This window comes from Mercenaria mercenaria, chromosome 4 (assembly GCF_021730395.1).
Source record: "Mercenaria mercenaria strain notata chromosome 4, MADL_Memer_1, whole genome shotgun sequence".
NCBI classification, from domain to species: Eukaryota; Metazoa; Mollusca; class Bivalvia; order Venerida; family Veneridae; genus Mercenaria; species Mercenaria mercenaria.
The window spans coordinates 11,165,004-11,286,975 of NC_069364.1; the positions used below are offsets into that span (position 1 = coordinate 11,165,004).

General features: G+C 34.4%; 10 protein-coding genes across 36 annotated transcripts in view; 4 read left to right on the plus strand and 6 right to left on the minus strand.

Moving 5' to 3' along the window:
- LOC123553198 (uncharacterized) overlaps positions 1-1,120 on the minus strand; it is a 2,754-nt gene extending 1,634 nt beyond the window's left edge. Inside the window, exon 1 of the mRNA XM_045342946.2 lies at positions 963-1,120. Within this exon, the coding sequence (XP_045198881.1) occupies positions 963-1,008 (46 nt within the window). The 5' untranslated portion in view covers positions 1,009-1,120. The remainder of the gene's footprint in view (positions 1-962) is intronic.
- Positions 1,121-7,792: 6,672 nt separating this feature from the next.
- On the plus strand, positions 7,793-23,941 carry LOC123550978 (baculoviral IAP repeat-containing protein 7-B-like). Of its 7 annotated transcripts, XM_053540396.1 has the most exons (14): positions 7,793-7,926; positions 8,484-9,160; positions 9,415-9,454; positions 10,505-10,779; positions 11,359-11,594; positions 15,028-15,076; positions 15,305-15,541; positions 20,962-21,104; positions 21,417-21,468; positions 21,801-21,836; positions 22,394-22,486; positions 22,897-22,949; positions 23,262-23,322; positions 23,722-23,941. In XM_053540396.1, the coding sequence occupies exons 4-14, from the start codon at positions 10,662-10,664 to the stop codon at positions 23,892-23,894; spliced, it is 1,251 nt and encodes a 416-aa protein (XP_053396371.1). In that variant the 5' UTR covers positions 7,793-7,926; positions 8,484-9,160; positions 9,415-9,454; positions 10,505-10,661; the 3' UTR covers positions 23,895-23,941. The 7 variants fall into 7 exon arrangements, with proteins under 7 accessions (XP_053396371.1, XP_053396374.1, XP_053396375.1 ...); XM_053540399.1 differs by lacking the exon at positions 20,962-21,104 and adding an exon at positions 19,097-19,206 and having other exon boundaries at positions 8,484-9,454; XM_053540400.1 differs by having other exon boundaries at positions 8,484-9,454; positions 11,407-11,594.
- A 1,656-nt stretch (positions 23,942-25,597) lies between these two features.
- Positions 25,598-53,382, minus strand: LOC123550987 (baculoviral IAP repeat-containing protein 2-like). 5 transcript variants are annotated; one of them, XM_053540404.1, is made up of 9 exons: positions 53,189-53,382; positions 48,520-48,713; positions 48,087-48,210; positions 29,205-29,431; positions 28,769-28,953; positions 28,421-28,553; positions 27,843-27,986; positions 26,999-27,218; positions 25,598-26,791 (listed from the first exon to the last, which is right to left on the minus strand). In XM_053540404.1, exons 4-8 carry the CDS (start codon positions 29,395-29,397, stop codon positions 27,004-27,006), a joined length of 870 nt encoding a protein of 289 aa, XP_053396379.1. In that variant the 5' UTR covers positions 29,398-29,431; positions 48,087-48,210; positions 48,520-48,713; positions 53,189-53,382; the 3' UTR covers positions 25,598-26,791; positions 26,999-27,003. The 5 variants fall into 5 exon arrangements, with proteins under 5 accessions (XP_053396379.1, XP_053396380.1, XP_053396378.1 ...); XM_053540405.1 differs by lacking the exon at positions 53,189-53,382 and adding an exon at positions 49,336-50,748; XM_053540403.1 differs by lacking the exons at positions 48,087-48,210; positions 48,520-48,713; positions 53,189-53,382 and adding an exon at positions 34,243-34,621.
- Positions 34,830-43,819, plus strand: LOC123550988 (death-associated inhibitor of apoptosis 1-like). Of its 5 annotated transcripts, none has more exons than XR_008370491.1 (6): positions 34,830-34,916; positions 37,945-38,096; positions 38,397-38,497; positions 38,945-39,022; positions 39,402-39,522; positions 40,337-43,819. XR_008370491.1 is itself a non-coding variant. In XM_045339551.2 (4 exons), exons 1-4 carry the CDS (start codon positions 36,165-36,167, stop codon positions 40,405-40,407), a joined length of 477 nt encoding a protein of 158 aa, XP_045195486.2. In that variant the 5' UTR covers positions 36,012-36,164; the 3' UTR covers positions 40,408-43,819. The 5 variants fall into 5 exon arrangements, 1 of the variants encoding a protein (XP_045195486.2); XR_008370490.1 differs by lacking the exon at positions 34,830-34,916 and adding an exon at positions 36,004-36,297; XR_008370492.1 differs by lacking the exons at positions 34,830-34,916; positions 38,397-38,497 and adding an exon at positions 35,996-36,297.
- A 171-nt stretch (positions 53,383-53,553) lies between the features above and the next one.
- On the plus strand, positions 53,554-76,248 carry LOC123550989 (baculoviral IAP repeat-containing protein 7-like). Of its 4 annotated transcripts, none has more exons than XM_053540421.1 (6): positions 53,554-53,824; positions 54,458-54,612; positions 54,969-55,117; positions 57,394-57,514; positions 57,906-58,010; positions 66,396-66,530. In XM_053540421.1, coding segments are annotated over exons 2-6 (510 nt in total). In that variant the 5' UTR covers positions 53,554-53,824; positions 54,458-54,479; the 3' UTR covers positions 66,398-66,530. The 4 variants fall into 4 exon arrangements, with proteins under 4 accessions (XP_053396396.1, XP_053396395.1, XP_053396394.1 ...); XM_053540419.1 differs by lacking the exons at positions 53,554-53,824; positions 54,458-54,612; positions 54,969-55,117; positions 57,394-57,514; positions 57,906-58,010 and adding exons at positions 65,641-65,762; positions 67,945-68,135; positions 71,437-71,557; positions 72,078-72,218; positions 73,531-76,248 and having other exon boundaries at positions 66,396-66,536; XM_053540418.1 differs by lacking the exons at positions 53,554-53,824; positions 54,458-54,612; positions 54,969-55,117; positions 57,394-57,514; positions 57,906-58,010 and adding exons at positions 65,751-66,104; positions 67,945-68,135; positions 71,437-71,557; positions 72,078-72,218; positions 73,531-76,248 and having other exon boundaries at positions 66,396-66,536.
- Positions 61,420-65,488, minus strand: LOC123550983 (baculoviral IAP repeat-containing protein 7-like). 3 transcript variants are annotated; one of them, XM_053540407.1, is made up of 6 exons: positions 65,338-65,488; positions 64,137-64,357; positions 62,931-63,121; positions 62,478-62,601; positions 62,122-62,265; positions 61,420-61,789 (listed from the first exon to the last, which is right to left on the minus strand). In XM_053540407.1, the coding sequence occupies exons 2-6, from the start codon at positions 64,327-64,329 to the stop codon at positions 61,575-61,577; spliced, it is 867 nt and encodes a 288-aa protein (XP_053396382.1). In that variant the 5' UTR covers positions 64,330-64,357; positions 65,338-65,488; the 3' UTR covers positions 61,420-61,574. The 3 variants fall into 3 exon arrangements, with proteins under 3 accessions (XP_053396382.1, XP_053396383.1, XP_053396381.1); XM_053540408.1 differs by lacking the exon at positions 65,338-65,488 and adding an exon at positions 64,996-65,107; XM_053540406.1 differs by lacking the exon at positions 65,338-65,488 and adding an exon at positions 64,953-65,069.
- A 1,678-nt stretch (positions 76,249-77,926) lies between the features above and the next one.
- On the minus strand, positions 77,927-81,441 carry LOC123550985 (baculoviral IAP repeat-containing protein 3-like). Of its 4 annotated transcripts, none has more exons than XM_053540410.1 (6): positions 80,750-81,441; positions 80,133-80,323; positions 79,730-79,853; positions 79,415-79,552; positions 78,518-78,757; positions 77,927-78,228 (listed from the first exon to the last, which is right to left on the minus strand). In XM_053540410.1, exons 1-5 carry the CDS (start codon positions 80,940-80,942, stop codon positions 78,543-78,545), a joined length of 861 nt encoding a protein of 286 aa, XP_053396385.1. In that variant the 5' UTR covers positions 80,943-81,441; the 3' UTR covers positions 77,927-78,228; positions 78,518-78,542. The 4 variants fall into 4 exon arrangements, with proteins under 4 accessions (XP_053396385.1, XP_045195482.2, XP_053396384.1 ...); XM_045339547.2 differs by having other exon boundaries at positions 78,514-78,757; XM_053540409.1 differs by having other exon boundaries at positions 77,927-78,757.
- LOC123550990 (E3 ubiquitin-protein ligase XIAP-like) lies at positions 80,836-95,874 on the minus strand. Of its 4 annotated transcripts, none has more exons than XM_053540415.1 (7): positions 95,857-95,874; positions 95,278-95,383; positions 91,237-91,456; positions 90,638-90,813; positions 90,235-90,358; positions 89,912-90,052; positions 80,836-80,972 (listed from the first exon to the last, which is right to left on the minus strand). In XM_053540415.1, exons 3-7 carry the CDS (start codon positions 91,427-91,429, stop codon positions 80,956-80,958), a joined length of 651 nt encoding a protein of 216 aa, XP_053396390.1. In that variant the 5' UTR covers positions 91,430-91,456; positions 95,278-95,383; positions 95,857-95,874; the 3' UTR covers positions 80,836-80,955. The 4 variants fall into 4 exon arrangements, with proteins under 4 accessions (XP_053396390.1, XP_053396389.1, XP_053396387.1 ...); XM_053540414.1 differs by lacking the exon at positions 80,836-80,972 and adding an exon at positions 88,913-89,238; XM_053540412.1 differs by lacking the exons at positions 80,836-80,972; positions 95,857-95,874 and adding an exon at positions 88,913-89,262.
- Positions 82,410-87,527, plus strand: LOC123550981 (E3 ubiquitin-protein ligase XIAP-like). 2 transcript variants are annotated; one of them, XM_053540417.1, is made up of 6 exons: positions 82,410-82,758; positions 83,649-83,821; positions 84,123-84,313; positions 85,938-86,082; positions 86,436-86,573; positions 87,037-87,527. In XM_053540417.1, the coding sequence occupies exons 2-6, from the start codon at positions 83,674-83,676 to the stop codon at positions 87,189-87,191; spliced, it is 777 nt and encodes a 258-aa protein (XP_053396392.1). In that variant the 5' UTR covers positions 82,410-82,758; positions 83,649-83,673; the 3' UTR covers positions 87,192-87,527. The 2 variants fall into 2 exon arrangements, with proteins under 2 accessions (XP_053396392.1, XP_053396391.1); XM_053540416.1 differs by lacking the exon at positions 82,410-82,758 and having other exon boundaries at positions 82,785-83,821.
- On the minus strand, positions 92,723-98,422 carry LOC128556122 (loricrin-like). The gene is made up of 4 exons (XM_053540044.1): positions 98,292-98,422; positions 93,687-93,776; positions 93,242-93,477; positions 92,723-92,946 (listed from the first exon to the last, which is right to left on the minus strand). The coding sequence occupies exons 1-4, from the start codon at positions 98,420-98,422 to the stop codon at positions 92,723-92,725; spliced, it is 681 nt and encodes a 226-aa protein (XP_053396019.1).
- Positions 98,423-121,972: the final 23,550 nt, after the last annotated feature.

Here is a 121,972-nt window from a genome sequence, read left to right on the forward strand (position 1 = left end):
TAATCAACGAAAATACGTTTGTAGACGTTTTAAACTCATATATATTAATGTAGATTAAAAAGAAACTGTCAAAACCCTTAAACATACATCATTTTTGAAATTATTCCAAACGTTTCTGAGAGAGAGATCATTAGGTCAGAATCTAAGGCAAATTTTTAATTTAAAGATTTTTCTTGTTTATTTTGTTGATATGTTTAACTATTAAATACATTATATGAATCACTCTAAATTACAAACCCGTAAATGTGGGTTTAGGTAGATATCTAAAATGTTTGTTAATAACTTCCTTAAATTCAAGTATTCAATGGACATGAATGGATTATATCAAATCCATAAGCAGATCATGTGGAAGCACGTTTTTTCTTATCTCCTAGCACTGACCTTTATGGACCTCTGTAATCTGCAGTTTCATTAACTGGATTTCACGACGGAATAAAGGGGCCTCCGTGGCCAAGGGGTTAAGGTCGTTGACTTCAAATCACTTGCCCGCACCGATGTAGGTTCGACCCTCACTCGGGGCGTTGAATTCTTCATGTGAGGAAGCCGTACAGCTGGTTTAAGGAAGGTCGGTGATTCTACCCAGGTGCCCGCCCGTGACGAAATAATGCACAGAGGGGCACCTGGGATCTTCCTCCAATATTGTAGCTGAAAAGTCGTCATAATACCTATAACTGTGTTGTGACGTTAAACAAAAAAAAAAAACATATAAAGACGGAATAAAACATTAAACAAAACACGGAATATATTTGTGCTAGCATTTTATCATAATAATTTCCTGTCACGAAAACGATTACACCTATTAACAACTATACTGAAAACAATTAGTTTTTGAAATATTTTATGAGCCTTCAATCAGTAAATAAAAACATTAAAGTTGCTGTGAAATACCGACTCCTTGTCAGACCGCCAGTTGCCATAAACTGTGAAATGTAAAAAAAAAAAATAGTATTAAGTGTACGTACCAAACACAGATATTACAATAATAGCCGCAACAACTTTGCCACGCATTTTTCTCTATGTTCATTACTATCCACCCGTTTACAAGCGCACCATTTCCTCCTCTGCTTAAAGGTTGATTAAAGCAACGTTTTAATTTGGTCATGACCCATGCGCAGTAGGTACCATCATCGCAACAAAGCAATAAAACATTTAGTTTCGGGAATATTTTAACATCAATAAGCCTTTCCGCATAGTTAACGGTGCAATTTCACAATGTCATGAGTAATAGTGCAAAATAATTTCAAGGTTGTAATATATATGCCGTCTATAACAATCAAACAGGGAAAGAACTTTTAGCTTAAAACAAGTCTGCCAGACTGTCACAAAATACGCCCGTCATCAAACTTGGCCTATTTAAAGGGGCATAATCCAAGAGTGCCTGAGGCAATATGGGTGGTTATCGAACTTGGCCGAGATATTATGCCAACAAACATCGTCAGCAAGTTCTGTGAAGATCGGATGAAAACTGTTCGACTTAGAGTGTGGACAAGGCTAAATTCGCAGCTTTTCGAGTAATTCAAGGGCCATAATGCAAGAGTGCGAGGGGCGATTTGGCTGTTTATCGAACTTGGCCAAGACATTATGGTCACAAACATTGTCAGCAAGTTTGATGAAGATCGGATGAAAACTGTTGGACTTAAAGAGCGGACAAGGCAAAATTCGCTGTTTTTCGAGTAATTCAAGGACCATAATCCAAGAGTGCAAAGGGCGATTTGGCTGGTAATCGAACTTGGTCGAGATATTATGCCCACAAACATTGTCAGCAAGTTTGTTGAAGATCGGATGAAAACTGTTTGACTTAAAGAGCGGACATGCTTTGGACGCCGACCGCCCGCCCGCAGCCGCCGCCCGCCACTACGGGTGTTCACATAATACGCCCCGCACTTTCAGAGACGGGTGTATAAAAAGAAAGAAAGAAAATGTCGTCTAGGACGGAAGACATTTACCTGTCTAAGATATTTAACTAATTTAGAAGTCTTAAAAAGGACTTGCCTCCAATCTTATGTTACAATATCATTATTTTCAAAATGTATGGAATTTCAATCTTAAAGAAAACTTCAGAAATCAGTCGTTTTATGAGTATTATATAAGGTAATGGTGTAGTTTATGCTATAAAACATGATAATTTTACTGTGAATTGAAACTGGTGTCCTACATAAAATATCATTTTGTAAATTACTTGAAACTGAACCACCGTCTGACAAAAGGGACCCTAGAACAGAAAAGAACTTGGCTGATAATAATGGTTCAAAACCGTCGGAAAATGAGAAAATACTGCATGTGTTAATATACATAGTAAAAGTATTCATTCTTTGTCAAGGGTGTATTGTAATGTCTTGTAGAATTATGTTCTTGATATATAGTGCGTTGCCATAGCAATATTAATTCTCTAACATGCTTCAGTTTTGGAAAGGCATGTGCATGGTTTTAATAAAACTGCTTCATGTAAATTATTAGCTGTGATTTTCAGCTATGCTTTCACGAATACAGTTTAAAATATACATTCAGTACGTTTTCTACTTTATTCCAGGTGACCAGGCTCTTTGACAGGTATGTGTCAACTATTCCTGCTTCCAACATTCCTCTGGAACGCGTCCTTTCATCGAGTCGCATCTGAGGCATATTCAGTTTATTTCAGATGTTTACTGCTTTTTGCTTACACAAAACGCCATGCTTCTTGAGACACACAACAAAAGTTAAATTAACTAAATTTTAAGAACACAAATGACAAAGTCACGATTTGCACGTGCACAGCCAAGCACGTGATTTTCGCAAAAGTGAAAATTATTGTACCGATATTTGTGTAGGTATTCAGGTCAGTAAAACGATCTTTAAAATTTATTAGCTTACCCTTTAAAAATAAGGAAGATATCTAAGTTCTTCCAGTGTCTAGTTTGAAGTTTTGATCAGTATAGATGTGCATGTGGTATAATAATGATATTCCTTGAAAGCTTATGAAAGTATATAAACATTTATTGTCGTAAATGATGTCTATGGCATTATCGGTGCTGACATAAATCATGATGAAAGTGCAGTGAATCTTTCCCGACATCTTTCTAATGCCAGGTACCAGGTAGGTTGGCAATCAGTAACCATTATTTAACTAGCTGTCAGTTCACCAACCGGTCTCTATTCCGTAACAAGACCCGGCTCTGACAGTGTTCGAACCTGCCATATCCATCAGGCCTCAGCATCTCAGTTATATGTATAACATTTCATCGGAATACCTTCTAAATTGTGGAAGTAGTTTTTTTCAGAAAATTTATTTGCAACCGATTTACCGCATGACTAAGTAACCAATCGTAAAAATACTCCTATATATATTTATGGGTATAAAAATATAAAGTAGAAATAACCTTAGAACACAACTAAACAAAGTTATGGCAGGCAGTATTTAAGCTACAGCATTATCTTCCAAAACGGAACAATGGAAACCATATAAAAAACAAGTAAAATTGAATGGAAACCATGGTTCAAAAACCAGAAATAATTTTTACACCGTGTTAAAGTTATTCGCGGACTAAGAATAGTTACAAAACTGATAGACATAATTATACAACGAAACGTTACTATTTAAGATCATTTACCGTCAAGTAATTTAGTTTGTACTGGATCTTTTTGTGCCGCTCCTCATTCAAGTTCAACAGCAACCATAACAACCATAAAATCTCCAACATATTTAAAGTACCATGAACAGATATTTTCTATTAAAAGCAACTGAAAAACCCGAAAGAAATTTGGAATTTATACTTTGTTTCGGGGTTCCGGTTAAGCAGTATTAGTTTTAATCATGATATCAGCACCCTTGATTTAAAATACATGATCTGTAGGGACATTATTTATTGTAAATTAAAAATGCTTTCTAGCGCTCCTCTGATTATATATTGAACCAGAACATGTATCAAAAACAATTATCTGTTCTGATTATAAAAGGTATAAAGAAATTAAACATTTACAGTCGGCAAAACGAAAGGAATGCATTAAAACGTATAACGTCTAACAATCCACTGCTATGAATTGAATAGGTGAACTTTTTAAGAATGATAACACTCATCTGACACACATATTTCGCTATCGTTATATAATGTCCTATAAAACTGATAACAAGGGTATCTTTATGTGATTTAAATATGCAGAACGTCACGTAGTTCAATCAAGTTAGTTTTTAAGACCTCTTAATATGGAGAAGTTCGAAAAATTGAGAAATATTGCATTACCATTAGAGTCCAGTTATTTCCATGATACCGCTTCTGTTACTGAACTTGAAGCACGCGTTAAATTGGAGATAGATTTAAATAATGGCGGACAAAGAACTAAAGATTCTACACAGAAATTGGAATCTTCGAAGTTCCTTGCATTTGCAGAAAAACTGTTCAGTTTGGATGACAAGGAATTGAATCGTGTCATAGAAGATGTTGATTCAACACACAAGATAAATGTCCAGGACCCCAAGACGAAAGATGTTGTTACTGCAACAGAGACTCTAGTAAACGGTATTTTGCAAGCAGCTGGTGAAATTGATGAACGGTTCAAAACGGTATGCATTTATAGCGGAAGTTTCTATGATGACCTTAAAGTAGGGAGCGTTGATGAGTTTGATTTTGTAGCTCGAATCGAATCACTGTCAAAGAGAGGTGCTCTTGAAGCAAGGCGTTCTGAACGTAAGCGAGGTTTTGTTTATCTGGTAGTAAATGATGAGATGCTGAGGGACACCTTCAAAGAATTTTTAACTTCACCAGATGATGATCCATGTTTAGCAGAGAGTGATGTTATATTGAATGTTGATTCCTTTCAGGACTATTTTATCGAGCTGCTATTTTCTGCGATTCAGTCGATTGATATTCCAGACAGTTTTATTCCAGTTGATAAATTGAATGATGGTGAAGTAACGGAACGTTCCTGGTGCCCGATTCGTCACGGTCCGTGTGCAACATTATATCTTACGTACAAATGTCAAACAACTCCTGATGTTGTAAACATCGACATAGATATAGCACCGAGTATTGCTTATCCTGGAATAGAGTATGCGCCACCAGTTGTTGAAAAACTGACAAGTTTGGAACCAAACAATGAATTTATTGATCTCGTAAAGGATATTAGTTTCTCATGTGAGGTAATGCTTGTACCATTCCGCTTTGACTACACAAAACCATCAAGTAAATCGTCGTGGCATCATTATTACAGTGACACTTGGAGAGTCTCCCATTCTTCTGTTGAGAAGGCAATATTTTCGTTATACAAGCCTGACAGTGTTGAGAAAAAGCTCTGTCGGATACTGAAAGTTCTAAAGGAAATATATTTACAGGGAACACTTGAAACAGAACAAGAAAGTAATTCGCGACCTTTAAAGCTTCAAGAACCACCTAGTACACAACTTAATTGCTGTACCATAGAGGCGGTGTCAAACGCTTTCGAAGAACATGAATACGAAACAGATACAGAATCGGAAGATACAGAGGAATATGAAACTTTTGAAGATGATTCAGAAGAAGAAGACGTTGACGGAGATACGTGCTATGATCAGTGTCTAATGCAAGACGAGGACTTTAATACCGAAGAAAACAAACAAACATATGCACCACAAAAAAATGAAGAATCAGATATATGTGAAAAGCCCCGAACGACCTTGAACACGAGTGATTTAAGAAAAGTTTCTGCTCAGAAGGAACCTGCTCTAGTACCAGCTTCTTCCAACATAGAAAAATATTTTGAAGTTATCTACGATCGCCAGTCAATGGTTAATTCACTGCATCAGGCTGAAGCATCTACACCAATACGGGGGATGAATACTAGTAGTAAATCTGAAAAGGTTAAAAAACACTCTCGGAGACTATCAAGTGATTATGAGGCCGCCAAATCGGAAAATGTCAAGCAAATTGATCAAGTATCTAGTACCAATCAGTTAACATGCCTAAGACCTGTGGAGTCTGTTGAAGATATTAAATCAGATGACCGTATCTTACCAATTAACATATATGCCAGGGAATGTAAAAGTTCAAATATGCCTGCGTCTGAGTTTTGGACATCCTACGATTTTGATTCCATTGGTACCTCCGATCCACCATTGAATCTTTATTCTGTGGACGAAAACTTACAAGAACACAATCAAAGAACACAAATCTCTTATCGAGATTCGAAACCGTTATTGAAAACATACATGATCAAGATGTTGTTTCTTGCAATGAAAACCGCCTATCCGTACCAAGAAAGCTGGAAGCAAGATCAACTTTCATCTCTACTAAAAATGGCACTATGTATGATTTATTACGCATACAACTCTAGGGAAAAGGGTATACTGAATTTCTGGTTTCAGGATCTTATTGAAAACAGAACCAGAGATTCGACATGTGTCGAAGTATTATATTGTCTGGAACACTTAGTGCAAATTTTAAGCAAAAAGATTACATAATACAGTTGATTCTAAAGAATGACACGATATACTGTTTCCAGTTTATATTGACACTGACGACTCGTTATAAATCAACGCTATGAGGATAGAGTTGAAGAATTTTTACGTGATATGTTTTTAATACTTTTCAAGTATAGATAGTTACTTTTTAAAATGACAACAACAGTTACATAATACAACTTCGAAATAGAACATTATCACAAAAAAGTTCGGATACTGATTAAACCTGACTAGAAGGAGTAAAGGATAATATGTTTATTTTATCAATTTTTGAACAATCATTATATTATCAGAGAAACATTTAGTAAGGCCAGACTATATGTTATCTAGGGCAACGTCGGTTAAGGTTGATACCAGATTTCCATTTAAGGTGTAATGCAGTTCAGTGCATAATACTTAATGATATTGCAAAATCAGCAGATCACTGTGTATGCCTTATATATATAAACTATGACACCACTTTAATAGGCTTGAAAAGAGATAAACTAAATCTGAAATAAGGAAAGTTCAAAACTTTTCTGTTTTCGTCTGTATATCTATTTCACAAACGGTACACATCTACAAATATAAACAAAATGTAAATAAAACAAGATATATAGCTATGCAGCTGCTTCGTTATGGATTATATTGGACCTTCCCCGAAGCCAATGCAAGATTATTTTTCAATTTCGAAACATTGAAATTAGGGTGTAACGCATTATTAAATTTGAGTCTTTGTTATTATATCTAGGACGTATGTAAATATATACATGTTTTATTTTTTTTATCAATAAACGAATAAAACTCATATATATATAAATGCGTTTTAAGCAGGTAAGTGCATTAGATATTTATCTGTCATGACAATTGTACCTTTAAACACTATTTCCTAAATACAGAAACAAAAAAGACACATATGGTTGTTTGAAGTCCAAAAGTTCTGCGTCTGCTTTGTTTACATTTTATCACTGGAGGTCACGTGGCACAAGTTGTGGAGGATAACGACTTTTTATGTACCTATAAACTTTAGCATTTGTCCCTGTTTTTTTTCTACCTTTCTGACTAATACTCAGCCTATAAGAAGTAAATATAGGCTACTTAGTACAGTCCCTGTCACGTTCCCAAACTGGGCAGGATGTAATGGGATGGTAACAAGAAACCCATGTAAACATTCACTGCACTAACGTTAGAGTAATTAAAAAGGGGGAATGTTTCCTATGTCATCACTGTATCAGCCTGGAAGAGTAAAAATGATTTTTTTTGGACATTTGAAATGTTACTTTCTTATTTTTTATTTCTGTTGTGAAAAATTGTAAGAAACAAGAACGGGAAAACCACATTAATGACTATATTTGGACTTTGAGGTCACGTGATTCAAGTCCCATGATGATGTGACGTAATATCCGCGAAATAGGGTTTACAGACGGCTGCCATTATTTATTTGACGTGATTGTTTCTGGCTACTCTCAGAAGATATATAAATCAAATAAAATTAATTGGAATAATGTATGTGGTGGAGGATAAACTTATCTAATCAGGTATGTACACATTTTCTGTTTACCGATTTTTGACAAAATGATTTGGTTCAAGTTTATGACCGCTTTGTATGGTTCTCTGTCGCTATACCATTATTGTTAATACATATATCAAATCAATACTGTATACAGTTCAATAAGAGTTTGGGTGCAGGCTTAAGTTTTTTAATGAGTTAAATATTTTTATGCCCTTTAGTGAACTTTCACTGTATCATTGTTGTAGTCATAAGTACAATAATCTGTCTTGTTTTATCTGTTGTAAGATTCAAGAGATCTTTCCAAAAATGCTTACATTTGTATACTTATATACTTTCTCTAATAGCAATAGAAAACGTATAAACCTTTGAAGATGTTAGTTAATCACACTACGCTACCTTACGCCGGTGCTAGGGGACATGAGGGGTGTTACAAGTTTTCTCTCCTGAACAGACTTAACCTTTATTTTGTCTGGTTTCGTTTTATGCTTCAGATGATCTTTTACTAGTATTAGATCAGGGGTTAGGAAAACAAGAAAATTAGTTTACTGTCTTTATTAATTTAAATTTTCTGTTCTCTTACAGATTACATTTTCAAAAACAAAAAAAAAAAGGAAAACTTAAAGTAAGGGTATAATGCTTTGAAGGAGGCGTTGAGAACAAAACACTTTTCCAGAATCACGATTCAGTTTGTGCCCTACAAAACAACGTGGTGGTAGGTGAACATGTAAGTCTAAGAGCTGGTGTTAGCGCTGACCTTCTGTCTATAAAATATAAATACCAAAAACGATACGCTATATATTACGCTTGATATTTCCCTTTTGTTCAAAGTCAAAGAGGAACCATCAGATGTAACGTTACGATAATGGTAATGGAAACAGTGTTCATCTATAACTGTCCAGCAACAGTTGTATAAGCAACAGCTGTATAAATTACTGGGATTCCAAGATGGGATCCCATATTCGATTATATGGGCTTGGTAATATTGGCAGACTACCAAAGTGATTTCAGAGAAATCTATTCCCACTCTGGGTCGATGTTTTCAATTAACCGTTTTACTACATACCAGTTATATTTTTCGTATACATTATATGGTTGACACTATACATTTAGTTTATGTGTGTGCTCGTCCGTTTGTTTCAAAAACTACGGTATGGCACATTTGTTGTTTTTCCATGCTTATAAATATAGATTATTGATTACGTTTAATAGATCTTCCGAGTCTACGTGACTTTTACGCTGCGAAAATCTGGACTAAATATGTAAGATGTTTTAAACTGATTAAAATTTAATAATATGAATATCATTATCAGCTTTTCAGAGGGTTAAACATCGAGATATTATTGTGTAAAACTGTCCCCAAACGACATATGTAGTGTAGTTTTTTTGTTTTTTTTTATATAATAGGCGGTATGATTTTATAAAAAAGCAAAAAGAGAACATTCGGGTTAAAACGTGTATCGCTACTACACGTATGATAATCTATTTTTAGATTTGTAGTTATTTCTATTTTCAGATTAATAGGATTGCATAGCTGGCTCCTGTCGATTTTACAAGTAAAATTTAAGTGCATATGAGCACTTTGAAAAAATAATAATTATTAGAACTAGTTTCAGTAGCTAGAACTGAGTTTCAGTTAAGTGAAAATTAGTTGTGTAGCATTGATTTTCAAATTATGACGTAGTCACTTGCAGATGCGTATACATGCTTTCGTTGAGCTAGCTTAAAGTGGAGCCGAAAATTTCTTTGTCATTGAGCTTATTTTCGGATTTTACAGTGTTACCGAAGTATGAAACCGTGTAGCAGTTGGTACTATCGTTTGCAGGGAATTTTCTGCAGCCATTTGAAAATAAGCAAATTTAGCAATTTTCGTCATCAGGTTTCGCGACCGTTAAAGCAGAAAATTCAGGGCTTGTGAACTGAAAACTAGATGTTAGACATGTATTGCTGATTGTTTGTAACAATATCGGTTAATACATGAATAAGTGAATTGTGAATCAAATTATCAATATAAATATGCGAATTAGATAAAAAAGAAACTGTAGGAAAATCTACATGGTAAAGGAGACATAAATTTTAGAATTAATCCTTATTAAATTGTTGAGAGTCTTATAAAGGGAACCTACTTTTTCGGTATAGTATTTCTTTGTTCTATTTGCAAAGCCCCACCCACCCCCTTTTTTTGGATAGATTCATCTGTTTATTAGCCGGAAAAAATACAATATATGTTATGTAAATATTGTGCATGTGACTTGATTAAAGCTTTTCAATTCTTAAATGCCCCTTTAGAATAAATAGGTTTTTTGCCTTTCTATTCTATAAACAAAGATATACTACTGATTCTAAAGTGACATTTAACAATACTGATATACAATATGTGTTGAATTATCTGGTATTGTACAGAATTCCACATGTTTCAGACGGTTTTTGTTTTATTTTCATCAGAACTGCTTCTTATAAATGAAACCTGTATTGCGATTAAACTATTCATTGACCATTTTGGAATTTATTAACCTTCATGACAATGTAAACTAGTTTTTATATAGAACGCGGAATTATACCCATATAAAGTTGTTGTTCTATAAACGCATCATATATTTCTCTAGGGTAAGCAAATCTGAAAATTGTTTGAATAATTTTGAAAAGATGTGGAAATAAAAATGGAGCAACAAAACTTAGAACAGCAGAGCCACAACAATATTGAATTTCATCGCTCTCGTCACCTAAGGAAGTATCGCCTGGTTCAGTGTAAAGCAGTAGAAGATGGCCTTGTCGAAGTACAGAACGTTTATCAAGAGGTTACAATCTCTTACTATGTGGCCGTGTCGGCTTTTTCTTGACATTGATAACGTTGCTAGGTCTGGATTTTGCTATCATCAGTGTACGTACTCATTTCTTTTTCAAATATATATCTGAGGAAAATATGAACTTTTACATCTACGTACAGTATAAACAATGCATGTATTGCTTAGCGTTTTGCCATAATTGGCCTGGAATCGTGATATGGTGGTAGTATCATGAATTCGCTCAGTATCTATAAGAATCTAAACTGTGATCTTCATTTACTTCGGTTGATCCCTCATCTTAAATTGCCAACTGTATCTATTGAATTTACTTATCTCTCCTCATCTACACTATTTAAACGCAGTGTATACTGGTGATCCTGTTAGGTTTCAAAAATATAATATACAGCTTCTCAATCAGTTAAATATATAAAAATGTCATTGCTGATACGTTAGAAATGGTAATAGAGATTCGAGACAATATATGCAAATGTTGAACATGTTCCAGTGTGTAGTGTGGTTGTGTATAAAAGCAACATTAAGATTTATTGGATTTGTTGTGGACTATGTACGCATGTCTGTGTAGCGGGGCGATTAATAGTAACTGGCATGGTATTTTGTTGTGGTGGAGGTATGCTCGTATGAATTCCATTAATTGTGTATTTGCTATTACATAGATCGCTATTACTTCTGCGCGTTTGTATCTTCACATTATACAAATACAGTTGAAGGTGACGAGCAAGACCTACTTAGATGTGCGTTTTGCAGATGTACACTCGCAAATTGGAAGCGAGATACTGATCCCTGGCAGGAACATGCCACAGCTGCACCATTTTGTATCCATTTGATGGCATGTAAGGGTAATGACTACATCTTCCGTGCCCTACAAAAGGAAGAGGTGATAGACGGACATGTAAGTGTAAAGAATGGCACTACTTCTAAACACTCAATGAGCAATTATGTCATATTTGTATACTTTCTTTTGAATTAAGCAATACAGATTCATTCAAATAAAAGAGTACATGCGTGTGTTCACGAATCTAAATGTATTTGGGGCAAAATATCTCAAATAGTCTGTTCTGAAATAAACAAAATCGTAATGATACAAGAAAGGAAACAGTCTCACAATTCTTGTCTGTAATTAACTGATATTTCTTTTGTATCTAGCATGCCGTTCCCTAAAAACCTATTATTCATCAGATGGTGGGCTATTAAAATCACTCTGCGTCCGTGGTCCGTCCGTCCGTCATTTCGTCCGTCCGTCCGTTAACAATTTCTCGTTATCGCATCTCCTCAGAAACTACTGGGGGGATTTTGACCAAACTTTGTCAGAATGATGTATTGGTACTTTAGTTGTGTCCCCCTGAAAATCAGACTGGTTCGACAATTTATTGCGAGTTATGGCCCTTTGTTTATTTCTATAATTTACATAGATTTATATAGGGAAAAACTTTGAAAACCTTCTTGTCCAAAACCACAGAGCCTAGAGCTTTGATATTTGGTATGAAGCATCATCTAGTGGTCCTCTACCATGATGATTAAAAGTATTTCTCTTGGGTCAAATATGGCCCCGCCCTGGGGGTCACATGGTTTATATAGACTTATATAGGGAAAAACTTTGAAAAACCTCTTGTCAAAAACCACAGGATCTAGGGCTTTGATATTTTGTATGTGACATCATCTAGTGGTCTTCAACTAAGAGTGTTCAAATTATACCCCTAGGGTCAAATATGGCCCCGCCCTGGGGGTCATATGGTTTACATAGACTTATATAGGGAAAAACTTTGAAAATCTTCTTGTCCAAACTATAAAGCCTAGGGCTTTGATATTTGTAATGTAGCATCAGCTAGTGGTTCTCTACCAAGTTTGTTCAAACTATCCCCCTAGGGTCAAATATGGCCCCGCCCCGGGGGTCACATGGTTGATATAGCCTTATATAGGGAAAAGCTTTTAAAATATTCTTGTCAATAATTCCAACATTCAAATTTGGACCACATGTATTCTTTTGAGTGGCAAGATGAACCTTGACATGAGGAGTTGACCTTGATTTTGACCTAGTGACCTACTTTCACATTTCTGTAGCTACAGCCTTCAAATTTGGACCACATGCATAGTTTTGTGCACCGGAAAAAACTTTGACCTTGATTTTGACCTAGTGACCTACTTTCACATTTTTGAAGGTACAAGCGTCAAATCTGGACCATATGCATAGTTCCGTGTTTCAAAATGGAATTTTCATTGATTTTGACCTTTCACATTTCTCAAGCTACAGGCTTCAAATTTGGACCACATGCATAGTTTCGTGTTCGGAAATGAACTTTGACCTTGATTTTGACCTTCACATTTCTCAAGCTACAGCCTTCAAATTTGGACCACATGCATAGTTTTGTGTACCGAAAAAAACTTGACCTTGACATTAACCTAGTGACCTACTTTCACATTTTTGAAGGTACAGTCTTCAAATTTGGACCACATGCATAATTTTGTATTTCGAAATGAAATTAGACCTTGATTTTGACCTAGTGACCTACTTTCACATTTTCTCAAGCTATACAGCCTTCAAATTTGGACCACATGCATAGTTTTATGCACCAGAAAACACTTTAACCTTAACATTGACCTACTTTTACATAATTTGAAGGTATGGCTTCAAATTTGGACCACATGCATAGTTTCATGTTCGGAAATGAACTTTGACCTTGATTTTGACCTAGTGACCTACTTCCACATTTCTCAAGCTACAGCCTTCAAATTTTGACCACATGCATAGTTTTGTGTATCGAAAAAAATTTGACCTTGACATTGACCTAGTGACCTACTTTCACATTTTTGAAGGTACAGGCTTCAAATTTGGACCTCATGCATAGTTTTGTGTTCCGATATGAAATTTGACCTTGATTTTGACCTAATGACCTACTTACACATTTCTCAAGCTACAGCCTTCAAATTTGGACCACTTGCATAGTTTTGTGTACCGAATTAAACTTTGACCTTAAGATTGACCTAGTGACCTACTTTCAAATTTCTCAAGCTACAGCCTTCAAACTTGATGCACATGCATAGTTTTTTAAAAAGAACTTTGTGCTTGAAATTGATCTAGTGACCTACTTTCACATTTCTCAAGCTACAGCGTTCGAATGTGGACCACATGCACAGTGTTGTGTACGGAAATGAAATTTGACCTTGAGCTAGTCAGTAAGTCTTGAAATTTGGAACACTCAAAAATGGCACTTTGATGGGCGCCAAGATCACTCTGTGATCTCTTGTATAAATTCAAAATAGAAAATGTAGCAGTTCATGAGAGCATTTTGATAGAAATCCCGCAAAACTTCACTTTGACAAGCTGGTATCGTATATGACATAACCAAACTATCCTTGATTTCTTTGAAGACAAGCACGCATCTATGATTAGTTTACTACAGCAGCCTGTAAAACAGGGGGCTGCATTGTCATAAAGACAACATTATGATATTTTGTGACTGCTGTATGTTTATTTTGGCAGTATTAAAGGCTCATAATGCCTCTAAGTATAATGTGGCTGCCACCTTCTTTATACTGAACATTAAAATGTTATATTTTTTGTTAAATACTATTTTTGACAATTGGTTTTTATAATATTTGTCAAAGAATTGAATATTGCTTAACACTGTAGAAAGTATTAATGACTCCATTGTTTTTATTACCACTCTTTATGTCTCTTAACTGTACATGTTCATACATAAAATGAAAAAAAAGTGGGTTTTTTTTAATCATATAATTATGCATAACATCTATTTAGACAGCTGTTTCATCTGCTTTAGACTTAAAATTCAGAGCCTTATGGAATGTTTTCAGTAGGTGTAAAGTGCTGTAAAGTAATGCATCATAAATATTGATATTTGTTGTTTCAGTAACTGATTCTCAAACATGGTTTAAAAAGAATGGTTAAAATGATGAATTTTCTGGTAACATGTAAATGAAAAGTATTATAAAGTATTTTTATATTGTTATATATCTGACTAATTTTATCTTCCGACACAGGTGTCTGCTTCAGAAAGGTTTAATTTACAGACGATAACATAATTATTGCAGCTTTTAGAAATGTTTGTTTCATTATAATAATATACTTCGAATTCATGTCTCAAAATCTTCATCTAAAACTTTTTTTCTAACAGATCTTCATTGTTTTCTTAACAATATCAAAATGTGTTTAAAAATAGGCGAAGCTTTTTGCAAAATTTTAATACGTACAAAATCATTGGAGCGCACCTGTGTATGAATCAAACTTAAGTGGGCTCTAAACACGCTTTGTGCTTATGTTAAGATAACATTTGAAAAAGCTATTTTGCTTCTATTTTTTATTACAGAGTGCGGCAGATTGTTTCTCGAAGCTTTTTCAGACAGGGATATTGAAAAGTAAGGAAATAAAAGTCTTTATAGTTCCAACAATTTAGTTACTCGTGGTTGACAGTGAAAACAAAGAGAAGTGTAATTATTTTACTTTTTGAATGCCTCTCTTTATGCTAAGTTACTTGAATTTGAACAATCTAAGAGGATATTAAGTTCTTCAGTAATGACTTTTTCGTCAATGCCATTATGTGGAAAGACAAAAAATGTAATATTTTGTTTGTGTTTGTTTTAAAGATCTGTATGCGTATGGAGTGAGAAAAATCATTGATTTAAAACAACAGTCGGATGAAGCCACAGAATATAATCCCGTAAAGACATATATGACGTATAGCGGAGTCAAGTTTGCCATGCCTATCCGAATACACTTGACCGAATTCACTTCAAGGAGAGAAACTTTAAACAGGATTCCGGAGATTTATCGCAGGAGCTTGAAACTCGACGAAATGGCAGATGCAGGACTTTATTTTACCGGTACGTTGTTGACTTGAAAATATATGAAAATATTTTGCAATATGTGTATTTTGTAAGTATATTACCATTTAATTATGATATCACTGTTCTAGTTGAAGTTGATATTGCTTTACGTCTATCATGAATTTAACCCCTGTCGCTTAACGGAGAGAAATACAGCAACACTACCAATCTGTCTGTCCGTCCGCCAGTCCGTCCGTCCGTCCGTAATTTTCGTACGCTCCATGGTTTTAAAACATCCAGACTGATTTTAATTTAGCCCTTTGAAAGGATTTGTTTAACACACAGTTTACGTTTTTTCCTGCAGTCGATGTTACGAGAATAGCCGAAGTTTATTTACGCAAATGTTACACATTGAAACGTTTCGGGAATGTATACCAGCTTAGTTTCACTGATCAGTCTTTAAAAACATCTTATTTTGGCTATCTAAAAATATTCTTTTTTTTGAAAATATGATAAAGACAACAAACATACCAATAATAAAAATTGTAAGAAGATCCTTTGGGCACATAGACTGCAATCAAGCGAAATAATAACAGACTCGGTTCGACTGAGACTGTTCATGAGAAGTAATGTAAAGTGTAACATCCCTTACGCACCCCTAGCACGGGTTTCTCGGAACTCGATAATACAGGTATCGAATGAACTCCATGATCCAAAATCACCTGAAAATATAACAACCATATATGCTTAAATATATTATGACAGTCAGATTTCTAAGACTGACATATAAGAATGCTAGGAAATGGAAAGCATAAGGAAACAATTCTATATAATTGTATATTGGACCCAAATTTCATATTTAAAAACCATGGACAATTACTTCATACAGTTTTGTAAACATAAAATAACAAGTTTATGTGTATTAACAGTACTATGCATTAAGGTACTTCCGCAAATTGAAATTAGAAATTTATGTGAAAAATCAGAATCCTCGGAACAGCTTTCGAAATGCAAGGACATAAAATATATATGATAAAAGTTGAAAAGATATATCTGTAGGTAAACTTGCGAGCATGAAAGCTACGCTGAACTCTATCTCCACAGTGCTTTGGAAGAAAATGAGTGAACATTTTTGGTGCAAAATTTTAGTATCGTATGCAACCTAAATTGCTATAAGATATTTATTTTCAAATCAAAGAAATGCCAAAATAGTGCACACGAGCGTTACTTTTTCAAGAAAATGTCGTTAAACATTCTAATGCGCAAAACACGTGCTCAGTTTTTCTAAAATATTTCGCCGCCATGTTTATTTCAAGGAATAAAATATATGATTGTTCTTTTACCTCAGATTTCCTTACTGAAATATGTATGTCTCCTTATTCATGGTTAGAGATATCCATTTAGTATAGTTTTTCACTGTTCGATCTCCTTAATCTGTTACCGATCCTTCACATTACAATAATAAACGCAATGTGTAATGATAGTTTTTCGCTTTACACACACCTCTCTTGGACATGAAAGCCGTTTCACTTAAAATTTGTAAGCATCCACTGGCAAAATATTAATGAAAGATCGGAACTTTTTCTAGAATAAAGTTGAATTTCAACCATTTTCAAAAACTGGAAATATTGCACATTGTGTTGAATTTATAAATAAAACAAAAATCCCCAAAATAAACCATTTTAGAACTTTTCCGGGAACTATACGTTTCAGCCGAACAACGCATTTCAAGATGACACAAAACTGTTTTCTCTTCGTAAACAATGTCAAAGTTCACCTGAGGAACATTGCTGAAAAAGTAAATGTGCTTACTTGTTTAGTTTTACGTCCTGTAGAAAACAATCAACTTTCAACTTTAAATGCATATATGTTCTATAATTATTCCAATATAAAAAACCGTCCGATCTTTTCCGTGAGAAGTAAAACGAAGCAAATTTAACTATTTGTTTACACTTCAACCATGTGAAATTAAAGGCATGTACTATCACGAGACTCCCGTGCATTTTGAACCTCGTGGTGAATAAACTGAATTTACCTCAAAGTATGGTGTCTCAGTTGAGCCAGTTATTTGTTAATTTCAGAGAACATACATTAAAGAAATGTTTATGAGATTATGCATATGTACGAATATTTACTAGTCTACTTTATATTAACGTCGATAGAAGACAAGTGTGCACTCGGCAAATAGCAAGTCTATTTTTTTTTTCAGGTGTATACTGAACACTGATCCCAAAATTCGTAATTTTCAGATAAAGAACTCGTTATCCTTAGTTTCGTAGACAGTCTTAGTACTGGACCGCTGCTTCCGCTGTCAACACCGCAGTAATCACTAATGTAAAGTCAGTCGGAAATTCAGTACACATTTATTATCGGTTTAAATCTATGAAAGTGTGCAAAAATATTATTGTTTAACGAAGAACCAAGATACAGAAAAGTTACTTTTGAGATATTGCTGATTTTAATCACCAGGTTTTCGCTTGAGAAGTTCAATTGATTGCATTTTGTAAAATGTTTCGTAGTTATCTACAATTGTATACAAATTGTACTACCTCCTAACATATTTGGCTGTACATTTTTTCTGCGATTTATTCTCACTGTGTTTTTAAAAAAAACATGCTGCATAAATTCTCATATTGTATAAAAAGTCGATAGATCAAAATTGGTTAGTTTACGACGCATGAAACATCTAATAAGGAATCACTATACACATCGAACTTGTCCCGGACCAGTATGCGGAAATACTGTGGCCAAATGTTTCAAGATTGTCTAAAAAATATTTGCATATATCGTGATAAAGCAAATATTTCGATTGTTTTATAATTTATAAATATACAATCACGTATGTGTGAGAAAGTTACGTTTAGTAATTTCGGTAGTTACCGCAGGAAGTGCCGAAAATTCCATTTGTGAGATAAGCAGCGCGTAAGTTCAAGATGGCGGAAGTACCTTAAGTTTACAAGTATAGATAAGCACAGTATATAATGTGTACTACCACTAAACAAGCTGGCTGTTTTTTTAACAATCAACTGATACAGCATGACATATGATTATGAGTGTAGTTCTGTATGCAAAATTAATTCATATATTTAGATAAGTTAAATATATTTAATGAAGATTATATGCATTTGAAGTAAATATCAATAAATAAAATATATTAATGAAAGATGGCCATTGGATATCTTTAAAGAATTAGTCATTAATCTCACATTCAATTTCTCTCCGGAAAATGACCCTTAATTATTTTTCAGGTTGTTGCCTTTGATGCAGTTAACTACACAAATATCTTAAATAATTGTGCCTACACGTTTGTATTTTAGTTACACTTCCTATGCAGTGCTTATGTTGATCATGTGTGTGGTGTCCCCTTTGTTTGTACATGTAATAGGGTATTCTCTTTAAAATTATTTTTTTCTGGATTTTGTACCACAGTATGTTTGCTACATGTTAAGTTGTGTTTGTTTGGACTGACTGCGTTTGATGTTTTCTGGTTGTGTACCAATATCTTTGATGATATTTTAAGGAACAGCAATGAAGAGCAAAGAACAATAACACTTTCTTTGAATAATATTTACCTAATTTTAGAGACTAATTGCCGGGTTATTTTTCATACAGATCATAGCCGTGGAGATATGACTGTTCTTCAAACTGTGCTGTCTTTGATAGCGAATTGTTTGTGTATTTGCTTTTGTTTAAGATCTCTTGCTGCTGGCAACTGCTTCAAGGTTTGTTTTTCCATAATATTTATATAAAATAGTGGGGACTTATTCATTATCTTATTTTAGTTATTCATATATAGTTTATTCTTTTTTTTTTATATCGTTTGCACTCTTACGCGTACAATACACATTCGAACGAAATAATGTTCATTGTACATTAATAGTAATTATGAAGTAAAAGTATCAAGAAATTAACATCTTTCTCTAAATTGCATTGTCACGGACACCTTTGTAGGGGTCTGAAATCAATCTAAAATTGTTAAGTAATATATTTGTCATTAGTAAAATCTGCTACATATAAAATTCATAGAATAGACCAATAGACCGTATTTACAAAACATTGATTGCAAGTAGCCACGTTCTAGCTAGTTGGTTTACTTAACACTTCACAGTAATCTCCTCTAACGAGAACAAGCGATATAATGCCGATTTGTAGGCAAAGTTATATACACAGTTATTAACAATATCGTATATTTATTTATATATATCATACGAAATGTAAGCATTTTTATCATTACTTATTTACTCTTTTCATCAATAGACTATTTTTGAAAGCTTAACATTACCTTGTTCCAAAGGACCAATATGAACTATTTGGATTATGTGCCTTATGTCGTTTTCATAATTACCTTTAAGCAAATTCTTCTCAAGAATAGATAAAATGTAAGGGTAAATTTTCCGGATACAAATAGCAGCCCACATATATCCATAAAACAATACATCGCAAAGTGGGTCCGCAACAAAAAGAAACTGTAACAAGAACTACTCTTTGAAATACAACATGAGGGATTTTAAGTTGTACATTTTATAGCCTTGACACACATAGGACAAGGGGGTTGTCCCCTTATCTGTAGTTATCTATTTCTGAAGGCATACTCACGCTAGGTTTTAGTAATAATTGCATATGTACAAAGTCATTAAAACGCAATTGTAGAGATAAAACACAATTATTTATTAAAAGTGCGATTTAATAGAACATAGGAATGTAAGATCTGACACACGTTTTTATACAGAATTATAAGTTATTTTATTGTAGCGTGTTAAATAGATAATTTTGTTTTGCACATGTTATCCATACCCACATTTATAACCGTTGACAAATGTTCTTAAGCTACACTGTTTTCTCAACTTAGAGCTTTTAAAGTTTCTCGCCGCTTCTTAATGAAAAGATACTTCTCTTCCGAAAATGAAACATAATGAAATACACATTTGAAAAATTTAAGCAGGGAAAATTCTCAACTAAAGAGTATAAAGGAAGTTGACGCTTAATAATTATGTACCCGAAACACGAGCTGGCGTTGACAAATATAACAAGTCTAAAAGTCAGTAATTACTATAAAATGAAACTTTCACAAAATACAAGTTTATTAGACATTTCGTGTTAACTTGAAAGACATCGTTATAAATTCTGTTCTTTTGTTTATCTGTCATTGGTAATTACGGTATTATTTCAATAAAAGTAATCCACCATGTCAAATTAAGTATCCATTTGTTGCAAATAAGTTCTGAAACTACTGCTTTGTTTACTGTGAGCTTTTTTGTTTTGTCCATACTTTTGTCTTTGTATCTTTGTACATGTTAATCGTTAATCTATTCATCAATAAACATTGCTAAAGGATAGCTTTTTGAAGGTGCTGCGTGCTTGGAACATGGCTTTTCCTGATGGAAATTTATCCTCCAGTTTAGTCGTTAATGTGTTCTATGTCCTTTTTTTTAACTGATAACACTGCATCTATCATCTAAATAAGCTTTGTTTTGTAGCCCCTGGATGCTTGAGATGTTACTACTGCGATTTTGATTTCCAAGATTGGCATCAACATGGTGACCCATGGCAATTACATATTTCACAGAATCCTGATTGCATGCATATTATCTTGATTAAAGGAGATGACTTTGTTCAACTAGTATATATTCACTTTTTCTTTCATTTGCTGTTGCTATTACATAAAAATCAAGTCACATGATGGTGCCTGCTGATTTATTATAATAATAGCACTTCTTATTACGTTTTGAATAATTTTACACGCCAGTGTAAATGAAAAAGTAATGATGCTTACATACAAAGTTTATTAATTTATTTTTTAAGTTATATCTTTAAATTAATACGATATCTTTGCTCTGTATCTTTATGTTTGCTTCCTTTTATTCTAGTAGCTTTAATGGAATCAGGGTATCGATAATTGAATTTTAATGGTTTTGTTATTTAACCTTTTCAGAAAACACGTCAAATTTGCAGTGAATTCCGTAAAGCTCAACATAATGCAGGCCGTATTTTATACACTTTATATATATTTAGATATATGTAACATTATGAAACATGTATATTGCAATGTAAATACTTTAAAGACAAAAGAAAATAATATCAGGATGCATATAACTGCTGCAGTGTAAAACGAATCTATATAAATAAGTAAAATAATGGACTCGTCTCGGTTTTATTGATTCTTAAATATGGATCATCATTTAACGGAGGCCCTTCGGCACTTTAAGTTTGCTGTTATGAGAGTTTTTAAATTAATAAGTCTAAAAGACATTAAATGTATTTCATGATCCTAAAGGGCCTGTGAAATGAAAATAACAATTCTTCTTTGTGTATACAGATACTTGGAAACGCAAGTCTGGTCCAGACAATGAAGGTAAGTAGGAAAGCCATCATAATCTTTCTTTGAACCAAGGCATGCTTGAATATATTTTAAAAATAATTTTACTTTGTTAGGCTTCGCGCCGATACAATTATTGGTCATATGGCGACTTTCCAGCTTTGATAGTAGAGGAAGACCCCAGGTGCCCCTCCGTGCATTATTTCAACACGAGTGGACACCTGGGTAGAACTACCGACCTTCCGTAAGCCAGCTTGATGGCTTCCTCAAATGAAGAATTCAACGCCCCGAGTGAGGCTCGAACCCACATTGATGAGGGGCAAGTGATTTGAAGTCAGCGACTTTAACCACTCGGCCACGGAGGCCCCCATATTTTAAAATAAGTGTAATACATCTGAATTATGTAAAGTTGTTTTCCTGAGAAACTATCCATTCTGTAGTGATATAAAATTATATGAAACATAATGTGATCTGATATGACAAATGTCATTTTTCAAGTTTTTACATTAAAAATGAATTTATTTGTTCTTGCCGTTACAGCAGCTACATGTACATGTAAAAATATTGCCATTGTTATTTCAATTTAATTGCAGGAGTAGAACTTTTTCATTTTGAACACATGCTGAAGTCACTTAAACTCAGTGGGCCAGATGATGCGAAACAAAAGCGGTCTCTAAGACACAGAGGTACAAATCTACGACATTTCTGATAGTGTATTGTAATAATCAGACATTTCTCTGTAATAATCAGGCGACTATAGACTATTTTCAGTTAACTGTACCTTGCTTATATATTATCTAAAAATTAAAGTACTTCATTTTGAAGAGCCTCTACTTTAAACATTATTTTCTAAATAATTCACGTAAGTGAGCTACAAACAAATATTAAAATGAAAAAAGAAATACAAAAGTCAAAAAGGCACATTCAAAGAAGACAGCTGTACAACATTCCTCATGGAAATAAGGAACGTGTAAAAATTCATGTAACGATAAAAACACACAAAAGACAATCCGTGAAATGTGTTTTTCTGTTACGGCTTTAAGTTTTTTTTCATACAAATAAAAATAAACCATGTATCTCATGTGTTCCTTTGTAGGAGAGAAACGCCGACAACGATGCGCTTGTTGTCAACAGAGACGTAGGGAAAAGGTTAGTATCTTTTTGATATGTCACTCTTAATCTAGCAAAAATAAATGTAACGTATTGTCTAGACGTTTGAATATTTACGGAAATGTCATTTAACGTAAATAGACCAAAATTAAGATTTATTCATATGAAATAAGTAAATTTTGCTTTAAATTACTAGAATTTCCCAAGTAGCAGGGAATTCTGCTCCAGGGTCAGCACATTGATTTCCTGTAAAACAGCATAACGCTGAATGCATCTTCGATACAAGTTTGTATTATCTATACATTTCTGTATTTGTCTAAAGTTAAGTAAATGTTTCTATTACTGTTTTAGAAACTTCGACAGGAAAGCCTACGAATGCCTGGGAGTTTCTTACAAAGATTTATTTCAAAGGGTAATTCTTAAAATAAAGTGGCCGTTTTAGAGTTATGGTCTTAATGATACAAAAATAATATTTGTTTATTAACCTTTAGCCTACTGTCGGCAAATGGTTCTGCCTATGCGACCAGTGCAGACCAAGATCAGCCTGCACGTCCGTCGCTACTCAGTCAGTAAATTCCAGTGAACACCCCCTTTAGATAATTGAAGATAATGCCCGGACTGAATGATGGACCAGTCCATTTTAGAAATTTAACAGGCTAAGGGTTAAATAGAATAAACAAGGTCTCACAGTATGATTAAATGTTAGCGACCTAGACAATGTGCCTTGGCTATCCTTACAGAGTAACTGAAATATATCTGGTTATAAATAAGTTTTGCTGTACGTTTGACAACATTACACCTTTTATTGCAGGTAATTGTGTAGGACCTCACACATGCTTTAAGTGCGGAAGTGAAGATTCCATGAATAGCATCCTTTGTGTATCACTGTGTTGTGATATCATTGTTTGTGGCAAGTGTGTTGTGAATGGAGAGTGTCCAAAATGCAATGTGTCAAATGCTGCTGTTAACATGCAAACAGCGTAGAATTGTTCGTGTTGTAGATGTTTGAAAAATAAAAGCTATACAGTATCCATTATTTCTTTGTTTATTTATAGTGGGCAACTTGTTTACCTGATCAATCTGACACAAGAGGACAATATGGTGGTTAATTTCTGTCATTTCGCGTTTTCGTTCCGCCAAGCGAAAACGCGAGAATTAACGAGTTAAGATGACGGGGGCGCAGGGCGAAAACTCACTATTTAGCGGGGCGCGGATCGAGAACAAGATAGTTAGCAAGTCGCGGGGCAAGATTTAGTAACTGGTATGTCAGGGGCGTTGGGAAAAACACGATAATTAGCGTTGCAACGCGCCCCTGACATTCCAATTACTCACCCGCGACCCTGATTATTATCGTGTTTTCGCTCCGCGACCCCGCTAAATAGTGAGTTATCGCCCCGCGACCCCGCAATTTTAACTTGTTAATTCTTGTGTTTTCACTCGGCGGGGTTGCGGGGCGAACACGCGAAATGGCAGAAATCAGCCACTATAGGCAAAAGTGTAACAGCAATGTCAACTTTTAATTGGTCAACAATTTTAATATCCATCTGTGTATTCTAAAATAGTAACCGGTTGAACTATTAAAATATAAATATTCAAGAAAGAAATGAATTGTTTTGAAGAAAATCTATTTTCAACAGAAAAGTGTGACCAAAATATTCAAAGAAAATTCATATATTTAAAAGGTATAAGCTAGGTCACGGCATATTGCTGAGGTCAATCCGGCAGGAAAAAAACATGAACCGAAGGTATCCGTTACACTGCAATCAACACTGTAAGAATAGGAATGGCCTATTACGTAAACTTGTTACATTATACAGGCTAACATTTTCAGTTTTAACAACGAGAAATCATAGAGTAGACGCACTGGAAGCATTGACCTTAGTAAACATAGCCAGAACCTACAAACTAAAATCATTGTTTTATAAATGCCTTAAGCGAATAAACTACCAATTTGACTCAATTGGTAATTTGTAAAAACCACTACTGAAGATGTGTTGTAAAGCTGTAAAACTAACAGACATCCGAAGATTGAAGTGATATGAAAGCTAAATATGAAGAAGGTTTTAAGCAAGATCATCTTTAAATGAACAAGAGGGTCATGATGACTCTATATCGCACACCTGTTAAACTTGACCTTGGAATCGTCAATATAAACATTCTTTCTACATTTTGTAAAGATACGGTCATAAATGTGGCCTCTAGAGCGTTAACAAGCATTTCCTTTGATTTACGCGGAAGACGTATTTTTTTTATAATTAACTCCACATGACCTAGTTCCAAACTTGGCCTTAGAATCATCAAAAGGAACATTCTGACTCTGTTTCACCTCTAGAGTGTAAACAAGCTTTTCTTTTTTTAATTTGACCGGGTGACCTAGTTTTTGTCCCCATATCATCCATTTTTAAAATTAAAATAGGAAACATCAATTTCAACATTCTGACCAAGTTTTATAAAGATAGGATCAAAAATTTGGCATCCAGGGTGTTAACAAGCTTTTCTTTTTATTTGACCTGGTGACTTATGCAATATATATGGTACGATTCCATGCATAATACAGACACACGTAGTTATTGTTTCTTTTTTTACCAATAAACAATTTAGTTTCTTATTCAGAATGTTTGTTTCTCTGCTCATACTCTGTTATAAATCATAATTGCATAATGTACATGTAAAACGTAAATCTGACATGAATGAATTGTGTATTTAATTTATGTCATATTTACAACTGTTTTGATGAAGATAGCAATTAGCTTAGTTACAAAATGCACAAGACAATAAAATGAAAAAAGACTATGAAATGAAAGTAGTAGGTGCCATTCACTTTGGGATCTTTTTTCATGGAGATCATCCGTTCTCTTCTTGCATTTCATGTAAAGTAGATGTTTATTGCTGTGAACAAGTCAATACTAGTATCATTATATTTTAAACTGACCGCAGTTTCGTAATTAAAATACTGTAGAGAAAAGTATATGAACCTCGAGACCCAACAAACAAGACTATATCGACTATCCTGCTTGGTCGCATACCATTTTACTTCTGAACAGTAAAGCAGTTCAAACAACCTTGAACATTATCCCTCAAAATTTTAAAACGTTCTCTCGTCCCTATGGATAAATCTACTGATAAATTACGAGCGTCAAAATTAGTCACGGCACCTCCTTGGTTGCCAAATATCACAGTGTAATACGAATATTGCTAGTCAAACTGAGAGCAGAACCAATGGTATCAAAACACATAACTACCAGGCCGCTTACACAGATTCTCGGCAAAACCATTATATATTTCTCCAATAATTTGGAATTACATGCTCGAATTTCTGAAGGTGCTATAAATCACAAGTGCCGTAACATTGTGACGTCCTAAGGTTTGTTACCTGATGTAACATGGTGTGAAAAACGTGCAGTAGCGAAAGCAGAAACTGAATCCATGACATTGGAAAACCGTTTCAAGGATTTACCGACTGACCTACTGTGACACTTTTCTTCACAAATATGAAATAAGTCTAAATCTGTGACATACGTAACATTACAGGCAGATTCAGCATCAGAACGTTTGTGTGATTAAGTCTTTGTTAAGGTTTAATTTGCGATGTTGCGTCCTGGAAACGTTGCTGTTATTATTTTATCCTTCTTCATATATTTTTGTTGTATAATGCTATATACATGCATTCAATATACGTAAACATGAAAAAAACATTACATAAAACAAAGGATAACGGTGTATATATCTGACATCTTTGGTGGGGAAGATGGAGTAAATCTAGTCCTACGAGTTGGACTACTGCGAACCAATCACGGAACACCTCTGTTGTACACATGACGGCCAGCTTTGAAATCTAACTTTCCCATTCGCACGTGCAGTCTGTAGTGATTTACAGTTACCTATAATAAATAAATGATATGATGAAACATAAACAGCCTATTAATGTTATCTGAATCTGTAAATAAGGAAAACGAAGACATCGTTTTTCTAATTTTATTTATTTGTATCATTCAGATTCTTACTATATGTATTCAGATCAAGAAACGTCATTAAAAGCACATTTTGATTTTCAAGAAATATATTGCAATTTATATATAAGTGCTTACACTTGTCAGCTGATATTTGTCATAGCAAAGACGGCTTTAATATGTCCATTCACTGTTTTTCTGCATACTGGGCACTTTGTTAGAGCAGGAGCACATTGAGGACAGCTGACCATGTGACCACATGGCAGAAATATTATATCTGCTCTGCTGTCGAGACATATTTTACACATCTGGTTCTCCTTCAGTTTTTGATTCTCTTCAAGCAATGTCTCAAGTGGTTCTAAAACGGAATAATTATATCTTTTAAAAATTAGATACTTCAATGCTTTTATAATTACAACGGGTGAGCAACACATTTCAAAATACCAGACACAGCCATTTTAGAAAAAAAATGACGTTATCTCTATGATGTCATACATACGGAAACATATAAATAAGCGACAAATTTTGTTTTGAAGGCTTCATTCGTAAGAATATCTCCTTTTCAGTTATAATTATAGATGTGTTAAGACACGTACGAACATGAAATAGAATTGGTTTAAACTTGTTTTAACGACGGAGCAGTATGTATTGTTTGTTTGTTTGTTTTGGGTTTAACGCCGTTTTTCAACAGTATTTCAGTCATGTAACGGCGGGCAGTTAACCTAACCAGTGTTCCTGGATTCTGTACCAGTACAAACCTGTTCTCCGCAAGTAACTGCCAACTTCCCCACAAGAATCAGAGGTGGAGGACTAATGATATCAGACACAATGTCGTTTATCAAATAGTCAAGGAGAACATACGCCCCGCCCGAGGATCGAACTCGCGACCCTGAGATCCGTAGACCGACGCTCTTACCTACTGAGCTAAGCGGGCGGGCTAGTATGTATTGTATCTCTTCGGGGAGAATAAAGCACAACCTACCTATATCTTCGTTTGTCGCATTACTTTCCAGTTGTGCAATTTGGTTCTTGTCATCTCGTCCAGTTTCAGTAAATGAAGCGTCTGGGTTTTCTTCTAATTCGAAAATGATTTCACATAATTCTTTGCCTTTGAAATCACTATTTCCTGTATTTACATGAACATTTATCGTTATTGCAAAGGTTTGAATAGTAAAATCATTTCCAATTAAAAAGAATTAATGGGCAAAAATATAAATATAAACAATTAAATGTGCTTGTTTACAGTTAACGTGCAGGCTTTTTATAATAATTTTTTACACAGAGTTTGATTCAAATATATCTGACATTGAGAAATAAAAACGGAAGCAGAAACCGGTATTAAGTATTCATACAATCTATGTAGAATATTGTTCGAGTCAAAGCAGATCCAAATTCAAAAAAAACATCTCGGACTACATTTCATACAATATGGATATTTGGTAACATGGCGTTCGTTCAATGGTCATATATAATAGCGTTCCTCTTAAGTCGGTAATAGGTGGAGTAAAGGATGTTGCAGTCATTGATAGACTAACCTATTTTTTTTAAAACCTTTCTTACCATATTTGTTGGTGTGTATGTTGATCGCTTTTTGGACCATTTTATCTGTGTAACCTATCTGAATACAACTTTGAGCTGCCATACTATCTATTAGGTTTGCTGTTGTAGATTTGTCTTGGAGTCTCTGTAAACACTAGATTCATTATGAAGTAAATATAATAAAAGGAAGCTATGTTTCAAGATCGTGTTTGAACCGCCTAAAGATAGCGTCTAAAAGATTGTGGAACGGAAAACATAGGCATTCATATAGCTATAAAGAGGATGTCGTTCTATTTTAATGCATCTCACCGAAATCATGTCTTTATAAAAAAAAAATCAGAGGAGCTGTGACATTGATCGCTTACTTACCGTTACTCCGTCAACTTCCGGTTTCTCGCCTCGGCTGAGTTTTTCTACGTAAGCTTGGCCTTTGACCAGTAGAATGTGAGGACATTTTGGGTACCATTTTGCATGTTCTTCCATAGGAACATCGCCACGCTCCCAATTTCTCAATCCACCTCCACAGAAGTAACATCTCACACTGTCACCGACACCTGTAATTAAACCAAGCAATTCATATCTTACAGACTGTCTTCTAGCATGCCTCATTGGCAAGCAACCCATTTGCCAAATAGAAACCCAAGCTGCGTTTTACAATGAAATGATATTTTATTTCGGCCATAGATAATGTGCGAAAAACGCCGCGAGGCCCGCGACAAAATAAAAATAATTGCAGATGACGGAACGTGTTTATAAATATATTCTCTAAATACATTAATCGTTGAAAGTAGAAAAATAAGTCTACCTGTATAAACAAGACCAGCTTCTACTAGGTCAAGCTTCTCAACTGGAATGTATTCTTGCCAAGCTTCGAACGATTCAAGACGTTTAGAATAGACAGCATACTGGGGAAACTTGGGCTTTTCTACGTTGATACCAAGTGCAATAGGAGGCGGACGTGATACTTGTTGTGAATCTAATTTAACGTCCTCTGACATTTTATGTTACTTTCGAAACGCTTTCGACATAAACCTTGTAATAATAAAATTATTATGAAATATGAAATATACAATATAGAAATACGAGTGTTCCGCTGAATACTACAGCTGTAAATCCTAATTTGGTCGGATTTTTTATGACACAATATTAAATACTAAACATTAATTTTTGTTACGACATGTTGGGTAATCAGTCTTAAATTAGAAAATGACATAACCTTGATAAATATAACATATAAACGATATACAGTTAAACTTAACATTAACGTTTAGCAAATATTTTTGCAGAGATTCAGGTAAAATTGATTTACAAACATGCCTGTTTTAGTTTTTTTTAATCTGAATTATAATCATTCTATGTCAGTTCTAGTCGATTTTAACTATGAATATATATATATAAGTGTATTCTGTTAAATCCAGAACGTTCTAGATTTACGTCTAAATATAGAAAACACTTGTCATGTGATTTGTCATGTGATTAATATTTATATATAGAAACAATTGCATCATGTAGTTACTATATATAGTGTTTAACTACAGTTCGTTTAAGTAAACATTCATGTTTGTAAGCATTAAAGATTGCGTTTTGTAACCTTAACTCCGGCTTCCATATTTTAGCATTTATTGTATAAGACAAACGTGAGCTCAAGCTAAGACAAAACATAATCAAAAAGTAGAAAGGTCATTTTGTAAGTGGAGAGATTTAGGTGTGAAAACGTGTAAACATATATGACCTAGTTATCGAACTGTATCCGCAGACATGTTTATTATTTACAAGCGATATGGATGAATACATGTACATATATCGGTCCGACAATGACATGTCAGTAAATAAATGTTAACATTTTCTTGATAAGTATTGACGCAACTGACACGTTTAACTAAATGATTACAAAGTAGGTCAAATTAAACGAAATCAACGACTTTACTGTAAGCAGTGTGTTTTAAAATAAATCTCCTAGATTTACCCTAGATTTGCCCACTACTTTGTTTTCGTTCATATAACACACGCAGTAAATACATATAAAATTAAATGCACCTTTCATTTCAGAATGCCAAACAAAGTGATAATAGGTAGGGCATTAATTAGTACTGATGAGAAACAAACAAGACAAAATTTACCCAGAAATAATATTATCCAAATAAAAGCCAAATCTGCCCTTTAAACAGCAACAATTTACTTTATTTTAATTTAAGGAACATATTTCTATTTTGTGTTGCCTCCTTATATTGTTGATTCAATCTAATGAACCCGTACGTTGTACCTATAAAAATTGATAAACTCTGAAAATTGGCTGTTTATATATATATATATATAAAAGAGCACTTGTGCATGAACCGTGAAATTAAATCTGTCAAATATACAATTACCAATAGACCCTGCTGCCTATATAAAAATTTGTAAAACTGTTCAAACATGGTTATTTTTCAATAAATGTGCACGTAAACGAGTCTGCTATTATTCTGTCAAGATCTGTTGATTAATGAATCAATTAGGTATTATTGTATTCACTTATAAAATTCTTGATGTGCATTGTGAATCAGATCCAGGACTTTGGTTTTGAGGCGGAGGCGGAGGCACTGAAGTAGGGGCAACATTGAGTCTCTAAGGAGGCTTTCCTCGGACGATTTGTGGCAAGTATACCTCAAACGGTACAATCTGCCGTTTGTTTATACTTATTTAAGCAATAATTTATTTCTTCTAATACTTCATGGTATTTAATGATTATAGTATTGAAATATAGCTAAATTATCAGCCACTCAGAATTTCATCAGTAGTAACGCCATGTATCCCACTCACATATGCTATTTAGATGGTTTTGTTAAAGTAAAAATACTTAAATCTAAACGTTCAGGTGTATATGCCTGCATGAGGCCACATGCATTTTGTCGCATTATTATGATTATAAAAATGAAACCGCGCATTTGTGTGACTGTCAATACCTAAGTTTAAGTAAGCATAAGAAATCTAAGTAAGACGCTTTTATTGGCTTCTTGTTCTTCAGGCACAGACTGAGTAGTCCGACGGTGTGTAAGCCGGATATTGACCTACGCGCTCTCCGTGTCACACGAAGCTCTTGGACAGGCCTAAGACATCGTACTCAGTCGATATCCTACACGTATATATCTTGGCACATATTGCATACTAGTTCTATACACAAAAGTATGATTGAATATAAATGTACAGAAGCAAGATGAAAGCATTGTGTCTGTTCATGAGAGGTAATTAATTGTTCAACACCTCTTAAGATTGTCAAGGGAAATTTTGTCATTAATGAACATCAAATCGACATAATGACCCAAATCAAGGACGGAAATAATAATATACACATTTTTAATAAAGACCTACTCATAAAACGAAACATGCATATTCTCCTGTGCAACATTAAATTTCTAATCGTTGTTACACCCGCCAATAGATGGATAATATTTGCATATTTAACCTACCTGAATCAAACTATCATATTAAAGAGCAAAGAACACGAAATATGCCCACAGGCGTTGTCTGTGATACTTTGAAAACAATATTGTTTCCGTTATGCGTCGTGCAAATTGGAATGGAGTGAAATATATGGGTACTTCAGTAAAAGACATTGCCGAAGTAGGGCCTGAAAAAGTTGGGTTCAAAATATTTCGACACGGCTATCATATGTTTCTATATTGTTACAGTTTAAGTTACGTAATTCATATTCAGTCTCTAACTCCAGGCAGTTTGCCTTACAGTTATAGCTTCTTTCATTTTGCATTTAGAAATAATTACCTACTTCAAAACAGTACTTGTATACAGGTACGTACTTCGTAAATCAATATAGAGACAAGAGCACCTTAAAATCAACGGAACTTGATATTACACAAAACCAGCAGAAATAGCAATTTGAGGCATTTGCTATCTATGCCTGAAAAGGATTTTAAGATAAAATTTGATCGTATATTCAGATATATACTTTAAATCAGGTACGACTTGTAGACACACATTCTCTTTACGGTTATAAAGCGCACGACCACCACCTATAACGCTCGGAAACAATGTTAAAAAGTAGCAAAGGTTCTTTTTATATTATTTTTGAGTGGATGATGTGGTTGAAAATGATAAAACAGTCAAATAAAATATTATCATTGCATTAAAACATTAGAATTGTAAAAGTGAATACTGCTCCTCCATACAAGAACAGAATTTAAAACTTATGGAAGCAATTGCCATGAAACTCATATGAAACTGCGTACTAAAACATACACAGTGACTATAAAATTAAGTAATAAAGATTTGCGGAAGTTATCAAATCTTCACGAAAACATATCAAATGACTTTAGCATCATGTTAACCCGCTATCTATTTATTCACAGCGCTCGCGCATGATAGATGGATATATCAAATTCCTTTTAACTTGATTTGTCCTTAGCTCACTAGCGCGCAAAAGGCCTGAGGTGAGCTGTTGTGATCAGTCACTGGCCGTCCGTCAACATATCGCCTCTGAACATTAGTAGGAAATTTATGGAACCCAGCCTGATTATTCATTGGGTAGTCATTTTCCAAAGTTGTTCAAATGTTTCCGCCTGGTTACACATACGGCCACCAGAACTAAATAGAAAACATCTTAAAACGACATCTCCTCAACCACTGTCCTGAAAATGTCCCTCACTAAGACAGTTTTCTCTTTGTGTATATAATAGAAACTTTCAAAATCTTCTTGTCCGCAACTGCTAGACTAAAGTCCGATTTTAAAATAATTTCATTGGGTGACTCTCTGCCAAGGTTATTCAAAGTATACACATGGCCATCAGAGGGAGTGGTCACTTTTCCCTATATATTTAAATAGTAGAAATTTAAAATCTTACTTCCTCCTACGCTTACCTCATACGCAGGAGGTAATAAGTCATATTTAGGACATAATAACTCCTACATAATAATGACTCCTACGAAGAAGTTAGTATGTGGTACGTAGGTGTTAGTAAGTTATACGTAGGAGTTACTATGTCCTACATAGGAGTTAGTAAGCCGAACGTAGGAGTCAGTAAGTCGTACGTAGGAGTTAGTGATTCATATGTATGAGTTATTATGTCCTGTGTAGCAGTTAGTTAAATATTTTATTGGAATTTGTAAGTCGCACCTGTGCAATGTAGTTGTAATGTACTTTGTCAGGTTCGGTAAATTTAGCTTCAGGATGTTCTTTTAATAATTCAAAAATATATTGCAAGCCTATCTTTGCCTTTGAAATTGCTATTTCCTGTACATGTGTGTAACAAGAGTAACATTATCAAAGGCTTAAACAAACATCATCATAACATACTCAAAATGAAACGACAGACAAACACATTAATAGAAAAAGAAATAATATGTACTTTCAGAGTTGGCTTGAAATATTTGGTATCACTGGCACTGGATGTTATACTAAATTTTTAACTTCTCTGCACAATTTTATACTTCTTTTTCATATAATACTTGTGACGTATGTATAGATTAGCTTTCGAACCATACGGTCTTTATAAGTCAACTTATGTACAACTTTGAGTTGCTATACTGTCTACTAATCTACTCATGCCGATGTAGCAGCGTAAAAGTAGATTTATAATGAACGAAACGAAAATGCTGAAATACCGCAAAGTCAAATTGAAATACATGTTCAGAATTACTTGCTACTTTACATAAACTTAATCGAGTCTTTTAAAAGTGGCTGCCTAAAATTGTTGTCTGAAAGCTTGTGAAACGGACAACACGAACATTCATATAACTTTAAGGAAGATGGCGTTCTCTGTTACTACATCAATTCTAAAGCATATCGCAGAATAAAATAGCTTTTTTAAAAATATGTTTAGAGCACTCTCAATATCTGCTCACCTACTTACCTTTATAGCAGCTCCGTCTATGTCATGCTTTAGCATCAAGCTTTTCTACGTACGCTTTTTCCTTGACAAGCAGAATTTATAAACATTTAGGATATTCTTAGGAGCATCGCCACGATCCTAATTTCTCAATCCGCCTCCACAGAAATAACAGCTCCCACTGTCACCAACATTTGTAATTTCGTTTTAAGCAATCAGAGTATCAGTCTAAATATAAACACTCCGTAAACCTACATATAACCATACTTGAACGGTTGAGTATTGTCACGCTAAATTTAGAAAAAGAGCCAAGGCGTAGATAGATGTCAATATAATATGTAAACGGCGTGCACTGATACGTGAAATCTTTAATTAAATTTTATGCAAATTATAATTGACGTTATCTTTCGAATTGTTTTGTTCACTGGATTAATACCATATAAGGTCTTATAAACATGGTATATTTTCAGGTCAGGTTTTAACCGAAACTCAGATTGCGCAATAATTGCGGGGGTTGCTAATTAGAATGTTCTTAATCGTATGTTGTTATGTGTCATCTGATTTGTGTTTATATATATATATATATATATATATATATATATATATATATATATATATATAGATAGATAGATGCAAATAAAATCCTATTTATTTTATAAAACTCAGCAGCTTTAATAGCTTTTGGATTGTTGGATAATGTAAGTACAGCTTACTTTCAGCTTGCTCTCATGATTGATTACTAGTCAGATAAGAATATAATAGCATTTAAATAGTATTATAGGGAATTTAAATGTAAATTGTGTGTATCTTAACAATAACGTTTTAGTTTTATATTTTATTATAGTCTCATCTATCTACAGACATCAATGTAACATTTATAAAGTATGTAAAATTGCAAATCTTTTTGAGAATTACAAGAGACTTATATACGCACTATTACAAAAGAAAATAACCTGCATTAATATTCAGTAATGTTACATATTTACATGTAAAACCGCAATGACACCAATGTTAACCCTTTACAAATTATCTCTGTAATTACAAAAGCTCAGAAACATTTCTTTTGAAAACAGAGCAAAACTATCTACATTAGAAAAATTAAGAGTTCACTAAATATATATATCCTTACTATACCTGGTATTTGGGAACCTGATTCTATTCATTTTTTAAAGTACCGTTAGATATACCTGGTATCTGGGAACTTTCTTTTGTTGGGATCTGGGAACGATCATAGATCAACAAAAGCCAGGTCGTAGTAGATATATATAGTCACTAAAACACACCAGTAAAATCCTAACTATTACAAATTAAAACAATATTGAGATATTTATCACCTCATAGCACATAAATTATAATAATACGTATGAAATGAACTGATCATCATTGCTATTATGCATTAATAATTATAGGTTATTAGCTTTGTATCGGGAAATATGCACGAGTTCTTCGGCGGAAATATTGCGCGACTTTAGGAGCGCAATATTCTTTCGCTGAAAAACGAGTGCATATTTCCCGATGCAAAGATAATAACCTTTTTATTACATACGCATCTACACGTATAAATATAATGTAAATATCATAAATATGTTCAATAGCTTGAATAGGATTGACAATACTGAACTAAATAGAAAAAAATAGTGCAACAACATACACTGAATTACGTCACGCACCCGATATGAAATTCAGGCGTCAGTGTATGGAAAAATATTGACGTTTCCGGTACCAGTGTAACTTAACGGGGAAAAGAAATGGGTATGTAATAAAACACAGTATAGTTATGTCTTATCTGTATAAAAATTTAAACAAGATCTCTGCACTAGTTCGAACATCGATTCGCGACAGTTGATTTCATCAATATTCCATTTGTCCAAGTATTGACTTGATACGATATTTCAAATTAATGCGATTGTTTTCAGATATCGTTGGAAAAAAAAAACAACACTAATATGCTGATATCTGAAATACCAATATTTCCTCAGTATACAATCTATGTAAATCGAATGGAGTCATTTGAAATCTGGCCGAAACATTTACCAGCGAAGAAGGAAGATCTTGTCGAAGTAGGACTTGTATTTACTGGTATGTAGTTTATCAATGATACTGAATCAAAACATAATTTCTGTCTAATTATTGCTCACAAGATGAGTCATATTTAAGTATTTCAGGAAAATTTTTAACCGTGCCTCTTAAGCAGGACATGTACAAGTAGGTACAAAAAGTTTCAATACGGCTATCATATGTTTTACATATATACAGTTTCAATTACTAGTATATAATTGATGTTGAGTTTGCAGCTTACGTGTAATTTGATACATAACACTGTGGAACTGAGAATCTTTCTAGCATCACAGACGTTATGTCTTCTTTTATTTTGTATATGCTATTAAAGTGAGGTTATGGTAATGACGACATTATTGAAGTCGTACATTTTGCTCATTATAAGTTCTCTTTTCAATGCTCGGTAGAGCCTTGCATATTATTATTTTATTAAATTCTCGTAATATCGTCCTCTGTATTGATCACTCTCATAAAAATAAGTAATTGAAAGATTCGTGAGTTATGAGTTTATCTATGATGTAAGAAAATGCAAACAATTTAACCTTAAGCCTGCTAAATTTTTAAAATGGACTGGGCCATCATTCAATTTGGACAGTACCATTCATTATTCGAAGGGGTGTTCACTGAAACTTTTCTGACTGACTAAAGAACAGTGCAGACCATGATCAGTATGCACAGATGTGCAGGCTGATCTTGGTCTGTACTGGTCGCAAAGGCAGAATCACTTAGCGCCAGCAGGCTAAAGGTTAAAAGTAACTAAATTCACACAATTGAAGACAACTTGTGCACTGTTTAATGAAATGTGTCTAATACAGTACAACGTGCCTCTGAAGTTTTTTTAACCTACTCGAAATTCTACTCCACATTTTCTGATAACTTTTTACAAACAGAAATACTACGATACTTCTGTTACTTTTAATACATTGATTTAAGAAATAAGTTATAGCAAAACAGTCTTTTATCACTATTTATACACGATGGGCGGTTATACGTCGGGCGTAATAATTTCACGAGGGCGCAGCCCGAATGAAATTATTTCGGACGAGTATAACCGCCCGAGTGTATAAATAGTGATAAAACACTGTTTTACTATAAATTATTTCGATTCTAATATGTTCTTTATTGTAAAATTTCTATCAAGTTTGATGGAACTCTTTCTTCGCGCAAGTATGGCGCCCATAGTAGGTCTTTGTTTATACACGCCAGGACCGGAAATGGTAATACTTCTTGCGGCAGAGTTCAGTACGGGCGAAAATTTTCTTGGGAAATATTCAGCAAAGCGAATAAATAACTCAGTATGTGTGTAAATTAATCAACACATTTGTGCAATGTGACATTTCGTTTAAAACATGCTATTAAGTAAAATATTTCATGAAATTTGAGAGCGCTATTTCTTGATGCGTACATGGCGCTAAATATCACGTTGACGTGACGTCAACATAATATCGTTGTGATGATTAAAGCAGTTAGTCATATTAGAATGCAATATAGCTGTTGTTGAAATATGGTTTACCTCATTTTGGACACACTGCATATCTGTATTTTACACTACTTTGCCCACAGAAACTATATGATTTCACTGCTTTGTTTGAAGAAAAAAAAGAACACTATTTTACATCGATTCATGTCTTAATTGTAGTGAATAATCATGATTTCTTTTGATTAAAGGAGTTTGCGACAACGTACACTGCTTGTTTTGCGGCGGTGAACTGAGGAATGGGGAACAGGATGCTGTACCAATGGAAGAACATAATAATTGGTATCTATATTGGTGCCTATACGTGCTATTTATAAAGAATCAGGCTAATGTAGAAAAACATGTAAGTAGGACGTGCCTTACCTATATGGTTTATTTAGGTTTGATTAGTAAAGCTACATTCGCATATGAGACTTATTTAATAACATGTAGTTTGACGGTTTTGGCAGTACTACAATGGTTTTAAACAAGGATGCGATAATCTTAAATCGCTGACGATGCCACATAATGGAATAGAATCGTCTAAAAGATTCTCTGTAGATAAAAGTTGTCTTGATCTTGTACCTGATCTTGATTTTCTTTTCTGGCCTTATTCTTATGCATTCACGCTCATATATAGTATGGGTATATTTCACCGTTGCAGGGGCTTAAACCTAATCGAAAACCTTCCAGGAATTGTCGAAATAGTGGAATATTCGAAGTTTGTTCTATAGAGTATGGCGAGAGAAATTTGAAGCGTGAAAGGTAAAATGTTAACTGTGAAATGTGAACTGTGAAATATGAAGTATAAATTGTGATGTATGAAATATGGCGTATGAAATGTGACCAGGAAAATGCGACGTGTGATATGAGAAGTGTGGAATATAGAATGTAAAATATGAAGTGTGGAATGTGAAATCCATGCAGGTCTTTCGTACCATAGTGCTTACTAAAACACAACCGATCAAAAAGACCAAACAAAATTTACGAAATTCAAGATTATGACTCAAATAAAGTCGAATATATCTATGGTTATGAAAACATATTCAATTGCTTTAGTAACTTATTAATCTGAAACTGCGTTATTCCTAGAGTATGATAGAAACACATCTTGTTGCATGCAATGTAAGACATCTGAACATCTTGAATATTTTCGCTGCATCAGCACTAAGATAGAATAAATCGTCTTCTTCTTTCTTTTCTCTCTTTTAGATAGAAAACTATGATACCTGAAATCTTGGCTGCATGTTACTCAAAGCCGACCGAATGATCTCATACGAAACGAACCGAGTAAGGGTTGATAAATACGTTTTACCTAAGTAAAAAGCTAGTGTGTTTTAAGACCATGACAACACACATCTTAATTCGAAATTTCTTAATATCTTGATCATTAAGAAAGTTAAATGTTTTGTGGGCCGGAGTATTTTCTTTGTCAACAACACATAACAAATGTTGTGACCTAAAGATATACGTTGTATTGAAATCAGTAAATAAAACTTATTTTACATTTCCTTTTTGTGTATACTCATTTATCTAATTATTATCATTTCTTTCATGCTTTTGCTAAGTTAATAATTTCTACAAAATAATGATTTTTCTTTTATGCAGATTACCTATATACTTTTCTTAGTTTAGGAACAATTTAGATAAAACGATGACTTTTTTTCAGGTTTATAGAAATAGTTCTGAGATAAACCCGTACAAAAGCGTTGCAGCTCAGAGTTGTTTGGAAAATGATTACCCAGAAGAAAAGGTCAAACAAGCGATAGATATTTATATCCAAAGAAACGGTAAAAATAGCAATATATTGTTGTATAAAGCAGTTTAATTCTATAATGATTTACTTGGGTTAATGTTCATTTCATTTTGTTTTGAACAAATGCATTAATTTCAAGATACAACTATATATAGACTTAAATGTTCAAATAAATAATTACTTCTTAAATTCATAAAAACAATAACATTTAAATGCTTTTTACTGAGTATTTTGTTCAGATTGGCCTGGTATAATAAAACATTATATAATTAACAATAACTTTACCAAGTTATTCCTAATGGACTTTATTCAGACTGTAAAACAAATTGGTTTATCACTCGGCAATTTTGATCGTGCTGCTCAAATATCGCATAAACGGAAACTTGCTATTTACAAAATGATGTTACCCCTGTAAAACAATGCAAATAGTTTGATTATTCGAAGAATAGGTAGAGCTATCCTACTCACCACGGCGTCGTGCAAGATGTGTATACTAAATCATCGCTTTGTATACGTCATTGGCTTATATAACTAATTCAGAACCCTTATACTGCTCGTAGTTAGTGTTTGAAATTATTTTTTGTCCAGTGGCATTGCAGTATTTTTCAAATTATCTGGAAATTTATTTTGGTAAATCAACATTTACTTCCAGTCGTTTATTAACCCGGTAAGTCACATACTGTAGGCGGAGCTTAAATTTGTAAACAAAAAATAATTTCAAACACTAAATAGCGCCGCGCCAGACCAATTTAATTTGATAAATGCTTACTAATAAACACTAACCTATACTAAATAGCAAGGAACTCGTGAACACTGGTGCTAAAGACAATATATGATTTTATTTACAGGTACCCGTGAATTCAAAGGAAGAGATTTGTGTGAGATTATATTTGAACTCGAGGAAAACGATGACCAATAGCATAATCTAACATGATTTTTGTTTGTTTGTTTGTTTTGGGTTTAACGCCGTTTTTTAACAGTATTTCAGTCATGTAACGGCGGGCAGTTAACCTAACCAGTGTTCCTGGGTTCTGTACCAGTACAAACCTGTTCTCCGCAAGTAACTGCCAACTTCCCCACATGAATTAACTCGTGTAAGATGTGAATACAAAATCTAGATTCTTTGGCATTATTTGCTTTTGACCATTTGAGTTGCAAACATTGTGTTCCAGTGTTTCACCTTCTACAAGCAACTTATATGATCAAGACGTTTCCATTCTACAACCGATTACTGAAGTATTTAAACAATGGATCATATTTTTAGCTCGACTATTCGAAGAATAAGTAGAGCTATCCTACTCACCACGGCGTCGGCGTCAAACCTTAGCTAAGTTTTTCGTACCAGTCCACATTATGACAAAGTCTTTTGGGGTAAAGCTTTGAAACTTTCAACACTTGTTTACCGTCACCATGTCCAGTTTTAGGCAAGAGTACATAACTCCATCAAGGAGTTTGGCTGAATTATGGCCCCTTTTAACTTACAAATCTTGGATAAATTTTTTTTGTACCAGTTCATATTTTTTGTAAAGTGTTTGACATATGGCTTTGAAACTTTTATCACTTGTTTATTATAACAGTCTCTATCTGTAGGCAAGAGTACATAACACGGTCAGCTATTTTGGCTATATTATGGCCCTTTTTGGACTTTATTACAATTTTCGTACAAGTCGACGTTTTGTCAAAACTATTTGACATGTGGCTTTGAAACTTTGAAATCTTGTTTATCATCTTGATTTCCATCTATAGGCAAGAGTACATAACTCTGTCAACTTTTTTGGATGAATTATGCCCCTTTTGGACTTGGAAATTGGTTCAGTTTTTGTACAAGTCAGCGTTTAGTCAAAACTATTTGACATGTGGCTTTGAAACTTTGAAGACTTGTTTATCATCATAATTTCCATCTGTAGGCAAGAGTACATAACTCTGTCAACTATTTTGGCTGAATTATAGCCCTTTTTGAACTTAGATATCAGTTAAATTTTTCATACCAGTCAATATTTTGCCTTACCTGTTCGTCATACGGCTTTGAAACTTTGACCACTTGTTTACCATCATAGTCTGCATATGTAGGCAAGACTACAAACCTAGGACAATGACTTTAGCTCAGTTATGGCCCTTTTTTGACATTGAAATTAGTTACGTTTCGCATACCATTCCATATTTTGTCTAAACTGTTTGATATATGGCTTTGAAACTTTGAATACTTGCTTATCATCATAGTTACACATTGCCATATAGTGCAAGACTTATCCACTAATACAGCTACATTGTTTGTCTTATCTATTATTTTTCTTTTGTCTGAAAATCTCTGGTAATATTCTGACCCCATACTTCCATCAATTCTTCGAATAGCCGAGCGCGCTGTCAACAGACAGCTCTTGTTTTGTAAATAGTGTTAAGTAGATGTGGGACTTTAAGTCTCAGGTAATAAGTACCATGTTTCTTACATACCGGACAGGATTTTCCAGTGTTTTTGCCGATGCTCACAAAACTCGTCTTACATCCCAAGGTGAAAGATGACTCTCGTGCTAACATTTATGAATAACTGCGTAAATTCATAAGCTGCTACAATAAAAGAATGTCTAAAGGAAAAGCATTCGGTTTACTTTATTTCTTCTATTAAATGAAGAATATGGCATGCAAGAAAAAGACTATCACTAGTTGAATGTACTGATGGAAATATCAGGCTCTCGGGTAACTGTTTTGTGGTAACTCGCAGAGTCTTGTTACCGCCTTAACAGTTACCCTTGAGCCTATGTCCATCTGCACCTTCAACCAGTGAAAGATTCTTAGATTATGTACTCTTTGTATACATAAATATTATTCATCGATTCGAGTACTACGTGTATATAGGTATGCTGTATTTGTACAGAAAATTTAGAAACTAAATCTTATGCCGTTATTGTTCCAGTTATGTTCAAATTGCATGCGGAGTGTTTTGAAAGTGAGTTTTATATCGGTTCCACCAACAGACTTTTTGTTATAATAATCTCAGCCAGTGTGTTCTGTTTGTGTTTTTATACATATATATAAGATACTTTATAACATTATAATAAATGCAATTTTTTTAACATGTTTTACACGTATTTTTAATTTTATTTCTTCTGAATAATGTTTCTATTCTGTTCTTGCATTTTATTTGCGATATTTTTCATTAGACAGAAAACGTTATGAACGATCTAATAACAAATACGCGAAAAGACTGGCATAAGATAAGATGTGCTGAATGTGTATTGATAGTAATGTTATGTTATCACCTTAATAGGAGAGGTTCATATGAAATATGTGTGTTTCTTGTCATTGAAAATTATAAGTAATCTTTTAACACATTTTTATTTGACATAATCCCTAAAATTTTAATTTAAAGTTAAAAGTATATTATAAGGCGCTGAGGAACGAGCCCCAAGCTCTTCAAAGTTATAGCTAAACCTGCATTGTGTATATTATGGGCATTTTATTACTTTTTATTTCAGTAAATGAATCCTAAATAACAACAACTTTTGCTTGCTTCAGATATTTTAATGTAAAATGTTCGGTGTCAGTAAGGTATCTGTAAAAAGATCATTTAGCGGATTTGCATACAGATGACGTGTTAATGTTAGCTAATTGTCGTAACCGAGACAAAAAAGAGATAACTATGATTTCAATTAAGTTCCTTTGCATCACTTTCTTTCATATTCATTAACAGGTGTTAGAACTTACCGTTAAGGATAATCTGTCAGTTGCTCAGATGTATATAAACAGAATGATCATTTGAGATTTTTGATACGTGTGGACACGTCCTATCATTTCAAATATGATTAGTCAGTAAAATGAATCGTAATTATTGATATGATGATAATTTTTTCACACGTATAAACAGTAAACTGTATCGATCTGTTCAACTGACAGGGCATCCTAAACGGTGAGTATGTCACAGGATCTGTAGTTCTAAGCGCATGTTATGAAACATTTATAAAGGTATTCGTCAATGTGCACAAACCGTCCACTGTATTGTACATGAGGTGTTCAATAATTATTGCAGGTTATTGCATTTACGTTAATCCTCCGTTCAAGGTAGCAAATTTATATGATTAGTTTATACTATAATATAGTATAATACAGTATAGTCTATATGGATACTTTCTTTTATATCATTTATGTTATACTGGATATCTGACAATGATATTTGACATTCTTATATGTACTTTCTGTTCAGGGTTATATTCTTATAGCTTGATTAATAACACATACGGTTTGTGTTGTTGTTTTTTTGTTTCAGTGTAAATTGTATATGTTATTTTCATGATCAAAATATATTTTGAATTTAAATAAAACAAACTGTTATTATATTTCATGTCTTTTCAGTGTTTTTAACCTAATGTTGTTACTTTACTCTAGTATTATCTTAAAGTTATGTGTAGCATTACAATGCAGTGTCACTAAGGTTTGATGAAAAACGAATGCTAACATGTTATAAATGTCATTTTCTTATACATTAATAAGCGACAATTATCTTTATGTTCATGCCAGAAGCAGATCTCTGTCGTTATCATACAAAGCATTTGACTGTATTGTACAAATGTTCATAATTCATATACTTCCGCGTTCAAGTGCTGCTCATTACAAGTAATATTACCGGATATAAATTTAACATCCTATTAAAATGCCATCAACTGATGTACTTGATTAACTCTTCATACATTATTTTATTAGAAATAGTAGTCAGCTTATTTACATTCCAGAACTCATCATATGCATTAGGATACACATAGTCGTGGCCACGTGGAGGTGACGTAAGAGTTCTTATTGATTTAATTTGGATAATACAGAGATATGAATACCCTGAATCTAAAACTGAATCATCATGAACATCGGTAACTAAAAATTGTTGATCAGGACTTTACAGAAGTAAGAGTAAATGACTGACGTTTATATTACGATTACGTAGGTGACATTGGTGTAAATGATTTGTGTAGAAAATTGTGATGACCTACAAAACAATGAGTTTGTAGTAGGTTGAGGTTGAGATACAGCAGCAAATGTGTTTCTTTTACCTGTACTTGCACCTGTCGTTTTTTGAACAGCAGCGACACATTTTTAGTGGAAAAAATATAAAAAATACCCCCTTTCTTGCCCTCAAAAGTAAAATACTATTTGTTTAAGACGTCTTGATTCTATCCACAAGAAAGGCGACGTTTCTCTGTTACAAATATCAAAGTTTTGTGAGAACCTTAATTAATACGTTACTATGTACTTTATATTATTCGCAGATTATATTGCACTTTTTACTACTGATCCGACTGGCTTACAATCCCAAGTTTACAGTTTATATCATTATTCTGTAAAATGGGGTTTGAAGATGAATGTTTCTGAAACTAAGTTATGTATTTTTGAAAAAAGGAAACAACTTCTTCACACAGCAATTTTTATTAACGGTATTAAGATAGAGCAGGTAGACAACTTTACTTATCTAGGTATAAATTTACTTATACAGGGAATATGAATGTTGCTCTATCTTATCAAGCTTTAGGGGCTTATCATAATCTATTATCTTTATTTGATAGGGTTAAACTTGATATTAAAACAAAATTGATTTTTTTTATTCTGCTGTAGTTCCAATTTTATTATATGGAGCAGAAATGTGGGGTGTATATAACACTAAAGAAATTGATAAGCTACATTTGAGATTTTGTAATTACATTTTAGGAGTAAGAAAACAGACACCAAACTATGCTGTATATGGAGAACTTGGTAGGTTTCCTTTGTCAGTTTTATGTAAAGAAAGAGCACTTAAATTTTGTTTGAAAATCCATAAGAATACAGGCTCTCCTATATACTCACTATATGTTGATAATTATAAAAGCCCCAATCCTAAGTCTTGATGTAGATGTATAAAATCAATTATTAACAATATAGGATTTTCTTATGTCTTAACAGACATCAACCCCAAGGTAAACTACATATCTTTATTCAAAATACAATTAAGGGACCAGTTTATTCAAAACTGGTATGCTTCTGTTTCTGATATGCCAAAACTTGAATACTATAGAAAATTTAAAACGTCATTTTGCTATGAAAAATACTTAGACCTTATAACAAATGATAAATTACGTAAAGAACTTACTTGTTTTAGACTTTGTTCACATTCTCTTGAAATTGACTTTGGGAGATGCAATGGTACACATAGAGAAAATCGTTTATGTAAACTTTGTAATCAAAGATCTGTATAATCAAAATATCGTTGTAACAAATACACTGATATACGGAACAGATATCTTGGGACAATGGCGTGGCCGTCATTAAACAAATTCGCAACAATTATGTCAACAAATAATAAGAATATGTTGTTTAGAACTGCAAAATAGTTGAGAGATGCCATGAAATTCCGTATCGATACCCTTGTTACTATAACTGATTCCTAATTTTGTTGTTTGTATAAATAATGTATGTTCACTATTATGTATGTTTATATAACATTACTATGTATTTGTCATTTTTCACATTATATTATATTGTTAATGGCCAAAGACAAGAATATTGCCGATTTGCTGTAAATAAACCTTTAAACTTTTAAACTATTATGTTGAATTGATTACCTTAAAATAACGTTTATACTTTGTTAGTGAAAAAAGACGTCCACGATGAGATCAAAATGGCAACAGTAAACCACAGTCAAATATATAATTGACACTTTCCATGAACATTTAAAAGAGATCTTACATTTGATGCTTTAAACAACAGTTCAACTAACAGCTAATTTTTATTAAGGTTTAGGAGTATTTCATCAAAACACAGAAATATTTGATTAAAAAGTAACACCTGTACCAACAATCTACCTAATAAAATGTTCTATTTTACTTTCCCGTTTCGATGGACACATAAAATATTCTCAAAAAGTTGTCCCCTTTTAAAAATGAATGTCATTTGTAAAGAAATAAAAAATAAACAATTGCTGAAAACTGAGTTCCACCTAGTTACAAATGTATGTGGAATTTCACCCCTGGGGCATTATTGCAAATTCATCAAAACGAAGATATGTAACAGTTGTTTGAAAATGGTGAGTTTTTAAAGGATGAACTATCTGAAAGTGTGGTCCCTTTATGCAGTCTTTCTCCAGACCTTGATGTATATATCTTATTTTGTAGAGTAATATACATGTTTTATATGCTGTTCAGGTTTCATGTGAAACGACCCTTTTTTCTATGATTTGGTGTTGTTTGAATTTTTTCTCAAAATGTTAGGCTAAATGTTAAATGCAACATACTAGTAATGTTGAATATATAATAGAATACAACTCAAACCTTTAAATACTGTTATTACAATTAGTTTCGAAAACAGGAAGCCCATTCAGGGATATTTATACATGTACTAACAAAGGTGGTAAAGTCTTCTGAATAATGCGACGTCGCCAGCGACGACAAACGACGTTATAACATTCTACGTTAGTTTACCTTGTAAATTGGGAGCCATAACGGTTTCAAGTGAGCTACAAACGTTGCAAGCAAACTTTATTAATATAGAAAGACAAATATTAAAGACATGCAACAATCACGATGACACAGGAATTTACAAAATAGTCGGCATATAAATGCTATAACGATATTTTGTGGTTCATGATATGTGAGAATATATGTGTCAAAATAGTCAATATTGGTCCACTCAATAGGCATGAACGAAGAGTCGGTGCTGCGACCACTCCGAAACATTTGTATAAATATATGGATAATATCTGATGTCAAACCCGCGACTGTTCATTCTTTATGTGTTTGACATACATATTGAAATATACATTTTGAACATGTGATCAAGTAAATAATGTCTTTGACATACAACGTAGACCGAGGTACTGCTTGTAAAATTGAGAAATATAACTTCATACTACTGAAATAAGTGAAATGTAGCCGTTTGAAAATTTAATTTCACCATAATTCAGCAGTTCGATCAGGTTAGAATGCATCAGAATGTCATTCAGATTTAATGGACTTTTATACGCAACAATGACATCCAATATACAGAAAAAAACAAATTGGAATACAAAACATGCCAAAAATATTTTTTTGTGAATCATGAAAGTGTATTCCTATTTTAATAAACTAATATATTAAGCAAATTTATATCTCGAAAACACACTAAAAATGCCAGCAAAACTAGTTAAAACGTACAAAGTTTCAGGAACGTACATTTTCGGAGCATTGAATTGTGTTCGAAATGCGAGATGTTTCCTTGATTTGTTTCCTTCGAACTTACTCTATATTTGTTGTGCATAGTGCGATGTAAAACTAATTTTATACATGTGATCGAATTGTAGTTCTAGTATCTTTCATACTTTTTAATGTTATAATACAGCAGTATCCAAAACTTAACAACATCTATGCCACTTGCATTATTATGTTTGCTATCCTACATTCGCTATTTCCTGTAGTTCGCAAGAGTATCATTATCATTGCATATATACCACCTTAACGCATTGAAATGACAAAAAACACATTATTCTTAAATGATTAAACTACGCTTTCAATGTTGATTCGCAGAATTTGATATCATATGTACTGGATTTTATACTAATACTCTGAAAGTATATTAGCAGATAAGGTAAGCTTTTAAATCCTTTCTTACCATATGTTTTGGTGTAAATGTCGATAGCTTTTTGAACCATATTGTCTTTGTAGCCCATCTGTATACAATTTTGAGCTGCTGCACTGTTTATGATATCTGTAGCTGTAGACGAGTCATTGTGCCCCTGTAAACGATATATCAATAATGTACCAAATGAAATGACAAAAACATCGCAAAGTCAACATAAATCAATGTTGAGAAATATTTTTATTTTGAAAGGAACAGGAACAGGTTTAAAATATTTTACAAGTGACTGCCCAAATAATTTGACTAAATATCGTCTGAAAATGATGCTTTTATATTTTAACATTCATACATTTATCACGAATATTATGTCATCCATTAGTGTGCAAAGTTCAATGCATAACGTTAACTTTAATATATTTCAGCTATCTTCCAAAAATATTGTAACTTTAGATTGCAATGTACTGACACTGCTAGTATTCCCATCTACTTCCGGTTTGTCGCCTTGCTGGCTGAGTTTTTCTATATAAGTTTGTCCTTTGACCAGTAGAGTATGTGGACATTTTGGGTACCATCTCGCATGTTCTTCCATAGGAGCATCGCCACGCTCCCAATTTCTCAATCCACCTCCACAGAAATAACATCTTACGCTATCACCGACACCTGCAATATTGATTCGCAGTTTCACAGCAAGTCTTTCGATACGTTTGATTGCCATAAATAGTGGAAGGTAAAGTAACTCTTAAACATTTCAAAAAAACAACAACTGACCACATCATAAAACATAGAATACCTTAACCTTAAGACGAGGTTGCGATTTTACTATTTGTACGTGTTCTGTGTTTCACTGAACGTTTAATGTGTCTAAATTAAAACCATGATAGTTTGCACATGTACACATTCAATCTGTGCTTAAATTACATCTGAAGTTCCATATGTGCAAACATCTTGATTAAATCTGTCAGACGAATGTTTATTTACTAGTATATGTATGGACATTTACTTCACGTACGCGTACATGTACTGATGCTTAAGTCACAATTACACTAAATTTAAGCATACCGAAAACGAGTTGTTATTGTAGTATTATAGTGTAATTGCTGTGTCGATGCGGCGAAAAAAAATAGCAATTTATCCACAACTTGTTATTAAGTACAAATAACATCATGTTCTAAACAAAAGTGCATTTTGTCAACATATTTATCTAATTTATGTGTAGGTAGTAATTGTATTGTGTGAGACAGTACATTATCTGCAAATGTGACAAAAGTACAGAAAATTCTACCTGTATATACCAGTCCTTCAAGCTTCGAAAGATTCAAGAGGTTTAGAATAGACATTTGGCTTTTCTACGTTGATACCAACTGCAATAGGAGGCGGGAGTGGTGCCTGTTGTGAATCTAATTTAACAACCTCTGACATTTCATGTAATTCGAAACACGTTCGACATAAACCTTGTAATAATATTTTTTACTAAATACTAAACACTAATTTTTATTACGACATGTTTGGAAATCAGTCTTAAATTAGAAAATGACATAACCTTGATAACATATAAACGATAAACAGTTAGGCTTAATTTTAACGTTTAGCAAATATTTTTGCAGAGATTCAGGTAAAATTAATTTACAAATGTGCCTGTTTCAGATTTTTATAACAATCATAATCATTCTATGTCAATTTTAGTCGATTTGTCTATGAATATATATGTGTATTCTGTTAAATCCAGAACGTTCTAGAGATGCAGAATACTTACGTCTAAATATAGACAAAACTTATCATGTGATTTGTCATGTGATTAATATTTATATATAGAAACAATTGCATAATGTAGTTACTATATATAGTGTTCACGTACGTACCCGCGTGCGTAGTTGAGCAGACATGTTTATTATTTATAAGCGATATGGATGAACACATATATCGGTCCAGTAAATAAATGTTTACGTTATGATTAACTGGTATTGACTCAAGTGACACGTTTAACTAAATGATTACAAAGTAGGTCAAATCTAACGACATCAACGACTTTACTTTAAGCGGTGTGTTTTAAAATATATCTCCAAGATTTACCCACTTCTTTGTTTTTCTTGGGTCTGTATGTTCATATAACCCGCGCAGTAAATACATATAAAATTAAATATATTCTGAAATGAAAAGTGATAATGGGCATGGCATTAATTAGTACTGATAAGACACAAACAAAATTTACACAGAGATGATATCCAAAGGAAAGCCAAATTAGCCCAATAAACAGCAACAATATACTTCTTTTATTTAAGGAACACGGTTTTATTTTGTGTTTCCTCTTAATATTATTGTTTCCATCTATTGAACTTAATACATTTGATAAACTCGAGCACTTTTGAATGACCTTATATATACCCTGCTGCCTATACAAAAATGTAAAACTTGAAAAACATGGATATATGTCACTTTTTTTTATTTGGGTTTTACGGCGCACCAACACAGTATAGGTTATATGGCGCCAAAGAGGACTACAAATTTTGGTTCCACATCTCATTTACATCGAAATAAAAACACGAGGTATGGAATCAAAATTTGCATACCTGCTGGAATCACAGAGTTACAGCAAAACCAAGTGTTAAGACCCTATTAGTCGCCTCTTACGATCATGCAAGGGTAAGGCAGTGGTTCCAATTCTTTTCATACACAGATCGTCCCAGAACCACATGGGGCATATTTGTCACTTAGTATAGGAATTTAGATCTTAACTTCCTATTGACAACACGGTCCTGTTCAATTTCCTTTAAGAGACAGTGATATTGAAATATGAACTTCAACATTGTTGCTAGTACAATTTAGGCTAGATGTATTTTCTTGCCAATTCTAATTACAGAGTGTTTCAAACCAAAGCATACATTGCCATGAAAGGAAAAGAGTCCTAGGAACTGAATCGCGAACAGCGCAGACCATGACCAGCCTGCACGGATGTTCAGGCTGGTCTTGGTCTGCACTGGTCGCAAAAGCAGAATCACTTACCGCCAGGAGGCTAAATGTTAAACAGCACACATATACTTTCTAAGGAACTTATTCCATCTTATGTTGTTGTTTCAATCAAATAAACCCATTGTACCTATAACATTTGATAAACTCTGAAGAGTGGCTGTTTTTATCAAATAGAAAACACTTTTTGGATTACACGTGAGATTAAATCTGTCAATTATACAACCAGGGCCCAGTTGTTCGAAACTTTAACGAGCTGTTAAACTAATCGCTTGTTAAATTTTATTCAAAATACTAATCTTGGTGGGAAACACTAGTACGATGTTATAGTTTTACTGTAAAGACATTATTGTGTTCACTATCATTAACTCATACATTTGTTTTTTTTTAAATTTTCTAAAATGTCGAAATATAACTATAGAAGTTCATTGACCGTTAGCTTAATCGCCTGTTAAAGTTTTGAACAATTAAGCCCATAAATTAATAACAAAATTTGTAAACATGAACAAGCATGGATATTTGTCAATATATTGTTCGTGGGAATATCTGTCTGTGAACGTGATCAGGTCTGCTATTATTCTGTCTTGTTCGGTACACGTGCACGGATAGGCCAGCGAACAAATCATTCTAAAACAAAGATATCATTCGTTAGCAAATAAATCGAAATGATCTGTAAATATACAAATATAATCAAAACTAATACATTATCTGTTTAGAGTGGAATGTAGTTTTCACGTTTATTACATCGGAGGTGCGACAACTGAAATATAAATTTCAAAATTACACTTCTGGCTGAAATAAAACTGGACGATATTATATATATTATATTATATATAACTTCTCCATAGTGGCTTAGGATTTACAGATTATTTCATTAGCAAATCATTCGCATATAAAAACTTGCTAAATGATTAATTCATCTATTAGGTGTTATTGTATTCATTTATAAAACAACATTGAGTCTCTAGGGAGGCTTTCCTCGGACATTTTGTGGCAAGTATACCTCAGATGGTACAATCTGCCGTTTGTTTATACTTATTTAAGCAAGAATTTATTTCTTCAAATACTTCAAGGTATTTAATCATTATATTATTGAAATATAAATAAATTAACAGCCACTCAGAAATTCATCAGAAATAATGCTATGTTTCCATCTTACATATGCCGTTCAGATGATTTGGTAAAGTAACAATACTTGAGTCTTAAGGCTAGGGTGTATAGGCCTGCATCGGGACGACAATCGGGGCACCATAACGACGTTGTCGTCGTATCACTACGACAGAACGAAATAACGAAATGGCACAAATCAGCCACCATATTTGTGTGACTAACATACTTATTATACCGATAGCAAATTTCAAGTTGGCCTAGGTATAAGAAAACAATCTTCTTGTGAAGAACTGCTGGTCCGATTTTAAGATAATTTCACATTCTCAATCAGAAGTACTCAAAGTGTTGCGATTTTTGATAAAACATGGCCCCAGAAGGCGTGACCACTTTTCCCTATAAATAAATAGTGGAAATGTTAAAAAATCATCTTGTCAGTAACATTGAAAAACTTTCGCGCAAATGATCCTTAGGTGACTCTACAAAGCAGGAGTTAGTAACTCCTACGTAGGGCTTAATAACTCCTACATATGACTTCTACCGTCCTACGTAGGAGTTAGTAAAACTTGGTATCATTGACACCGGATGTTATCCTAAATTTCTAAATTATCTGCAAAATTTATGTAACGACATGTTTATACTTCAAACAGTTTAAACTACTTATTACAATACCTTAATACGCGTGGCGTATGTATAGATAGACGTATGTGTTGTCAATCTAGGTACAACTTTTCTATTAATCTACTGCTGCCGATGTGGTATGCGTAACAGTAAACAGTAGATTCATAATGAACGGAACAAAAATGCTGAAGTGCCAAAAGTCATATGGAAATATATGTTCGGAATAACTTGCTATTTTACATAAACTTGTTTGAATCTTTTAGAATGGGCTTTCTAAAATGTTTGTCTGAAAGGCTTGTGAAATGGACAACATCAACATTCATATACCTTAAAGGAATGGTGACGTTCTCTGTTTCTGCGTCACTTTTAATGCATATCGCTGAATAAAATATTTTAGAGCAATATTTATACATGATCGTTTCGCATCAAGTTTTTCTACGTACCTTATCCTTTGAAAAGCAGAATGTATGGGCATTTAGGGAACCGTTTTGCATGTTCTTAAGAACATCTCCACGTCAGATCCTAATTTCTCAATCCGCCTCCGCAGAAATAACAGCTCACACTGTCGTCGATGTTTGTTGTTTCGTTTTAAGCAAGCCATTTATACTTATCAGAGTGTCAGTAAAACTATCAATACTCAGAAAACCTACATTGACACATATCTCTTTATATTTCACGATTTGTTTTTATTGTCCTCTGCCTTTCTGCTACATGCACTTTTCCACTACCGCTATATTAGTACCGTATGTTTTGAAAATTAAAAAGAATGGTGTAATACGTGGATAGATGAGAAATGTAATTTGTAAACGGCGTCCACTGATACGTGAAATTATGCAAATTATAATTGACGTCATCTTGTCAATGGATTACGCGTGTTCTATTTATATCATACATTATACTTCTCGAATGTTTGCATGATATCATGTAATCATGTGTCATGCGATTTGCGTTTATATATATATAGATGCTTTATTGTCGTATAACATTTTATTCGACTGCTAGCGGAGAACGTACAACATCAATACATTTATAAAATAAATAAATAAAACTAAATATACTTTTTGGATTTTTGGTGTAATGTAAGTTTAGTTAATGCGGACAATTACAGTCAAGCATGCACAAGAGGCCTCCGTGGCCGAGTGGCCGAGTGGTCAATAGCTTCATGTGAGGTAGCCATCCAGCTGGTTTACGGAAGGTGCTGGTTCTACTAATGTACGGATGGGCACCTGGGGTTTTCATTTCAAGTCGCCTATAGTTGTGTCAGTTCAAGTTAAACCAAATAAAATAAAAAACATGCACTATATACATGTAAATAGGCCCATGTCACTGTAAGGTGTGTGTAGTTGTAGCAAGTTAAAGCGAACCGTTAATAAAATTACCATATTCTGCTGTTGTGACCAAAACTTGGTCACGAAAGAGAAAATGCGACATTGTTACTTGTCGATAGTTACATTTTCATAAACAAATAATATACGTTACATGTTTAGTTTTGATTTTATTTCGTTCTTTAAATGCAAATGCAGATCATTCGCATTACCAAAAGGCCTGAAAAATTGATGCATCTGTTAGTTTATTATCGTTGTTAACGAATTACTTGCTTAGAGCTTTGTACGAGCCCGAGTTCGAATCACGTCGTGTTGCAGTTTATTCCATAAATGCCCCATTAAGTATTGACTTGTACGATATTTCATATTTCTGCGATTATTTTTCAGATATCGTTGAAATGATACAAAAATGCTGATATCTAAAAAACCAACATTTCCTCGAAATGCAGTCTATGCAAAAAGGATGGAGTCATTTGAGGCCTGGCCGGAATATTTACCAGTGAAGAAAGTGGACCTTGTCGGAGCAGGACTTGTATATACAGGTATGTAGTTTATTGATAAGACTGAAACAAAACGTTAGTATGTCTAATTACTGCTCACAAGCGCGGTAAATGGCACTCTGAAGACAGCTTTTCTCATATTAAGTACATCTTTGTTTATCAGCAAGATGTTGTATGACTGAATATTGTATTATCTGACTGCACAACTGAATACATTATAGCTTTTTTCTGAAGTAACGTTGACCTCGTTTTGGGACACAACACTTGACTGTACTTTTCAGGATACAGCCCACGGAAAAAATGTGTTTGGGCTGGGTTTTTTTGAAGTCGAAAAATTGAAAACTACTTTATGTGGATTTATGTCTTTGCTGTAGTGAGTAATCATATTTTTATTATAGGAGTTGGCGACAGCGTACGTTGCTACTTTTGCGGCGGTGGACTGAGGAATTGGGAAAAAGATGATGTACCAATGGAGGAACATGCGAAATGGTATCCAAAGTGCCCATATGTACTATTAGTAAAGGATCAGGCTAATGTAGAAAAACAAGTAAGTAGGACTTGCCTTACTTATACGGTTTAATCAGTTTTGATTAACCTTTAGCATGCTAGATAAATTGTCGTCTGCTGGAAATGTCGTCTGCTAAAATTGTAAAGTTCATTCACTTTGCTCCAAAATTGGAAGAAATATTGTCAGAGTAGCAAACAGCTTGGAACCTGATCAGACGCCGATTTAATCGGCGTCTGATCTGGTTCCAAGCTGTTTGCAAAGGCTGTTAAATTCGCCTGCAGCAGGCTACGGGTTAATACAGCTATTCTTGCACAAGTTTCTTAATTTACTAACATACAGACGGACGGTTTCGGCAGCACTACAATGGTTTCCGACAATGATGTGAATATTTGTACATCTTACAAGAATCAGAAGAACTTGGCTTATAATCAGTCTTAAAATGCAAAAGTAAGTATGATAACGTTACATGAAAGGAAAACGAATCGTCTATATAGATAATAATAATTTGCTGTGACAGAGATATAATCGACGGTATGACGCACAATAAAACCAGATATGATATTTATGATTAAAGAAAAGATATGTATAAGAATGAAAACACGTAGTAGTGGTACCAAGACTAAAACCACATCAACAAGATTTTTCCAAATTTAATGCACGGCTGCTGTAAAAAGTATCCCCGTACTTGGATTCAGTGTTGTTATATTTTCTGGTCCTTTGGGATCACGGAGTCCATTCAACATATGTGTAATAGAGTTCGCTTTAGAGTTCCGCTTAAGCCGGTGCTAGGGGGCGTGAGAGGTGTTGCACATTTCATTACCTCTTATGAACAGACTCAGTCAAACCGAGTCTGCTATTATTCTTCTTGGTTGCATTCTTTGCTTCCAAAGGATCTTTTTACAGGTGTTTTTTTTCAACACAGTAACACCGTCCTGATGTTCATATGGGACTTATTACATAGAAAGACATTGAAACGATGGCCAGAGTACTGTTTGTTCCAGATTAAGGCCTTTCATATGATTACATTTTTGCATGTCAATGCCTTATTAATGTAAGGTTTCAAACAATCGCCGTAGTACGAAAGTCCAAAATTTCGCACTAAACAATTCACAAGCCACATCATCTTCTCGATTCAAATGTCAAATTTCTGACTTTACATTTCATAGTCAGAACTTAAAATATGTCACTATTTCGACCATTCCAAGAAGGTTTTTGAATTCCTTTGAGCCCCTAAAACCCTGATAAGACCACGATATACACCCATACTATATATGAACATGTATAGGTCTAGCCTATAGGGGAAAACACAGTTTGAGTACTTGGAGTAGCGCTAGATGTCAGGATAGTTCAAAGAAGGTGTTCTGAGTGTGTTCAGTCCATGTGTGGGTAAGTCATACATGGAGGTACAGTTATTGTATTGTATTTCAAATCTCTATATATACTACCATATATGGATGTGTATGTACTCGTTTTATAGTTTTATGCAGCCTATATCTTGATATTACCTCTATTATGTACCTCTATTTATGACACCCTGGATTCTCGGTCTACTCCATGTACATAAAACTGTAGTCAGTATCTTGACATAAGCATCCATACAAATGTAATAGAGAGAAATCAACGACCAATAGCACCTAGCAGTACAAACCAACACGCACATGCCGCAGCAAGTCCACAAACCCAAGACGATTAGTTGCGATGCTGCTTTATATACACGCCCGAATTGTACTACACATTCGTACTGGTTTCAGGTAGTATGCAAACTTAGAAAATTAGAAATGAGATATTCTTGAATAACTTAGCTCTTTAAGAAAATTTCTTCTGTTTTCTTTTCTCTCTTCCAGATATACTAGTACACCTGAAATCTAGGCTGCATGTAACTCAAAGCAGACCAGACGATCCTGTACGAAACAAACCGAATAAGAGCTGATGAATAGGACTTTACTGGAGTTAAGAGCTTATAGCAAAAATAATCTGTTTAACGAACACAGTTACATACCTTTCAGCTCGAAATTTCTTTAGTATTTTATTCATTAAGAAGATTATACAAATTATTATCTTTGACATCAACACATACAAAATGTTGTAAACTAATCGTGTATGTTGTATTTCGAATCTGAAATTGAAACTGTTAATTTAAACTATCCTTAATTTGCTTTATGTGTGTATCAATTTATCTAATTATAAATATTGCTTTCATTCTTCCACTTAGTTTATAACTTCTATAAAATAACTATCTTTCTTTTATGCAGAATACTTATATACTTTTTTTAGTTTATGAACAATTTAGATAAAACAATGATTTCTTTATTCAGGTGGATAGAAATAGTTCCGAGATTAACCCGTACAAAAGCGTTGCAGCTCAGAGTTGTTTGGAAAATGATTACCCAGAAGAAAAGGTCAAACAAGCGATTGATATTTATATCCAAAGAAACGGTAAAATTTTAAATTTATTTAGACATTTATATGCGTTTTTTTGCTGAGTATTTTGTTCAGATTGACTTGGTATGATAAAACAATAAAAGAATTAAAATAATTTCACCAACAAATTCCAAATGGACTCATACTGTCAGAAAATTTGGTTTATCACTCAGCACTTCCATTGATATCGCATACACAGAAACTCGCCATTTACAAAATGATGCTACCTCTGTAAACTCTGCAAATGTATACTAAATCATCGCTTTGCTTACGTCATGGGCTTAAGCCTTTAATTGTATAGTATTTGTTGTTTAAATGTCAGTCATAGTCAGCTAAGAACCCTTATATTTTTTCGTAGTAAATACCAAGGAAATTGTTAATACCATATATTTATGATTATATACAGGTACCTGTAAATTCAAAGGAAGAGATTTGTGTGAGATTATATTTGAACTCGAGGAAAAGGATGGCCAGAAATATGATCTAACAGGAGATAATTCGTGCAAAATGTGTATGTATAATGTAGAGACTTTGTCATTTTTCGCCTTTGACCATCTGATGAATTGCGAACAGTGTGCCCCAGTGTTTTCCACTCTACAAGCAACATTCATGATCAAGGGGTTTCCAATTTACAACCGATCAAATAATTAAATCAATTGATCGTATGTTTTGTAAATAGCGTTTAATAGATATCGGACTTTATGTCTCTGGTATCATTTTTCTTGCATGCCAAACAGGATTTTCTCGTGTTTTTGCCGGTGCTAACAAAACTCGTCTTACATCCCTGGATGCAAGATGCACTCGCGTGCTGAAATTTGTGAATGAATGCATAAATTCATACGCTACTACAATAAAGAATTCAAACGCCTGGGTTCTATCCACATTCTCTATTGTCAGTTTTGTGAAAAGGCCAAATCAGAAGGGTGCTATTTAACTGATCACCGTAAAATTACGTTTATACTTGACGTGAAAGACGAAAACAGTAAATTAATGTTAAATATATAATTGACATTCGCGAGTCAAATTACTTTCCATGAACTTTTAGAACTATTACATTTGTTGCTTTCAGCAACAGGAAACAAAGTTCAGCTAACAGCTAATTCTTTGTTAAATGCAATATACAATTAAATACATAACAGGACACAACTCCAACATTTAAACACTGTTATTACATTTGGTTTCGAAAAACATGAAGCCCACTTCAGAGATATTTATACTAACAATGTTATGACGTCTTCTGAATAATGCAACGCCGTCGGCGGGGCGACAAATGACGTTATAACACTTTATGTTAATTTACATTGTCAATTGAGAGCTATAACGGTTTCAACTGAACCAAAAAAAATTGTGAAGCTAACTTTATTAATAAAAAAAGGCAAACATAGATGACATGCAGTAATTACGATGACACAGGAATTTACAAAATAGTCGGCATATATGAGCCTGAATGGTATTTTAACATTACGGATATGTCAAATTAGTATCCCACATTAAACGAGTCCAGTCAATATCGGTCCACTCAATAGGCATGAACGTAGAAATTGGTGCTGTGACCACCCTGATACATTTGTATATGGGAAATATCTGATGTCAAACTTGCGACTGTTCATTCTTTTTGACTAATTTTATATGTTTACAATACATATTGAAATCTACATTTTGACCGCGTGATAAAATTATATAACAAAAGCTGGTAATATGGCGCAAATGACGTTGCCATTGAAAATGCATGTAAAATACGCGATCGTGGCAAATTTGCTGAATAAAAACACGTTTAGGGAGGTACAAAACAGCGAAGTACATGAATGGTCGCCATAGATATTTTAAGCAAGTGTTCATTTTACACTAAGAATATCTTTAGACTTTGGAACGACATCGATCATATGTTTCCATTACAAGAAAACATGCATACCACTGTATTATACGGCGCAAATTGGTTTGGGTATATTGGAATTATTATAATTTGAGCGTTGAACACTTTATAGGATCCATGTTTTCAGGCAGAAATTTAAAATCTGATGAATAATATTAATTATGCAAATATTAAGCATGCGAACTAAGTTAAGATGTTATTGTCATGTTGTTTTATTGTGAACAGAACAGAACAGAACAGAACAGATCTTTTATTTGATAAACACAGATTACAAAACATACATTTTGTAATAACATGTGAACAAATATACATATTATATACACAAAGGTGGATACGGATCAATGTGGATGTGGGGATGGTGATCACACATTTTAAATCAGTAGAAATGAATATCTATGTTAAGTCAATTTAGAAGTCCTTTATTAATACATAATTTTCTAAAGATATTAATGGGTCAGCGCACTTACTTTTAAGCTGCTATATATAATTATTGTTACAGGTAGGCAAAAAGAGAACTTTCCTTGAAACAGATCAGAACAAAACAAACTTAAATTTGTTACTCCTTATCGTCATTAATCAACTCAAAAACTTTTTTGTTTCTTAAGACTATGTACAATACTTTAAATGAGATATGATCTTGGATTGAAATAGTAATGAAGTACTAGTGTTACATCATAACACTAGGCTACTACTAGAGGACAGCATAATATCTATAGTAAAAAGTAACAACAATAATAACAGCTGTGTTTCGTATTTCAAAATGTTAGTAACATACATTGTCAATTTACCATATTTGCATACTATTGAGTAGCCGCCATTCCAATTGATTGACACATCATGTGTAATTTTAGACACAACATTGTACGTGCTAGTAGCTTAAAACTTTTATATGACTTATATTGCACACGGCAACATCCTTGTGCGTCATATTACCGGCAATGTAAACAGAGAGCGCGGAGAAGGGTTGTGTTGTTATAGACGTTAAAACAAGTAATGTTCGATATTATATTTGCTTGAAAATCAGTATCATAGATCAAGTGTTGTTTGTTTTTAAAATGAATTCACATTCTGGTAAAAATGTAGGCATTTTAATATTAATTTAGCAAACCAAACAGTCTTATTGACATACAACATAGACGTACCTTCAACCCCCCATTTCGTCCCCTTACCCTTCTTCCCCCTTTTTCTGTATGTTGCATAAAGTTAAAATGTACTTGTTGGATATTTGAAGCAACCCGTTTATAATATTTTTCCGTTATAGTTTCTTTTCGTTGTGGGCCTGCTTTGCAAATGCGTGGCTCTATAGCTGTGACTGGGGTGTTAAGTGCTTTTCATGAGGTACTGCTTATAAAATTGAGAAATAACTTCATATTACTGCAGTAAGACTTTATAAGTGAAATGTAACCGTTTGAATATTTAATCTCACCATAGTTCAGTAATTTGATCAGGTTAGAATGCCATTCAGATTTAATGGACTTTTATGCGCAACAATGACATCAAAACAAAATGGAATACAAGACATGCCAAAAATATTTCTTTGAGAATCAAGAAAGTGTATTCCTATTTTAATAAACTATTATATCTCGAAAACACACTAAAATGCCAGCAAAACTAGTTAAAACGTACATAAATTCAGAAACGTCCATGTCGGAGCATTGAATTGTGTACGAAATGCGAGATGTTTCCTTGACTTGTTTCGTTCAAACTTACTCTATATTTGTTGTGCATAGTGTGATGTAAAACTAACTTTATACAATGTGATCAAATTCCAGTTCTAGTATCTTTCATACTATTTAATGCTATAATACAGTTTTCTTCAAAACTTAACAACATATATGCCACTTGCATTATCATGTTTTCTACCCTACATTCGCTTTAAGGAAATCCTAATGCGCTTCGATTGTGATCGTATGTTTTTATCGCATGCTAACATGAACGATTGATTTCCACAAAACGTACCTAGCGTCAATATAATGTCATGTGATTTACAGAAAGCTATGATTACGATATAAATTGTAACGTTGTTTTCATAGTAGAGGAAACAGTATATCTTTAATTATAGCTTTATTTTAATGAATCAGGTCTATATGAGTGTATACAGAAAAAGATGCTGTCGGGAAATGAAAAGTACAGAAGTATACTTTGTTACAAAAAAGTATATTTATAAGTGCTTTTTTTTTTATGAAAAAGCGAATTGTTTTCTCAGTTGACATTTGTTGTGGAAAAGAAAGCTTTAATATGTCCATTCACTGTTTTTCTGCATACTGGGCACTTTGTTAGAGCAGGAGCACATTGTGGACAGCTAACCATGTGACCGCAAGGCAGAAATATTACATCTGCTCTGCTGTCAAGACATATTTTACACATCTGGTTCTCCTTTAGTCTTTGATTCTCTTCAAGCAGTGTCTCAAGTGGTTCTGGAAAAAAACGTTAATCTCTGATTATTGAAATAACTGATGACTCAAAATTGTATAATCACATCGGGCTAGAGTATATTAACAATAGCATATTTAAAAAACTAGATATAGCCTTTTTTGTGTATTTGGCGCTTACTATTGCTTTGTTACAGGGGACAGTATACCAACAAGTGAAAAATCTTAAAATCTACATACTGCTATCTTTTTTTCAAATATCGTTATGATTGTGTTAAATAAGGAAAACAATCGACATAGAATTTGTCTGAACTAAATAACAGAGCAGTGTATCACGTCAGTGTTGCGTATTTTTGTACGAGGAATGTAACGTATACCTATATCTTCGAATGATGTAACACTATCCACCTGTGCACTTTGGTTGTTATCTTCTGTACCAGTTTGAGTAAATGAAGGGTCTGGGTTTTCTTCTAATTCGAAAAGTATTTCACATAAATCTTTGCCTTTGAAGTCGTTATTTCCTGTAATTCGCAAGAGTGTCCTTCTCAAATAAGTACATTCTTAACATATTGAAAGGCAAATGACAAGCAAACACATTATTTGTGAAATGATTCAGCTACATTTTAAATTTCAACTAAGCATTTAGTATCATTTGTACTGGATTTTATAGAAATACTCTGAAAATATATTTGTGGATAAGGTCATACTTAAAGCTTTTTAAATACTTTCTTACCATATTTTTTATTGTAAATGTCGATAGCTTTTTGAACCATGTTGTCTTTGTAGCCCATCTGTATACAACTTTGAGCTGCGACACTGTTTATAATATCTGTAGCTGTAGACGAGTCATTGTGCCCCTGTAAACGATGTATTCATAATAATTCATATTGAACTAAATACAGTGTAAAAGCATTAGACAGTCAACATAAAAAAATGTTCAAAATTATTTGCATTTTGACAGGAACTGGTTTAACTAGAATAGTTTACATGTGACTGCCCAAATAACTTGACTAAATATCGTCGGGAATATGATGCGTTTTTTAATTTATATTCTAATGCACTGTCAGCATTCATAAAAATATCACGAAGGTTACATTCTCCGTTATTGTGCGACGTTCAATGCATAACGTTAAGTTATATATGTCAGCTATTTTCCAAAGATATTGTAACTTTAGATTGTACTTACACTGCTAGTATTCCCATCTACTTCCGGTTTTTCGCCTCGGCTAAGTTTTTCTATGTAAGTTTGTCCTTTGACCAGTAGAATGTGTGGACATTTTGGGTACCATTTGGCATGTTCCTCCATAGGAACATCTCCACGTTCCCAATTTCTTAACCCACCTCCACAGAAATAACATCTCACGCTATCACCGACACCTGTAATATTGATTCATAGTGTCACAGCATGTCATTCGATACATTTCATAAGCATAATTAGTAGAAGGTAAAGTAACTCTTGAACATCTCAGAAAAACTAAAACAAACGTTCACATCATAAAATCATAGAATACATTGACCGTATGAAGGGATTGCGATTTTATTATTTGTACAGATAGGCGTACGTGTTCTGTGTTTCAATGCGCGTTTCTGGTGTCCAAATTCAAAACATACTATTCTTCCCATGTCCACGTTTAAAATATGCTTACAAATCAAATCTGAAATCTTAATAGTGTAAAAAATTTCATATGTTGCAAACATCTTCATTAAATCTATCTGACTGATGCTTAGTGGATATTTAATACACGTACGCGTACGTGTACTGATACTTAAATCACAAATGCCCTTATAGGAAACGAGTTGTTATTATAGAGATAATGCATGTTTTTTCGTGTTATAACATTTGCAGAATCATGAGGGATTGGTTGGTGTCCAGGCCCTGTAGGGTGAGGGTACCAAGAATTCCGGATTAATTCTGAAATAACACGAAATGAACATGCGCTTTTACGCTGTGTGTTAAACGTCATTAAATTTCCATGAAATGTGCGGGGATGACTGTGTTATCTTTTCACGTTGACAACATTTTCCTTATGAATAATCCGTTTTGGGGCCGTAATACGTTGACGTTTTGCCGCGGAAAGCGCATATGTAAAAAGTGTTTTAACAGCACGTGAGTGCGAAAATCTCTCTGTTAACACATGTTTTCTCTCCTGTTAAAACACCTCAGAAAAGTAACACGAACAAGAATGCAGGTTTATAATGTAATGTTACGTCGTTGCTGCAAAAATCACTTTATCGGACGACTTTTAGCAGACGTTTATTATTATCTAATATTATGCTCTTAACCAACGCGGATGTTGTCAACTTAATTTTCTAATTTATGTTTAGGTAGCAATTATATGTTAGTCAGAGGGTATATCATTCACAAGTATTACATAACTACAGAACATTTTACCTGTATATACGAGACCTGCATCAACGAGGTCAATCTTGTCAACTGGGATGTATTCTGGCCAAGCTTCGAAAGATTCAAGACGTTTAGAATAGACAGCATACTGGGGAAATTTTGGCTTTTCTACGTTGATTCCAAGTGCAATAGGAGGTGGACGTGATGAGTGATGTTTGTCAACTTTAACATCTTCGGTCATTTCCCATACATTTCAGATGCGTTGGCATCTATGGAAAAAACTAATGTTAGCTAATATCAAAACTAGATCAAAAATACATAGTCTACATTTGACATATACTGAAACATTAGAATAATATATTATCTGCACATATGCAACATCGACAGTTATGCTTTTCTAACCCTATTACTGCCTCGATAGCCTAGTGGTTGAGCGTCCGCTTCGAGTGCGGGTGGTCGTGGGTTCGATCCCCGGCCACGTCATACCAAAGACGTGAAAAATTGTACCAGTAGCTCCCTTGTTTGGCGCTCAGCATTAAAAGGGAAACTGGCTTCTCTTCTCTCATACTCTTGTGGCGATGGATTCCATCAGGAATGAGGTGTCGAGAGAGATTAATATAAGAGCCGCGCCATGCGAAAACCAACATAGTGCGTTTGCGGCCGTTTGTGAGGACGTTGTACATTTATTTTAGTTCCTCTCATATGTAGGCGCATTCAAGCCGGATCTGCTATCGTGCTGTATGCTTCCAAATGGTCGTATTAATGATTGTCTACATATTTGATCTAACACCGATATATACTTGTAGTTAGAACTCATGCACTGCTAATCAACGGAGCTTACGCAGATTATAAGAATCAACATACTTAAACGGATCAAAATATTTTCTTAGGGTTGTTTTGTTATTACATCTTTTCCTGCCCCTGCTACATGTACTAGAACTAGGCTGAAGTGCTGTTTATTCTGCTATTAGTGCCACTGCATCTACTCTTTCTGTTGTTTCTTCTACTGCTTACTAATAATAATATCATTAGCAGTAGTAATGCTAATAAACATAATGATGATAATAATAATAATAATAATAATAATAATAATTTATTAAAATTATAAATATTAGTTCAAAATCAGACACACAGTTTCATGTAAAACGAAGTTGCTTTATATTGAAAAATTTCACATTCTTCTCACGATTTTACATAAAGAATACCTAACATCTCAAAGAAAAACTTATTCAAAATCAGAAAATCTTACCTTACATCGGAATTGATACCAAGTAACATGGAATTTCCATGCGAGTACATTATATACTCTTCTCATTTAAAACGAAAACAGAACTTTGATCCATACATTATTACGAATAGCTATAAGAGTGGTCATACATGTATGATACTGTTAACATTGGTAACCTGCCTATTTACTTACATTTACTAATAGTAAAGGAAAGACGCAAAATTAGATCTACATATAGTAACAAGACCATGATTTCATAAGTTATGTAACAGCTGTAAATCGCATTTTCATTTGTACATGAATCATGCTTAAGTCTAGACTTACCATAATAATGACGTTGGTGGAAATTCGTATTTGTTATTAAGATTTCACTCAGTTTGAAGCGCCGCTGAAATTCATTGTCAAAATACGAAACATTCAGGATATTTGGAAACAACTCGATCAAGGTATAATACGTGACCGTGTGTACATAAACCTTTATAAAGATTATTCTACAGATCCATGTTCAAATGTGCATAAAAATGCATAACTTCTTCACTTGCTAATAATGTACATCACTTTATTTACAATACTATTAATAGACAATAATATAAATAACTCCCGATATTTTTTGAGTCACTAGCGAATTTTCCATTTCTATTTTAAGACTGGTGCTAAATATAGCGTTTGACGACATAAACTTATGTCTATATTTAGTCGCTATATAGTATATAATAGAGACCTGTAAACTGGGATTTTAAAAACTTGGCAAAATTGACTCTCTTTGGCAGTTTACACAGTGATCAATTGTATGAATTAATTTGGCACTTTATTAGAGGCATTTTAACATGTAGTCGTACCAGTAATAAGAATATAATGCAATAGTTAGTACGGGTGTACTACATGTAACAAGATAAAAGTAAAATAAAATCAAAATACATGTAGATATTTTCTTCCTTTTTGTTTAGTTAGCTTTATTTATTTTTCCTGTTTATTAGTCTTACTCATTAGGCTTATCGGGATGACTTACAGCGATCGTCCATAGTTATCTCGTTGTCCTATTACTAGTATTAGACTTATATGTGCTCCCTTAATTTCAGAATGAAACATGCTTCTATATGATGAAGTCAAAGATGAGGATCGGTATGACGTCGATGCAAAACAAATGGAAACATTTGAAGACTGGTCTGGCTATATTCCAGTAAAGAAGAATGACCTTGAAGCAAGAATTATTTATACAGGTATTGATAGCTTCTTGTTCTTCTATAGTACAAATACAGCTCATGTTAACATACTAAAATTACGTTAAGAAACAAATCCTTAGAGCACTGTCCATACTCGAATCTTTAAGAGAGAGAACAACACGTGTACCTTAAGGTAGTTCTGCACGTTTGGATCGAATTTTTTTCTACAATGTAGAATTTGATAAAACTCTGGTTTTTCAAAACTTCAGAATATACCCAGAAAATTCAGCAAATAAAAAAGATAGGGTCGTGTGCTTGATTTCTTGCTAGACTAATTTGAAAAATATGGACTTCATGCAATATTTCATAATGGGAGTCTATGGGAAAATCATAACTTTCATAACATTTTCGCTAATAGAAATTTTTCTAAAATGTAGATTTTGATGAAACTTTTCACAGTTGTGAATAAAGACATGGCCTTTAATTTGATAAAATAAAATATATAGGTCCTTGTGCCTATTTTTAAGATATTTGACCATGATTAAAGTGAACCGGACATTTCACGCTAATTTTAAGACATTATTTTGATTTATTGAACGTGTCATAATTATGTTTTAATACCATATTTTGACTTTAGAAATATAACAACAGTGCCATTGTAATAAATTTACTCACAGGTTGCGATTGATTCATAAAATGATTTTCATTTCCGTACGCCGAATCCAGGCTTTATTTTACGTTTTCCGGATAAATGACGTTACGCCATCACTTCCGGTTTATCAAACGTGCAGAACTTCCATAATATAACAAACATTTCAATAAAGACGGCACATGTCTTTTTTATATATGTATATACATTTGATACACTGGTGCTTTCCACATTTGTATCTATAATAGCTCATGTATTCTTAGCTAAGACGAACAGAATCATTACAAATATGTCTCAACATGTTACCAGGGAGGAAAGAAATGACTTAGCTTATCGAAACAGATGCTAAAGCATTAACGAGAGACTTATATTCTTAATTCACAGAGACTAAACTAGGTATATATAACGAGTGGATTTTTGTGTTTTACACCTAAATTTCCTTAAAAGCTTTGAATCATTTTAGACCCTTTCTACTTGCTTTTTGTCAAGTCGTGTATATGTGCTTTGTATGTTATATGGATTGCTTTTCTTCATTCCTCCATTGTTATGCTCCTCCTCTTTTTTACTTACATTTTATTTTGTTTTTACGCGCCTCGCGCCTTTTATGCTATCACCCCACCCCAAAACACACACACCACCCATTGTATCTTTCTCATGGTTAAATTGTACTTGTTAATCGGTATATGTAGCGACCCGTCTGCTACATCTTTCAGTGTTTGGTTGGTCAGCTTTGGTATGTGTGACTGTGGTTGTGTTCGCTGTGTTCAGTGCTTCTAAGGAGTCTACCAATACATTTTAAGTTTTTATATGTTTTAGGTGGAGGTGATAGTGCACAGTATAATGATTGTGGCGGCGGACTCAGGAACTGGGAAAAGAATGGCATTCGAAAAGAAGAATACGTTAAGTGGCATTCCGAATTCCCATATATACTGTTACTAAAGGGCCAGTCATATGTTGAAAAACGTAATAGTGAGAGAAAACCAGAGGCGGTCGCTCCTTCAAAACATGTAAGTATCATCCTACACTCATAACATGTAACCGTAGCTTGACTCAGTTGCAAGTATTAAGCAATAGAATATTAAGTTCAGACAAAGTCTGATATGTTTTCAACTGACTTTACTTTATCTACTGAAATTATTGACATGCTTTCAACTAGGCTGCTGTTTTTCTCTAGCAATCGAATTTTCTCTGCTCAAAATAACCGTAATATCTCCAACAATTACCTTTAGGCGATAAAATAGTCAAATTTTACCAGTGGATAATATAAAATAACAATATCGTTCAAATATTTATGCAGATATATTAACAACTTAAAAAACAATGCTGTTTATTCCCATGTCTATTTACCAATGGATAGGCTAGGCTATTTAATCTTTCCTGTTTGTTTTCCATTTAAATCTAAAGTGAAATATAATCAGAAAAAGGAAGACAGAAAACATAAAATACATTTTATAACCAGTCTGCCATTGAAATAGTCATGCAACATCCATAGCGTTTTCAAATTTGCCAAAGTCAAAGACTATTAGGCCGGCTAACATAGATCTGAATCATTTCATTAATATAAAACAGTAATAACAAAATGTTTTATTGTGTTCATAATTGTTGAATAATAATCGATTTTACATAGAAATAACATATTTGTTTCAACAATTTTATTAAATCACAATTTTGATTAATTTTTGATACCTTTTTATTACATCTTGTTATCTATTTTGATTCTTTTTTTTTCTGAAGTAATGTATTTTTTACAGACCCAAACATTTGCTAACATTGTCTCGAAGACTTTTATGTTTGTCAAAACAGTATCATAAGGATGGAGAAAATCGATCTTAATTGATTTGTTCGCTCATCGTCTGCAATTTTGTATTCTACGCATTGACGTCATTTCTATATTTTCACATCATGTAATTTTGAATAAAATAATGCCTAAAAAGCGATCTATACGCGTACAATATGGCACCATTACAACATCTTTTAATTTCTTTATGGTACTTAATTATGGGTCTTTAACTGGTTTTCCATTTTTGCAATATCAGGCCTTTAAAACTATTTAAGAAATCAGTAAACACGAATAAACGTGCGGCGCGATATTAGTTAGTAGGTGTGTGTAGGTATTATTGTTGTCAAATCCGTCCACGGGCATTACTGAGCGGGGTAGGTCGTTCGTGAGCTAATTTTCTTAAATTTTATAACCTGTGAGACCGGATATAAATATATAATACTTACATATGTATATCAAAAGTGTTCTGGTTTCGCTTAAACTTTTCCTATTTAGATTTCCATAATTTATGTACTTATTGAACTCTTAGGGCGTCCTTGGGTGCTTCGTTCTTCTTGTTCTTCTGTTTCCGACTCGAGATAGAATCGCCCTAATGACACGAACAAGGCCCAAAAACATTGTTCTCGGCTCAGAATTGCACACCACCTCCTAATCGGGAGGACCACGAACAATGCCAGAACAATATGGCGGAATGAGAAGGTACAGCTTCTATGTCAATAAAACATCGTAGCGAAATAAACATATGACAAATTTATGACCAAATAAAATATTATTTGAATGAAGAAATTACACTACTTTTGTAGAAATGTAGGTATATCCCCGTCGATAATGTAAACAAGCGCCGTAAACAAAGCTGTAAAACTCCACTTCCGGTTCCCAGTGTTAGAGCGTTGCACTCGAGCAACTGATCCGACTCGACTCAATTCCGTCCGGGGAATAAACGTCCAAGGACGCCCTTAATGTTTTCAAATGAGTTGGAAAACATTCGATACTAAATTTCATACAATGTGGTTATTCCTCGTATAACCTATATTTCATGTGTACACACATTCTAACAGTTTTTTTTATACTATATATATTTCTATGAATTCATACCACTGTTGTCATAAAATAAAGATCAGTAACGCACCGCGTTTTCTAAAACCGTAATCAGTGTTGTTTTCTTTCCTAATTCACTGTATAATCAAGAAATGTTTTAATTTTGGACGAGCATAGCTAGGGAGAAAATAATGAAGAATGACCCTCGATGTCATTATCTGTCAGTAATGCTCTAATATGCCGTACCTCGCACGGACTGTCCTTGTAATACAATATTTCAGGCAAGAAAGGATGAGATTATAACTGGGGTAGTGGCGAGAAAACGTTTGTGCCCCACGCATGCCCATGACGTCAAGGATATTGTAATATTAATTTAAAGCAAGTTACTTTGTCAAACATGCACTATTGAAATTAAAATAGCTGAAAATATACCTGTCAATATCAACAAAAGAGACGCGATGTTAAGAACTAATGGTCTCAAAGAGCATAATGAAGAGATACGTTACAAAACAAAACCGGACTTTCTGTGGATAAATAACTTGACCAAACATAGTCTGTTACACTGATTTGTCTAGCAATACAGATGATATGTAGTATAAACGCGCGGAAGAGTCTAGACCAAACACTGTAAAAGGTAGTCGGGTTCACAACACATCCAGTGTCGAGTATAGAACAGATTCTCACAACACCAGGCAAGGTATTCAAAGAACAAAATGTAAAAGGAAGGTGAAAGGCTAGATAGACTTTGTGATAGTACAGAACTGAATAATACGAAGCTGAAATGAATTCATCTACAATTATATGATATGCGTATGTAAATTATATCTAATGCAGATGCAAACTGTCATTATGGTGTTTAAACAATTAAAGGTATTTCCAAAATGAATTGAAATAAAGTATGTACAAAGTTGTTTTATGTCAATCAGCATCGATCTTATTGCGGTGTTATATATTTGAAACTCTATGAACGAAATACATTTCCATTGATTTATTCTTGTCTTTAAACAGGTTTACCAATGTGTTTCTCAGACTCCATGCCAGCCGTTACAAAATAATTGCTAACTATTTTTAACAATATAGTTTCTATTTTTTTTCTTTCCTATGTTCCAAAAATGACAGTTATAATATTAACGTAAACGCAAACAGGATTTATTAATGACCGGAGGATTACAAGTAGGGCCTATACCAAGATACAAATTATGTTTTGTATTAAATGTTACATCACAGAAAATTGCATAATTGTTTATATAATTAAAAGCGTAGAATATATCACTATAAATATACTGATATGGCATATATAATGTCAAAGTTGGTTGTCTACGTTTTGACCGTCATAACATACATGAAAACGTAACTTTTATTTGACTGAACATTCTTTGAAAATATTTAATTTAATTACATGCTTTCAGTACGATGTTGTTTTAATTTTAATTGTTTTATTTCTTTTGTTTAAAACATATTTGATAAATAATGAATTTTATCTTATTTAGATTGGTGGAGGAAGTTCTATGATTAACCTTCTTGGAAGTGTTGCTGCTAAAAGTTGTTTAGAAATGGATTTTCCGAGGGATGAGGTCAAACAGGCAATTGGCATTTACTGTCAAAGAAACGGTATTGAAATAAAACATATATTCAGTGAATATAGCAAATTATTATAATATATGTATTACAAAGTAATGTGATTTTACACAAAGGAACAACAGCAACTGTTTTTTTTTTTAGTTTAGTAAGTAGCCCAATAACATTGGCCAGTTACATGGATCAATTATTCAAAATAGCTAAATACAGAAAGTTTTGCTACTGTAAGATAGAAGAGAATTGGAGAATTGGCTGCTGAACATCGCCGGTGTGTGTGTGTGTGGGGGGGGGGGGGCGACTTTCAACTGGAAGTACACCTGTCAGCATATCTTGCAACGTTGCTGGATATGACGCTTGACTATAGCTGTTCCATATATTTTAAACCTTTTTGTAGAATTATGTTTTAAATTTTAGAATCTGTAAATATGGTACGTAAACATTAATAACGTTATTTTAAGAAGTTACGTTAAGTCGTGATTGAACCATCACTAGTAGAAAGACGGCTGAAGATACAAAAATGTATGATTATAAGACACTTATTTATTATTGACAGGTGATCTGAACTTCAAGGCCAAGGATTTATGTGAGATTTTATTTGAAATTGAGGAAAATCAAGACAAGACCTGCTCAGCTGTAATAGATATTATAGCTACTCCAGTACCAGTGGCAAGTTTTGAAGACGAGGATTTTCCAGGTACTACATGTATTTAAATTATGTTAGAGTAACTGTTGTTTCATAGAAATGTTTATATCGACTGGTATAATATTTATGTCTCTTCTATGGTATCCAAAACTTGGAAACATATAGGAATGTTATGGGGTTTAAAATATCTACTTAAAAGATCGTGTCTTAACGATTATACTTTTCATTCAATCGTCCTCTATTGGAATATAGCGATACTGTCTGGGATAACTTCACTGCTGAAGAAGAAAAAAACGAATTCTACACAAAGCTTTGAAATATTGAAGCAATACAAATCGAAGCCGCGAGAATCAGTACCGGAGCTACAAAATGATGCAGTACCAATAACCTCTTAAATGAGTTAAAATGGGAACCATTATCTTCCAGAAGGAACATAAACGATGTTCCTTTAATACACACGTGCACGCAACTTTATACAGAACCATTCCTTCCTTCCGTCATCCGTGATTGGTACGCGCTACCTGAGAATATAAAAGATTCATCTACAAATGAATTCAAGCGTAAACTTAATATGAATTGTCAGTGTACCCCCACACTTTCTTATTGGGAGTAGAATAGGACAAATCCTTTATGGTCGTCTTTGTGTAGAATGCAGCTCCCTGAAATATGATATATGAAGAAAATCGGTTGTAGAAAGCCCGCACTGCATATGTGGAGAGATTGAAACAGCGAACCATTTTGCTACTAGTATGTCCTCTTTATAACGCATATAGACAGAAAATCAATTGTAGAAAGCCCGCACTGCATATGTGGAGAGATTGAAACAGCGAACCATTTTAACCATACTGGTATGTCCTCTTTATAACGCATATAGACAGACTTTATTTTCATAATTACCGTGCCCAATAACCTTTCAAAGTCTTATTTATGTTTCTGAAAATTTAAGCCGACCTGAAAACAATGACGTGTTCTTACATGTCCAATCATACACCGTTGTCACACGACGTTTCACATATGATGCTTATCAAAATGGTTTTCACTGTATATAATTATGCATGTCTGTACTCGAAAAATAAATACTGTTTAAACCAATGTTTATAGTAATATTATGCTTTAATAATAAAAATGCTTTTCACCACAGAAACAATTCTACGTATATACAAGAGTGTATATGCTGCAAAGGATTACAGATGAGGTATCATTTTCCGCGTTACAATGAAGATTGCAGTGCTTTTATGGCAAAACATGTGCCGTTTATAGAGCCAGATTACAAAATCATATGTTTATTGTGCTTTTAATTCTACATCTGATAAGACATACGCATCTCGTCCACATATTTCACTACATTTCGTTTTATTTTCAGTTTTGTATAACAGTTTCATAGGAGAGAATCAAATGTGCAAGATGTGTATGTATAAACAAGATCATGTGACATTGTTAGCATATCATCATTTGGTTAGCTGTCCACAATGTGCCATAGAATTGTCACAAGCAATTTGTATGATTCCGGGACTGCATAGAGCATAGCAGATATAATTGAGCGTTTTGGTGTAATTGTGTGCATATTATTTGCTTTGGTTCGAAAATGCATGTTTAATTAGTTATTATACAGGGTATGAGGGTAATTGAATATAAAACCATATACAAATGACTTTGTGTCCACTATATTGAATGGCTTATATTTATATAATATACAATACTATGTACATTTTAGTTCAATATTCGGGTACAAGAAGGTGTAGGAGTTTTATTACCTCATATGACCAGACTCGACCACACCGAGTTTCATTTTGCTTCTTGTATTTCGAAATGATATTCTTATAGATGTTATTTGCTCTGTGTATTATTGTATGGCATAACAAACGGTTCATAGGAGGACCCAGTGACGGTTACGGCTTATGAAATAGATTATGTAAGATTATCATATTTCTTGCTGCGTGCACTACTGTCGCAGTAGACTGTTAATACAGAATAAAGTTCTAATTCTATTATGAGGTATTGGACAGGTTTCCGTAAGGCCTAAACAAGTGTTTGTTTCCGGTATCTCGACCTACCCTAAATTTTTGGTCCGACCCTAAATGTTTTTATGGCCATGTAGAATTGTTTTTCCACCCTTTTAACAAAAAGTTGCAAAAGTACACTCAACTTATTGATGCTCTATAGGCATAATCCCCTTATTTGTATTCATTTTTTGACACAAAAATAATTTCCGAAAAGTTCCACTTAATAAAACAAACTCCCCTCCCCAACGGCCCCGAAAAAAAAACGGGGAAAAAAAGGAAAAAAAAAAGACGTACCTGCCCTAATTATTGAAGCATGTTACCGGAAACAATTTTTTAGGCCTAAATGTGTCATATGCAAATAAATATTATACATATATAACATATTATATTATTAACACAGTAGGGGGAGATAGTTAAGCTATGATTGAATGCAATAGTGGCTCATTTCAATATATTGACTGTATGTGAGAGTTATACGCTATAAGTGTTTGATAGATTACAGAACCAAGTTAGTTATCACTTGTTGTTGGCAGCTTTGAAATATTGAAGATATGTGTTGAAATAAAATGATTTAATTTCCATGTCATTTCTGGTTTATATAAAGTAAAATCGTCATTATTAAATGTTGCCGATTCAAGATATATCCAAAAGCGATTGACAGTTTTTTTTTAAATCTGGAACATTATCAGGGATAAGATCTTGTGATAGTATGCACCCTTATCAAGAGGATGAGTATGTCATCTCTATTTCAGTTGTAAAATGAAATTAATATAGTTTAAGTGTTTGTTTAATATACCCTTCGTGCAACAAAATGTTGAAGCTTAATAAGGGCCTATAGAATATTACGAATCCCTGTGTGCTTCATCATTGTTTCTATATTATTGTTTTATTGGTTATGTAACACACCAAAACGCATATTAGAAGGTACTAGTTTACTTTTGCTGTTAAATATGGAAAATAGATAATCTAATTATCAGTAATTGTTTGAAACAATGAAATGCACTTAAAATAGTTTTAATGTTAATCAGTATAGGAATAATCTAATAGTGGTAATTGCTCGAAATACACTGCGTGGCTTATACCTTGGATATAAAGCAAAACGAGCTTTAAGTCTTGTTTTGTTAAGTTTTGTTTTGTTCGAATATGATAATCTATAAACAATATCGGACGAGATATTTGACAAATATATCCTGCGAAAAGAAATAAAAGAAAAACAGTGCTTTGACAGGTCTTGAAAACATAAGAAAATATTAGAAAAGTGTGAGAAAAGTTTACCGCCGACCTACGTGCAAATTGCAGTTGTCTGAGGTAATTAACAATAATCAGTCCATCTTTTCATTGTAACCACCTTGAAAATGATTGTGTTTATTCTTGCAAACATAATTACAAAAACAAAATCAGACTTTACACAAGATTTTAACACGTAACTGTTTACTTGGACAGTTTGGGAATAGACAGACAGACAGACAGGTAGTTAGCCATCCGTTTACATTCTTTCTTAACAAGTTCATGTTTTGGATAAATGTATTTACTACCCGTCCTCAAAAATGTACATAACCATAGAGTAAATATCCAGTTTACGCTTATATAAAATGACTGACTAAACTTAAATGTTTTCAGCTGACGGTTTTTGAATATGTGAGGATATTCTAATTACAGCACCGCAATGCTTATGATGAAAGAACATATTAGATAATCATACAGAACCAAATATATGATCTACTTTGATCATGTTGATAGATATTTTAGATTACCGACCCCTACACCATTGTATATCTTATATTAATTTTAGGCATGTACCAAGCAAAAAGTAGAATCTGTTTGTTTAAATGGTACATTATAAGCCATATTTTGATTATTTTGCATTATTTTGCATAATTTTGTTAGAAAGAAATATTCGAAGAAACATTTTTAACATGGCGGATTTCCTAAAAACGCTAACGTCAATACCGTCAGTAATGTGCGGCGATCTCCATTTAACTTACCTTGCTTTCTGTGCATATTGATATCTCGATAAGTAACAATTTTATTTTATATTTTAAAAAAGTATTGCAAAAAAGATTAAGATACTTGGGTATGATGTTTTGTTGTTTTCTTTTCATTATACACATTTTTATAGCTCCAGTGACATTACTGTTTTATTAACCCTCGTAACTATAATGTTTAGATTTACGGTTTTACAATCGTAGAGGTAAAATGTAACGTTACGTAACGCCTAAACCGTACAGCCAGAGTGTAGAGGCATAAAATGAGGTGGATATTTGTTTTGCAGACAGAGAATATAAGAACAAAACAGTAAAAATCGACGGCTCCTCTGTTCTAAAACTAATTGGCCAGTAACAGTGGGAATTTGAGTTTATTTCCAAAGCCAGTTAATGGAATATTGAGTTGTTATGCAATGTTTTTTCTCAAATATTTTTCAATATTTCGTCCAAAAGACCTACTTCAGATATTACATAATTTTTAATGATACGATCCGCAAGATTAGTTGCATCTTCAAATGCAACTTCTTTGTGGCTTATTAAGAAATGTTACTGTCTATTTTCTTGCTGAAAAACATCTACATCAAAGGTGTACATGTTGCCAACAGAGAAAGGGAGAAAATATCAATAAATGATTAATACAGAATTATAAATGGAAATGTGTTTCTCCTGAGCAACTAAACTTACGTACTTAGTAGCTTAATGAAATAACTAACTTGATCAGGATATTTGGAAGTCTGTCTTTTGATTATTATCTTGTTTCCCAGAAGCATAGCATATCAGTTAATACAAGTTACATTTCATCTTGTGTTACCTTTATTTCATCTTTTGATTAAGATTAATGCCTTTCATGATTGCAGATACTGTGACGAGAATATCTGACATTTACTTACATAACTTTGTTACCAAATATATAAAATCGCTGGTTCTTTAAGAAATATTCTTATATAAAAGTGGATCATCTAAAGAAAGTTTAATGAAACCAGTATATCATATCAAAATTGCTAATTATTACGTGTTAAAAATCTCTTCTTGCGTTTAAGGGTTAACAGTCTTGTCTTTTGCTAATACTTTACAATATTTTCTTTTTGTACAATGTGTTTGAACTATACGTAACGTTTACTTTACAATATATTTCTGTTCACTGTATACAAGCCTTATAACAATCGTTAGCTGACAGTACGCATTCGTAACACAACGGGTGTTTTAAAGCTTTTAGTACGCTTTCTCCAACGGTGCGAGTCTAGACAGGCTTCTAAGCAATGACACTAGAATGACAATGTCTTGTTTGGTAGATTATTTGTATAAATTCAAAATGCTGAGGTTCCAAGAGACTGAATTTAACAACGGAATACACACTGCCACAACAACACATTTTCAAAACTAAGAATTGTTAAACCTGACTTTTATTAATATCCTTGACTTTCTGTATACTGATATACTGTGAATATATTCTGGAAAAGCAAACACATGTAAATCCCTAGTTACGGAATAGGGGGGATAAATCAAACAGTAGGGCCACTGTATGCAAACTGTGGAGAGAATTGTACATGACAAGCTCCTGATCATTATTGCACAACATATGACTTCTAGCAGTTTATAAAAATAAAAACAAACATGAATTAAGAAAAGTGTAAATAAAAGATAACATTTTACTTGTGCATTGTTATTGCCATTTACGGAAAGGAAGTAATAAATGGCGTCACAGAACTTTTCAAGCACAATTCGGCATAAAATCCAAATAATTTGACAGCAAAAAGAAAAATAGACACGATTAAAAGGTATTTCTATATTTGCTTTATTCATATGATTAAGATCTTTACAAAAATCAGTATTGCACGGCAATTTAAAACATTTCGATTTAATAAAAGACTTTGTAGTTTGTTATAAAAATATATTTTAAAGTGTATTTTCTTCTCAGAGTTGTACTCGGTCTTATTTGGAATATTACCAATCATAAGAAGGAGAAATTTGGTCTGTTTTGTTCTTTATTATTCTGTATCTGTTCTAACAAAACATTTCCAAATCGTGTTCTCAAACTGTACTCTGATCATATCTGGTTCAGGCTTTTGGAATCTGCAAACCATAAAGAAACAGGCACAATGCCACACCACTCTGGATAACTGTCACACTCACTTCTGGTGCTGTGCTGATGCTTTAAAAATGTATGTAACTGTTTATCTTTAAACTGTTTGTTTACAGAACAGTGGAATATAGTAAAATATCGCATTGGTTTCAAAACCCACCTTTCCTCTTGAATAATCGTGCCAACTCTCGTTTTATCTCAAATACAATGAGACTTCCGGATTAAAACAGTAATGAGATCAAAGTGTTGAAAAACAAAAAAAAAGGAGTAAATACCAACAAGGTGATATTTTGACGCTGCTACATCAGCTGATACTTGTTGTAGCAAAGAAAGCTTTGATATGTCCATTCACTGTTTTTCTGCATACTGGGCACTTTGTTAGAGCAGGAGCGCATTGTGGACAGCTGACCATGTGACCACATGGCAGAAATATTATATCTGCTCTGCTGTCAAGACATATTTTACACATCTGGTTCTCCTTCAGTCTTTGATTTTCTTCAACCAATGTCTCAAGTGGTTCTAAAATGGAATTTATATCTTTTTAATTGAAATAAGATACACCGATAGTCCAGGGGCCCGTTTTACAAAATTTATAAGTTTCATCCTTAGCTCTTACCCAAATATGAACTTTTAAAAATAGGATATACTAAGTAACTCGTATTCTTTTATTAAGGTGTCGTTCGTTCATTTTAGGAATCTTATCTTTGGTTAGCTCAGATTCTAAGAATAGCCGAATAGTTAAAATGAAAGTGCTAAAAAGATGAATGTGAAACGCCTAACTAATAAGTTCTAACTTTGTCCTAAGTAGACTTTGTCAAACGAGCCCAAGTGTTTTATAATCGCGATAAACGGGCTAGGTCATAATAAACAAACACGTTTGAAAATGCTAGACAAAGAAATAATTATAAAGATCATTGGAAGCATAGAACATAACCAAGCAAACTAATTGCTGACTCGACTTGAATGAATCTGTACATAAGTCATCCTTCTTTTGAAAACAAAAGCTTTTATTTATGCTTCGTTGGTGTCAGACAGGGGACAACATACTACTAAATGCAAATATTGAAATCTGATGCTTCGGTCGTCTCTACAAACATCGTTATAACTGTGTTAAATGATGAAACAACCCGAAATAGAACTCGGAGCAGTATGTCAATTTTAGTGAGCACAACATACCTATATCTTCGTTCAATGTATCACTATCAACCTGTGCAATTTGGCTTTGATCTTCTTTGTAAGTATCGATAGCTTCTGGGTTTTCTTCTAATTCGAAAAGTATTTCACATAAATCTTTGCCTTTGAAGTCGTTTTTCCCTGTATTTAAAGAGAGTTTCATTAACCCGAAAACGGTCATGTAAATACTACTCTAACAAATTTAAAAAGAAACGACTGACAGACAAATGAATATAAAATATAAAGTTACGCGTTTAACGTTGGAGTAAATTATTGTAGAGTTTATATCATAAAATTTATATTTAGATCCCTTCTTACCATATTTGTTGGTGTATATGTCGATTGCTTTTTGGACCATATGATCTGTGTAGCCTATCTCAATACAACTTTGAGCTGCTATACTGTCTATTAAATTTGTTTTTGCAGATGTGTCCAAGTATACCTGTAAAATATATTCAGAATTTACAAATACAAAAAAGTCAAAGCTTTGCAAAGTTAACATAACACAATGATCAACTTTCTTTGTTATTGTGCAAGAACGTATTTGAAACACAATACATTTTGGTTGTTCAAATATGTTGCCAAGGCTTAGGAAAATGATGCTCTGTTTGAAGAATGCGACTTTCTGCGTTACTGATTAGCCATTAATGCATGATGTCACATTTGATATCTCTAAGATATATTTCGAAGAAAGTTTAATGTTTCCTTGAGTTGTACTTACATTTCCAGAACTCCCGTCTATTTCAGGCTTTTCACCTCGGCTCAGTCTTTCTGTATAAGCTTGTCCTTTGACCAGTAGAATGTGTGGACATTTTGGGTACCATTTTGCATGTTCTTCCATAGGAACAACGCCATATTCCCAGTTTCTCAATCCACCACCACAGAAGTAACATCTCACACTGTCACCAACACCTGTAATTACATTTTAAACAATCAATATATATTTAACAGCGTGTCTTCGTAAAGGTGACATAGGCTTGGAAAAGTTTAAAGTACAGTATTTGGTAAAGAGATGCCCGAGATACTTCTTCAGAATAACGTGCATGCCTCCTCTGAAGCAAATGCAGTCGGACATTTTACAGGGCAAGCTAAATATTTGCAACAATATAAACTTAGACACAACAGTAATATCGATTGTTTTAATGTGAAAGGAGGTTTGACGAAACAATGAATGAAATGATCAATTTTGTTGTTTCAATACCAAGATTCTACGTCAGTGTGGGTTCGACATCCTGGTTTCAGTTATAGATAATGTCTACAATTTCATACACGGACAGGTTTATCAAACTGAATTAATTATAAATAAATTCTTCACATATAATTAGAACATATGTTTACCTGTATATACGAGACCTGCATCAACTAGGTCAATCTTGTCAACTGGGATGTATTCTGGCCAAGCTTCGAATGATTCCAGACGTTTAGAATAGACGGCGTATTGGGGAAAGTTTGGCTTTTCAACGTTGATACCAAGTGCAATAGGAGGTGGTCGTTTTGAGTGATGTGAGTCAATTTTAACATCTCCTGTCATGTCTCATAATGTTTCAAGCGCATTTGACACCTAGTGAAAAGAGAAAATGACATTATATAAAGGAAAACCCACTACTACTTCTACAAATACAACAGCAAACATCTCTTCCACATCAAACAGGCTTCATCTATCTTTCCTATCGAAATAAATTCTTTACATTTACAACTAATACAACTAAACCAGCAGCTGCCTATACTGCTGCTACTTCTACTCTTCTATTACTCCCATTCTACGACCACTGCTTCTACTTCCGCTACCGCTATTACTACTACCACAACAACTACCGCTATCACCACTACCACTTTCACTACCAATACAAATACTACTACCACCACTTCTTCTTAAATTTCTACCACTTTCACTACAACTACAATTATTACCACAATTACTACTACTAGCACCACCTACACAACTACCACTTTCACTACTACATGTCGGCGTAGCGCCCTGTAGGCACTCCAGGTCCGGACCTATACTTTTCCAGCAAAATTGAAAAAAAGGGCTTAAAATGCAATAAAATCAAAAGAGGTGTGAGGATGATGAAGTTGGCATGCTGTACCGCCTAAATGATACAAATAACAATTGAATAATGCCATAAAATAGCAGTTCTTAACACAAAATGAATTTAGGCCGTATTACAAATCATTTCATGCTTATACACACTAAATATTGCATGCGTCTTGTGATACTGGTAATCGCGGGAACGCTTCGAAAATGGCCATTGAACTAGGTCCGGATTTACTTGGGTTCACAGTAAAATGTCTTCCAAATCGGCCCGCAAGTGATGAATAATGTCTAAGGGTCTCCATAGTTATCTTAATTGTATCTGAAAAACTATTCCTGGGCGGAAAAGGGGTGTTTCGGCATATGAGACGGGCCATTAATCTACCGCCGACATGTGCAGAAACAAACTTATCAAAATAGATTTTTGTTGGAGATTTCAAAAAGAAATCCCTATACTTTGAGAAGCCGAATTGTGTTTATTACACTTCTTTGGTGTCTTTAGAATAATTACAAAATTATCTTAGTCATGTTTTGACAAAATTATTACATATCGTTTGACCTATGTGAAAAGTCTAAACAACAATATTGTATTATTTATTTGAACTGTCAAAATATGTTCCCGGCTTTCATTATATTCTGTTCACACCTATATAAGATTAACATGAAAGCCAGAAACATGTTTTGACAGTTCAAATTAATAGTACAATACCTAAGTGAACTGTATACTTCTAACTATAACACAAACAATATCTTACCTTTCGGAATTTCCTTCAGAAAACAAGGATTTTCCGAACGAGTATGTTATATATTATACAAACGCTGGAAAAATATCTATGGGATTCACGTAAAGTACTACGTTGTTTGCTATATATAAAAAGGGAATTGCAAAATATCACCTCAATATTTACTTATTCTTTAGATAAACGACAAACAGGTATGTGATATAGAACACGTTTTATTTTCTTTGTAAATCATTTGCATTTTCCGCGTTACCAATAGCATTAAGATTACTTTGATTTTCAATCACATGTGCTATGAAAGTAACAACTTCACATGCACTGCAATTAACTTGATCTACATTTTCTTTTTCAATCAAAAAATGTTAACTTTTCTAAATATATTAAGAGCTTATCTTAATATTTTGTCTGAGTCACTATATGATTCTAAATATACCTTAGCGTGACGTAAAGCTGTGTACTATATTTTGTCACTTCATCGTTTATTATAGATATTGGGAATTCTATCATTTTTTCTATATATAAAATTTAAGATCGCATTTTGTTTAGTGTTAAGGGACTTATGTAACAAACTGGTATGTAAATTTTAAAACTTATATTTACTGCACAGTAATTTATCATCTCCAGGCGATTGAAACATTGACTTGGATAGAAAAACTGGTCACTTTCTCTTTTGTCTCGATGTATTTTTGTATGGTATTGTCCAATTTATCTAAAATGTCACAAGTGCATAATTACACAGTCAGTGTACACTATAATTATATAGAAAATCCACAAAGGTCAAAAACATCATGAGCACTGACCGTGTAATTATATGTACAGCTGTAACAAATATATTTTATACATTATCGGACAGTCAAAACAGAAAGTAGAAATAAAAAATGTAAGTTTTGCCTGCTGACAACTTTTATTTGCACCAGTTTAACAAGTATCCAGGTTATAATATGGCAACAGATTTCATGTATATTGTTACGTTTGAAAAAAAACGTTTTGGTATCACTTAATTTGTTTTTGTTTGAAATGATTATATTTTTTCTGATGAAAATCTTAAGAATTACCAAATTTATTTTCGAAACAACTGAATTATCACTCCCCGTAAGTTCTGAACAATACCGTAACACAATTTTGTGTCAGATTTGAGACAAGCTGCAACTCAACTCTGTAATGTAAAAGATCAAACCTAATTCCCGAGGTCATCATTTTAGTGGTAGACATATCTTAAATTGACGTGGCTTACTCTCTAATGTATCTATTCACTGACGCATTTATTCAAGCCAGAGCTGGATGACTTTCCATTTCAAAAGACAATTATTTTACAATATTAAATAGTGATAAAACCGATATTTAGCGTACATAAAATCATATTATTAGTTATATTTGTTAGTCAACATTCGCATTGACATAATCTATTTTCATGTCATTTTTGTGCAAGATATGAGACTGATATGCGAGCGCTTCATTTCAGATATTTTTTTGCAAAAATAGAAAACATGCTGCTATTTGATAGGATCAACGAAGGAAGACCAATGTCTCCCCAGTATGCCGTTTATGCAAAACGAATAGAATCTTTTCAGACTTGGCCAGAATATTCACCAGTGAAGAAAGAAAATCCTGTTGAAGCAGGATTGGTTGATACAGGTGGTCATTACTTGAATTGTTCATTACTCTGATTTAAAATGTTATATTGGGCTTGCAATTAGCTTATGCTTAATTTCTACTCATTCGTTAATATCTGGGTTTTTTTTCATTCCTCATATGTGCATGTATATAAAAAATAGGTTTTTTAAAAATATAATTGTACTAAAGTAACATTTATTTTCTAAAACCATATCCTTACTACAAGTATCCCAGCCCGCATCGCTCCCCAAAATTGTATTTAGATACAAAGTTTTTAAACAAACTGTGTAATTAATACATGTTATGTTTCTGTGTGGTTAAGGAGCGGGTGACAGTGTGCAGTGTTATTTTTGTGGCGGCGGACACGGGAACGGGGAGCGATATGACAGTCCTGTGGAAGAACATGCTAAATGCTATCCCAAATGCCCATACATACTATTATTTAAGGGACAGTCATATGTTGAAGAACTTAGTCTTGTGAGAAACCCAGATGAATTCTATCCTTCAGAACATGTAAGTATTATCAGTCTATTCATAATATGTGATGTAATCATAGTTTGACTTAATTGCATAGGTATAACGATAAAAGATTATAGGTAAGGGTAGATTTCTCGGAAGCACAGAGTACTAAAAACACAGCCTCAGAGCCACGCATTTGCAAAGTAGGCCCACAACAAAAAAAGCTGTAACGGAAAATATTACAGACGGGTTGAAACAAGTACATTTGAATTTTAAAGACTTTTAAGACTTAATTGCATGGGTATAACAATAAAAGTATATTTTCAGCTAACATACGTACCTTACTTGTGTCATTGTCATGCTTTCACCTAGACTGTGCTTTGTGCCTCATTTCCTCTTTACATTTTGCAAACATAATTTTTACTGATTCAAATATTTCGAATTCACCACGAACACAGATATTCTCATAATACCTGAGCAAGTGATTCGCTGAACAAAAAGTTGATTGCTAAATGGACGGTGTAACTACACAAAGCTGTAATGACTTCATCTATAATAATCATGCAACAATAAAGAAACTTTTGTCAGACTCTGGTCTTGATGTTTTAGTAGACAGGGTACAATCTAAAATGAACTTAAAAAAGTATGTACAGAATGAAACTTACTTTATTTCGATAAATTTGATCTAATTAAATAGTAAGAAATACGAGTAAGTAAGTATTTGACTCTTGCATACATAACATACAACTATATACATAACATTAATTATAACACAACTGTAAGTCACGTTCAGTCATACATTTTATCATAATTTCACATGATTAAAGAGCTGATACAAATCGTTTCTGGTGACCTCACAAAAAATTTATGCTTTTAATGATATCAAACATTTTGATTGCAGCATGAATATTTTCTACTATGTCAAGAAGTAATTTAAGGATATTGTGCGCTACTCTGCAGGAACGAAATACATGCAGTATAAATCTCTTCCGCGATGTATTCTCCTTTTAACTAACATGAATAACTGTAACTGTTTATTTTCTCTATTTTTTTCTCTCTTCCAGACATGTTACTGTTACAACGAACTGGACAAATTGACTGACCGAACGCAAGGATCCTTTACAAACTGACCCGAATTTCTAAGTCTAAAGCCTATTCACCTAAGTAAATACATAAAAGATGATGTTATTTCTATATTTAAAGTTATCATAAGAAAATGGTTGCACTTAATACGATGTCAAATTAATGAAGGTAGGATTTTATTGGAAAGTAAGAGACGACTGTTTGCCCAACATTTTATCGCTATATGTTTCTACAAATATGTTATGCAAAACTTGTTTTGTTCTTGTCTAAGTAACCTGTGAATTTAATTTATCCTACATTTGACCACCATTACTACGCATTAGATCTATATCACTGCCATCTCTTCTGCTTTCACCTCGAGAAATATCTATGAGCTTTCATGTTTGTGACGCAAATATTTTATGTATGGTTAATTCTTGTGGTATGATTTTTCTCCATGCAAATAATATTATTTTGATATAGACTAGTGTAAATCTCTTGATATTCTATTAACAAATGACCTTGCTATTGTATATGTGTTTATACTGGTTTGTAATTGACTGAGACTATACTAAACAAAATACCTATAATTGTTATTGCCCTTTCGTTGCTTCAGATATACTTTGACAAATCATTTAAGATGGATAGAGTTGGTTTTGTGAGAAACCTTGTAGAAAGTGTTGCTGCTCAAAGTTGTTTGGAAATGGATTTTCCGAAAGAAAATGTCGAACAGGCGATTGTCATTTATTGTCAAAGAAAGGGTACATAATCTTGAACTTAAACCAAACTATTTCAGTATTAGAAGTATTATGTAGTGTTTTTACATAGTATTACACTATCAGTTTTTCTGGTTGGTTACCAAATGCATCTCTCATGTACTGTTCATTCCGATTTCTGAGAAATATTTAAAATCAGAATTCTCTAATATGAAACTGGAAATGGTAAAAAATAAAATAAGACGCTTTCAGCTGCAAGTTGTAACGTTGATGACTAAGCTATCTGTTTCCATCGGATTTACGAGTACATGTTGACACATTTTTAAGTCATTCCTGAACCCAGTCATGTAGCAAGACGACTGTAAATATGATATAAGACACTTATTATTTATTATCAGGTGATCTCAACTTCAAAGCCAAGGATTTGTGTGAGATTTTATTTGAAATTGAAGAAAGCCGGGACCAGTGGGCTGAATTAATAGATGATACACCTACTCCGGTACTGACGAGAGATTTTGAAGATGTGGATAGTCTAGGTACTAAACATGATATATTTGAGTGACAAACATGTTCTTTCATAATTATGCTTATATAAATTGGCGCAACATACATTCACACGGCAGAAGTTTGTATGACATTTCAGCATAAATGATTTATTTGTAGGAAATGAAAAAACTTGACCAATATATACAATTAGTTACACTATATCATCAATACTTTCTTGCTAATAATTACAGAAGGAATAGCATTTTCTTTGCAAAGGTCGTGTATTTCCACCAGTTCTACTGATTTGCAATCTGTCAAACGATGCTATCTGTCAAATGATATACACCCAGTGCTTATGATGAAAATTCGTAAATGATATATCTAGAACAACAGTCAGATATGCAAGTACGAATGTCGTTATTTTTAACCCCATTACCATTTTGTCTTTTTACAATGTTATCAGCAATTATTGTCAGTACTGCACAACGATTCATGTTTTCATTTCAATTTCAGCACAGTTTGACAGTTTGATAGGAGAGAATCATATGTGCAAGATGTGCATGCATTATCAAGAGCACCTGACATTGTTGGCGTATCATCATTTGATCAGATGCCCACAGTGTGCCCCAGTGCTTCCCAGTTTACAGAATTTTCATATGTTTCGGTGATGTCCATGTTGCAACATATTAGAGTATATAGGACATTATGCGTAACGAGGGTGTATGGACTTTGTAAATGTTCAATTGAATTGCCAATTGTGACGGCTTTTACCAAAATTTATCTTTGACGCTGGTCGTCAGCTGTGTCAGTCAAAACTATGTTGGCCGGTTATATCTCATATGCTTTACCGTTATCTTCAAAATAGTACATACATTTATTGAAATACAGTTATTTTCTGTTATTCTGTCACATCTTGGTTTTGTTTTTGCCAGGCTGTTTCTAAACCATGTACAAGTAAAAATGCCCTTTAACTTTAATTTATATATAATCTCCCCATACTTGGACTCAGTGTTGTTATATTTCCTGGTCCTTCAAGATCATAGAGTAGCTTCCGTTTAACTATTATAGAATTCTACTTAAGTGTGAGGTGTGTTGCACTTTTCATTACGTCTCATGAACACATTCAATCAGACCGAGTCTGCTATTGTTTTGCTTTGTTGCGTTCTATGCTTCCAAAGGATATTCTTATAAGTTTTATTAGTGTGTGTGTGTGTGAGTGTGTGTTCGGGTTTAACGTCTTTTTCAACAATTTTTCAGTCATATAAACGACGGTGTCTACTTGTAGCAGTGAGCACAATGCCCAACTTTATAGTGCTGCCTCACTGGAATATCACGCCGTAGACACGTGGCATGATACCCCACCCACTCACATTATACTGACACCGGGCTGACCAGTCCTAGCACTATCCTCTTAATGCTGAGCGCTAAGCGAGGATGCTACTAGTACCATGTTTTACGTCTTTGGTATGACGCGGCCGGTGATCAAACCCACGACCTCCCGCACTCGAAGCGGACGCTCTACCACTAGGCTACTGAGGCGGTTATATAAGTTTTATTAAGATGTAAATGTGAGTAATATATAAAACAAGTGAATGTAGTGCTGCCATGCAATATAAATTCCCCTACTGGGCGGTGACTAATTATCTCAACTGCATTATAACCTAATGACCTGATATCTGTTAATAAATGTATATACAATATTGTACCTTATATATAATATATTATAACCCACAACGTTTGGATTAAAATTTGCGTATATAAAAATCTACATTTGTTGATTGTTCAAAAAGTCTGTAAATATAAACAGTATTCAGCTTCAGTGTTAATGACATTACATTTTTAATTGATAAGAAAATATGAGAAAAGTTTAAGAAATCATCACATTAAAGGGAAGTTATTACGAAGAAAATACACCATCCTTTTTTTTTAATTGGAACATATGAGCTTTTGTTGAAATATTTTACAGACTGGACAGGAAAAGTTTGACCTTTAACTGTGACCTTGCCCTTCGAGCTAGGGGTCTCGGGATTGCGTTTGACAGGACAGGAAATAATCTAATACAATTTAAAACCCAGGTTACGGAATAGGGTATAAATCGAACAGTTTGACCATTTAATGGAAACTGTGGAGAGAATTGTATATGACAAGCCCCTGACTGTCATTGTAGAACACTTGACTTTTAGCAGTTTCTCCAAGTTGTAAAATATTTAAAAAACGCATGAATTAAGTAAAGTGTAAATAAAAGATCACTTTTCAAACTGTAGTATTGTGGCCATTTACGGAAAGCAAGTAATAAATGGTGTGACAGAATCTTTCAAACATATTCTGCAAAAATCCAAATCAATTTGGCAGAGAAATGAAGGGAAAAAAAAGACAAGGTAAAAAGGTATTTCTATATTTGCTTTATTTGTATTACTCAGATCTTTACAAAAATCAGTGTTGTATGGCAATTATAAACATATTGATTTAATGAAAGACTTTGTAGTTTATTAAAAAAACAATATATATTTTAGTGCATTTCCTGTCAGCTGATACTTGTCTTAGCAAAGACGGCTTTAATATGTCCATTCACTGTTTTTCTGCATACTGGGCACTTTGTTAAGGCGGGAGCACACTGTGGGCAGCTGACCATGTGACCACATGGCAGAAATATTATATCTGCTGTGCTGTCAAGACATATTTTACACATCTTGTCCTCCTTCAGTCTTTGATTTTCTTCAAGCAATGTTTCAAGTGGTTCTTAAATGAAATTTATATCTTTTTAATTGGAATTAAATATGCCGGTAATATGTTGGCCCGTTTCACAAAGTTCATTAGTTTCATCATACGTTCTCCCCTAAGTATGAACATTTGAAACATTTATTTCATAGGATATACTAAGTAAGTCGTATCCTTTTAATAAGGTGTCGTTCGTTGACTTTAGGACAAATCTATTTTATTTATGTTTAGCTCAAATTCTAAGAATAGCCGAAAAAAATAAGATGAAACTCCTTAAAAGATGAATGTGAGGCACGAAACAAATAAGTAAACTTTGTGAAACGAGCGCCAGAATTTTATAATCGCAATAAAGCGACAAGATTATAATTAACAAACAGGCGTTTGAAAATGCTAGACAATGAATTAATTAAAGAGATCATTGGAAGCATAAAGCGCAACTAAGCAAACTAATAGCAGACACGATTTGAATAAATCTGTACGCGTCAGTCAGGGGACAAAATGCTTTTATTATACTATACTAGTTGGATGATTTTGTCGCCTATACAAATTTCGTTATAATTGTGTTAAATGATGAAACAACTCGAAATAGAATTTGTCAAACTAATACCGGAGCAGTATTTCAAAGTGGTATGACATACATCTTTAGATTTTTTTAGTACGCATAACATACCTATATCTTCGTTCAATGTATCGCTATCAACCTGTGCAATTTGGCTTTGATCTTCTTTGTCAGTATCATCAGTAGCTTTTGGGTTTTCTTCTAATTCGAAAAGTATTTCACATAAATCTTTGCCTTTGAAGTCGTTTTTTCCTGTATTTAACGAGAGTTTCATTAAAACATAAACGGTCGAGTAAATACCACTATAACAAATTTAAAAAGAAAAAAAACAAAAAACATACAAATTAATATAAAATATAAAGTTACGCGTTTAACGTTGGCGTATATTATTGTAGACTGTATATCATGAAATTTATATTTTGATCCCTTTTTACCATATTTGTTGGTGTATATGTCGATTGATTTTTGGACCATATGATCTGTGTAGCCTATCTCTATACAACTTTGTGCAGCTATACTGTCTATTAAATTTGGTTTCGCAGATGTGTCAAAGTGTACCTATAAAATATATTCAGGATTTACAAATACAAATACAAATAAGTCGAAGCTTTACAGAGTAAACATAGGACAATGATCAACTTTCTCTGTAATGTGCAAGAACCTTTTTTGAATCACTTAGCAAATTTTGTTGTTCAAATGCGTTACCAAAGGCTTAGGAAAATGATGCTCTTCATTAAGAAGTTGGCTCTGTGTTACTGCTTAACGATGTTAGAGATATTTCAAGATATATTTCGAAGAAACTTTAATGTTTCATTGAGTTATATTTTCAATACTCACGTCTACGTCCGGTTTTTCGCCACGGCTGAGTTTTTCTACGTAAGCTTGCCCTTTGACCAGTAGAATGTGGGGACATTTAGGGTACCATTTTGCATGTTCTTCCATAGGAACATCGCCACGCTCCCAATTTCTCAATCCACCTCCACAGAAGTAACATCTCACGCTGTCACCGACACCTGTAATTACGTTTTAAACAAGCAATATATATCCAACAGTGTATCTTCTTAAAGAGATTATATCGGCTAAGAACAGTGAAAAGAACAGTATTTGTTTAAAAAGATGCTTCTTCAAAATAACGTGCAAGCCTTCTGCAAAGCAAAACATTTTACAAGGCAAGCTAGACAGACACAAAAACGTAAACTTATACACAATAGTATTTACCAAAAATCGATTTAATGTGAAAGGATGTTTGAAGATACAATAAATGAAATTATCAATTTTGTTGTTTCATTACCAAGATTCTGCCTCTATGCGAGTCCGATATCCTGGTGTCGGCTATAGATTGTTTAAAATTTATACATGGTGAGGATAACAAAAGTGTTGTCAAATTAAATACATTTAATTACATTATTTACATATAATTTAAACCAAATGTTTACCAGTGTATACCAGTCCTGCATCAACGAGGTCAATCTTGTCAACTGGGATGTATTCTTGCCAAGCTTCAAATGATTCAAGACGTTTAGAATAGACAGCATACTGGGGAAATTTTGCCTTTTCAACGTTAATACCAAGCGCAATAGGAGGTGGGCGTGTTGAGTGATGCGAGTCAAGTTTTACGTCTCCTGACATTTCTTATAGTGTCCCAAGTGTATTTGACTTCAAGTGAAAACAGACAATGATATTTGTAAAAGAAACTTTGAATACTACAACCACTGATACTACTACTTCAACAGCTACTATTATAACACCTCTTCCACATCCAAAAGTGTTTATCTATCTCAACCGTCGAAATCACTTCTTTTACAACTGCAACTAATACATCTAGAACAAGAGTTACTACTACTTCTGCTGTTGTTGCTGCTCCTGTATAACTCTTTTCACTACGAGCACTGCTAAAGCTCTATAACTACCACCTCCTCTTTCATTACTAATACCGCTACTATCACTACTAAAACCACTAAAACCACCTCCACTACCAGTTGACATAACGCCAAGTAGGAAATGCTGCCCCGAGCATACACCTCTCCAGAAAACATAAAAAGTTAAAAAACTATAAAAGCAATATAATCAATATGAATATGAGGATGGGGGAGTTCATAGGCCATTCTAGATACATGATAAAGTACAAACTGCATAATGCCGAAAAATTGCAATTCTGAACAAAAAAAAAAAAGAAAACTAACGTCATTATATAAAACATGCTTATTCACTGGTAAATTTTGCATGCATCATATAATATTGGTATTTTCGGAAATGCTTTCAAAATTGCCATTGCTCCTGGCCCGGATTTACCGGCGTTCGCATGACAATTTCCTCCAAATTGGCCGCAAGTAATTGTAAATTTTATCCATAAAAACACACTATACCTAGGCAGAAAAAGGGGCATTTTTTTGGAATTGCCATAAGCCTACCGCCGACACGGACTATGTTCCAACGACTGAAACAAACCTATCCGAACAGATTTTTGTAGAAGAATTAAAAACGATCAAATATTATGTTCAAAAGACGAAGTATGTCTATTACACATGTCTTTTGAATATTATGTATTTTCTTCTTTGTTTTCGAGTAAAAAAACACTGTATCTGAAAAGGTGTACATAGTAGATAACAATGAAATGGTGTTGATGTTTTCTTCAAACATATTTTAAACAAAGTTGAAACCAACTTAAACTACCGAAACTGTCACGGTTGTGGTTTAGTTTTCAATATTCTCCTAAACTGGTATGATTGTTGTGCACACAACTCACAAAATCACGGATAGTCTTGTACAAGATATTCTGTGGCTTAAAACGCATCGTTTTACGCGTAGGATTTCAAAATGTTCCAAACATCTCCCCACTACACAAACCTTCCACATATGCTACCACTATAACTACTACTACTACTGCTCTCATTGTTATTACTACTATCAATACTACTGTCACTAACACCACCAACTACTACTACCACTACTACTAATACTACTGCCACTACCAACATCATCACCACAACAACTACCACTTTGACTACCACTACTACTACTATCAATATTATTGCTACTATCACTACCACTGTCACTACCATCACTCACCACTACTACCACCACTACTACTACTACTACTACTACCACCACCAACATCACCACCGCCACAACTACCATTACTATTGCTATCAATATTATTACTACTATTACTACTACTGTCACTTCACCACCAACCACCACTACCACTACTACTACTACTGTTACTCTTACTACCACTACGACCACCACCACTATTACTACTACTTCTACCACCACCGCTACTACTACTGCTACTATTACCACCACAGCCACTATTACTACTACTTCTACAACCACCGCTACTATTACTACTTCTACTTCTACTACTACTGCTACTACTTCTACTGCTGCTGCTACTTCTACTGCTACTACTACTACTACCACTACCACTACTACTATTACTACTACTACTACTGCTACCACTACTACTATTACCACTACAACTACCACCTCGACCACGACTACCACTACCACCACCACAACCATTATTACCACTACCGCCTCTACTACCAGTACCATTTCTACTACTACTACTATCATTACTATACCCACTGCTGTCACTACTACCACCGCCACCACCACCACCACCACTACTACTACCACCGCCACAACTACCACTATAACTACTACTACTACTACTATTACCACCAACATCAACACCACCATAACTACCACTTTAACTATCACTACTACTACTATCAATGTTTTTACTATCACTACTACTGTCACTACCACCGTCAACCACTACTACCACTACTACTACCACCACCACCACAACTACCACTATAACTTCTACCACTACTACTGCTATCAATATTAGTACTACTATCACGACTACTGTCACTACCACCACCAACCACTACTACCACTACTACTACTACTACCACCACCAACATCACCACCACCACAACTACCACTTTGACTACCACTACTACTGCTATCAATATTATTAATACTGTCACTACCACCACCAACCACCACTACCACTACTACTATTATTACTACTACCACTACTACGACGACCACCACCACCACTATTACTACTACTTCTACCGCCACCGCTACTACTACTACTACCACCAACATCACCACCACCACAACTACCACTTTAACTACCATTACTATTGCTATCAATATTATTACTAAAATTACTACTACTGTCACTACCACCACCAACCACCACTACCCCTATCACTAATACTACTACTTTGAATACTACTACCACTACGACGACGACCACCACCACTATTACTACTACCTCTACCTCTACCGCTACTACTATAAATACTACTTCTACCACCACCGCTACTACTACTACTTCTACTTCTACTACTGCTACTACTACTACTACTTCTGCTACTATAGCTACTGCTACTGCTACTACTACTACTACCACTACCACGACTACTACTACTACTACCACTACTAGTACTCCTATTACCACTACCAATACCACCACCACCACCACTACCACTACCACAACCACCACAACCACCACCAACGCCACAACCATTATTACCACTACCACTACTACCACCACTACTACCACCACAACTACCACTACTACTACTACTACTACTATTGTTACTTCTACTACCACTACTACTTCTATTACTACTACTACTACTACTACTACTACTACATCTACTACTACTACTACTACTTCTATTACTACTACTATAACCACTGCCTCTACTACTACTTCTACCACTACCACTACTACTACTACTACTACTACTACTACCACTATTACTACCACTTCTACTACTTCTACCACTACCACCACAACTACTTCTACTACTATCAACACTACTACTACTACTATTACCACCTCTACTACCACCACTTTTACTACTACTTATACCGCCACCGCTATTATTACTACTACTACTACCACCACTACTACTATCACTATCACCACCACTATTACTATTACTACTACTACCGCCACTATTACCACTACTTCTACTACTACTACTACTTTTACTACCACCACCACCACCACCACCACAACCACCACTATTACTACTACTTCTACCACCGCCACTACTATACTACTACTACTTTTACTACTACTACCTCAACAACTACTGCTACTACTATTCTTAATACTACTAATACTACTAGGTCTACTGCATCTACTGCTACTGCAACTACTACTAGATTATCTACTACGACTACAACAACCATAATTCCATCAATTCAAGTGTTACGAACACACCTTTTACTTTATACGTTGTTAGCAATAGCAGTTGTCACATGATCGAGATACTCTTCACATTGAAAACAAATCACTGTTTTTGTTTTTTGTGATATATACTTTCTACGATATGTTTTATGAAATTTGTTGAAAATTGTTTATATTTGTAGTTAAATTAAATTCATAAATATATTTAAAAAATAATCTTAATCTTGACATTCAAAAATGTGCTACGAACTTCACGTGACGTCATAAGTTTATCACGACAGTTAGTGAGCTGATTTCGGTTTGACTCTGGTCAGGTAAACAAACAAGTTTATGTCATAACTTAATGGAAGAACCATCTGAAAATTTAAAAAAAAAGCGTCAGTTAAGTTATGGTAGTCAAAACTAGATGAGACACATACATTAATATCATGTAGGTGAGTGACAATTAGTGACAATCAGTTAAAGCTTCCTTCTTTGTATAGGAGTGATTTTATATATTTTTGTCTTGCAACTTTCTTCGGCATGTATCTTACCTAGTTATGCCTTGAAATGTTCTTGGTGCTCGGACTACATTGTCAAATATTATGCAAACAACACGCACGCACGCAAACACGTACGCATGTATACGCATATGTGTTCAAAGAGTGAAAACACAATATTATTTTCCTTCTGAATCAGCTTTCTCTCAATCCTCAAACCCAACTCATAAAAAGCCAAAATAATGCTTTGATAAAACAACTGCATATCGTTGGACGTATGTGAAAAGTCTATACAATATTTCCTAATTAAATTCTTAATACTTTTAACTATAACACAGACAATATCTTACCTTTTGTCGGAATTTCCATCAGAAAACAAGGATTTTCCAAGTGAGTACGTTATATATTATTCAAAGGCTGGAAAACTGTTTCAGGGATTCACGTATAATACTACGCATCGAATAATTAATATACTATATTTATAAAAAGGGATGGGGACAGGTGACAAATAAATTTAATAATCACGCCCCTTCACACACACATACACAGACATAAAAAAACAAGAAAAAAGCAATAGTCTAGGCCTAAACAAAAAAAATATAATGGACTTACATTTGCGATTGTTAAATTACGGAACATTGGATATTCAATTTTTTTTGTCTGAAGGATCATGCATTTGGTAAATATTGACAAAAATCCATAATTGTTCAGTTTAACAGGTTGAAGGTCAGTAATTCAAGTCCTTCTTTGTTTCATATGAAAAAGTCAACTTCAGGTCGTTTTTACGTATCTTTATATAACACCATTTTTCCTAAACCTATTTTTCATGAAAGTTGTGTCATAAATCACATTTTCGACAGATTTACTGACCTTTTTTTCTACAAATTATATTATAAGTTTCAAGGTATATTCATGTGATGAAATGCATAATTGACAGGTTTAATTTCACGGGTCATGCAAAAGTGCTCTCTTTTTGATAAAAAAGAAACAACCAATGTAATTCAATGGACAGATCCAAAACTGTCAATCGTTAATGTTTACATAAAACAGACTGTTCAATCGGGTCGGCCTAGTTTACACAATAGGCTACGTGCGTTGTTTGTGATACCGCTTGTGAGCACTTGGCCTTGGTATGAATAGATTAACAATAGAGGGAGGAGTTAGATTAAATATATTGACAAAAACTGGAACTGTCCATTATATTTTACTCTGTAAAGTTTTATTCCACAGGGTTTCGTTACACTCTATGAGATCTGTTGTCTATAATAGAGTCAATAGTTCAGTCACTGTTTTCAGTTTGGCAGTTTTTCTTCTTCTTCGTACGTAACTACACTGTCAGACCAGTAGCCTCGACGAAACTTGTGGTTTGCCGCAGATCCTCAGTGCTTCCATACAGTTTCTGGTGCATTGAGGTATCTATCTGCCAAGTCGAAGCCCGCTCCTGGTCAAGCTTTTACATCTCTGAAGTATATGCTCCACAGTCCGATCTTTTTTACTACATGGACAAGTTGGTGATTGTGCTAGTCTGTATTTCTTGTACATTTGAGCATTGAGCTTGTTGTGCTCAGAGCGAAGCCTGACCAGTGTCAATTGTTCAGACCGATCAAGGAGACGAAAAGCATCTTCCTCTATCCTTGGTCTCGTTAGTGCCTTGATGATGGTGACTTTCTCTTTGTAGCTCACAGGTGTTGTTGGTTGTTCTGACTGAGCTCATAGCTTAGCCAGTTTGTCTGCCTTTTCATTGCCTGCAAGTCCACAATGAATGGAATGGAATCCACTGAAGTGCTACTTTGCTGGTTATACTCAGGCTCTGCATTCTCCTGGCTAGCTGCGGAGCTTTATTGTTGATCAGAGCTTCCATGACAGACAGTGTATCTATGAGAAAGACGACTGAGGAGCTTTCTTTTGCCGAGTCTTCAATCATTGAGACAGCCTTCATGAGTGCTTCAGTCTCCGCGTTGTAATTGCTGCAGTGTTTTCCTGTGGCTGAATGTAGTGTTTCTCTCTTGCCAGATGGGTATTGAATAAAAACTCCTGCTCCTCCATCTTTGATGGTGCATGTGGCTGATCCATCTGTATAGACATGAGCCCATGTTTCCGGAGGATAGTCTTCATTGATCATAGCCAGTGTGAGGCTCTTTCAAATACCTTCATCCTTTTGCTTCCCGCGGTCAAGATGAGGAACAGCAAATCTCACAGTCACTGAGGACAGATCATTCGCTACAGGGTTTATAATGTCTCCACTACCTAGGGGAGTCATAGGTATGTTCAGCTCAGTTTTGAACTCTCGATTGAGTTTCTTTGCCTCATGAACGAAGCTGCTACGTATGAGCCGATCTGTGGTGTAGCCATCCAACTTGGCTTTCATGGGATGGTCTTGAAAAGACATGAACTTCTCTGCTTGAAGCAAGACCTTTGCATGCCTCCTGTCTTGTAACGGCTGTTAGCTTCTCCATGAAGGAGATTGGTGTAGACCTTGTAGCACCTGTCATGATCCGCAATGCTTGGTTTTGAATCTTGTCTAGAGCCTGTTGATTACTTTTGGCTGTAGTGGACCAGGCAGTTGAGCTATACTCTAAATAGGGTCTCACTGTTTCCTGATATATTGTCTTGAGTATGTGCTCATTTGCTCCCCACGTTGTTCCAGCAGGTTTACATATCATGGCAAGCTTCCTACGGGCCTTCCTTTCTGCTTCACTTATATGGGGTTTCCAGGTTAGCCGTTTGTCAAGGTATTTTGCCTCGTCTGCTTCAGTCAGCGAAGTATTTCCCATCTTGATTTTACGCGTCCTCTGCTTTGACGACAGAGAGAAAAGTGTGGTGGGCGACTTCTCTGTATCGAGACACGCCAAACTTCAGCCCAAGCTGAAAGCTAGCTGATGGCTTCTTGCATCCTGTGTGTGGCTGTTGTGGCATGTTCTTCCTTACACCATAACACCAGGTCGTCAGCGTAGAGTGCAGCCTTAACTCCTTTCAGTAGTTCAGACACCAGATCGTTGGTGAAAAGCAGGAAGAGTGTTGGGGATGAGACTCCGCCTTGCGGGACACCATGTGTGTGTGTGTGTGTGTGTGTGTGTGCGTGCGTGTGTGTGTGTGTGTTCGGGTTTAACGTCTTTTTCAACAATTTTTGAGTCATATAAACGACGGTGTCTACTTGTAGCAGTGAGCACAATGCCCAACTTTATAGTGCTGCTTCACTGGTATATCATGCTGTAGACACATGGCATGCTACCCCACCCAGTCACATTATACTGACACCGGGCTGACCAGTCCTAGCACTATCCTCTTAACGCTGAGCGCCAAACGAGGAAGCTACTATAGTCTGTCCCACCTAATTTTGGACCTCAACTTTGGGCTGATATGAAGAAATGAAACGCGATCAAAAAACATGTTTTTGTGAATAAAAAAAAGTCACCCTCGAGAATTTCAAGGATTTTTGAGACAACTGTCTGGTTTTCCCGTGCGACTAAATTTTAGTTTCTCCATGGGAATTCGTTGTTGTTTATTTCTGGTCGCCATTGCCAAATATTAAAGTAGCTGTAACTAGCTACTGGTATTTAACAATCATAAAGTTGTATTAAATACGACTTACCTGTTCATAGTCGACTGAGGTCGGTAGAAGAAGAAGTTTTAGTAATTTACTCGAGGAAAGCTGGTGAAAGAGTGGGGTTTGACAACTTCTCGCGCCCACGTACGTCAGTTCCGGTATTCTTGATTTTAGTAACTAGTGGAATGGAACATGTTCCTCCAATAATCGAGCTGACAAACTGTAGGGCTACGACACTCCTCCCAATTTTATGGAACCGGTCATCACCACTTAGAATTAATTAGGTAACCCGAATTACCAAGTTTGGTGTGTGTGCGATAACCGGGATGCGCATCCAAGATTATTGATATTGACCAAAGGAAAATATAATTTTAAAACTCAATTATATAAAAACCCATATTATTTAAAATACGTCCCAAAATTTAATAAAACCTTTAAAATTATTATATACCAATGTACATATTTACAATTTAGTTATCCGTCCAGTTACTGGGGAAATGAAATCAGAATACAGGTACACCATTGTTCATTATTACTCAGATTTATTTAAATTATTGGACAAGATTTCCGAGAAATTCTGGAATTCCAAATAATAAATCTAGAAATAAAATTTATTAATGTACCAATGTATCAATATTTTACCAAAATCAGGATCACAATGTCAGACAAGATTTCCAGGCTAAAAATTATAGTGAACCTGTGAACAAATGCACAAGAATAATACAAAAATTAATATCTACTCAGTTCAAACTGAAACAAGATTTCCCGGGTAAAAATTATAGTTAACCTGTGAACAAATGTACAAAAATAATACAACAATTAATATCTACTCAGTCCAAACTGAAACCTATTTCTTTAGAATTTGTATAAATCCTTGGCATTCTGTACCGAAGCCTGTAGCAAGCGATCCAAGGCGGATCCACGGACTTCGAAAACCAACTTGGCAACATCTCCTATGAATGAAGGATTGTTGATTATTTGCACACTCTTGGAGATCCCCTTTACAGGAGGCGAGTAAGGGGCGTCGGTTTCCAAGAGAATTCGGTCTAATGAAATCGCCCTGAGCGCCGCTACCTGCTGAGGTCCGAAATGGGCCACATTGGCATTGAATCCATAGTAGCAATTCGAAAAAGACATCGCCCAAGATGCAACTACGGACAAATCTTCACTGAAACAATAAAGGTTGATAGGCTGGGATTTCTGATAAATGGAACTAATAATTTCCAGTCCTGTTTGGAACACGGAAATGTCAGCAGGGTTTTCTCCCCTTAGGTGGAGAATAAGCACCCTGTTTGTGTCTGAAACCCCAAGCAAATCCTTAAACACCTGGATTTGTGTATTCCATGTGATCCTAGGCTCAGTCCAGTCCAAACCTGTTTCCCCCAGTCCAACTGTTGCTGGATTATTTAGAACTCCAACCAGATCGCTAAATAGTTTCTGGGAGAATTCTCGTACTTTCCTCGGATGAAGACCAATTGATATTTTGAGTCTAGAATCCGATGGAAAGAGGGTGGGGTAGCTATCTGGATCACAAAAATTGGCGACCATTCCAAGTAACCTCACAGGAACCAGAGGACTCACCACCTGCCGAAACTCTAAGATCTGAGTAAGGAGATAATCAGGTGATTGATTGTGTGATTTCTTGAGTACTCTGCTCCCCGTCCGGTCCAAATGAAAATGACAATCTATAGCATCCATTTCATTGGATAGCATGGTTGAATTGTCGCAAGGATTGGCGGTTACCTGAGATTGTGAAGAGTTGGCTTCCGTCTCATTGTACTGCAACCTCAGTTTTTTGGGGGGATTGTGGGTAACTGTAATTTGTAATGAGTTATGATCCCCTGTGGCAACTTCTTTGAATCCTTGCGGTTCTCCTAATGCAGGGGTCCGGACATTTTTAGGTACCTCCAAGTGTAATTTGGCCCCGGTTTCATCGCAGAAGGTTGCAAATTCTTCCCTTTTTTCGAGAGTGAGATATTTGCAAGTCGTTACTATGCCCCTCCAGTGAATGAGACAAGCCAACGAATTAATAGGTGACAGAGTGAACACATTGGGGACTCGCCACCCTTGATTGAAACAAAGAAGTTGCATTGCTCTTTGACTGTTATCTGAAACAGAGCAGTTAAAAGGTAGAGCAGAGTTGACGTTATGGAAATCAACTAACTCTTCAAGACCAGCCTTTGGTCCCAATAGTAACCTAGACAATAATTGGAGACATTCCACCCGTGCTTGATGGAATGCTGGATCGTTGGCCTGGGTTTCAGTTTCTTGATCAATGAATAAAACTGAAAGGTGGAATCGATTAGCGTGCCAGCGGAGGCGTCATGAATGCTTTCCGCACAGTGGGCATACACTCCAACCTTGGGTTTTAGGTTTATTACGGGTTACAGGATTTTCATTTTGAATAACGATTTTGAAATCCTGAGGGGTTGCAGGAGTTGGTTTTGACCTTTCTCCTTTGGGCAGATTATGTCCATCATGACCAACAGGAGTTGTACTTGACCTATAAGAACTATTCCAGATTGTTTTGGTTGCTATATATTTTGTACAACTAACAGGAATATTTGCCTTAACCGTACTACCGGAATTTTCGAGGATTTCTGGTCGAGGCTCTTCAGCAACATAGTCAGGTAATGCGACCTGAAGATTAGCTTGAACCGTACTACCGGAGTTTTCCAGGATTTCCGGTTGAGCTTCTTCAGAAAAATGATCAGGAAGTGCGACCTGGAGAGGGTTCTGAACTGTACTACCGGAGTTTTCCAGGATTTCCAGTTGAGAGTCCTCAGAAGCCTTCATTGGACACTCTCCTTTGTCAACACTCACCTGATTTTCAGAATTCGTTTGACCTGTATAAGTAACAGTTTCAGCAGGAACTGGTGTTAATGGAGTTGGTAGAGCCGAACCTTGTAATAGATTAGGTTCAATTCTCAAAACAGAATCCACAGTGGCTGAACTGGACGGAATAACTGGTACAACATTGGTAAGAGAGACCGCCTTCCTTTCAGCAGGTCTCTTACGAGTATTTTAAGGGGGGAATACATCATTGGCCCACTGTACCGCAAAAAAGCAGCTAGCATTTTTTCTAGCCTCTTTAAGCCAGTTTCCGTGCGGTGGATTCATGTTATTGGCTATTTGGGCCTGTTGGATTACAATACGTTTAAAATCACCCTCCCCCAACCCGTATAAACAAGACAATTCTTTGAACATTTGGTACGGGTGTAGTAAGCGACCTTCTTGAGAAGCGGCATCCATTTTAGCGACGGTGCTGTTAATCAGGTCCCAACTGGGGGTTACCGATGTTATTATCAGTCTGAAATAATAACGATTATCAGGTCCATATTAACTCCGAGAACATAGCGGACATGAGTATTTATCAATTCTTATTGCATCGTCTGAGGAGTCGTTCACACAGGCGCCATGATACCATTCGGTACAATAATCACATTGAATCATAAATTCACCTGTGTAAGGCCGTCTACAAAGTTAATACAAGGTACTAGTTTTCCCCCGTGACTCAGTTGGTATGGACTTTACCAATAATGGGAAATTATCTTTATATTTCTCTAACCAGACCGGTAGCTTTCGACATTACAAGGGGCTAACTTATCATGGTTAGCAACACAGATTGCATTTCGTAATTTGATTCGGTACAGGTACATGATACATGGACCTTTCCAAGGGGGTTGTTACTTTTTGCACTTACCCTTTATAGAGGCTGAATCAAGGATGTAAACAAGGTCTCCTGGATTGTATGATCTGTGATGCAAACGTACATCATAGTCCCTTTTCATTCTTTCTTGACTTGTATTGAGAGTTTTGCGAGCTACCTCATGTGCTTTGGAGATTGCATGTTCTAGTTCAGAGACATACTCTCCAACATCAGCAGTTTTAGATGGTGTGGGAAACATGATGTTTACAGGATGATTTACCTCCCTCCCTAACATTAATTTGTTTGGAGTGAAGCCCGTGGACCTGTTAACACTTGACCTTATTGCACTGGCTATTTGTGCCAAGTACTTATCCCACTGAGTCTGGTTATTCCCAATATAGCAGCGGATAGCGTTCATCAAGGTTAAATTTGTACGTTCTGCTTGACCATTGGAAGAGGGTCTATAGGGAGTTGTACGAGCTTTATGTATATGAAGCATTTCACAAATTTTTGTGAAAAGTTGACTCTCGAAATTCCGCCCCTGATCCGTATAAATTTTGAATGGATAGGTGAATCTGGTAAAAAATTGGTTCACAGCGGCATGAGCAGTCACCTCTGCTGTTTGAGAAGGCAGTGGGACACACTCTATCCACTTAGTGAACTGATCGACCATCATGAGAATGTATTCATTCCCGTTTTTCGTTTTTGGGAGTGGGCCTAGAAAATCAAGATGTACTCGCTCCATTGGTGACCCAGCATGAAATTTTGTCATGGGAGCCTTCCCTTCTTACTTTGCTTACAGATGGCACAAGAAGAAATGTACTGTTCAATATCATTTTTCATTCCTGACCAATAATATTTACATTTGACTTTAGCTAGGACTCTATCTCTTCCTTGATGACCTGATGATGGAATATCATGACTCAATTCTAAAATAGATGTTTTCAAATTTTCGGGAACAAGTAAAAGTATTTCATCATGTTTGTTTCTAAACCAAATAACATTTTCTTTTAGAAAAACTCTTTCTCTATTGTTCCAATATTTCTTAGTTTTGGAATTAGCCAAAAATGTAGTTCCTTCGGAAGGGACAGTACCATCTGTAAGCCAGTTTCGCAAAATTGACAAATTTTGGTCATCCGCTTGTTTTTGAACTATTTCTTGGATCTGGTATCCCCATATGGTTGTTACACTCCTACAAACCTTTTTTATGGAAGGATTGGGGGAACTAGGACATAGCAAAATGACTGGTCCAGGGGTTCCCACAATATCTAAATGGGAATGCAACAAGTTTTCATCATTTTCACAAGAAACAGTTTTTGTATAGTCAGAATGTCGTGATCTATCGGAGTCTGCGTTACTTAATACTGAACTCGGCCAATTCTTGTCGGGCCTATTTTCAGAATAAGTGTTAGCATTCATTGTAGAATCAGACATATTATCTACATCAGGTAAGTTTGGCCAATTCTTGTCAGGCCAACTTAAGTCTCTTGAAGGTTCTGACCAATTTAGGGTACATTCACAAATAGAGTTTTGGTCATAAGTAGTGAAGTTTTTCCATGAGGACAACGGAATCACATCATCGACATCATTGGCAAAATTTGACCAATTATCATGGGCTCTTACACATTTTGAACAACCACCACAAGGCAGACTTTCTAGAATTTCACTTCCTAACTTATAATTTGGACAGTCTACCATGTCTCTATCTGGAATTCTTGACAAGGCATCGGCATTATTATGTTTATGACCTTTGCGATGCTGAATTTTTATATTATATTGACTGAGCTCTTCTATCCAGCGGGCCAGTTGGCCTTGTGGATTCTTGAAGTTCAGCAGCCATGTCAAACTACTGTGGTCACATCTTACAATTACTCGTCGTCCTAACACATAATGCCGAAATTGCCTTGTAAATCGCACTATAGCTAGAAGTTCTTTTCTAGTCGTACAGTACTTTTTCTGTTCTGCAGTCGAAGAGTAACTACCATAGGCTATGACTTTTTCTTCGTTGTTTTGAATTTGTATGAATTCACACCCAATAGCCAAGTCACTGGCATCACAATCTAGAATGAATTGACTTTCATTATTTGGTAGAGCTAAAACAGGTGGTGATGTTAAACTTTGCTTAATTTGATTAAATGCAATTTCTTGTTCATTTTCCCACCGAAAAGGTTCTTTGCCTGTGATTTGATATAAAGGGGCAGCTAATTTTGCATAATTCGGTATGAACGACCTATGATAGTTAGCTAGACCCAAGAATTTTTGTACTTTCTTCTTATTTTTAGGAATTGGCCAATCTTTGACTGCAGCTATATGTGTATCGCTGATTTCCAGACCATTTTTATCTACTAATCGGCCAAGGAATTCTACCTTTTTCTGGAAAAATTCGCATTGTTTAGGCTTCAACTTTAGTTTATATTGTCTTAGCCGTGCGAAGACTTTTTCCAAATTTTTAAGGTGGTTTTCAAACGTTCTACCCATAACTAGAATATCATCCAAAAAGGCAAATTAAATTCATGACCCTAGAGAATGTGGCAGGAGCATTGCATAAACCAAAAGCCATTTTTACAAACTCGTAAAGGCCGTACTTTGTTAGGAATGCAGTTTTCTTTTGATCTTCCTTCGCTACTTTAATTTGCCAGTAGGCGGAATTTGCATCAAGTTTAGAAAACCATTCATTTCCTTGCAAAGTGTCCAGACATTCTTCTACATTAGGGAGAGGAAAAACATCCTTAACCGTTGCTTGATTAAGAGCACGGTAGTCCAGGCACCACCTGACTGAGTTGTCCCTTTTACGAATAAGGACAGGGGCAGATGCCCATTCAGAAACTGATGGCTGGATGACACCTGCTTTAAGCATTTTTTTGTAGATGTGCTTCTTCCTCTGCAGCAAAATGCAGGGAAGTACGTCTCTGTTTTGTTTTGATTGGTTTTGTGTCGCCCGTATCAATTCTATGTTCTATTTCACTAAAATTTCCAAGATCAAATTCATCCCGAGCGAACACATCTTGATATTCAACTAACAATTTACCGAATAAGATTTTTTGAGATTCATTTAGTTCTAAAGTAGATTTTTGAAACATGTCTGTTAGATGGCCCGGTATATGCAATTCAGAACATTCATTCATGAATTCTTGCTCCGCCTCTTCTGAATTTTGAGAAACATTAATTTTCTGAACTTGAGGGCCAACTTCATTTAAGTCGTCAGGCCCAGGCAAGAACTCCATTTGCCTCTGCAATAGATTTAGTCTTTTTAAGAGTTATGTACCTATCCGTGATGTTCAAAACGCAAATTTTAAGTTCGTTATTTGCAGCATGAACAGTTCTCGGTACCAAGATTTTTAATCCTGATACAGGTTCAATCATATAGTCAGGCATGGGAGTACTTAGTTTGCATTTGACATGTGCTACAGAGTTGGGTGGTAATATTGTACGTTTACCCACAGTTACCTTGGCTACTCTAACAGGCCTTTGAGAATGTCCTACATTTAAAGATACATGTTCATCTTTAATCTCCAAATAAGGCATATTATTATCCCCCGACGAAAGTCGGAGGGATATAATTTTGGCGTTGTCCGTCCGTCCGTCCTTCCGTCCGTCTTTCCGTCCGTCCATCCGTCCTTCCGTCCGTCCGTCCGTCCGGAGCCATATCTAGGAAATAGTTGGGAATATTTATTTAAAACTTCATATACTTGTTCACCACTATGAGTTCTTGCGGCCCGTCAAGTTTCAGTCAGATTGCCCAAGTAACACCAGAGTTATGGCCCTTAGAAGTTTCTAGTGTTAACTATATAGGATACTATAAATATGGCAATTTCTGCATCATAACTTTTGATATATTTGACCTTGAACTATGAAACTTTACCAGAATTTAGAGCACTATAATGTGTTTGTGCACACACAATTTCATATGGATTTCTTTTGTAACTGCAGAGTTATTGCCCTTTAATTGTCTAAAAATCCACATATTTGTACATAACAAACTTGCCATTTGGCAGAATTTCATTAAATTTCTTTCATTCTTTTCTGTGAACATTTATTATAAACATGTGAAGTTGCGCACCCACACCTGGTCGCCCACTTGCCTTGGTCACCCGGGGTGACCCCGGGGTCAAAATTGACCCCGCCCCAGGGGTCACTTGATTTTACATAGGAAAATCTTTAAAAATCTTCTTCTCAAAAACCGGAATCCCTAGAGCTTATATATTTGACTTGTAGCATTGCCTAGTGGACCTCTACTAAAGTTTTTCAAATCATGACCCCGGGGTCAAAATTGACCCCGCCCCATGGGTCACTTGATTTTACATAGGAAAATCTTCAAAAAATTTCAAAAAATAAACCAGAAAGCCTAGAGCTTAGATATTTCACATGTAGCATTACCTGGTAGACCTCTATAAAATGTGTTCAAATCATGACCCCAGGGTCAAAATTGACCCTGCCCCAGGGGTCACTTGATTTTACATAGGAAAATCTTCAAAAATTTTCTAAAAATAAAACTGAAGGTCTAGAGCTTAGATATTTCACATGTAGCATTGCCTAGAGGACCTCTACAAAATTTGTTCAAATCATGACCCCCGGGGTCAAAATTGACCCCGCTTCAGGGGTCACTTGATTTTACATAGGAAAATCTTCAAAAATTTTCTAAAAATAAACCAGAAGGCCTAGATCTTAGGTATTTGACATGTAGCATTGCCTAATAGACTTCTACAAAATTTGTTCAAATCATGACCCCCAGGGTCAAAATGACCCCGCCCCATGGGGTTACTTCATTGTACATAGAAAAATCTTCAAAATTTTCTAAAAATAAACCAGAAGGCCTAGAGCTTAGATTTTTCACAGGTAGCATTGCCTGGTGGATCTCTACAAAACTGGTTCAAATCGTGACCCCTGGGGTCAAAATTGACCCCGCCCCAGGGGTCACTTGATTTTACTTAGGAACATCATTAAAAAATTTCTTAAAATAAACCAGAAGGCCTACAGCTTAGATATTTCACATGTAGCATTGCCTAGTGGATCTCTACAAAATTTATTCAAATCATGACCCCTGGGTCAAAATTGACCCCGCTCCAGGGGTTACTTGTTTTTACATAGGAAAATCTTCAAAAAATTTCTAAAAATAAACTAGAAGGCCTAGATCTTAGATATTTGACATGTAGCATTGCCTAGTGGACCTCTACAAAATTTGTTCAAATCATGACCCCCGGGGTCAAATTGACCCCGCCCCATGGGGTTACTTGATTGTACATAGAAAAATCTTCAAAATTTTCTAAAAATAAACCAGAAGGCCTAGAGCTTAGATATTTGACATGTAGCATTGCCTAGTAGACCTCTACAAAACTGGTTCAAATCTTGACCCCCCAGGGTCAAATTGACCCAGCCCCAGGGGTTACTTGATTGTACATAGGGAAATCTTCATAAATTTGCTTAAAATAAACCAGAAGGCCTAGATCTTAGATATTTGACATGTAACATTTCCTAGTAGACTTCTACAAACTTTATTCAAATCATGACCCCCGGGGTAAAATTGGCCCCGCCCCAGGGGTTACTTTATTGTACATCGGAAAATCTTCAAAATTTTCTAAAAATAAACCAGAAGGCCTAGAGCTTAGATATTTGACATGTAGCATTGCCTAGTGGACCTCTACAAAATAGGTTCAAATCTTGACCCCCCAGGGTCAAATTTACTCAACCCCAGGGGTTACTTGATTGTACATAGGGAAATCTTCATAAATTTGCTAAAAATAAACCAGAAGGCCTAGATCTTAGATATTTGATATGTAACATTTCCTAGTAGACTTCTACAAACTTTGTTCAAATCATGACCCCCGGGGTAAAATTGGCCCCGCCCCAGGGGTTACTTGATTGTACATCGGAAAATCTTCCAAAACATTTCTAAAAATCATCAGTTTGACATTAGAAACATGTAGCTCATATTACTCTGGTGAGCGATCCAGGGTCATCATGACCCTCTTGTTTTTCATTTTTAATTTTCCATCAATATTTATAATCAACATGTGATATTTTGTTTCCTCTCCCGTTCCCCCGCACCCCCACACCCTTAAAAAATAAATATATATACATATATATATTTCCATTCCTTTTTTTTTTTTTTTTTTAATGTTCAAACCTTCAACATGTTAAGTTGTGACTGCAAAAGCCTTGCCCTCAGTCATGTTCAAGATATCTTACCAGTGTTCTCATAAGGATATCTGTTTTTTTAAGTTCAAATGTACATGTTAAACAACAACAACTGGAGCCAAACCACTCAAAGACAATATTTCGTTCCAGTTAAACTTCAAGCTCATATTTCAATTAACTGCATTTAATTTTAAAAGCTAAGCTTATAACAGTAAGCATATCCCATTCAAAATAAATTCTTTAGTCAGGATCAAAGTATCATACATTTATTATGTACTCTTTAATTAAACATTTGTTTTCTGTTAAATTGATTTTGACTAATGAAATTATTTGCTTCTCATTAACATCCTTAACTTTTTGCCGGATATATTTTTTTGCCATTCCTCATCACAAACCCTTTCGGCGGGGGATACCAATTCATCGAATTTGCTTGTTGTCCTTAATTTCAGGGATACTTATTTTCATACCATGTTTCTGCATAAAGTCCAATCCCAGTAACATGTCATCCTCAATAGGAGCTACATGAATAATCTCTGAATATGAATTGTTACCAAGATTAATCTTTACTGGACCTATGACGTATCCGTCCATGGTTAATTCCTTACCCGCTGTGAACATTTTGATCTTTTTCAAAATTGGAGGCTTTGGGTCTAGCTTGTTGAAGATTTTATCAGATATTAATGATACTTCAGCAGCTGTATCTAATATGGCTGTTGTATCGATATTTCCCAGATTAATCTTCAAATTAAGCATAGAATTTGAACGTAATTGACAGATATTTATACCTTCAGTTTCGGGAATTTAGTGTAATTCAGGATTTGTGTCAGGATTGTTATCTGATTTATTATCCTGCATACAACACAGAAGGGATATATATATATATATAGAGAGATATACAATATCCAGTATAGCTGGATTAAACACGTAGTCTTATATGTGAATATGTCCAGTGATATCAGTATTTTCATGTAAAGCATGAAAACCAATAATCTGGAATTTCACTTCTGTTCGGTTTTATCACCGATAAGTGGGCTGAATCCCTTTGCCAGGGGGATTCAGAGACAAACTATGACCAAATATTCTCCCAAAAATTGAAGGAGTAATATCTAAGGTAACAACCTACTTGGTTTCAAGTTGTCTTCTCTACCCTTGATATGTGCGGCTTGAGCCTTGCTACACAGGTAAATCGTTCAGCTGGCCTTTGCTGAGTGTTGAACAGTATCAGCGCCTATAAATAAAAAAGTATTGGCAGTAAAAGGTGCCCAGTGAATTTATAAATTCATAGATTGAACAATTTTTATTCAAAGTGTTCTTTTTGAAAAATTTGGTTAATATGTATTAAACAACTACTTTAGGCCGAAATGTTTCGAGATTATTTACCCGGCATATCTAACCAATAAGTATTCAAGATGAATTACGGAATGAATTACAGCCCATATTAATCAAGTAAAAATACCAAGAATGAACAAAGAATATCTCACACACAAGTCCCAAGTAAGAGACATAAATATTTATCTATCGAGACTAGTGAATACTGTAATAAGTACGCCCATTGCAAATCCTGTGGTAAAAATACAAAAAAAAAATAACACCAAGAACTTACCAGTGCCCAGGGCTCCTTTAGGGATCTTTTAGAAATCCTAAGCCTGTCGGGAGTTTTATTTAAAACACATTTACCACTGTTTGAGTTCCGGTTAAAAAATAAAAAAATATAACCACATATATAGGCAATGAAATTTTTAACAGCAACACCGTTGTCGATTTACATCAATAGATTAAATCTATATGCCATCTCCCCTTTAGAAAATTCAAGATGTGTGAAACAAACCTGATAAAATTCAAAAAAATTAATATGGCTGAACAAATATTTCCGGTTTCCGGTTTCTTGAAATTGGAAAATGAAAGCTCTCAAAAGTAGAATTTATATCTGAAAACATCCGAGGCCCACAGCAAAAATTCAATTGAAATACATAATAACCTATCATAATAATTAATTGAAAAAATATTTCTAACAAAATTTTTCAACTACAAGGTGACATTCACCTCAAATTGATGGCCGCCTTATTTGCACATATCCTTTTGAATGGATATTTCCATTTCTGGCGAAATGACCGCTACAGGCCGCGTAGCAGCGCCAGTAAAGTAGCTGTAAGTAGCTACTTGTATTTAACAATCATAAAGTTGTATTAAATACAACTTACCTGTTCGTAGTCGACTGAGGTCGGTAGAAGTAGAAGTTTTAGTAGTTTACTCGAGGAAAGCTGGTGAAAGCGTGGGGTTTGACAACTTCTCGCGCCCACGTACGTCAGTTCCGGTATTCTTGATTTTAGTAACTAGTGGAATGGAACATGTTCCTCCAATAACCGAGCTGACAAACTGTAGGGCTACGACAATATTCTCTATTTTGGAGATTTTCGGGAAATTTCACGTGTTATTCCATGGTGACGTTTCACACTTATTTTTTACACTTAGCTATTTTTCCTCCCGTAAGAAACAGAATGGGTTTGAAATAGAATTTACAATTTCAGTATATCAAACGAAATTTTGAAAATATTGAAAATGAAAATTAGAAAAAGAACTTACTTTGCAATAAAGAATCCTGTCACTAAGTATTATAACTACAGCAGAGCAATTCCTTTAATCATTATTCCATTTATCCTTAAATCCTTCCAAACGATGTCCAGTTCAATGCACAATTTTCAAAGTCAGAAGTTTTATACTGAAAATCCATCATCCGAAGTTTGTCCAGTCAATCTGTGGCAGTCTTTCGAAAAATTTCAGGCAAATAACTGAACTATGCATTTGAAACAATATCTTTAATTACAGTATTTTCCAAATGCATAATCCAGGAAGAACCTGTACGATACAAAGACGTCAACTGCTTCAGCCTCCTTAGAATATAGCCTTCTACACATTTAAGAAACTCGCTATGACACAATAACTTTTCAAACGCTAAATTCCAATTATGTCATACAATATATGACGTCACTAAATATCTCGAGCGATCAAGTGCATAGGCGGCACATGTCGGCTCTTTTACGCATAGGCACCCCAACAATAATAAATTAAATAAATATTGAAGCTAACTGAGTCCCAAATTTAAAGAGGATAAAGCAAATTAGCTGGTGACTGTGCCAGTCTGACTACGTGGATAAAATTTAAATCAAAGGCGGAAATGATTCAGTTTGCTTTGAGCCCAGACCTAAATCTTAGAAAAATAGTTAATTTGTTTCCTTTATAACATATCGATACAGCTATTTTAAAAGAAAACGTGTAAAAGGGATTTTTCTATCACCGACAAAAACAAACAACCTTGACGTTACCGGTTACGGAAGGTGCGTTATATTTATAAATTTGAAATTTTGACTTCTTACCTATAAAGTGTAGATGATTGTTGGAAAGTCGCCATTATGACTTAAATTGTGTCAGTGTGACGTAAAACAAAGCGTAGAAACGGCCGAGCATGAGAATTTGAAATAAAGACGCGGGGATGGAATTGAAAAACTGGTATTATGTTATTTGAAAGAATAAAGGCAATTATTAATTTGTTTAACGTAGTCCCTTATATAGGCGGTTGTCTCAAATTGAAATATGTATAATTTAAATCATTAATTGCGTTGAGGAATAATGTTTTACCTTGATCGAACGGTCACAAAAAATAGTGAGCACCAGTCAGTACACAAACATGTATACATGGTATCTAAAAACAACCTTTTAACAGACGGTTATCATCCGAACCTTTGATACGAAACCAATAATGAAAATAAGTTAAATGGGTTGCGCGCATTTCCGCTGTCCCCACCTCTATTACGATATCTACGGCTGAAACAATGATACGCACTTGACTTGAGACATGTATTTATTTTACGTCAATGCTAATGAGTAAGTACAAACACATTTTTAGAAAAAAAAGCTGAAAACCTGAAACGGAAATAACTTTAATTTGAAGTAAATTGGCATGTTTTTGACATAACTTGACAGTATGGAAACTGTCAACTGCAAATGGAACTTGTTCACTATTCAATTTACTTGATACCATTCGCACACCCAGCAAATTCATGTATTTTGTGATAATAAAACAGAAAATTCAACAATTCTTTGTTATTATTTCACGAAACTGGGTTATTCCCTACATAATTTGACACAAGGGGTCCTTCCCCACTAGAGTCTCGTTCTGGTAAGTGCAGGCGAAAAAAATAACAATACTAATGGAGGCCAGTAGGTCAGCTGCAAAATATTGAATTTTATGAAAATTATGACTATGCAAACAACAAGGTGCAAAATAAATTGAAAAATCATTGACTGAATGCGATTACATTGTGCGTGCGTTCTTGTGTGCGTCTGTCTATTTATACGAGTTAGATGCCAGCGGTAACCTACATGATAAATTCAGCTCTTCCAAAAAGACTTTTAGTAAGTTTATGGTTATGCAGAATACAGAAAATATTCCAGTTCCTGAAGCTATTTTGGTTCTTTAGCTTGCCAGCTGTAAAGCACGTGATTCTTATTACAGTGTTATACATTCGAACTTTCCCAGGTTTTGTAGATCGAACCGAAAGTAGAGGTTTATTGTGCGGACAAGCAGGGCCTTGAGCTAACGATTCTTGGTTTCGTATGTGATTACATGTTTGATCAAGATTTCAATATAAAATAGACCCTGTGCATTAAAAATCTACTGTAATAGCTACAGTTTAAATGTGAGGGAATGTGTTTAAAATGAGTCATCATATAGTTTTGTCATTAAAGTGATCTATTATATTCATACTTATTTCCATTTCTTCACATGACACCATTATTCCAGCCAGACATAGGAGCAATATAGTGATTGTTCGTAGGTGAAACGTCATCCTGTAATAAGTAAGGTAGCGTTTTATAAATTGAATGACAAGTAATTTTCAAATACTAAATACTAAAACCTAATATCGAATAATGCAAAAAAAAACAACAAAAAAACCTTTAACCAAAGTCCTAAAAGTAAGACATTTGTTGGGGGCGAAGTTTGGTGAACGCCACTTGACGACATTTTGCAGGGCGGTGGTCGGGAGCGTAGCTACATTAGCTGGCTGTCTTTATGCCACTGCGACAGAAGAACACAACAGAGTAGCGCAAATAAATGGCTAAATTATTGACCCATAACAACTATTTTATTCATCGTTTGATGATATATATATGATGTAAGACACAATATGAAATATGATTACACCAAGTAGTGCTGTCCTTTTGTAACCAACCTATAAAAATTATATCACAAATGAATCAAAGAAGGTAGTCATTTAAAAAGATAATTATTTTACCTATCAGCAACTGTCTACTCTCAGCAGTAACAGCGATCTTGACCTTGGACCGCTATACAATCAATGCTTTTTTCTTACTATTGATTAAAACTGACAGATTTTAACTCTGTATTACGTACATATCGTGGCTAGGAAATTTTTTCATGTCTTATTTTTCATATCTCATGGTCAAATCTTATTTTACATATCTAAAATGACAACCCTAAATATGACCGGTCTACGTTTCCGTATATTAGCAAGATACGCCTTTACATTGGCACGGGCATAGGTTCAAGTTATGCTTTAAAATATTCTGAAAGAAAAAAAAACAAACAATATTATCTTAATGCTGAACTAAACAAATAGAAATTATTTATTTGATCACTTCAAACGATAGCTGTAATGAAAAAAACTACAATACCTTAAGGGGACGCATATTGCTACATTCACAGTTCATACAGAAATGAGTAAGGGGTGCATATTCAAGAAATCGATGGTGGGAAGATAAAAAAACATATTCCTAAACTGATATAATACTGATGGACACCTGTAATATTCAGTACTTTATGGATAAGGATGTGGTACTATGAATGTAATAGGAAAACAGAGGTCTTTGTGAAAGTACATTCAACACAAAATATTAAGCTTTTGTATAAGGAAAAAATAGGTTTTTTACAATACCAGTGTTACAAATAATGTTGAAGGGATGAAATTTTCGTTCTAACACACCAGGTTTGCTTAAACATGTAAAAATTTAACGCCACGTCATTTCAGCTCGAGATGGACGCCATATTTCTCATTGATAAAAAATGTAAACAAAAAAATCAGAGTGGGATTAGCATTGCAAGGGCATAACATGACATTCTACACAATGAATACCTTAGAACAGATATCTAAGATGCTACACAGGTCAGGTGGGTTAAATGCATAACGTCGATCACTTGAAATTGATCTTGAAAAGGTGGTTAATTTTAGTTTATTTACATGGTTTTTAATTTTCCCACGACTTCTCGGCGATTCACTGCAAAAAGTATTGCTGCGTCGGACGAAAGGTAACTCTAATAAACAACGGGAGACAACTTAGGTGTCACGTGTATGATTTTTAAAAAAACATGTCGATGATTATAATTTCTTATCAAATAACGAATCCTATTCAGAGATTCGTCTTTAATATCAGAAAATTATTAATTTCTATGGACATTTATCAAAAAATATTACTTACAATGGACTACTTTGCGCATCAAATTGGTTTCCGCTTCAGTTGTGAGGCACTTCCGTTATACTTTTTGACAACAATAACAAAACACAAAATGAATCAATAAAGTCACTTCTAAACCGACTGCTACTTAGATCAGTTTAAGTATAGTTGTTGTTACAACATTATACTTGTTCATTACGTTATGAGATAAAGTTTATCTGGAACTGCATAATCCATTAATTACGTTTAGACGATATTGCATTTACAACTTATCTGACCCCGTTTTTTACGTGAATGACAGCATTCTCGTGCAACTCGTGCAAACAGAGTTATGAAAAGTATAGTGGAGAATTCAAGGACAAATTATAAATGACATTAAAGTGAGGATAACTGTATATTCGTCCAGTTTTGATCATTGACATTCCTGCTGTGTATTAGTAAGTTTTGTGGACAAGATTAGAATTTTACTTTTGCACATATACACATTGATTGGACCTCTCAACCAAATTTCATACCTTATTTTAGGGATTTTTAAGGTATAGGTCCATGTTTCGGAGAAAAAAGTTCGAACGTCATCAAATCATAGAAAGAAAGCATTGTTTTACATGAAAATTTAACAGCGTATGAAACATTTATATTTTTCTACAAAACCATTGTCAATTTACTCATATATGTATTGAATTCTGGAAAGGGACTGCATAAAGGGGCCACACTTCTGGACAGTACAGCGCCTTTAAAAACTCACCATTTTTTAAAAGCTGTTACATGTCTTCGTTTTGATGCATTTGCAACATCGTGCGAGTGTTTAAACTTTACATAACTAGGTAAAACATCGTTTTTGGCATTTGTTTACATTTATTTCTTTACAAATGACATTCTTATTTAAAGGGGGACAACTCATTTAATATATTCAAACTATCCAACTCTGTGGGACAGAACAGTAAAACATGTACTGGACAGATAAGTTGTGTGTCGAGATGATGTTCATTTACTTAAAAAATCTGTTGTTTTGTGATATACTGCTAAACCTTAAGACAATACATTTTCAAAAGTTTGTTTAATGTGTTTTGATATTTAAGTGCATTGTAGTTCATGAATAACAAGTTGAAAATTAATAATGGAAACATTTCTAGGCCCTTATTGTAAGCCACTCGACTTCTGTAATGATATATGTTTAATGTATTAAGGGGAATATACTCTTTTAGTTTTGGAATGTGGCATTCCTTGACCACCATATCTTTTCTTATGCACTACTTTGTAAACAAACTAAATAATGTGTTTTAGCTTACATATGCAAAATGAAAAGCAAGACAGTGAACTTATTTCACTTTTTTTCTTTAAATTAGAATCTGTAGGAGATTGATAAATGTTTGGACAAGGTAAAGCACTATTATTCTCGCACAAAAAATATTAATTGTTGACTTTGAATGTACACAATGAGCCTTATGTAATTCAACAATAACTTTCTTGTTTCAGTTTTTCTCATTTTTATTTTAGTGAGCAATCCTTTGTGTACTTATAACAGTTGAAACAGTATCCATTTCATGTACCAAAACTTTGTACTTTTTTGCAGGTAAATTTTATCATACCCCACCCACTTTTTTCTAATTTCAAAGTATGCGTCCCCTTAAATATTGATAATCAATGTAACTTCTCAATCCTGAATTCCTGTCCTGCCGCTAAGTCATTGAAATTCCTAATAAGCTTTCATATATATATATATAGTTGTTATAAGGAGTTTCTGATGGACATTGATATTTATAGTAACAAAGTCAGTGGAATTCTGTAACTTGTTTTCCAAAACTGTTATCTTGTAATGCATTCGTTGTCATAGTACTTCTAACACAGATGGTCGGGATTTTTGTTATTGTTATTGTTGTTATTTTATTTGTTCTTTTTACTTGGACACATATTACACATAACATAATAATTCGCATGAATCGAGTTAATCTAAAACAATTCAAATTGTCATCATATGACGGACTAATTTAACCGATCAGTCAGCACGTTTTCGTTATTTACGGACATTTGATGTGTTTATTGGTTTCTTTTTCTGAATCAAATCACGTTAGTCATATGTATGGACCGTTTCCTTTATTTTTTTTGTTTTGTTTTGAGTCCCACGGATGCAATTCTAGATCATATGGCGACGATAGGAAGGTCTTAGGCGCCTCTCCATGTCGCGTTCTTATCAGGTATGAACAGACACCTTGATAGAATTTAACCAATTGCATGACTTCCTCTAGTAAAAAATTCTATATGAATTCAAGCCTATATCGGTGAGGGGCAAGTGTTCTACCTGAATAAATTTTGTTTCCTGATTATGTATTAACTAAAATGTAAAGTCAATATGAGCCGCACCATGAGAGAACCAACATAGTGGCTTTGCGACCAGCATGGATCCAGACCAGCCTGCGCATCCGCGCAGTCTGATCAGGATCCAAGCTGTTCGCTTTCAAAGCCTATTGCAATTTGAGAAACTGTTAGCGGACAGCATGGATCCTGACCAGACTGCGTGGATGTGCAGGCTGGTCTGGATCCATGCTGGTCGCAAAGCCACTTTGTTGGTTACTCATGGTGCGGCTCTTATATTGATAATTTGCTTACATTAACTGTATTCACATATAAAATGTGAAGTGTTGCACTGTATACTTTTAGAAATAATATCCGGTATATTAAATTATATATACATATCAAAGTACCAGAGTTCAAGAAAAGATGTATTTCTAACTCTAACTACAGATATTAACTGTTTAATGAGGAAATGCATTATAGCAAATCCAATAATTTTAAATCTGGATTTCTCATGTAATCACCAAAGCAAAAAACCACACGCTCTTTTGCACATCTTTATTAAAACAAAAAAAAAGTTAGAAAGTTATTACAATGTTGTTATATAATTACATGTGAATGGACTTTTAAAAATATTGTATATGTAGAGACACCGACGTGTCTCTCCAAATATGACTGGTACAAGCAGTCTTAACTGGGTCATTGCTCATATACATTTATTTACTATAAAATATGTTTTTAAATTCATCAAGTGAATCGATCTTATTAAATTACTTTAAAAATAGAATTGGGAAAAATATGAACGGGATTCCAGAGTGCTATTTATATATGTCTAAATATAACCATTCCGAACAACACACACATATATATATATTATATATAGTGACTTGATCTTATAAATAGAATTGGGAATATATTAACGGGATTCCAGATACATAATTTTATATCGCTATTTTTAGCTGTCTAAATATAACCATTCCAATACCAAAATAGCGAAATAACAAAAAAGATAACCCACTTTGATTATTAGATATTGCTAATGAGAAAAGGACGGATTTAAAAGAGCACCCAACCCCTCGCCGCCCAAAATATTAAATCAAACTTGTACTTTAAATTGCTGAGGTGGGGTACCAGACGCTAGATCAGCCTAGCTTTTGTAAAGGAAATGGCATTGTGTCAAACATTCATGCTCAAATTGTCAAATACTAGTACACGTCAGATTGTATCATTTGAGGTATACTTGACCAACATTTTCCGAGGATGGAGGAGTAACGAGGAGGGAATGTCCCGGACAGGCCTCCACACTCTGCCACGCCCTACATCCAAAGTCCGGATCATCAAACTCACCACAAAGGATATAGTCACAGCTTAATAAATTCAACTACTTATGTCGTATTATTATTTGTAAAGGAATGAAATGTGGAAGATGATCTATTTATAGTTATGTAAACCTTTTCAGTATTAAAAACCGAATAATTCGGTATTTATGGGTAAACTGGTGCGTTCTTATGCTGTCAAACCCTGTATGGCCAGATATGACATGGAATGGTTCCTGTTAAAAACTGGATTTTTTGTCCACAAATGTTTTATCCATCTCACTATTTCAATAAACAATATATCTTTTTATTGTGTAAATATTTCTCAATTTGCAAACTTATAAATGATGGGACATTATTTACTGATATTCTTTAAATTCAGTGCACAAGTTTGAGGACCAGCTATGGTCTCAACAATACACTGGGAATTACGTTTCTGTTATTAAATTGAGCATACATATCATTTCGCTATTATATAAATATTGCATTCCTGAGAGGGTGATACGAAAAATGTTCACCGCGAGATAAATGAATATCAACCGAGGCGCCAGCCGAGGTCTATATTCATATTTCCAGGGTGAACATTTTTCATATCACCCTCTCAGGAATGCAATATTTGTTTTATTATACCGTAAAAATATAACGGTCAAAACATTTACTGGAAAATCAGTATAATGATTTAAATGATTTATTGAACATTAAAAAGTAATTACTAACTAAATAATGAAGATAGAATTAAGGAGTCTTTACTTGTTTGCACAACTTTGCTGTGTAATAAGACTTTTAGATAAATTCGAGACGTTTACATATCGCTGAACCCTATGTTTATGCGTTTATTTCAACATTGCGTCAATGCTGTCGACAGCATTAACTTTCAAAAAACGACGATAAATGTTTTATTTCTATACGAAACATACAACTGTGAGCACTCATTTTCTTATTTAGATTATTTCCAATCATTTTTAAAAAAGAGAAATCTGCTGGATTCACACACGCACGAACACCAGAAATTTTATCCTAAAGTATCTATAAGAGCTTCGTCTGGAATTGTATCATCTTAGTCTTTTAATCAATGCGAAAGTACCAACCTCTCAACGGGAGATACGAAAAAAGTAATATCATATGCATAGAAAACCAAAATAGCGTTGTTGCGCATGTAATATGAAAGTATGGATCATATCACATGAGCAGAAATTAAAAATAAGTTTTGCGCAGGAGATATAAAATCACTGGGGAATATGATATATGATTCAAGTTAAACTAATGGGAAATTTGCATTGGACATATATTTGTGGTATAATAATTAATCATATCTTGAATTAATCCTTTGATATCAAACATCATTTATTTATATCATAAAGTAGTTTTAAACTTATCATTAAATTGAACAAACAATATCAATTATTGGAATTGTAGAAATCTATAAATCCTTTGTGATATCTTTAAATGTGTTCAATGATATCCAAAAAATAATTAATGATATTAAAAACGATTTTTGTATCCATAAATAAATTATTGATATCATCAAAATGAATATGTGATATCCATAAATGAAGCCGACACACCCGTTACTTATATTCTGCAAGTTGTCTTGATGAGGTGAACATTTTAACCAGGTTTTATGAAAATCATACAAGTGGTTGAAGAGATATGGATTGGAGACGAAATTCTTGGCTCAACTTTTTGACCTGCAATCACAACCTTTACATTGAGCTGACTCACCTGTAAATTGGTATCTGCATTTAATTTCTTGAACAAAGTTTTATGAAAATACTTAAAAGTGTTCAGGAACGGACGCAAAATACTAGCCAAATCAAGGACTAGGATATTCAATCTACGCCTGGAACATGTGTTAATTAATAGTAATAATTATAGGTTATTAGCTTTGTATCGGGAAATATGCACGAGGTCTTCAGCGGAAATATTGCGCGACTTAAGGAGCGCAATATTCTTCCGCTGAAGAACGAGTGCATATTTCCCGATGCAAAGATAATAACATTTTTATTACATACGCATCTACACGTATAAATATAATATAAATATTATGAATTTGTTCAATAGCTTTACTAGGACTGACAATACTGAATTAAATAAAAAAATACTGCAAATTACGTCACGCACCCGATATGAAATTCAGGCATCAGTGTATGGAAAAGATTTGACGTTTCCGGTACCAGTGTAACTTTACGGGGAATAGAAACGAGTATGAAATAAATGTCCATATTAGATAACATAATGTGACTGCGACAATTCCTACGCATGGTTAACTTGAGTTCAAAATGAGACTCGTATTCAATAAATAAATATATGAATACATCCGAAACAGGGCATTTTGGTCCCTGTTATGGTTGCGCAATAGGGATTTTGGTCCCTGTTACAGTACATACACATTGAAAGGCCTGCGTAAGATCTCGGGAAATAGTTCTAAAGCCATCCTATAAGAATTTTATTACATGACATCAGAAATTAAGTTTTACAGTTTTGTTTTTTAAATTTCTGACTTATTAGTCAACATACGTTTAAAATACTATGGACTGGCAATTTATATAAGGAGCCGTGTGATAGTATTAAATGTTTGATAAACATGGCTGTATAGAATGATTATTTAAATATTTCCTTATATCACAGATGTCCTCCGGGTTAGATTGAAACTTACGATCCTCCGATCGCAAGTCCGGAGCCCTAACCACTCAGCCACCTTATGTTGAGACGATGGACATACATGCCGAAGTTTCATGAAAAATTGATGGGGTGGACAATAAATTCATTAGAATGACATTGACATTGACTCCAGCGGGCGAAGCATGCGGTCTGCATATTCTAACACGTGGATATGAACCATACCATAGTGAACAGAAATTACAATTTATTTTGGATCTATCCTGGATCGAACCCGCACTAATACGGCGACAGGTTTTGCAAATTTATATACTTTTATCCTTTTTTATGGATCTTTTTCTATAAATACGAGCCATACGTCTTAAGTGCCGCGTGATGGCTGTATAAACTCTCCCCGTACTTTTACTCAGTGGTCCTAGGGTTAAGGACTCCGTTCA

Bases quoted from the DNA above. Each gene is read 5' to 3' on its own strand.
- LOC123550981 (XM_053540416.1), top strand. From the start codon at position 83,629: ATGCGAGCGCTTCATTTCAGATATTTTTTTGCAAAAATAGAAAACATG. The intron at 83,822-84,122 runs GTGGTCATTACT...TGTGTGGTTAAG, and splicing joins AGCAGGATTGGTTGATACAG to GAGCGGGTGACAGTGTGCAG. The intron at 86,574-87,036 runs GTACTAAACATG...TTTCAATTTCAG, and splicing joins TGAAGATGTGGATAGTCTAG to CACAGTTTGACAGTTTGATA.
- LOC128556122 (XM_053540044.1), bottom strand. From the start codon at position 98,422: ATGCCACAACAGCCACACACAGGATGCAAGAAGCCATCAGCTAGCTTT. The intron at 93,478-93,686 runs GTAGTGACAGTA...TGGTGGTAATAG, and splicing joins GGTAGTAGTGGTTGGTGGTG to TAGTAGTAGTAGTAGTTATA. The intron at 92,947-93,241 runs GTAATAGTAGTA...TAATATTGATAG, and splicing joins TGGTAGCAGTAGTAGTAGTA to CAATAGTAATGGTAGTTGTG.
- LOC123550985 (XM_053540410.1), bottom strand. From the start codon at position 80,942: ATGACAGGAGATGTTAAAATTGACTCACATCACTCAAAACGACCACCT. The intron at 79,854-80,132 runs GTAAGTACAACT...TATATTTTACAG, and splicing joins TAGACGGGAGTTCTGGAAAT to GTATACTTGGACACATCTGC. The intron at 79,553-79,729 runs GTAAGAAGGGAT...CTTTAAATACAG, and splicing joins CATATACACCAACAAATATG to GGAAAAACGACTTCAAAGGC.
- LOC123550983 (XM_053540407.1), bottom strand. From the start codon at position 64,329: ATGACCGAAGATGTTAAAGTTGACAAACATCACTCATCACGTCCACCT. The intron at 63,122-64,136 runs GTAAAATGTTCT...TCAATATTACAG, and splicing joins TGCAGGTCTCGTATATACAG to GTGTCGGTGATAGCGTGAGA. The intron at 62,266-62,477 runs GTAAGAAAGTAT...TGCGAATTACAG, and splicing joins CATTTACAATAAAAAATATG to GAAATAACGACTTCAAAGGC.
- LOC123550987 (XM_053540404.1), bottom strand. From the start codon at position 29,397: ATGTCAGAGGACGTTAAATTAGATTCACAACAAGTATCACGTCCGCCT. The intron at 28,954-29,204 runs GTAGACTTATTT...GTTTAATTACAG, and splicing joins AGCTGGTCTTGTTTATACAG to GTGTCGGTGACAGTGTGAGA. The intron at 27,987-28,420 runs GTAAGAAAGGTT...ATGTAAATACAG, and splicing joins CATACACACCAACAAATATG to GAAATAGTGATTTCAAAGGC.
- LOC123550990 (XM_053540412.1), bottom strand. From the start codon at position 91,429: ATGTCAGGAGACGTAAAACTTGACTCGCATCACTCAACACGCCCACCT. The intron at 90,814-91,236 runs GTAAACATTTGG...ACGTAATTACAG, and splicing joins TGCAGGACTGGTATACACTG to GTGTCGGTGACAGCGTGAGA. The intron at 89,263-89,911 runs GTATGTTATGCG...ATTTCATTTAAG, and splicing joins TACATTGAACGAAGATATAG to AACCACTTGAAACATTGCTT.
- LOC123550988 (XM_045339551.2), top strand. From the start codon at position 36,165: ATGCTGATATCTGAAATACCAATATTTCCTCAGTATACAATCTATGTA. The intron at 36,298-37,944 runs GTATGTAGTTTA...TTTTGATTAAAG, and splicing joins AGTAGGACTTGTATTTACTG to GAGTTTGCGACAACGTACAC. The intron at 38,097-39,401 runs GTAAGTAGGACG...ACTTTTTTTCAG, and splicing joins AGGCTAATGTAGAAAAACAT to GTTTATAGAAATAGTTCTGA.
- LOC123550978 (XM_053540396.1), top strand. From the start codon at position 10,662: ATGGCCTTGTCGAAGTACAGAACGTTTATCAAGAGGTTACAATCTCTT. The intron at 11,595-15,027 runs GTAAGTGTAAAG...TTTTTATTACAG, and splicing joins AAGAGGTGATAGACGGACAT to AGTGCGGCAGATTGTTTCTC. The intron at 22,950-23,261 runs GTTAGTATCTTT...TTACTGTTTTAG, and splicing joins AACAGAGACGTAGGGAAAAG to AAACTTCGACAGGAAAGCCT.
- LOC123550989 (XM_053540419.1), top strand. From the start codon at position 66,404: ATGCTTCTATATGATGAAGTCAAAGATGAGGATCGGTATGACGTCGAT. The intron at 68,136-71,436 runs GTAAGTATCATC...TATCTTATTTAG, and splicing joins CGGTCGCTCCTTCAAAACAT to ATTGGTGGAGGAAGTTCTAT. The intron at 72,219-73,530 runs GTACTACATGTA...TTTTATTTTCAG, and splicing joins TGAAGACGAGGATTTTCCAG to TTTTGTATAACAGTTTCATA.